General features: G+C 46.8%; 5 protein-coding genes across 7 annotated transcripts; 4 read left to right on the forward strand and 1 right to left on the reverse strand.

Annotated features, from left to right (window-relative positions):
- Positions 1-14,378: 14,378 nt before the first annotated feature.
- Positions 14,379-17,633, reverse strand: LOC119163341 (uncharacterized). Its single transcript, XM_037415320.2, has one exon. The coding sequence runs from the start codon at positions 17,377-17,379 to the stop codon at positions 16,837-16,839; it is 543 nt and encodes a 180-aa protein (XP_037271217.1). The 5' UTR covers positions 17,380-17,633; the 3' UTR covers positions 14,379-16,836.
- A 71-nt stretch (positions 17,634-17,704) lies between these two features.
- LOC142771498 (uncharacterized) lies at positions 17,705-19,034 on the forward strand. Its single transcript, XM_075873006.1, has 2 exons — positions 17,705-18,072; positions 18,201-19,034. The coding sequence occupies exons 1-2, from the start codon at positions 17,934-17,936 to the stop codon at positions 18,503-18,505; spliced, it is 444 nt and encodes a 147-aa protein (XP_075729121.1). The 5' UTR covers positions 17,705-17,933; the 3' UTR covers positions 18,506-19,034.
- A 5,298-nt stretch (positions 19,035-24,332) lies between these two features.
- On the forward strand, positions 24,333-29,902 carry LOC119163342 (adenosine 5'-monophosphoramidase HINT3). Of its 2 annotated transcripts, none has more exons than XM_037415321.2 (5): positions 24,333-24,679; positions 24,737-24,854; positions 26,139-26,205; positions 27,636-27,780; positions 29,263-29,902. In XM_037415321.2, exons 1-5 carry the CDS (start codon positions 24,581-24,583, stop codon positions 29,314-29,316), a joined length of 483 nt encoding a protein of 160 aa, XP_037271218.2. In that variant the 5' UTR covers positions 24,333-24,580; the 3' UTR covers positions 29,317-29,902. The 2 variants fall into 2 exon arrangements, with proteins under 2 accessions (XP_037271218.2, XP_037271220.2); XM_037415323.2 differs by having other exon boundaries at positions 24,339-24,679; positions 27,654-27,780.
- Positions 29,903-37,354: 7,452 nt separating this feature from the next.
- On the forward strand, positions 37,355-38,801 carry LOC119164820 (heparan sulfate glucosamine 3-O-sulfotransferase 1; the record flags this gene model as incomplete). The annotated part of the gene is made up of 1 exon (XM_075874274.1): positions 37,355-38,801. A coding segment is annotated over one exon (1,011 nt), but the record flags the coding sequence as incomplete, so codon positions are not given.
- A 4,936-nt stretch (positions 38,802-43,737) lies between these two features.
- LOC119163343 (uncharacterized) lies at positions 43,738-103,136 on the forward strand. 2 transcript variants are annotated; one of them, XM_037415324.2, is made up of 12 exons: positions 43,738-43,894; positions 49,875-49,959; positions 62,159-62,382; positions 69,980-70,074; positions 72,848-72,996; positions 79,932-80,011; positions 87,565-87,621; positions 92,608-93,091; positions 93,573-93,658; positions 98,134-98,217; positions 101,374-101,442; positions 102,383-103,136. In XM_037415324.2, the coding sequence occupies exons 1-12, from the start codon at positions 43,820-43,822 to the stop codon at positions 102,392-102,394; spliced, it is 1,500 nt and encodes a 499-aa protein (XP_037271221.2). In that variant the 5' UTR covers positions 43,738-43,819; the 3' UTR covers positions 102,395-103,136. The 2 variants fall into 2 exon arrangements, with proteins under 2 accessions (XP_037271221.2, XP_037271222.2); XM_037415325.2 differs by lacking the exon at positions 43,738-43,894 and adding an exon at positions 44,159-44,296.
- The last annotated feature ends 8,399 nt before the right edge of the window (positions 103,137-111,535 follow it).

Consider the following 111,535-nt stretch of genomic DNA (forward strand, 5'->3'; position numbering starts at 1 on the left):
CTCTGCAAAGACAATCAAACTCTCTTACCATTCCAGGAACAAGCGACTCTATACCTCTGGCAAGCATACAGGATGGCAACTTGGTCAGGTCTATTTCGGTGCATTGCTCGAAAGAGCCATTACAGTATCGCTGTTCCGTGAAGCCTTTTGCATGCCTCATCTGCATCAGACAATCAGTATATCTAGGCTGTTAAACCCTTCTCACTAAGTGTTGTACAGTTATGTATCCATCAACACAAGTTGGTTTGCCATGTAGCCGGATTTCAGTTGAGGGCCATGCAATTGCAACCGCAGATCTTTCCATGCGGCATTACTGTTGACCCAAACATTCGAGGAGTGAATCTCGGCCCACATTTTCGGTGGAGGCGAAAAGGCTTGAGGTCCATGCACCTAGATTTGGGCTTACGTTAAAGAACCTCAGGTGATCCAAGCCCTCCATTACGGTGTTCCTCATAATTATTATTATGCATGCGGAATTGAGCCTGATGCATTACAGTCATTTGACATTAGTCTGCACTAGCAAGACAAGGCTTTTAAGGTCTAGGAAACATCTCACAGCAACTATTTTTCATCATGCCACATGACCACAAATAATGGCGTTGAGTCGTCAAGGCCTTCAGTTCGTGAGTGGCATTTTCTTCGGTAGAGCTGGCAGACATTTACACTTGAAAGCATTTAACCTGACGGTGTCACTAATAGTGAATTCTAAATTGAGCATTGATACGAATAATAAAAGAAAATGAACACACGTTGTAGCAAGTTTAAATCTGCATTTAAACATGGTGAAGTGTAGAAATAGCCATACTATAGTGCCATTCATCTGAGTCTATGATCTTTTACAACTTTGTAACCGATCTTGGTGACTTCAGCCATTGCATGTTGAGTAAGAAGCTTAGAAACAGTGTGGTGTCTGTCATGTCAAAATTGTTGTGATTTTAAATTGAATTCGCTGCAGTGCTACTAGGAGTTAAAGTGAGATTTTTTTGAAGTGATCTGTAGAATATTTCTCACTTTACAGACACTATTACAAATTCTTGAAGTGTACTTGACTAAGCAAGCTTAAATGTAGAGAGTGCACATTCTTCAGTCAAATTAGTCCTGACAGAAGCATTAGATGACAAATGGCATCAGGGTGGATTCTAGTTAATTTGCCCATGTGCCACTACACAGATGGCATCAAATCTTGAAGCACTGGGAAGTTAAAATGTCATATTGTGTCTCCGTGCGGCACACGTGCTTTTTTAATGTGACTGATGCATACTGACAAGAATAAATTAGCGCAAGAAAAAAGCGCAGCACACAAGAGACACACAAGTACGAGATCGGCTCATGTAGAAACCGCACAGTCTCTACATGAACAGATCTTGAAATGCATCAGCCTGCAGATGAATGAATTAGAAAAGCAGCAATTCCCTCATAACCAGAAAGTCCTATTTAAGTGCTTTCTTTAATCCTGTGCACATTGCAACGTCTGTTAGCACATAAACATGACTTGCCATCCATATATGTCGCAACTTGTGGTGCAGAATGCAACATACATGGTGACATGGTGCTCATAGCAAGCCATTCAGGAAATGGTTGACGTTTTCCTCCCCCGCAGCTGAGGCAATATTTGTCAGTGCTATGCAGAGGTACGTCGTTACACATAATGTGCTGTTGTGCCCACTTTTTGCCATCTACGAAAGCTCCAGACTGGAGATATAAATATCGTGGTGAACACACGTTTTGCTTGTTGTATGCCGTGCAACGATGGCGCATTGCTCACGGCTTGCTGAGTGCAGGTTGTGTGCTGTGGAGTGATCAGCACTGCAGTGGATGTTGTTACCTCGTAGTTGTTTCATTGTTACGCGTACAATGCATGGCCCTGTAGGCAAGTGCAATAAAATGTTTCATCAAGCTATGTGCCTCATTAATTTACATGGTTAAGCAGTCCACTACACTAACCAATTTAACTGGTTAAGGTCCTGACTTGCTGGTATAGTGATCTTTTAAAAATCTGTTGTAGATGTTTTCTTTGCCAAGTGTGTGGCATTTTACCAATGTTCAGGTGTTTGTTTATTCATTTATTTGCAAGTACTGCTGTCTCGAATTTGAGACATAGCAGGAGTGGGTAACTATTTTAGCACAAACAACAATAGGAGAAAACGAAAAAATTCTATGTTGTACAAATAGATCAAAATATGATATGCTAACACAAGTATCCAACAGAATGATTATCAGGTGAGAGTACAGATGCTGATAAAAACACAGAAAAATAACAACCGCTAAGCTAATGCAATACAGATGATAGGGGTGAGTAGTTTCTCCAAGAGTTCTTCATGAGTCAATACATGAAGTGAACCATCCAATTTGTTCAAGATGGAAAGAACGAAAAATTGGAACAGTCCATGTGTGTCTTTTCAGTCTGGGTTAGTCTAGTGCATTGTCGGGCATAAAAAAGAAGGGTACCTGAATACCAGATGGTGTGTGGACGATCTTGTGTAGCGAAATTATGCCTTTTTACCTGTGCTCCAAGGTCTGTAATTATAAGACATGTGACGAACGTGGGTAGCTGCAATTATACATAACGACCAAAGATGAATCTGATACCTCTTTTCTGAATGGGTTCCAGCTGCTTCATATCGCGCATGAGGTGGGGAGAACATACAGTTGAAACGTAATCTGGTATCGGACGAACTAGTGATTTTTAGGCAGTTGGTTTACATTCCAAGGTTGCATTTTTGAAAGTTCACTTGATGTAGCCTATACTCGGCGACAACTTTTCTTGGCACTAAAAAATGTGGGGGTGCCGACACTCTCTGTAAAGTTGTTTGCGCCGTGTGGCGCATGTGTCTCACCCAAAAGCCGCATTTCGGGCGATAACCACCAGGCGATAGGTGGCGTTGTGTTCGCGAGAGTTGGCCACCACCATCGTCATCATCATGGTGTAGTGCCGGCGGTGAGCCCTGGTGGAAAGCAAGCCTTGGTGGTGGAAAAGTGTTGAGCGAGTCTCCTCTGTGCATGGCGGTTGCCGCGATGGTAGTCTCTAGCGTGGGTCCCCCGGTGCTCGGCACCGCGGGTCGCGCGCCGGGGGACCATCGTGGTAAGTGAAGCATTGGCGACGCTGCCTTGGGTGTGTTATTCTGTTTGTCATGTTTTGGAGTATTGTGTTAGGTTGTTTAGCGTTGGTAACTATTAATGTATCGATTTGGCAAATGATATTGTCATTTAAAAGTAGTTAAATAAATGTATGTATGTTGTTCATTGGTTTGTACCGACCGCGTCTTCTGTGTCCGCTCATTCCAACAGCGTGGCATGGCGCCCGCTCACCACTTCGAGACCCCACAAGGGAAAGCTACGGAGGCAGAGCTTCTGCACATGTAGCACTACGCGAAGTAGTCCATTCTGGCGCGCGTCTCTTAACGCTATGGAAAGTTCAGCGTTTCATGTAGATGCAGATGCAGCCTAGTGTAAGAGGTGCACGTAAAAAGGCAGGTCTTTCTCGCGCGTTCAAGAACGCAAGGTCACAACGAATAAATTAAAGTAAATACGACTATCTTAATGGTGGGAGCTGCGCCCTGTCTCAAATAGCTCCACGTAGAAAATAAAGACAGAACATTTATATTTCACGTTGAAAATACGGGCGCTGTTGTGAAACTACATTCACTGGTGATGGGATGGCCGCGATTTGGCTCTGTAGCCTTCACTCCAATTCCAAGAAAAGTTGTCGCAGAGTATAGTTTCCAAAGTGCTTTTGCAGAGATGTGGTTGATATGGGCGTGCGATTTTAGCCTATGTGAGAAAATAACACCCAGAACCAGCCCACTGTATCAAAAAGAATATATTGCCGCATGAATTCGCGTGGTTTTTTCGTGTGGAAGAGGACGAAGAGGTTGGGTTGGAGCAGCTCTTCTTTTTGTCCTAGCTTGACGAGCAGTTCTGCGGAAGGTTTCCTTGAGTGAGACAAGATTGGTGACAAGATTGGTGGAGCTGCTGGGTACGACAACTGACGACGCACCCCATGCACAAGAGCCCATCCAGGAGCCGGAACACAAGCCCTGTGCCCGTGGACACGCCAGTTCACAGAACAAGCCGCCGCCAACGAGGCCTACCACCAGAGACACCGGCACAGCTTATCCATAGAGCGACTATGACTTCGCCTCAAGGCGTCATGGAAACTCCTACGTCGTCGGCACCAATTTATTGCACTGTCCAGAACCCGCTGATGCCTAGTCCCTTTCACGGAGAGCTGTTTGAGGATGTGGACGACTGGCTGAGCGAGTTCGAACACGTCGCAGCGATCAACTACTGGGACGAAGCCGCCAAACTCCGCAACGTCTACGCGTGTTTGAAAGACGGCGCCCGAACGTGGTTCATGAACAGAAGTGATGTCTTGACATCCTGGCGCGAGTTCCAGCATCGCCTCTTGGAGACCTACCGGAGCCCCGACCGCCGCGATCGTGCTGAACGTGCATTGCATTCACGCATCCAGATGCCTAATGAGACCGTCACCATGTACGTGGAGGACATGACGCAGCTTTTCAGGCGAGCGGATCCGGCAATGCCAGAAGAAAAAAAGCTACGCTATCTGATGCGAGGCGTGAAGGAGCAGCTTTTTGCTGGTCTAGTGCGGAGTCCTCCGAAGAGTGTAGCAGAATTCCTGACCGAAGCCACTACGATGGAGAGGGTACTTCATCAGCGGTCAGCCCTACTCAACCGGCAAGTGAATTCTGCATCACCTACTGAATTTTCCGCCAGCTTCGGGAGCAACAGCATTGAGTGGATTCGCGAAATCGTCCGCTCCGTCGTCCGCGAGGAAATCGCGAAACTACACGGGGCGAGACAGCCGGAGGTAAGCAGCATCACCAATATTATTCGGGACGAGGTCCAGCAGGTGCTTCACAGCCGTCGCCCTCAACCAACGGTTACAAATCTAGAACCACCTCCTGCGTCCACTGATGTTGGGAACCGCACATATGCCGAAGCTCTGCGCACTTCCATGCCGGTCTCAAGCCCTGCAGTCCCAATCCAGACGATGCCGCCAGTTTCAATTCAATCTGCGCATGCTGGTTTGGACATCGACGGTCGCCGTGCCCCTCCGCGGAAGTCCGATATTTGGCGTACGTCGGATAGAAGACCCCTCTGCTTCCATTGCGGTGAAGCCGGTCACATCTACCGGGAATGTCCATACCGACAACTTGGACTGCGCGGTTTCTCTATTCATTCGCCTCGTCCCCTAGTTGGTCAGAGGCCAAGAGAAATTGAGGACTACCTCGCGCAGCAACGTCTGCCTTTCCCACGGCGTCAATCGCGGTCTCCATCTCCACGACGACCCGCAGCTATTGGACCACGTCTCAGTACGATGGCACGGGGACGTTCCCCAAGCCCTCGTCGGGAAAACTGAAGGCAGCGACCTTCGGGGGCGAGGTCGCTGGGACTAAAAGTGCGGAAGACCTCCTATCGACGCTTCCACAAAACGCTGCAGACATTGAATTGACGTCTGAGTGCAGTGCGAGAGAAATGCCGGATTGTGCGTCTGAACCCAGTGGCCGAGTCTCACTCGACATTCCCGTGCTGATAGACGGTCTTCAGGTCAGCGCATTGGTGGACACAGGTGCAGATTATTCTATTATGAGCGGAAAATTGGCAACCAGTCTTAAGAAAGTGATGACACCTTGGAATGGGACGCGTATTCGCACTGCTGGAGGCCACGTTATTACTCCATTGGGTCGCTGTACCGCAAGAGTGGAAATACGCGAGTCAACGTTTGTGGTAACCTGCCTCGTACTACGCGACTGTTCTCGTCAGCTCATCCTTGGAATGGACTTCCTTCGAGAGAATGGCGCGATCATAAATCTCCGCGAGCGAATGGTGACTTTCTCGACGCAACTTGCAACCGATCGAGGCGCTGATAGCTGTCGTAGACCTGCGCTGCGTGTTGCCGACGAAAGCGTGACGTTGCCTCCCCGAGCGACTGCTTTCGTAGAAGTCACCTGTGAAGACCTCCAAGACGGTGACGTGGTCGCCGAGAGCAACGTATCCCTTTTACTGCTTCAAGGTGTGTGTGCAGTGCGAAGCATTCTGCGTGTGCGTGACGGACGGTCGCAGATACTCGTCACAAATTTTAACTTCGAGCACCGACATCTTTTCCGCGGCACCACCGTGGCCTTCGGAGACCGTGTAGCGGATGTCACCGAGTGCTTCGCATCCGAGGAAATGGTTGATGGAGATAAGTTTCTGGACCACATCGACGTCAGTTCGAAGCTTTCGGACGAGAAGAAGGCCGCACTGCATACCCTGCTGAAGGAATTTAAATCTTGCTTCGCCTCTTCATCTAGAGTCGGTCAAACACCCCTCATAAAGCACCGAATTATTACCGACGATGATGTTCGCCCAATCCGCCAGCAACCTTACCGTGTTTCGGCTAAAGAACGCGAGACTATACAGACGCAGGTAAAGGAGATGCTTGACGACGGGGTAATACAACCGTCGAGCAGCCCGTGGTCCTCGCCAGTCGTTCTAGTAAAGAAGAAAGACGGAACGCTGCGATTCTGTGTTGACTACAGGAAACTCAATAGCGTCACCAAAAAAGACGTCTACCCGCTTCCACGGGTTGATGATTCTCTCGACAGGCTACGACACGCGAAGTATTTTTCATCGATAGATTTGAAGAGCGGCTATTGGCAGATAGAGGTCGATGAGCGAGACAGAGAGAAGACAGCGTTTGTAACTCCCGATGGGCTTTATGAATTCAGAGTTCTTCCTTTCGGCCTCTGTTCGGCTCCCGCAACATTCCAGCGAATGATGGATACCGTCCTCGCTGGCTTGAAGTGGCAAAGCTGCCTTGTATACCTTGATGATGTGGTCATCTTTGCCGAGAGTTTCGAAGAACATCTGAAGCGTCTAAGAATGGTTCTGGAAGCTATTCGTTCGGCCGAACTCACGCTAAAACCCCAGAAGTGCCATTTCGGCTACGATGAGCTGAAATTTCTGGGACATGTTGTGAGTGCGGATGGAGTGCGGCCTGACCCAGAAAAAACTGCAGCAGTCGCCACCTTTCCTGTGCCGTCAGACAAAAAAGCGGTACGGCGTTTTCTCGGCTTGTGTGCTTATTATCGCCGATTCATTACCAACTTCTCGACGATAGCCGAACCGCTCACGCGACTCACCCGAGATGATGTACCGTTTGCCTGGACTACAGAGCAAGAAGCAGCTTTCACAGAGTTACGGCAGCGAATGCAAGAGGCACCTGTTCTTGCGCATTTTGATGAGGACGCTGATACCGAAGTTCACACGGATGCAAGCAACGTCGGACTTGGCGCTGTCCTTGTACAACGGCACAACGGCGTAGAACATGTCATAGCTTACGCCAGTCGTACTCTCTCTCGAGCCGAGGCCAACTACTCCACTTCAGAGAAGGAATGCCTCGCAGTCGTGTGGGCAACGGCAAAGTTTCGACCTTACCTCTACGGCCGTCCCTTCAAGGTGGTGACCGATCACCATTCGCTGTGTTGGCTGGCCAATCTCCGTGACCCGTCTGGTCGTCTCGCTCGGTGGAGTTTGCGCTTGCAAGAGTTTGACATCATGATTGTGTATAGGTCTGGGCGCAAGCACGAAGATGCCGACGCACTTTCTCGAGCACCCGTGGGACATCCTGATATGGACTCGGAATATGCTGATGGTTTTCTCGGAGCCCTCAGTGATTCTGACTTTATGTCTAGACAGAGAGCCGATCAGGAATTGCGCCCTATTATTGATTCCTTAGAAGGCCGAAATTTTCACACTCCTCGGCGCATCGCTCGCGAATTGTCATCCTTTTGTCTAAGGAGGGGCATTCTTTACAAGAAAAATGCTCGAGGTAGCAACAAAGCCTTCCTCCTCGTTGTACCAGCCGACATGCGGGATGACATCCTCCTCGCGTGCCATGACGAGCCCACGTCGGGACACTTGGGCTACTCGCGGACTCTCGCCAGAGTGCGCCAGCAGTACTATTGGCCACGACTTTCGACCAGTGTACACCGCTACGTGCAAGGCTGCCGCGAGTGCCAGCGTCGCAAGACGCCACCCGTGAAACCTGCGGGCCTTCTCCACCCTATTACACCACCACGGACACCTTTCGACCTCGTGGGAATGGACCTTCTAGGACCCTTCCCTTTGTCGGCCACTGGTAACAAATGGATTATAGTGGCAACCGATTACTTGACCCGGTATGCTGAGACAAAGGCATTACCCCGCGGCACGGCGTCTGAAGTGGCGAAGTTCTTCGTGCAGCACATCGTCCTCCGGCACGGCGCGCCGTCATGTGTGATTACGGATAGAGGAACATCATTTACGGCACAAATGCTAGAGGACATTTTCAGACTGAGCTGCACGAGTCACCGAAAAACAACGGCTTACCACCCACAAAGTAATGGACTGACGGAAAGGCTCAACAAGACCATAGCGGACATGCTGTCAATGTACGTGGACGTGCAGCACAAAACCTGGGACGATATCCTCCCATACGTCACGTTCGCATACAATACGGCAATGCAGGAAACAACCCGATTTTCACCTTTCCACCTTGTTTATGGACGCAACGTACAAACGATGCTTGACGCTATGCTGCCGTACGATAATAGCGATGCTCTTTCTCCAGAAGCCGAGCAATACACGCAGTACGCCGAAGAGGCTCGTCAACTGGCTCGCGTGAACATCGGTCACCAACAAGACGCAGATGCACGACGTTACAACCTTCGCCGTCGAAACGTCGCATACCACCCGGGTGAACGAGTGTGGGTGTGGACTCCTGTCCGACGACCAGGCTTGTCTGAAAAGCTTCTGAGCCGTTATTTCGGACCATACAAGGTTATCCGACGTGTGAGTGACCTTACATACGAAGTACTTCCGGACGGCACAGTGTCGTCACGTCGACAACGTCGGCCCGAAACTGTGCATGTCGTACGACTCAAGCCGTACTACACACAATAGTCTCTGTGCTTGCGAGTTACTTCGCAAACGTGACAGTGATCTCATGTGGTGTTTTTTTTTTTTCTTGACTCTTCCACTGGTGCTGTTGTGTTCGCGCATGGTCCAAGTGCTTGTGCGCCCTCTTTGTTTTCCCTGGCACTCACTTTGTCATTCTCTACGTCAACGCGTGTTCTAATTATGGGTTTTTTTTTTTTTTCTTCTTCTTTTTATTTAGAAGCATCGAGTCGATGCTTTTTAAAAGGGGGGACTAATGCCGCATGAATTCGCGTGGTTTTTTCGTGTGGAAGAGGACGAAGAGGTTGGGTTGGAGCAGCTCTTCTTTTTGTCCTAGCTTGACGAGCAGTTCTGCGGAAGGTTTCCTTGAGTGAGACAAGATTGGTGACAATATTCTACAACAGTTTGAACAAAAAGAATAAAGTGATCAAATTTTTTTTGGATTTCACAGAAGCATTTGACTGCATTCACAACAGCATTTTATTTGAAAAATTAAACCATTATGGCATTCGCGGGCTCTCACTCATGTTACCTAAAAAGTATCTAGCACATAGATGTCAATTTGTTTCGATAAATGATTTAGTATCAGATAAGAAAAATATAATTTCAGGGGTACCACGACGGAGCATTCTTGGCCCTTCATTGTTCACTTTGTATATTAATGGCATATTGCATATCTCCCCAGAAGTCAAGTTTATTTAGAAGTGTGGCAGCTTGGGCTAGTTGGTATGGCATGACAATAGTTATAGCGCGAGAACAAAACGACGACATAGAGACAAGAAGGACACGAAAGACGCGAGCGCTCGTGCTTTTCGTGTCCTTCTTGTCTCTGTGTCGTCGTTTTGTTCTCGCGCTATAACTATCGTCAAGTTTATTATCTGTGCATATGACAGGATAGTCACCTCAGCATCAGATGTTATTCTTTCTAATAAGGCTAATAAAGTCTTACAGAAGTAGCTAGACAACTGGACCAATAACAGTAAGTTAAAAATAAATTCAACTAATACAAAAGCCATAGTTTTTCATCCGAAAGGTCAACAAGTGACTTTGGAGAATAACATTCTATTTAGAGGCTCGGATATAGAAATAGTGAAGTCAGTGAAATTTCTTGGGGAACATTTCTCCAGTTCTTTGCAATGGGATGACCATGTCAATAATATTCAAATAAAATTAGGCCGGATAACTGGAATATTCAGCCGTATCTAGTACTTCATCCCCAACTCTGTGAAATTATTGATATACAAATCGCTATTTATTTCTTATCTTAGCTATTTCTATTTGGTTTGGGGAACAACTACAGAAACAAACTTAACAAAATTACTGAAAATACAGAAAAAAATACTAAAGCTCATAGACGATGCTGTATTTCTAGCACCTAGTGACCCACTGTTTAAAAAATACAATATCATCAAAGTGAATGACCTGTATCAATACAAAATGCTACGAGAGTACCATCTTAGCTGCAAACGCTTAAACTTTTCGTTTATAAAGATGGCGAATTTTTGCTTAAAAGGAAAAGGCGTACAAAACAAGGAATACAAAAATGTGGAACGTTCCTTACTTCTGTACTAATTATGGTTTTCAGATACTTCGATGTACTCTACCAAGAATTCTAAATAATTATATTAGCAAACGGTATTGATGTGTCTCATTTAGTGTCGCAGAATTGGCTGCTCTTTTTGTTGTGTAAACTATGTAGTTATTTCTTTAGGTGCAGAAGATCGCATCAGGTATCTTTCTTGTGTAAGCTATGTATAAACCACGTTTTCAGTTTCCTTTACGACATGATCTTTACACAAAACAATGTGACAGTTTTAGGGGGAAAAAAAGTATATGATATTGTTATGCCCTGTACGAGGTATATGATATTGTGATAATGTTGTGATGCCTTTCAGCTGCTGCCATTGTTCACAAAAGTGGGTGAAGGATCCTTCAAGCCATCATTACGGCTTTTTTCTCCGCCTCCTATTGCACTGTACTGTGACGAATCAAATAAAGCGATCAATATATTTGAAGACACAAACTTGAGACAGATAACTACCATTGGCATTGTAAGAGTAATGAAGTGGCTTCATTTTGTTTCTGTAAGTCATGGCGGCTGTTTTGGTAAATTTAATTTTCACTTGTTATGTATCGCTTCATTCGCAGATTGTTGAAAATACCTTGTTTAATTCTCGTTGATCACTAGCATTGGTAACAGAGCAGTATAAGGCAGTTATCTGCATACATGCACAACTTCACGGTGGTGCTATTAATAATATTTACTCACATCATTAATAAAAATAACGAAGGTATAAGCAGTGAAGCCCTATTATCGGTGAAGAGTACGTGCAATGAAAAGTTAGGACACCTTAAATGTAAACAGTCGGCGATCCAGTTTGGACTCGTTTATTATTGCTCGTAGTTTACATAGAAGCTTCTCGTGGCAAACCTCATCAAAGGCTTTCGAATAGTCAATAAAAAACAGCGTCCAGTTGGTCGTGGCTATTGAGTGCAGAAGCTATGTTGTGTGTAAACTGTACAAGTTGCGTGACTGTGAAGAAACCAGAGCAATAGCTATGCTGGCTTTGTGGAAGAAGATTGTGAAATGGTAAATGCAGTACTAAATGCTTTTGAATAATGTGTTCAAGAAGCTTACAGCAAGTGGAAATAAAAATATTGGTCTATAATGCACAATAAGTTGTTTATCAACAGATTTAAATACTGGAACATCGCCGGCAATTTTCCGAACTTTGGGAACAGTTGACATGTCCAGGAATTTATTGAAGATCACTGTAAGATAATGGACATTCTATTCCGAGTATCTCTTCACGAGCATGTTGGGTATAGCATCAGGTCATGTCGTGTCAGTTTTTAGCAGCAGGTTATAAACTTCAGCGTGAGTGACCGCAAGAACTGGCAATGCATGGTCTGAGCTATGAAAAAGCCAGAGTGAAAGTAGCCTTCAGAAATGGTTACAGGATCAATGCAAGCTTGATCGTTGACAATGAATGCTGTAGGGTCGTGAGAAGAGGAAAGTGTTGAGTTCCAAAATTGCTTTGGGTTATTTTTCATAAACGTCATTAATGGCGTGATGTAATAAGAGTTTTTAGCTTCGGTCATTCTTGCGTTTAGCTCAGACTTGAGCAATAAAACAATGGCTCGAGGCGGTTTCTATTCCACATGCACTTTATGCACCTTACAAGGTGGAATATGTCATGTTTGTACCAATGATGCTTTGGGTAACGTTACACATTTTTGAGAGACAAACTGCATCACACAGGTGGTGCACCAAATTATCAAACTGTACTGACAATGCATCAACACTGCACGATTCATTCCGTGCCATAAACCTACCAAAAGAGGATTCCAGTAACCTAACAATCGTTAGCGTGCGTGAAATCGGTGCTGAATCTCGGGTTCATAAATCGCATTTAATTGCAACAAGACATCCTTGTGTACTACCTGTTATCTCACACTCAAAACGATGTTGCGGAAGTTTTTCATTAATGAGCAAAAGGTTGGACGATAAATCAATTGTATTAAGTCAAAAGAAACAGCCACGTTAATCAGGCTGTTTGAAGCCAAATGATGCCATGAATACTCTCAAAATGGTATTACTCATAAAGCAGTAAAAGTACTTGCAAAATTTTAATTGGGTCTAGTTGGGGCGACTCGAAGGGAGACAACAGGAATGATGCTCAATACAGGACAATAAGTAGTGTACATACTTTCATTACCATAGTATTTATTTTGGCTCATATCTGTGCAATTTTGACTTGCATGTGTAGATCAGAGCCAACATTATCTTTAGAGACCTCACTGTGTACAAGCTGAAGACAAGTCTTTCTTTTTTATGCTGGCATCTATGCAGGCTCCGTTTCCTCTTTTTTAAGTCTGTAGTGGCCATACGTCATGCTGTTGTGTGCCATTCTTTTCTAGTCTCTGGGAGAGCATGGCAGCATGTCTGGCTGTGAATTCATAAAGCAGCTAAACTTGGATTTGTCGTACTAATTCTGCATTTCCTCAGCCAGAGAGCTGCTCATTGGCTGTCCGAAATGAACATTCTGCTAACTTTAGCCCTATTGTCATAAATTATTTTTCGCCGCTTCAGAGGAGATGTGATTTGGAAAAAAAGTTGTACTAATCTGTAGCATAGGGCAAAGGTATTTTTGCTGTATATGTAGGCTTTTTTGCTGCTCTCAAATATGTATCGAGTTTAATGGTAAGTTGCACAATTTTCATTTTGTGCCATGAAAATGTGCAGTTCATTTTGGTCAAACCTATTATGTCACGAAACCTTTATAATGGCTCATATTGCTCCACATGAACTACAGGATGCATATAAAACATTTTGATGGCCAAGAAAAATTGCAATGTGAGAATTTTTAGAATCCTCAGTCTGTACTAATTGTTTACTTCAGGTACGTAATAATTATACAAGGGATATCAAGTTTTAAAGGAGATACTTGCACCCTTCGCATGTTGAGGATGCGGGCGACATTTCATCCACATCGAGCTATCACAAGTACCAAAATCATGATGTCCAAACTCGAGCAGTTCCCCAAAATTGGACCTTAAGAGAATCACATTTTAAAGGCACGTATAAGGAAAAGCTCATCTATGCAGAAAAGATGTGTTTTTTAAGATGATTTCCTCCATCATGAGAGCTTGGCAATCATTCTTATTTTAAGCATATGGCTTTAGTAAACCCCTCATATGAAATGCAATGGCAAGCAGCTAGGTGACAATTTCCAGAGGACTCGAGACAATGTGCACTTTTTAGTTTTCCAATAGCCATCTTGCGCTCTTATTTCTAGTTTCATTACAATCTTCAGTGATTTTTTTTAGTCGTGAAAGTAGAGGCACTGAACTTGTGGAGTCAAATAAATAATGAAAAATATGCAATTCTGGAAAAAGAAACTTTCATTTTTCAACTCGCATCTCCCCTTTAAAAAAAGTAATGTGAAATGGTTATTAAGGAATGAACAGTGGGGTGAGGCATATACGAAACAAGAAAATGATGCGAATAAAAATTTGTGCATCAGGTCAACAACATTATGATTACATTACCAAAGTGTTATCGGAACATGTCTGAACTAACAGCTAATGACACCAGTATCGCCCAAAAAAAGTAGCAGTTTTTCTCTTAAATATTGATATCTGTAGCAATGTGTTAAATTAGTACATGGCATGAGGTTCCAAGCTTTATTGGCCATGTACATTATAGTTAACATTTGCTTATAATTCAAATTAATGAGCATGTTGCCATATGCTCATGGGCAAACACGAATACATCTCAGCGAAAGACTGCCTGCAAAAGCATTGGTTTGCCTCAAAATGTGACACATCCCCATCACTCCCGCATATGATGTAATACTTGGATTTTATATGGAACATGATCGAAATTTTCGCCCATACAATTGCTCTTTCAATGAAATAATGTGTAAACAGTGTTTCTGTAACAAATCTTTTATTAACTCACTAAATATAACTCGCAGGGGAAGATTATTGTCCCAGCAGTTGATGTTTGTAATGAAAAAAGCACATTACTTTCACCTTTGCTTACTTTGAATGCCAAACAAAAAATACAGTGGTATCCATATACCTTGTACTACATTTGTTTTGAAAAATTAGTGATGGAGTTTAAACAATTCATTAACAAATTTGTAAGAGTGAAAATGTTACACGATTAAAAGCTAGGATAGTATTTTGATTACTCATAAACTAAGCAGCAAAAAATATTGCCACTCATGCGAGTCCATGCACAAAAGCACCTGCATATAATGTGCTCAATATTCTTTTCCCCAAAAAATAAATGACAAAATATTCTAGTGCTATCAACATTGGCATGACATTTAACTTGTTGAAAAAATTTATAATTCCGTGGTAGCTTCAGATTTGGTTGCTAAAACGGGTATCATGCTCTCTGTCTTAGAAAAGTTTGTTTTGCGATATCTCATGTTGTAAACATATATAATTAAGATCAATAGAAAATGGTATTAAAAGCGTAGACTCAAGCTTACTAATCCGACGTGCTGGAACATGGTTCAACTACTAAACATGTCAGCGCACAATCAGCACCAGAGCGCCCCCTTGCCCCCCACAAATTTTTACCTGCCCCCGTTTGCCTTCCCGGGAACAAAAATACTCGAATACAATGCTTCATTTTCTTGCCCTCCTGAAGGAACACACTTGTCATGTGTGGCCCCCAGTAAGAAATCCTAGCACTGCCCCTGCTCACAATGCATTGGTACAATGAAGTTCACCACAATGATCTTTATGTGTTTCTAAAAATTACAATGCAGACTGTGATAAGGAATTAAAATTTTGGTGTTTTCCAGGTTCTATACTTTATCATCAAGACATTTCCACTTGCAACCATTAAGTTATGCTGTGCAACTCTCTCTCTTACAATAAATGTTGCTACTCATAGTAGCTAAATATCAAAAATGTGAAAAATGGTAATTATGGTAGTTCAATATTAAGATAAAATATTTCTTGATGCAATATGAAAATTTTATGCATACGCAGAGGCTGCACATATGAAACAAAAAATGTGAAATTGAAGTGCCTAGCACGGAACAAATTTGAGATGACGTAAATGGGGCGGTTTTTCAATGTGAAGCATTTTTTAGCGAACTTTGGTGATTTTGAGCGTATCTACCTATTTAGCCGCTTACGTATGGGTGCTCTCATGGTCATCCCATTAACTTGGCGTTAACTAAAATTAGCATGGGACGGTAAGATAGTTTGACAAATATAATGCGCGGGCGAAGACACGAACAATTTCAAAATCTCGTCGCGTGCGTAAAACCTTTCCGCAAAACAGTGGCATATACCCAGGGGCAGGTATGTGTCGCTGGTTTGCGGGTATGTGCCACAGGTGTATAACACTTAGTATCTACTCAGGAATGACGACAACACACATGGGCAATTTCAATGCGCGAGTGTTAAGAAATACCCAACATCGGGAGCGTCGACCCGATGAATGCAAAGAATAAATTTCGGGGTCCTAGCTGGAATCGAACCCAAGCATTTTGCATTGCAATGAAGCATTTTACCTCAGAGCTACGCCAGGTCTCGGAACTACTTTTCGAATAGACGCTAATCTTCATGAAACGTCAATATTAGTTGCAGTGCTGTCTGCCCAATTTTATAAACATTACATGTGTACTCCTTTGATACAGCCATGACGTCTGGTCAATTGTGGTTAGTTGCCATGTGCTGAAGTTGATTTATATAGCAGCGCCCAGGGCCAGCATACTCGTGAGCATCAGCACTTCATGTCGGCTTCTGGTGAACTTCGCTCATGTGTGTATTATGTCTGTTTCTAGTAAAACAGTTTACACTTGAAAATATGTGGCACATGTCCAATTCGAACAATTTAAAGATCCGTCAATTCATCACTCTCATCAGTGGTTTCACATACAACGTCTGAAGTTGCTAATAGGCACTCATAAGGTGAATGTTTTACCTGCAGATATCACATTACATATAGGGTAAAGTGACAAAAACAGTTTTTGACTCTCAAACGGTGGTTTATGAAGTGGCCAACCACACAGCCAGTTTTGAATGTGTGAGAAAATACAGCGCAATAAATGCTCACCATTACTTGCTAGCGTCTGCCAGGCCAGCAACAACAACTAAACAATAGTGGCAAAAAAAAAAAAATCAGTCTGTGAGACAAAGGTCGTACTCGAGCTCACTGCAGGTTTCTGTAGTAATGATTTCTAGTGAGCCTGGTTGCTAGTTTTTAAACCTGGTAGCTCCTCTGCCGTCATCGGCTGCGCTTCACTTCAGGCGGGTTCACGTTAACACCAGTGCTTTCCCACAACCCAGTGTTGGCTGCACAAACAAGTTTGCTGTGAAAACGTCAGCATCTCATTTCTTGAACTGCGCACGTCGCCAGCATTAGCGAGTGCTGTCCGTAGAGCTGGAGCTGCTCCTGCGGCGAGACCGCTTGTCGCTCCTGGTGCGCTTCCTCCTCTTGCGCTCGCTCTTTTTGCTTTTGCGGCAGTTGTCACGACCCTTGCGCTGACCGCTGCGATCGTCGCTTTTGCTACGGGGTGATCGCGACCGATGAGGTGATGGTGACCGACGAGACGACCGCGACCGATGGTGGTGCTTCTTTTTCTTCTTCTTCGCCTTTTCGTGCGAGGACGAAGATCGCTGCCGGCTGGCACCGGCGTCTGCCGACGCCGCGGTGGCGGCCGCAGCGGCACGCGCCAAGTTGAGCTGCGTCAGCGGCGACACGAACTGCTCGTCCTCGCTGTCCTCCTCCGAGCTGGTGCTGCTCACGTCGAGCACGATGTCTTTGTTCGGGTTCACCTTGAGGAAGTTTCGGCACTGGTACGTGAAATGGCCCGGGTAGCCGCACTTCTTGCACGCCGGCCGTACGGTGTCCGATGGCTGGTTGGTAAGCCGGGCCATCACTTCGCGAAGCGTGCTCTCCATGGCTGGGCGGTCGTTCACCGAAGACCGAACCGCAGCTCATGCAAGGGCTCTCTGTTGTCGCGGAGAACACACCTCGTTGCAACAGTTCCCCTCGGAAGTACTGCTGAGCCGTGATCACAAAGCCGCGTTGTTGTGCACAGCAGACAAGCAACAGGCTTAAACGAGTGATTTGAACGCTCGCAGTGAGTCGTAGACGACGTGACAACGCTCTACGCGTCAAGTTCTTGCCTTCTCCCCGTGTTTTGGCCTTCTCCCCATGTTTCGATTATGATGGCTTGTCTTGACTTATTTGCTGGCTGAGCATCACGACCCATAAAGCCAAGTTAATCCGGTAGGTGTTCTACAGCTAGATGTCTTGGTCTCTTCGTTTTGGCTGCACCGGCTGAACCAGTTCAAAGGGTGCAGCACCTTCGTCCTCGTTTTGCCGGAGCAGCGCGCGCCCTCTGTCGCACCCTCTGCACTGGCTCCCTCGTTTTGTCTAGGTGTAAGCCTAGTTCCTGACGAGTTCTGTACCGGCGTGCACGCACTCCAAAGCAGGTGCAGAGTAGTGCAGCATGGCGGGCGTCCCCCCAAGGCCAGAGCAGACGACGTTGCAAATAGTTGTTCAGGGCGTTCAAAAGGAAGTTAAGGCACTTCACAATCCCGACGGGTCATTTATGACGGACGCCAACGGTTACGTCTATGAGGCATCAGGTAAGTCAGGCTGCATGCATTGCCAAAAAACGTGGTTAGCGGCCAGGAGTCGTAGTCGGTCAGCAAACAGCCTCGTAGCATTGCTTATGCTATGTCGGTATTTTTAATCTTGGTTTTCGCCCTTGCAGACGGCAAGCGCGTTACGTTGCGGTTCATGGCAGGGAATCGTGAAAATGACCCCCCTCCGGCACAACCGCCGACGCCTTCTCCTGCCTGCGACGGCGACGTTGACAGCGATGGGGCTTTAGCCGCATTTCCAGCAGCAGCCGCGTCGGCTGAAGATGTGGAAGAGCTTTGGAGCGCCCGAAAAACAAGGTTCTTCATCGCCAAATACTCGGAAATGAAGGACTTGGTGGGAAAAACCAGGGCACTTCGGTATGTCATCCTATGTCCAAAATTATTTGCAGCTTTTTATTATTCCGTTTCACTCTAGGCAAGCACCAACAAGATAAGGGCGCATGAAGTTCACAATGGCGATGGTTATTGTTGCCTACATTTTACTGCCAGCAATTTACATTTTACTGCCCCCCCCCCACTGAAAAAAAATTTTGGCTATGCGCCTGACTGTGACATATACGTTTACATATACACACAAACAGTATGTATAGTCACGCACATATATACACAACGAAGGCATTCGTAATGTTTCATTAAGTCAAGTGATCTTCAAAAACAGCGACGGTGCTTTTGTGTTGGGCATTGCACAACCGCTGTCTTGCCGAAAAGGTGCAGCACCTCCAAGCTCAAGCCATGTTGCAAGTGTAGTGCTGCCTTGAGAATTTGCACTAGAGGGAATTGCATGTTGTTATTCTGAGGCACATCTCTAGCAAGTCTCGCCCTGCAGTCCTTGTGTCTTCACTGTCTGTCCGCATTTCTCTCGCACTGCCACTTTTCAAGATGGTGCAGCTCATTGTTAAAAGAGATATGCTTCTTGACACGTGCTACCCTATCTTTGAACCTAGACTGCGCCGTCGTGTCAGCAAACAAGGTTGCGCAGCTGCATGTTTTACAATGCAAAGACAGGTTAGAATATGGCTGTCTCCTTAGTGAAGCTTTATGATCCAAAAGAGTGATTTACACAATGTTCAACTTCTCCAACATAATGCTTCCCGCACAAAAAGAACGTTCGCAGTTATCAGAAGTGTGTGAATAGTGAATTTCGGAACCTAATCAAGTAAGAGTCAAATAGTAATGGCACCAAATAGAATACAAATAGTAATTGAATACTGTTTGAATAGTAAGTAGACCATTTTCAAAACAGCCTTAGAACAGAACATTTTATTTGAAACAAATAGTCACAAACTTTCGACAAAGGCCATTACAGTCAGTTTGAATCTACTCAAAATACCACAATTACGAAAACTAAGGTAATCTCGTATGCAGCAGGAACTAGAATATTCGTAACATTTTGTAATTGTAGGTTCAACTACGGCATTGACTAGCGTTATCAACGTGAGACTTTGTCACCTCACTTTAAATAAAATTGGGACACAAAAACAAAACAATTTACAACCAAACATTGCAGATACAACTAAATATGTAACGGAGCAGATCAACCCGTCATCACAACATGGCCTGCGCACTAAAAGCGGATAACAATGGGCGTTGAAATTTACATCTGCAAGAACAATTTACGCAAACGCAAAACTTGTATCTGTTGCTAGTCGTGAAGCTGCAAGCACTCGTAGTTCCCACCTTTGGTTATTACAAGACGAAGACAGGAGCTGATAAATGCGATACAGCTAAAGTGCAGTAAAAATTGAGCAAGAATGGAGCTTTCAGAAGCGCATTCATTCGACAATCAATATAGTGTAGGTAGTCTTGCAAAAGCTTGGGCTGCGTACAGGTCACATTAGGGATTGAAAGAATGACTTGTAGCTGTTTCGTTGTTTTGGGGTTCTCCCGCCAGTGCCGATTATTAAAAGAATATTTGTTACTTAGAATATGTGCAATTCGATTCGACTTAGGAACCGAATACAGTGCTGTTTGATTCATTATCCAAAATTTTCGAATAATCGAACATCCCTAGCAATTATCCCTGAAAGCTACACATATGAAGTACTAAGGAAAGGTTCATGTGCTACTGCAAGACTTGGGTCACGTTACGTCGCTTCCTTCTTTCCTACTAACTGTGCTTTGCTTTTTTGTTTAGCACAAGAAGGCTTCTGTGGAAGAAGTTGGCTGAGGCCATCAATACGGAGTTCTTGTGCAACGTGACTGCCACACAAGTGGAAAACAAATGGAAGTCGCTGGACAGAGCATATAAAAAGTCAAAAAAAGACAACAATTCTTCAGGTCACCACCGTGTGAACTGTGAATATGAAGAGTAAGTTACGATTGTGTCTTCATATCTTCAGTGATTCTCATAGTGTCTATTACAGAGAGCTGGCAGAAGTCTTGGAAAAAGAACATAGTGTAAATCCAAGGCTGCTCTTGGAGCCTGGAAAAACAATCCTGCCTAGTGCAAGTCCAGAGTAAGTAAAAATTACTTAATTTGTGCTGTAGCCTGGAAATGACATGGCACCTGTACAATTACTTTCAACAGCACCAGCATCACTGAAGCACCTCAAGATGCAGCAGTCCCAGTCGAGTGCAACACAGCATCCAAAGTTCGGAGCAGCACAACGCCAAAAAGGAAGCGCCAGAGTAGGTCCCAAGTCACGCCGCTCTTGGAGGCATTAGAAAAAATGCAAGCTTCGAGAGCTAAGCAAGAGGAGGCAGCAGTGAAACAACTGGAGGAAAGAAAAAAATGGGAAGAGGCAAAGGCAAAGCGGCATGATGAGCGCATGCAGCGATTCGATCGGTTGATCGACGTACTCTCAAATAAGGACGGGTTATAATATGGGCAATAAACTTTTATAACACTAGCAGTGTCTACTCCATCTAATTTGTTAAAAAAAAACATTGCTTCTAGACGCGGCACCCCACTTCGCAAAACATTTGCACACTGAATAAATCGCGAAGCAAAGATGAACTTCTAGCACTGTTCCTTTGCAATGAACTCTCGCAGAGACTGACTGTAGCCTGGCAGACTGCAATCAAAATCTCCTTCACTTTCATCATTGCCCACATCTTCTTCTTGGGGAAGCGTTGCAAGTTCCTCAAGGAAGTCCCTTTCATCGTTGCACATGTTGTGTAGCACACACGCAGCCATAACTATATAGCAGCACTGTTGCACACTTTTTGCATCAACAAGGTAGAGCCTCCTAAAACGCTGTTTAAGCAGGCCGAAGGTGTTCTCAATAAGCACTCGTTGTTGACTGTGTCGTTTATTGAAGCTCTTTTTCCACGTAGGAAAAGAACTTCCATTGTCCTTGAATGGGGTCATGAGCCATGGCATCAGTGGATATGCACTGTCACCCAGTATATAATTGTCTTCACATTCCTGAATTGCGCGTGCAAAGAAGGGGCTCTCCCTCAGGACACGGGCGTCGTGAACCGAACCTGGAAACCCAATAAACACGTTCAGCAACTTGTTCCTGTCGTCGCAGATTCCTTGCAGGATTATCGAAGGCCACTTTTTCCGGTTGAAGTAAGACTGCGTAGATTCGCTTGGAGTGAGTATCCCGATGTGTGATCCATCGATACAGCCGATGGTGTTTCTTGGGCCCTTGCCTTTACTTTTGGCGAGGAAGCCGTTCTTTATGCGGGTCACTTCCGCGCTACTAGGCCAGCAAATTATCTCATCGCTAATAGCGTGTAAGAAGTGAACGACCCGTGTCACACAAACATGAACAGACGACTCGGTAACATCGAATTTGTCGCCTATGGCGTACATAGATATTTGTGAGCCTAGGTACACAAGCGCTATGAGGCATGTTTTTTCGGCACTGATTTGTTGGCGGCCTTGCACTGCCCTTGGGTAGAAGGCTGAAGTCTTGAACTTGGCCCTGAAACTATCAAAAGTCTCCCTGGACAGCCTGAAGAGGCGCTTGAATTCATACTCATGGTACCTGCCGATAATGCTTTCGTACCCGGGTACACGGTTGGCATCGTCGCGCACCAACGCGCACGCGACCAAGATGCACGCATCGTCGTACTCATCGTCGCAGTCACTGCAAACGGCACCGCTGACGGAATCGTCGTCGCTGCTCGAGTCCAGCAATTCCATCGCAGTCACAAGAAGTGCCATCACGGCCGTGTATTGATCGGACAAGGCGGCGGAGGCGGCTATTTTAGGCTTACACTACAAGGTGTTCTCCGGCCTGCACTCACGTCAACTCACGCCTTCGTTTTGGCTGTAGCCGTCGCGCGCTAGTGTCGGCTAGTGCCGAGGCGTGGTTGAGGCTGCACCTGCACTTGCTCGACCGGCGCTGCACGCTCACTGCACCGCTTGGCACCGCTTTTTCTGCACCTGCACTTTTCTGAACTAGTGCAAGCCAAATCGAAGATTCCTTCTATTTCATGACCTACTACACTCCTGACCTGCCCAGAGAGCACCTCTTCCAGCGCCCACGTTCTAGTTCATACCTTCTGCCGCTAGGGCCGTCACCTACGAGCGGCGTGGCGCTAGGCAGCACCTGTTCGCTGTCGTCTGCTTCAGCCATCGCTGTGGCAGTGCAAATCGTTCTTATTGTGCATGAATTGTGTATGAATGTGTAAAATATGGCAAATAAAGCGATATGATTCCTCGTCAGAGTTGGCTGCATTCGTGTGGACGTTTGAAGCAGAAATAGAACCGTAAAAAAAGCACACAAAGGGTCACAGTGGCAAGCAGACGGGAACTTTTCTACAAATGAAGGAAAATTTATTATGAAAATATTTCTTGAATGAAAACGTAGTCCAACGAGATAAAAAAACTATTGTTAGGCATTCATTGTTCACACTGAATCACGATGGTTCCAGACGATACGCATACACAAATTGCAGAAGATACGCAGAAACACAGTAGGTCGTGTGCAGAAACTTGCAGACGGCAGATAGCTGCAGTAGTCAGCTCTAATAGTGGCCGCGTGCAGTTTTTTTTTTTTTAGATGAGCTGACACCTCAAATGTAAGTATGGTGTATTGCTGCGTGCCATATTGCAAATCGGAACAAGGCAAACAAAGTAAAGTAAGTTTTCACGAGTTTCCTGCCACAGACATACGGGAAGAATGGATCGAGGCAATTGGAAGAAAAGGTGAGTCTTGTGTTTTTGAGAGTCGTTTCAATTCAGAACGAGTTGCAAGCTAGCAAGAAGCACCAGGGTGCTTTAGTAAACTTTATTTCCGTGTGTTATGCTAATTCACTGAGCTAAAAAACATGAAAGCTTTTTTAAAGTACCGCGGCTAATATGGCAGGCTCCACAAATAGTGCCAAGAAATTTAAATATAGCACACAAGAAAAAAGTAAATATACGAAATCTGTAAATTATGTAAAAATGCGTAGCGGTGGGTTGCGAGGGGTTCGAGCACCCTTCCCGAAGGCTGCCTCAACAAATGCCGCCGAAATCCATAAAAAAATTAATGATATGAAATATTTACGTGCTGCCTCCACAGTTTGTCTCTCTGTGTGTGTGTGTGTGTGTGTGTGTGTGTGTGTGTGTGTGTGTGTGTGTGTGTGTGTGTGTGTGTGTGTGTTTAGCGATGGACAACTCTTGAACACTGGGTGTCACTGAAGTTAGCGACCGAATTTGGTCAAATGTATTTCTCATCTCAAACCTCTATCTTCCCATACAGCTTTGTTCGTTTCTGTATAAGCTTACTTAAGGTAATTAGAAACGTTACGCCGGTAACGAAATGTGGCGATTAACTGTTCACTCTATATAGGGCTGGCAGGCGGTCGGGTATAATGACATAATTGAAGTCCTTCGTGCACGTATAGGCAGTTTGTCACAGAAGCAGACGCATGGTATCAGTCCGTCGCCCTCCTGCCGGCCGCACAGTAGCAGACGAACAGGTTATAGGTAGCGCCACCTACGGCGAGCGATTGAACGAGAGCGGGGACACGCGCTCCCATAGGAACCCCGCTATCTGAACAGGTCAGGAGTGTAGTAGGTCATGGTCTATTTAGCCGTCTACGGTGAGTATTAAAACCATGAAGGAAAAAAAAGTATAGTTTTTCCTTTCTTCATGATTGGAACATACTGAAACTATTGTGTGCTAGAATATACTATACTGTAACTAAACTAGCTAAACGTTCAACCGTCCAACTCGCTTTAAAACACATTTTGACGTTATTCAAATTATTCTACGCATACAACAAAAGCGTTTAACTTTAAAAGTGCAAGAGAAATAGTTTATATTTATTTTAGTATTACGTATGTGACCATTAAAAAAACAACTAAAAGCATCATCATCATCACGTCGTGACGTCGTCTGCAAAATTAGTTTCTTCACGCGAGAAGGCTTGTAGCAGTACGTTCACCTTTGTTTCGTTCTCTTTCCTGCTGCGGTACCAGCTGCTTCTGCCTATAATCGCCTTACTCATCAGCTATGACCTCTCCGTGAACACTTAGTGTGGTGAGCTTCGCAGAATTAGTTCAAGCGGCCGACTCAAATGCCGGTTTTCGCATGACTTCGATGTAAACATGGGAGCCTTTTGGGGCAGAACGGCTGAAAGCGAGGACACTTGCATATTCTGCAAAATTGCTGCGGGCAAGGAGCCGAAGACAACTCTTCTCTACCAGGTGTAGCTTGGAAAGTTGCACCCACCACAAGTGCTCATTCCTATCGTTTCGTTTCAGGACGAAGATTATGTCGTCTTCTCGGACATTCACCCTGCATCGACACATCACTACCTGATTGTTCCCAAGAAGCATGTGAAAGATACGAAATCGCTATCGCGCACCGATATTCCTTTAGGTGAGTGTCTCTTCAAAAGCCCCCCTCACCTTTTACCTGAACTATCCCTTTTATCTACGGTCGCAGACGCGTCACTCGCCGCCTTCGAATGGAATTCGTTTGTGCAGGCTTTCCGAGTGGACGAATAGCAGTTGTTTACCTTCACGACCATGTTCGACGATCATTCGACATGTCGCGTTGCAAGACCAACGTCTAGAATATTTTTCTCCGCTCGATACAGCCAGAAATTAAACTCTGCATGCATTTCGGGCCTAATTAGTTCATTCTCAAATTTGTGCAAGTATTGAAGTTGACTGCATGATGGCAGGATAATTAGATTGTTACACTACTAAAGCTCTCGCAATATGACACATTCCTTCATTTTCTTTCTGGGAATGTAATACTGAGTGCCGTGGAATCATGCCATGTGAATTTGATGCATTTGCAGACTGCATGATAGTTTGTGACTGAAGGGGCAATTTCACTTGTAACCAATGAATGCCGTATACTTATTCTCTAACGTACAAGATTAGGAGTGCTGGTACAACTTGGTCGTCTATCTTGATCAACCATAATAAAATCTATGGTTCAACAGTATAGTCCGGTCAGGAGGAGGCATAGTGAAAGGAAGAAGGCACAGAGTCTAGAAATGCCTACCAAAGAAGAAATATGGCTTCAAATGCTCTAAGACGTTTCAGTTGAAATGGCTTGGCATTTTTAAAGCCATTTCTTTCGTGGTCGGCGTTTTTATGTGCCTTTGTTATGGTCTGCTAATGTAACAACTGCACCAAGTGGCCTGCCATAGTGTCACCAATTGAGAAGATTAATTACTTTATCACAGCCCCGACTTATCTACATGCACATGTCCAAGCAACATTGCCAAAACAGAATAGGCTCTCCAAGGAGATGGAAGAGAAATGAGTAATCTGTAATAGTGTAAGTGGCAGTTTGTAAAGGTAGTAGGTCGGTCAGTCAACGAGCTTCATTTGAGTCCTGAGGAACTACAGAGTCGTAGTTGCAAGCCGCACCCACAAAGGTTTTGGTGCCCTGACTTCTCTTTTGTGTTTCTGCTAGTATATTTTCTTGGTGTAAAGGTAACTTACACACCATTTCATATACGTGGCCTGACACACTGTAGATTGGAAAACAATGCTGACAACTTTTCTCAAGTATCTAAATCTTGGGTACGTCATCCCTGTGTTGCAACGCAGCTCAATTTCTGCTCCCCTCTTCTAAAGAAGCTGACATTGCATGACAAAAATATGTTGTTTCTAAATAATCACTTCCAATTCCGCTTTCTTGCAGTAAATCATCTTGTTGAGATTGGGAAGCAAGTGCTGGAACAGTGTGGTGGAAGCATGGATTCCTGCAGGTACGCACTTATTTAGGCACCATTTATTGTAAATGGGGGTTAGTCTTGCGATTTCTCTAACCCTTTCTGTTTTGATGGGTCCCTTTTGCACTGTTTAATTAATAATGAGAAACTAAGTGCATGTCATTATGAAATAAGAAATGAGTGTTGCTAGGTGAGAAATAGTGTTTTATCAGAGGAACAATCTATTCAACTAAAGTGGGCAAAGCGTTGCCTGTGTGTGTTAGCCGAGTGCAAATCTTCTGTTATGTTGCATATTTAACATTGTGATTTGTTGCTCTGGGAATGTGATTGTGTATTCGGGTAAGATCGATCTGGTTGCCTTTGATGATCCAGCATTTTCCCTTAGAGCAGACTGTATGCTTTCTCATTCACTTGTCATTCTCTCTCGTTGTTCTGTGTAATTGTGCGACCAGCAAGTGGCTGTCTACAAAGTGGCCTAATAATTAATGTTCATTATTGCTCACTTAGCCTTACAGAACATGAGAAATTATGTGGTTCTTGCACATATAGTTTCTTAAAATTAACTAGAGGTGACTCTGGCTCTGCGATGGTTTGGCGACCGTGGGAATGATGGGTAGTACACGGATTTGCCTAGTCTTTGTACTTACTTGCAGGAGGCGAATCGCACTTGTGGCTTCATTTATTTCTGTGTTTCGGTTTCATTTTGAAGGAAAGAATGAACCCTTTCGAACTTCATGACCCGATTTGAAATGGTAAGCATTAAAGAATAAGGTGGAGAAGCGCAACCGCTGAACATTTGCTGATTTTTGTTTTGTGAGAAAACAGCTCCAAACCACATGAATACACATGAAGCTAAATATACGTAGATTAGACAAATCCATGTACTATCCACCATTTTCACGCTCGCTGAACTGTGCGTTGCAGCTCCCATAGACACTAGCGCCAGAGTTCTCTCTAGTGTATATTTAGGAAACTCTATAGTTCTGAGGGAGGTCTACATTTTCACAGAGCTGAAAATGCTCTATAGCTTTATCTGCACAAAGCCAAGAATTTACCTCATTAAGACAATAAAGCCGACTTAAACATCTCATCATCTCGCTATAACATTTTATGCCTATCACATTCCCGTAATCTTTATCACTATTCTTCACTTCATGTTGATTTTTCTCAGTTACCACCAGTTATTTTTCTTTGCTCTGTTGTTGTAATATAGTATTATATTGTTTATGTTATTGTGTCCTATTTTTTATTATGACATTTAATCAGTAACCAATGCTGATCTGCCCCTTCTCCGTGTAATACCCTATAGTGATGAGGGCATCGTGATAGTAATTATAACGCAGAATCTTCTAAAACAAGGCCATGTAGGCTATAACACATAGCAAATACACAATCCTAGCAAATACACACTATGGACTGCACAGAAGAAGCGGTTGTCTGGTCATTCATAAAGTGAGCTAGCCCAGCTATGAATTGTCTCGTAGGATGGGCTTTCACTGGCCTCCCTTCACGAGCATCTCCCACCTGCACCTGCACGTGATTGCCCCCGTGGCAGATATGTCCATGCTGGCCCGTCTCGTCTTCAGGCCTCGAACACCATGGTTCAGTCTGGTCAGTGCATTCTGTCCATCGTGTGACTTTGCAAACAATGCATGGCAAGTTTATTTGTCAGCGATCACTGAAAAATATCGGGCATCGTTTCATCTAAGTCATGTTGTCCAAACATATAAGATATCGAAATGACTTGTTTGTATTACGGACAGTTTACGGTTATGCTATATAATTTTGTGTTCAAAATCAGGACCAAAGATTTCCCCTATTTAGTGGCTTGCTATCTTTAGCAGTTGATCTGGAGTTTAAGTTTTAGAATAGTGTTGCCAAATATTGAGAATGCAGGTATATAGGGGCTGTGCCTTAGTTAAGGTACCTTATATGCATTGTGTAATATACAACATATATGCAAACCTAATGCACCATATCCCTTTAGTTTCAAATTTTCAGTAAGGTGGGAAAAGTTTTTTTTTTTTTGAAGAAGCATGCGAAAAATTATGGAGACTGTAAGTACAATGGTGTTCATGGTGGAACCATTTCCAGTATATTAGACACTAGGATTCCTTTGTTGCATTTATTGGTGCACACGTCCTTCTAATTTCCTTTAAAGAGTGTTAATTTTTGTCCCGTCAGAACAACGCATGATAAATACAGTATACGGCTAATCATCTTACAAAACCAGAAACTGGTTTGTTTTAAATCCGGGAAAAAGAAAAAATTTTTATGGTTAACACTCGCGCATGGCCCCATAAAGGCACACTAAGCATCCACAAGCCTACTTTCTGAGACGGTGCTTCGTCCTCGCGCTGTTACCTGAAGCTTATTCCAAGTTTTCTTCTTTTCTGCATGTTTGGCACGATGCAATACAAATGAATCGTGGTGTCCAGTGTACTCGACATAAAAACTTTCTCGCATTGCGAGCAAACTACTGGTTACAAAGGCGACCTTTTTGCCTCATTGTTTCAAGAGGACATCAGTCAGCTCGCACGAACATTTCAATTGCATGAAGAGAGCTTCTAAAATAATTTTTCATATATAACCACACCATGCGCACGCTTTTTCTCGTGGATGGCACTCATGTTCTAAGTGGGACTGACCGAGGAAAAACATTCACAATTATATTGCTCGCCTCTTACAGAAGCTGCAAAAGTGGTTTCGGCTACGATTGTGGCTCCGCGTGCTTTTCTGCACCGCCTTTTTTCGTATGTCCAGTACACTGTATGGAAATGGATATGCATATATGTTGTTTTATACAACGCGTATATTTTATAAGGTACGCTAACCAAAGAAAAGGTCCTAGATGGTGTCTAAAAACCTGAGTTTTTAACCAAAGTTTGTAAAGGGCTATGGTTATGCACCCTTCGCGACTCTAGTGCCATGTTATTAGTGTGACTGCAAGGTTGCTGTAGCACTGCCCGGCTCTAATCGTAGTCATTGAGGCTCAATTTGAAGGAGCTGAACATACATGCTAGCTGAATGACATTCAAAGCAAGAAGCATTTGATCAGAGCTTGTGTGGTGGCACCATTCCCTCTTGCCGCAGGTGGAGGACACCATCAGCTACTTGGAGCAGTTGCAACCACCAGCCTCCTCTTGAAGCACTACCTAATAGTATTGTCACCTTGGGGACCATTTCTTCCCATCTTGTATCTCGTTGCTTGTCTGCATTCCATGTTTTTGGCTGCGATCACCTTGTCCATCGGCTACCAGGGGTGACTCTGTTACTGCTGAAGTTACATTGAACAAAAAGTTCCAAAGAACAACCACGCTGTATTAAGGATGCAGTATTAAGAACAGTGAGCTCAGAGAGGACTAACTTAATATAGTTGTTTGAGGTGACTGTGCCCTTTGGAAAACGAACAAGTTTGTTGTTGCGGTAATTGCATGCTATGCACAATTGCATGCACTTATTTGGTGCCTTTTTGTCTTTCGGTACATATTTCTTATGGCTAACGCATGGATTAACGACATAGGGCATCCAGCCTGAAGTCGCTACTGGTGTTCAGCAGTGCACACAACACACAGCCTGCAATCTAAAGAGCTTACACATTCTCACAAGAAAGGTTTCTGGAAAAGTGCCTGGGAAAATTGTGTTCATTAGACTGCAAGCATTTATTGCACAGCTGGATTAATGCGTATTTATCTATGTAGATCATCAAAATAAAGCTGTCTGATTATAGCAAGACTTGTCACTGGCATTGGAGGTATGCAATGTTCTCTCAGTAATGCACTATTTTTCATCCTTCACACCACAACCGAAGTTGCCCACTGTGTCAAACAAAAAGTGTTGTTACCATTACTGTGACATTTAATTTAATTACATGACTTGTTTTTGGCCAATGTCTAGACCTTGTGTGACAGTACGTAGGTGCGCATTGGGTCCTCGAATGAAGGGGAGCATAGTGTGTCTGCTCATCCCCCCAAGTGTGAAAGCAACAAGCTTCATATCGGATGCAAATGAAGTGGTCTCACAAAAGCCAGCTTTTTTGGGTAAAGGTACGACATAAGCATTTTCTTGAATGTAACATCATGGGTCTTTGGTCGTCATTATATATAATAAAAAAAAAAAAACATGCATATCCACAACTTTGCATATTTAAAAATGGCATGGAAGGTCTTACTTGGGAAGATATAAGGGAGAATAGGTGCTCCCCCTTTGATGATTCAGGGTGGTGCATCACCCCCCCCATGCAACCGCGTATGCTTATAGAACCCTATGTTTATAGAATGCTCACTGTATGCACACTGTGCAGCTGTGATTTTCATCTTTGCAGAGCGTACCTTTTTATCCAATGCTGGAGCAGACGAACAATATATGCATTTATTAAAGGCAAAAGACAAACACAAAATGTCTCCCTCACATTAATCAGCTCATGACACCAAAAACAGCTTGAGGGAAAAGAAAACAAGGCCAGTGCCACCTCGTATTTCTTTCTGACGGTGTCTACGGTACAGGAGAGAAAATACTTCCGAGATCCGTGAAACCGGCGGAGGGGGGGGGGGGGCGGGAGGGTCTTCACTGTAAAATTTAGAAAGTTACAATTTCACCGGTATTTTGTCTGTCTATGGTGAAATTGGAAATTTATCTACGTTAGACAGATTCTATATCGCTGAAACATGTTGGTGGGTGGGTTTGTTGGTTCGCATCCATGAAAAATGAGTAAGCACAACAGACAAGGAAAGAGCGCTGTCTTCTACGTCCTTGTTAGTACTGACATTTCACCATGACCAGGTCATGTGCACGTAGCGCTATCTCCCTTGCTTGTTCCTTGATTTATGGCTCCTACCTACCACGGTGGATCGACCATGAAACCAGTGGGTAATATAAGGGGAATTTCGGGGGCAAAGTTCCCTACGCCTTGGGTTGTGCGTTCGCGATGTATGTAGTAGTAGTAGTAATAGTAATAGGTAGCCACCTCCAAGGTCGGACTAGAGGAACGGCACGCACATACCCTTTTCAATTGAGCAGGAAATCGGCGCACGTTAATCATAAATAAGAATTGTTGTTTTTAATGAAATAACTTACAGAGACGAGTACTTGTGACATAATCTCCAATAAAATTTGCCTTGAATTTGATACTAACTAAAAAAAAAAACTAGTATCAGAAGGACGCACGTTGAGCACTATCTGACGAGAAAGGGTTGCCACGTTAAACTCCCTGGGCATAACTTCCTTGGTTTTAGCAAGGTTAAGCGAGGGTTGGGCCGCAGTGCCATAACTAGTATATAGCCATGAACTAGAAGCGGTGAAAGGTGGGAAGTAGACAGGGAGCGCTGGCCGTTGAAAAGTACGCGAGTGCCACCTCTCGTTCAGTCCTGAAGACGCCCTAAGGGAAAAGAATGTTTTGCGGATTCCGAGTAATTTTAAGTTTCTGAATAACTTTCTCTCATTGGCAACAGCGATGGTCTGCCTTAACCTAATAGGAAATAGGCAAAAAAGGATTATAGCTGATGAGAAAAGCTACTTATAAAAAACGACTCCTGGTTATGTGCAGAATAGAAACACTGGGACATTCTAGTGAAATTGCAGTGTCGCACTACAGAATGTGTGGCTTCCCAAAATGTTCAAAACTTAAGGGGCTGCATGTATTTCTAATGGGCGGTGTTCAAATGTCATGGGAAGCCACGTGCTCTACTGTATGTAATTTTACCACCATGTTTTACCAGAATGTTCTAGTGGGTTTCTGCTCCATATAATTGGGAGCCATTTTTGGCAACTAGCTTTTTGATTGGCCAGATGTGACTTTTTTTTGTCTGTTTCCCATTCATCTATGGCAAGACACCGTTGCTGCCACCGAGAGGTGGTGCCAAGCACAAATGTACCTTTAATGTACCAAAATGCTGGCAATGAAAATCTATGTATATATTCCCATTGTTCATGCTATGTTACTTTTTTGGTCTGGTGTAGCATTTCACTTGTGTGTTTCCTTGAAAGTGTTGCCGATTGGTAGCCAAAGCTTCGATGTCTGAACGTCTGTTTTGTGTCAAAACGCCTATAAATACTTCCGTGTTCCTCCCAGACCACGTCGCATGTCATGATCGTGGCTGGTGCAGCCACTTGCCAGCTTTGTGCACATTTACACCAGAGACAACTCGCCGGGTTGCACCAGCCTAAATAGACGCCCTCGTTATTTTGGCGCCTGTTTAATTGGAGAATCGGGTGATTCGAACGTGTTTTTGTGATTGCGGCAACGTTTGTCCTAAACGTGATTGATTCGGACGATAGCGAGCACGATGTGCCTGTCCTAACGGCCGGCTGTGGGCTTTCAGAAAGGCGCGTGGTTGTCACGCGCATGCTTACTACAAACGCATTGTTGGCGGCCAGGGATTCTGCGACAATCATTTTGGATTTTTGCTTGGCGCACAAAAACTGCAATAACTTAAACCATTAACGCACTGTGTTAAGTGGTAAATCATGCATGAACGAAACCTATGCGAGTTTGATTCTGAATATATAAATGGTCCGATGAGATTTAAAAAAATGCACAGCATATCCACGGAGTGAATGATGAGTGGGGTGAGGCGTCTGTCCATTCGTCCGTCCGTCCGTCCGCCCGCTCCTATCACACTTGAGCGTGCATCATACAAGTAGGCGATCACGTACCACGAGAGAGGGGATGGACAGACCCACGGCATTAGGAGCTTCGCCCCTGAAGTATAACAAAAGGCGTGCGCAGGGTTCCCGTTCAGGCGGGGGGGGGGGGGGGGACGTCATCGCAGAGCCCCTCCCCCTATTAGGTCCCGCCCAATAGCCAATGTATGGGGCGAATTTCGTGCTCCCCTGTGAATAGCTCGCGCGCACTCGATTCTATAGATATAACGAGGCAACAGAAAGCACGACTGGGTTGATTGGCGGATCATGGGAGAGGCCTTTTCTTTGCAGTGGGCGTAGTCAGGCTGACGGTGATTATGATCGGTGTCCATGATTGCGCCAACAGCGATGGTGGTCAAACCTGCAACAGTTTCGGTTTCGCCACGTGTCTTCAAAACTGCGTAGGTGCGCCATCCACGATTGTGCAAATTAGCGAGCCAGGTTTATTCAGCTGGAGAAGCGGCGTCCAGCCGTTTCGTTTCAATGCTGCCTTCAGAGCTGCGTGGACGCTATGGTGGTGTCTTTAGCGACCAGTTTCGTCCACCGCTGACATATGCGGCGCTCATTTTGGACAACGCGCGCGCTTTGTCGTAAAATTCAAACACGACGGAAGCTGTTGAACTCCTCGCTGTTGAAGATGAATAGAGAGGCATGGGGGATCACATGGAGCCTCTGCGGCTGGCCCTACTACGTCCAGTGCTCCACTGGCGCGCCCACCGGACTTTATCCTGGAGCGTGAGCTGCACCGTCCGGTTCCGAAATGGCTGGTTGTGCCTCCCACTTATTGGCGTAAATCATGGTGGGACCTTCGGCCCTTAATTGTGTTCAGGGTCCCCCTGCAAGTTCCCCTTGAGGACACATGAGATATTTGAAGGTCCGTTCGATTCGCCTGCACCACGTGAACCAGTTCACGAGGTGCTGCACCTTGCCATTCGTTTCAGCGGTGCAGCATTGACGACCGCTGAACCCTGCCATTCGTTTCGAAAGGTGCAGAAGAGGTGCAGCACCGGTTCACGATTTTCCTGCACCTCCTTCGCTAACGGTGCCGGCTTGGTGCAGCCGCGCGTGCAGCTGAGCAGACGACGCAGCACTTAGACGTAGGTGGCTTGGGCGCCGTACCTGCCTCTACAAACGCGCTGTGTATTTTCAAGATGTTTGCGCCTCATAAACTTTCCGCATGTGCGTTTCGCCATAGGTCAGTGTCTGATTAACGGTGTAAATTAACCGAAGAGAAATAAGGCCAACACCTTGTCGGCACATCGTCATTTCTTTCGGGTGTCGTGCTCTGCCTGCACCGCTGAACTCACGCTGCACAATTTCTGAACTTCGCGTGCACAGCCGTGAACCGGTTCCGACCGGTGCAGGTGAATCGAACGGACCTTGAGTTAGTTGAGCTTTCAACTCTTTTTGAAGGCTGATTTTTTTTTTTTTTTTTTTTGCGTTCCCGCGTTGAATGCCTTCAAGTGTGTTAGACTCCGAAAATTGCAAAAGCCGCTCGACATATTCGAAGAAGACAACGCTATTACTCGACCCTGGACCCCATGCTCGTTCTTAAAGTATTATTTCATATCATGCTTGAATTGTAATGTAAATAAATATGAAACCTATATTTAAAACAAAAGAAGATGATGTGCGTCCTCCCTTTGTAATTTCTCTTCCATAATCTTCAGCCGCGCGGTCCGTGTGCTAACGTAAAATTCGCTCGCTGCATTGCGATAGACGAGCGAAAAGTAGCCGGCCATTGTTCGGGCGAAAAAATTATCATAACGCGCGCGTGGTGGTGTTAGTGGTCGTGGTACATGTTCAAGGCACGTTTCGGCCTATAAGCATGCAGTCGCATTGAGGGTCAAGTCGCAAAAGACAAAAATTGCGGGTTTAATTTAGATTTTTTTCACGCAGTATGAATACTGGATATACGTATATACATCGATACAATAAAAAGGCATTGATGTCACTTGTTTATATTCATGGTACTTTCGATGATTCGGCATTCGTCGAATTCTCACTTTTTTTTTTCTTGTCCCGTGAAATCCAAATTAACGAGTTTTCTTTAAGTGAAGCACACGAATTTTCCCCGCCCGCTTCCTCTCCCAACTTAAAACTAGTTGATACGCCTCCGATCACTCCGTCAATGTCGATCTTTGACGTGAACTAGTTTTCCGAGTGTTCTCCCGAAAGGTCATTCTGCTTTCGTAGCTGCCATATAAATTCCGCAACAATACCCGTGTGACCGCAATGTTCTCTTGTTGAAAATGTACGTGTCATTTTGTAGATAGTGAAAAAGGACAGACGTGCAATCTGGCCTGTCTGGCGTGTGTTTTATTCATGTGTTAGTAAATCATTCCTTTTATTACGATGTCTCGAGTACTTCAAGGACTCCGACGAAGACAACACTGTGATGATCGAACTTATTGGTGTGGAAGCACACCAATAAGTTCTGCGTTTCATCGTGTCTCTTCAGACGGTCGCCAGGAAACTCTCGTCGTATACCAGCGGGCACGTGCCTCAGAAATTGAGAAAGTCTCCCTATTCGCCTCTGCAAACGACGAAGACGGCGACAGTTAGCCAGTGCCCAAGAGTGGTTGTTAGCCGTGCTTTTAGGCCATCAGCACACAAACGGACGCATGAAAATGGAAAGAGAGAAGTCATGCGGCATACACCTGCAGCGAAATGAAAGAAGCGGAGCACGACTCAGAAAAGGTGTTGGGGAAAAGCGCATGGGACGAAAAAGGTCCGAGTCACGTGACGAGAGGACCAATGGGAGCAGCCGGCGGCGGCCGCAGTCGATTGCGACGCTGGGAAAGGCATGCGTCGTCGATGGGGAGGGAATCACCGCCGACGCTGCAATGGCGTGAGGCGAGCGCGGCACCGAACTGGGCCGCGGCGTGGCTGCTACGATGAGCTAGTGGCCCCCGCCGAGTCGCCGCCGGAAGACCGCGCTCGGAAGCACGGCGACCATTCCGGTGAGCTTTCTTTCGGGCTCCACGGGTTCTGGGACAGCGGCGAATGCGCATTCGGACTGATCACTGTGACGATATCGTGGTTGGTGGCCCTTGCCGGTGTGCTTGCTCGTGGCACTGTCGACGGGAAAGCCTCGAAAATCAGCTGCATTCACTGCAACGTGATGGCGATTGGCGGCCACGTAATAAAGTGCTCGCGATCAGCATTAAAGAGGCCGCCAGCCGATTTTTCAGGATTTGACGACCCTCCCGAAATACCCCGATGAGCGAGGAACGGTGGTAAGGCCTTCCAGCCATTCCGAAAGAGACATTGTCGGATTTTATGCTGGTCTCTATAGTTTTTGTGTCTTGCCTATGCAAATGTGCTGCCTGAAAGAACCGTGGTTGCTTTCGTTCCGTTGTGTCGGCCTCTCGACATCGGGTATAAATGTTTCCATGATAATCGTCGTACTTGCGGCACATATGCGCTCACCCTTGCCTCTCATCGCGAGGAACTTGTCGCGTAGATGTGCTTTCGAGAACGTTCCGGAGTTCGCGTATCATTATTTTGCCAAGTAATCCGAGTTTCTCGATTCATACTTCTATTGCCGACTTTCTGGCCATACTGAATTGCGCGGCCTCAATTATAATATAAAGACGTGCAGCTTCGAAATTAGCAAAGACTGCAGTTTAATTTTATCGCGAATAAAATGTTAATGATAATGCCCGTGACATGAAACATACCCGAAGCTGGATTGCATAAAGATGATAATATATCTCAAGTTCAAAGTCCTTCACTATAATCTAAATACACGGGCAGTTCGCCTCCATCGGAATTCGACCGGTATCGAACCCGCGACCTTACGGAGCACCGTAACCGCTAAGGCGGCAGACGAATTGCAGAAAAGGGTGGACATTACTTAGGCCGAAAATCCAAGCGTATATTTTACTAATTGCGAAAAATCCATGGGTAAGTCTATCGCAGATGCGCGGCAATATGCGAAATGAAGTACTTCGGAACGAGTTTTTAAACCACAACAACATTTTGGGAATAAGCCCTGTGAAACTTGCAAGAATAGTGCACTGTTATGCCGTGTAGTTTTCTAACAAAACATTCTTGAGCAATACTTCATTCGCATATCTATAGGTTCGGACAGAGTTACGAGGAAATTTATGAATTTGGATAAAGCGAATAAGACAGATTTCGAGACACCACTCAGTTAGCAAAGGAGTCTCGCTGAAACGTCCGCAAAAAATCCTCAGTGTCGTTGTTTATCAGCTGCGTCCACCGATGGAGACTGCCGCCGCACGGTTCGCCGGCGTAGTGCGACATGGGCATCTAAATCTGGGGTCCACGTTTGCACGTTGATTCTGGCGCTGGGCATTCTTGTATGATCTGTGACAGGCTGCTGTGGTTCGACTTTTTTTTACTTCCCCCCCCCCCCCCCAAAAAAAAGAGATACTACAGCATATCAGCCAAGAAGGCCAGCCCTTATTAGATCAACCGGCTTGCTTTGCACGGCTAGCGTAAACTTCCCCACCTGCCTGGTCCACCAACGCTGAAAACGTTTGTGAAAGTTTCCTCGTCCCTTGCAGTAGAATGACCAGGCTGCAAAGCATTTGAGACCGCACTGCTTTATTGTGGCTCGCAGGCCGAGTCGTCTTCAAAGCGACCGCGGCTGCTGGCGCTGTGCTTGGCGGTCGCCTGCGGCACCTGCTTCCTGGCGGCGCAGCTGCTCGTGCCCCCGCCGCCGCTTGCCGCGACGACGGCCGAGCGGCAGCCTTCGGCCGCTGCGCCGCCCTCAGACACGCGGCGGCGGCGCCTACCGCAGTGCCTCATCATCGGCGCCCGCAAATGCGGCACACGAGCCCTCCTCGAGTTCCTGGCGCTGCACCCGTCCGTGCAGAAGGCGCCCGACGAGGTGCACTTCTTCGACGACGACGAGCGATACGCCCTCGGCCTGGACTGGTACCGGCGCCGCATGCCGGCCTCGCGCGCCGACCAGCTGACCGTGGAGAAGTCGCCCGCGTACTTCGTCACCGAGGCGGCGCCCGGTCGCGTCTGGGCCATGAACGCCTCGCTGCTGCTCCTGCTCATCGTGCGTGACCCCGTGGTGCGCTTGGTGTCCGACTACGCGCAGCTGGCCGCCAACCGGCGCCAGCTGCAGCGCGAGGACGCGCCGCCCTTCGAGAGGCTCATCCTGCTGCCCGACGGCGCCGTCAACGCCGAGTACCGGCCCGTGCGCACGAGCATGTACGCCGTGCACGTGCGCCGCTGGCTGTCGCACTTCCCGCGACGCCAGCTGCACGTGGTCGACGGCGACCGGCTGGTGCGCGACCCGCTGCGGGAGCTGCGCCGCGTAGAGGCCTTCCTGGGCCTGCCGGCGCTCATTCCGAGCGGCGCGCTCTACTTCAACCGCACGAAGGGCTTCTACTGCCTGCGCCCGAGGCCCAACGACACCGCGGGCGGAGGTCGCTGCCTCAACGACAGCAAGGGCCGCCGCCATCCGCACGTCCCAGGCCCCGTGGTCAGTCGACTGCGCCAGTTCTTCGCGCCCTTCAACCGGGAGTTTTACCACCTCATGGGCAGGGACTTCGGCTGGCCCGAACAATAGGATTGCTAGCTCGGTCTGCCCGATGGTCGGTTCGAGACACGTTTACAAGAATCTTCGTTGCGGTTTTCATTTGTAACGTGGAGTACAGCGCCTTCTTCTTGGCAAACACTCCTGTCTGCGAGGGCTCCACTTCGAGGAGCGGAGACGAACAAAAAGGTTTCACTCGAAGAAACAAAAACCCCTCGAGGACGTCACGCCTGGGTGGAGGAAGCGCTTTTCTTGCATGCCTCACCAAAACATCGAGGTTATTTTATATTGTTGACAGCGTATCCCGTGGACGCAGTATTCCCAACTAGTGCGTCGACTAACTCGATGGTAGAAATCAGACGGTAGTCCAAGTTGGGCATTGCCTGTGGCTTGCTTAAGCGTTACAATTTCGCTTCTTTTATTTGAATCGCGCTTGGAAATCGATTACTTAACGTTTCCTTGCACTTGAGGTGCGCTTAGAGAATGGAATGTTTACGCTTCACTTGACTATACACGCGGTCTGACTCGTTCATTCGAGTGCTGCCGTCAAGACTGGTGTCATGCATCTATGAATGCCGATGTTCATTCGACGTTCAAAACGTGACTGCTGAGATGTTTCGAGACAATCATATTTCTCTTCCGGTAGATGACAATCGTAGCCTTTTTCTGAGACAGGTTGTTATCGAACTTGGGTTCCCCACTGTTACGTATTTCTGAGGCGAAACGACAATCAACTGTGCCAGTATACGGCACAACGTCAGCTACTCGAGCCGCGTCTTACCTCGAATACTCGCATAAAAATCATTGTCACGGTTTATGTTCACTTTCGAAAACTCCGCATATATGTGATCTACTTGCAGCATATACTGAAGATTGTGAAGTATGTTAATTCGATAGCATGTAACCTCGGTGCTATAGAGAGTCAACTCATGGTCGCCAGCAAGTGCGGAATTTAGCATGTGGTTCAGGAAACTTTGTAACACGAGCTTGCGGCGATTTTTATAAATATGTTTTCGATGCTATCCAATCGGCTCCTTCCGAAGAAGTATTCGACGCTTTTGCGAAATTAATAATAATAATTATCCCCAAAACACGCCACGATTATGATGCCTCGTGTTTTTAATGTGCACCCAAGCAGGCGGGACATTTTTGCCTCCACCGAAAATGCGGCCACCGCATTCTGAATTGATAGGCGATTAGATTAGCAGCCATCAGCCGTGCAACAAGCAGGAGCAGCGTTTCGCAATGGCGTGTCCGTGACAGATGTCGACAATCATATTGTTCGCCTTATGACCCTCGCATATACACACTCACTCTGCAGACAATCAAGACTTTTGCAAGGGTGTCGTCCCGCAGCATTTTGAGAGCTTCTTTGTGAGCTGCCTTTCTGAGACAATCATTTCACTTTTGCGAATATCTACACACAACTCGGCGACGTTCTTGATAGCCTTGACGAGTGCCAGCCGGATTGGTGTGAAATAATAATACAAACTTTAGCTATTTTCATCTCTTGTGGTCTCGTGTGGCGCTTAAATCATTTGATCTTCTTAAGCCCTAACCACACGCAACCATCACAATGAGTAAGCACGCCCTCTCCCTATAGAGGGAGAGAGGGCACACCGCGCGCTGGAGCGTTTTATGGGTACGAGAAAGGAGGCAGCATGACGTCATGCAGCCTGCCTTGGCTAGCCAACCAGTTTTGAAGGCAGCAGTGTCGGTCAAACACAAGCGACGAGACTGGCCGAAACCTCGGGATATGGCACCCGGTAGCTTTTAATCGAAACGCACACGATAGGCGCGGACCGGCCAGCTCGCAGAGGAGTTCAAAAACGGAACGCCATGGAGAGTACTTACGTGTTGGACCGACACGGTGGGCTTCAGTAGTGTGATGCTCCCTCCATGTGTAAAACTTACTTTTAACCATCACTACAGGATCCATAGGGTTATGTTTGGGTATGTCAAATGAGTTACCAAACATATGCCGCAATAATACAATTTTACTAGTTGCACCAGTTTGGATGGGCACTTGTGCTTCTGCAAAGACAATCAATGTACGGGTGCAGATGTATATCACCGAGCATATAGAGAGGTCAATAAAGAGAACAAGTGAAGTTACTTGTGTCGTTTCATTCACTCAACCGAATTGGTAGACTGAAATCGATAAAGGCAACTTTCATTCCAGGTGGAAACAACAGAAAAATAATAAATTCACAAATTGCAGTGCACCGGTAGCGAACAATGCTCCCGACTGGAGTCACCGCTTTTAGGAAAGGAGAGGTGAAGAAAAGGGAGAGGAGGAAAGGGACACGTGCATCCTGCATGCTCCTTGGCAATTGTGACGTCACGCGCGCTGACAATGCATCAAAAATACAGCCGTATGTTAAAAGATACGGAAAATACTCTGTCTGTCGGAACAGTTGAATTTTTAGAGTAGAAGTTCGCAGGTTCGTCAATTTTTCACATTTTTAAAAATATATCTCTTTAATGCCCCCCCCCCCCCCCCCCCCAGAGCTCGAAATTCAGTTGCAGTGGGGAAGTTGTGCGCGAGTGTACAACAAACACAAAGCCGCGAGAATTTTTCGAAACGGTTTATTGAAAGTCGTCAATCGCTGCTCTCGCTCTTCCCTTTGCTACCCTGCACTGACATCCTCTCTTAAAGGCGCTTTGCACTCTCGCCCCTTGTTGTTGGCAAACCACTGCTGCCGTGCCGGTAGGAACCACAGCTGTGCAGCAGTCGCTGGTTCGCAAGCGCGGGCAACACGACGAACAACAAGTAGCGCGGACTAACCGGAAGTCGTAGGCTCGATCAATCACAGCATCAATGTGCTGCGAATCAGCATAGTGATTCAAGTTTTCGCCGTCACTCGGAGGAAATGCCCAGAGAGGAGGAGGGTTCTCGGAATTTGTGGCGTATGGCATCGTTGATCGTGACGACATTCAGCACACGCCACGCGATGAGCTTGTTCGCTTGAAATGTTTGAAAAATATCGCTGGTGGTTTAGGGGCCTTCGAGTGCTTCGTCTTTTTGCGTCAGCTCATCGGCCCACCTCAGGACTCGGTCCCCGAAGGTGATATCGTCGCTGCACAGGATCGACGGATGCTATGAGTATCCCCTTTATAATGGGGCGGTGACATGTGTGCCACCATGCGGGCTCGCAAGAAAAAGAAAAGCACTCCTTCCCTCTTCGTTCTCGTAGTCCACCTCCTATTTATCACCGATTAGGGCAAATCAGTGTGATCACACGTTAAGCATTCTATGAAGGCTTTCTGGTAGTAAAAACGAAAAAAGTCAATACCACGCCATATCTGGCCGCTCGGTGATGCACGGGGCGCTGTCGGAGTCCCGCCTTCGGACGGCGCAGCAGTTGGCGCTTCGACGTTCGCGTGTCTTTCCAGGTCAAAGTTCTGCGGTGTTTCTTATTACAAATGGTGACATTGTGTACAAATAAGTGGTGGTGTTCAAGCCTTGAACGCCCACGTTTCTCTTATTATATAGTCGGATTCCAACCGGGACTAACAGCAAACAAATTAAATTTTTTTTTGCTTTTTCACACAAAACTGCTGTTGCCGTCGCTTGTTGGAGAAATGCCTTGGGCTCTTTCTCAGTGGTTTAGGTCTCGTATCTTTTTATTGCGCATATCTACCTTCTTTAATTATTTCATGATGACATGTGCGCTTGCGAAATGGAAACTCATACCGGAACCTAAGCGCAATAAGCCGAATTAAAAGAAAGGCGATATGCAGGGCGAGTACGTCATGTGTGTTCACTGTTCATGAAACGAAAACAATTTCGCGTATATTGTTAAGCACGTACTGCACGAATTGGGTGGTCCCTATAACTCAATAAAACGAAACGTAGCAAAGCGAAGAAATAATTGCAGTTCGAGATGAGGAGGGCGAGCGGTCAACCGATGGCATTCAGTGGCTCATAACTTGTTAAGCGTTTTTCAATCGTTCCACGAATCTACCTTGCACGTGAAACAGTGATAAAGAAAAAAAAGCATGCACAGTACATTTAGCTTTTCTGTGTTGTGTACGACCGAAAAGATTTAAATTACCATCCATCATTTGCGCAAATAATGCCCACTTGGCACCTGATTCGCGCTCATTCCTGCAGCCTTAATAGTTCTAAAGAACGAACGCATATGGTGGAGAAAGCCGAAAATACGAACGACGACACGAATCATGAGAGCAGTTATATGCGTCTGATGGCATGAGAGGATGCTACACATATGCGTCTGAAAGTATTTTGTGCGAATGTTTTTCTGGTAGAGTTTGAGGAACAACTTATTTCTCGCGTAATTATATTGTCTGCCCATAAATAGTGTCATTTGAACTAAATATGAACTTCGCTGACTGTACGTGCGTTAAAAAAAAACCGTAAGCATACTAACGTGTGTGATGAATTTTCTCTCTCGTTCTGAAAATGTCATTGCGTTTTTTTTTTTACTGTGTCACACACCGAAAACTAATCTCTATTATTCAGAGACTTAGCTGCTCTAAACATGGTATGATGTTTTCATTCTCAGAAACGTTTATTACGTACGTGCGGGAAAACTGAGCTTACATATAGTTCATGCATTTGTGAGAACAAGTTAAGATATTTATACTATATTGAAAGCCCTTCCAAACACACAAAAAATTTAATATTCCGCCGTTTAGTTTTTCTTCAAGCAACCGCGTCCTGTTCAATGACTAGTGGCTGGTTCTGCCACTGTCAGAGCCCTGAAGATAAATGACGTTGGATGTAAGGTTTGGTCTGTTAAAGGTGGTTCAGTCTCCGCCCACTTAAACAGAATAAGTAGTTTATCCATGAGAACAATAAAGAAGAGAAGGCACAATGCGCCACCGATCCCCCAGCCTACGCGAGTGCGCCACGAACGCGCTCCGATGGACTGCAGCGCCCTCAGCGCACGCATCAGCGGCACGGACACGGCCTTGCATGGGGACCAAAGTGGTAGGTGTTCAGTGTGGGGACCGCCAAACGCCCGCAGACGGCACTCTGTATATGAACTCTATGATAGTAGTTAGTATATTCTAGGGAGCACTAGCGATCAAAACTGCCATAACCGAACGGCTGTAGAAACGTTATTTACGTAGAATAGAATGTGCCCTTTTTATCCCTTTTATTGAGTATTTCTTGATGGTTTATACCCCATACAGGATGCAGCCGTCACCTGAGTATTCAAATATTTAGTGAACTTCGCCGCGTAAGGATTTTCAAGAGCGAAATGCGTCAACAACAAAAACTTGCCAACTTTCGAATTTAAACGTTCGCGCTATAAGCGTATTTGCATTCGAAAGTTAGAGTGGCAGCTGTGAAAGAGTGAGAATTGATTATAATCTGAACTAGGCCCGCATACCTACAAAAAAGTGTTTTAATTGAAAGGTAGAGGTAATAATTCAGCACTCACTTGTCTCAGTTGTCGCTTGCGCGACTCCGCGATTGGTGGGTTTCGGCGTGAACTCGTTTACCCGCCATTTTGAATGAAGCTTGAGGCCCGGGTGTCTGCCGCTATGTCGGAATCGGAAAGCGTGGCGGTTGAAAACAACGTGAAAAATGTGAGTAAAAAGCGCCGTGACTATCGTAAGCGTTGCAGCATTCGCGTGTTCGGCGCCATCAATGATGCGTGGCGCACTGACAGAGCTGCGGAGCGGAAGCCGCCCGGCCGGCGGCGCGCAGTTCTCGCGAGTCGTGCTAGGACTAGATCACGTTAAAAACAATGGCAAAAGGGTCTATGCGCGGGCTGCATTCCTAGGCCTAGCGCGTAGTCGCCGTCCGTACTCGCCTTGCCGTGCTGTGTCGCTCGTTACGCGGACTGTGTTTCTGTCTGGCATTTGTTTGGCGAGCCGTCTGATAAGAACACGGCCAACGGTCCCGCTTGCTTCTCTACTTGAGCTGCCAAAGCGCTGCGGCACTGGAAAACGGGCCTACATCAACCGCCTGTTGTCAGCGTGATGCAGGTAGTGCGACGATATATAGCGTAACTTCCGCGATTACACTTTGTTGCGATTTGTCGACGGTAGATCGCTCAGGTCAACCGCACGAGCATGTTAAGACGGCAGTGCTAAATCGCACTGCGTTTATCTGCTGCTCAAGATTCTTTTGTTTGAATTGTCGTTGCGCTCACGCAGGACTCCACCGGTGGACTTGCATGCGCTACAACGTGTTGCCGAAAAAAAAAAATGCTAGCGCAAATTTCGCAGTGAATGTTTATTTGATGTTTCTACACATGCGCTGCTCTATCCAGTCAGTTTATGCTGTCTGTCCGGTTCTGTGTGATGTTTAAACGGCGCTGTCAAGTAACGACAAATGTCCCCGGACATTGTATAGTTTTAGCTTCTGTGGTTGGTCGTGTCAAATACGAGTTGCGCTTTGGACAGAGCTCGCATAGCACGTTCCGGTGTTCGTGGAGCGGCGCGTTGTCGCTCGTTTTCCATAAGCACTGTCGATTTCGTCTGAGCGATAGCTGAGCGCACCCTGCGCTGCTGCATTTTTTCGCTTGAGTTTTGTTCACAAGTGCAGTCCGTACGTAGTTCGAAGAGCGCCGTTGTGTGAACGTGTGTCGCTTGAGCATACGACGCAGAAAGCCTGTAAACCTCTGGCATAAGTTTTTCTTGACTTCTCATTTGAAGCAACTAACCGCAGAAACGTTCGATTCGCCTCCACCTCGTGAACCCGGAGTGCTGCAATTTGCAATTCGTTTCAAAAAAAGGGGCAGGACTGGTTCACGAATTTCCTGCACCTCCTACGCTAACGGTAAGTTCGTTCGATTCACCTGCACCAATTGGAACTGGTTCATGGCTGTGCACGCGAAGTTCAGAAATTGTGCAGCGTGCATTCAGCAGTGCAGGTACAGCGCGACCCCCGAAACAAATGACGATGGGCCAACAAGGTTATTTCTGTTGGCTTAATTTATACCGTGCAGCTAACACTGAACGATGGCGAACTGCACATGCAGACAATTTATGAGGCGCAAACATCTTGGCAAAACACACAGCGTTGGTAGAGGCAAATATGGCGCATACGCCCAAGTGCTGCGTCGTCTGCTCAGTTGCATGCACGGCTGCACCAAGCCGGCTCCATCAGCGTAGGAGGTGCACGAAAATCGTGAACCAGTGCTGCACCTCTTCTGCACCTTTTGAAACGAATGACAGGATTCAGAGGTCGTCGATGCTGCACCACTGAAACGAATGGCAAAGTGCAGCACCCCGTGAACTGGTTCTCGTGGTGCAGGCGAATCGAACGGACCTGGTGCCGGCTTGGAGCAGCCGCGCGTGCAGCTGAGCAGACGACGCAGCACTTAGGCGTAGGTGCCGTACCCGCCTCTGCTAACAGCCAAGATGTTTGCGCCTCATAAACTGTCCACATGTGCGGTTCGCCATCGCTCAGTGTTAGTTGAATGGTGTAAATTACGCAAGCAGAAATGAGGCCTGCACCGCTTAACTCACGCTGCACAATTTTTGAACCTCGCGTGCACAGTCGTGAACCGGTTACAATTGGTGAAAGTGAATCGAACGGACCTTTAGAAACCATGCTACACAAGATCCGGGGCCCTTTGAAGTTATGCCGTTTTAACCTCACAGAAAGAGGCCGCCGTGAAATAGACATATCCCCATTAGCAAACAGTGTGATGTCACTGCGAGCACCGCACCCACCATTCCCTCCCTCGGCGCCGGGGTTGGTTGGCCAGAAAGTTCCCTCGATGGGATATTTCTTCATAGCAGGGCTGCGTGTGTCTTCATTCGTCCGACAGAAATTTAGGCGAATTTTTGTTTTCTAAAGCCACTATTAGGGAGGGTCACTGCACGATTCTGTTAGGTTAGCGTGCGACGATTTGCTCGTCGTAGATGGCAGCCATTAAAAAATATTGTTTGCTCTTCAAAAGCGAACATTCTGCATGTTGACGGTGACGAATGCTTTGAGCATTATTGGCACGGTATGGACGTAAACGTACTCAATTTTCCTCACGACATGTGCACCGCTCTTTTAAACGAGGCACATAATTGGCGGCAGCATGGTTTTGAGCTGCCGTGCGAGAGGTCACGAACAAGATTCTCACTCACGTGGCCAAATTCTGATCGAAGATGAAGGAACCCTGCCATCCTGGAAAGGGAACCGAACTGGAGGAGAAGGTTAATACTCGAGTCGTGGCACAGAGGACAGCCCATAACATCAACTGCTCTCTTGGAACCCTTCCCCCAGTGTATACACAGGGACTGCGCTCCACGGCAAAGCAAGAGAGAGAGAGAGAGGGTCATTATCCACCCGCGAGTGCTTTGAAGATGCCGCTGCTACGTAGTCTCCGCAATCACCCCTGAAGAAGGAATCAAGTCGGTTTCGAAACGCCTGGTTTCTTCAAAACTTTTGGTTGGAGTCTAAATCATCTCCCAGAAGCTGAGATGCACCCACTCGCAGATGATCGCTTGAAATGCACACATACCTTGACTAAAATGTCGAATCTTGAAGTTTCATTGACAATGGGTTGCGGCCACTGGCCTACAAAAAGTGGAAATGTTTTCGCAAGGAAGATGCATCATTATTCACACTGCACACCACACACAATTTACCCACTTTCACCGTCTGTAAAGGTGAACAAATATTGCAGATGCCTTTCAATGCACTCTACACGCCACAATCAACACTGCTCAATTTTACAGGATGATGCCGCTGTTCTTCACACAGGCCACCACGTATGTTCACCTCTTCAAAGTAAACAGCCAGCCAGCATGGCAAATATTTCATCGCGCAGTTTACCACAAAGCCATATGTTCTCTGGCACATACTACAGCTAATGTCCCCACTGTAACATGAAGTTTATGCTTTCAACGAGAAAAAACTCCCCAAACACCCCATGACTGTACTGCGCTAAGCCACCAGTGGGGGTATTTTGCCAGCCATACCTTGCATGTGTGCCAGTGACGTCATGCTGTGAAGTCGTACCCCCAAAGAGGTCTATTAAGTGACTCATGGGCGTCACTAAAAATTATTTGTTGTGTGTGCACGTGTGTGTGTGTTGGAAGGGGGGGGGGCCAACGCTTCTGTATGTTTGTATATGGTGTGCATACACTTTCACAATGTCCTCAAAATGTGGTGGGGGGTTGAATCCTCGGACAACCTCCCTGGTTGCATAGCTGTTATTGCTGTAGCAGTAATGGCGTATCCTCTTACTCAACCGGATAGGCACTGTTGAAGTTGACTCACATGTGAGGCACAGTTTACCGCATCCTTTCTTCAGTGTTTGACGGCAAGTGCCTTGTGCACTGATTGAACGTTGACCGCTGTCTCTTACAGCTTGCGCTCGAAGGATATGGTCTTTTACAATGAAAGATTTTGTGGGAACACAACAGCCGATCTTAGTGATGTCCCCCCCCCCGCGAATGTTCATAACCACTTTGTCACACACAGTAAGATATCAGAGACCGGGTCCGAGCTAGTTGGAACAGCTATATTATAAAAACGGGAAGATGACACACATCCAATTGATATTTAATGCTATGCTGCAGAAACACGCCATAAGTGAAGAGAGTACATATATGTCGCAATAAATATCAATATCCAGAATAGAGCAGTATTTAAAACCAGGCCCTCAGCATGGAAGTTACCGCAGATGCACACCTGAGCTTGAAACTCGTTTGCAGAAAGAGTCTATACATGCATCAGTCAGGTGAAGTAACGCATCTTCAGGTGTACTGTGGCATAGCAGAAGAATAAAATAACACTGGTTGTTACACTAATGTTCATTGCGTAACAAATAAGGGAGGTAAAGCTTCCCACTCGTTACAAAGGGCTGCAGTACCAGGGTGTCTACCAACCTGGAAAAGTCGGGGAATTTCTGAAAAAGCTGGCCAGGTCATGGAAGCTAACAGCAGTTCTGTGTGACCATAAACAAAAAAAAGCATTACCTTTGTTCAAAGCTTTTAAAAAGTCTCTCACCTGCAACTACAGTGAGCTGCTAGAAGGCACGTGAAAAAAAAAAAAAAGACAGTGCATAACTCTTGCTTCTTATCTTAGTGTAAAGGATACACTGACCCATAGTACACAATGTTTACTGACCTTTCAGCACCTTATATGCGAGGGAGCCTTGTTCACAGTAAAAGCCTTAAGGAAAGCATAGTGTACTGAGGCACGCCTAAATACGGGACGTAAGCAGTGAGAGTACATCATCAGAAGTGTTCCATCGCTCCTGTTCAGCATACGTACAGTTTGTATTTGGATTTCAGGTTCAGGCATGGTGCAGGCTTCTGTTAACTGCAGAGCATTTTATAGTCGCACCTACTCGCAAATCCGGCGTCAGCGATGGTGTGTACACCCCAATGTGCATGTTCGAGTCTCGTGCCGTCGCTCCCCCCACTCTCTCGCCTCGCAAGGCCGGCAGCGTCTGCAAGTAAAAACCCACTGCTCGCGCTGCACGACTGTTCACTAACCACCCCGTAGGCACTGGATCGGAATGTGGCTATTATAGAAAAAGAGATTATACTCCAGTGGCAGAACCGGCCAGGCTCTCGTGTCCTTATTTTACACGGATGCCGCAAGATGCCACCAGTTCTCAGTTTCCTAGCAGCTATGCCTACACTGTCAGACTGTCGCAGGCTTCTTCAAATTTTCATCTGCAGTTACTTTCAACTTATGTGTTTGATGCCTGGTTCTTTCGAACATGGAATAGCCAACTTGCTCTTTTCCTGCCATAGGGATTTTATTTTGGCTAGATATACATGTTTTTTCACATTTACCGCACGCGCTCTGAACATGCTAAGTGCGTCTGGTAAATGTGTTTACTTATATGGAGTGCCTGTTTCTTTTTTTTTTTAATCACTCGAGGTTTTGGTTATGGTGCACAGAGTTTTTTATGCAGGCGTGGCAGTCATGGAATTTGCTTTTAATTATCATGGAAAACCTGGAAAAGTCGGGGAATTTAGAAATATCCCTGAGTACCCTCCCTTCAGCTGTGGTGACCACATCGGCGTACACAACTAATTTTTTTACTTAAGAGAGCAAGGTACATTTGACATTCTGTGCAGTTAACCTCATTCCGGTGTGTATGACTGAAAGCTTTCGTGAAGGCAGCTCGAAGTACTGTGCTCTAGAACTAATGTCAAAAGTATTACTTTTCTCGGAATGAGTGCAACTAAAAACTAGTTGCGCACACATTTTGGAGCCCATGCTTTCATTCCTTTGATGTCAAAATGAAACATGACTGGCTAATTAAAGTTACATACTAATTAAAATTATTGAAGCTGACACTAAAGCACGTTGCTTCAATTTTTCCTTGGGATGTAATATTAAGTGCCTTGGAATTATGGTATGTGAATTCATTTGTAGATAGTGCATCTTAATTTTCACCTGAAGGAAACAATTTTTCATCATCAGCATTAAAAGTGCCCATAATGCCTGGCAGATGTGTTGCAGGTACTTTGAAGAATGATTAAAGGAGCACTGGAAATGTTTGCATTGTGTGACAACCTGCTTTGGCACAGTGCAGAACAGTGCTTGTGCCATAAATGCTAGACAGAATGGGCTCAGTGCACTGGATCTTTTCAGGCAGCAGAAGAGAAAGCCCCTCCCGAGGACAAGCAAGAGGACGGCAACTCTGCTGAGGAGAGCAGTGACGACGAGGAGCCAAAGCGTGAGTGCTATGCTAACGCTACATCAGATGTTACCGCAAGGTTCGAGACAACGCAGAAGCGTGAGTTGCTAATCTTAACGGAAGAGGCTAGTGTTGCAACATTTTTTTTACTGTGTGGCACGCATATTACCGTATATTAGGGTGTTTTTCTTCTGCTGTTTCTTCTCTGAGAAATGTTGGTACTGACTACAGTGCAAACACCTGAGATTAGCATTAAACACACGAGGGCGCGCTTGGGAAATCGCTCAATCAGACACCGTGGAAAGCAAACCGAAAATGAATTTCAGCTATTAAATGCTACTACATGATAGTTGCAAGAAAGATTCCTTGCAGCTCTAATTGGGTCATTGCTACACATGTAGCAGTGTGTATCATCAGTGGAGTTGGAGCACTATCTGTGTGACCGTTGTCCTTTCCAGTTTACTGCGCTGTTTTACATGTTTATAGTTGCTGTGAATTCTCTTTTGCCTGTCGCAGTACCACCCACAGTAAATTAATAGCAGTCACTGCTGTATCGAAGGTGACCATCGGTAAACAAAGTGGATGTAAATATTAGAGAACAGTTTTGGTGTAAGATATTTAATGAAACAATTCATTGATTTCACTACAGGGGCGAAGCCCGTCATTGATAAAGAAATCGTTCAATAATCATGAGTGCAACAGTTGCACCAATTGTGCCAATTTGATACAATTCCCAATTCTTGTGCAGAACTGCGCCACAACCATGAAATTTGCTGAAATTGCGCCAAAATGCCCAACTAACCTTGAAATTTTCTCCGCACCTGTAATTTCAGCAAGAAGTGGAGACTACATTGACCACCTGCGGTTTGTGTCATCAATCAAAGCGCGCAGACCCTAAGCCACATTGCAAGATACACTTTTTCGGTGAAGACTCGCGAGGCGCAGTCAACCAAATAAAGCAAGAACGCTGCGCGCCCATCGGTCCGCTAACCGCTGTGGATTCCTATCGGTAGGACGACAGAACTTCAAGACAAAGATGTGTTGCTGTAGCCACCAACGCAACGCTGGAAATATAAGTTTCCTAGCCTGAAAGTGCGGTTATGGTTTCTCGGGAATCAGAGCTGAAAGCGTATGCCCCCATTTTGCATGCGCGAACAAGCTAGACAGGATGTGAACACACCGGCGTTGCAAGCGGCCATGGTGGTGGCCTTAGCAGTGCCACGTAAAACTTTTTTTTTTTTTTTTCGTCTTGAAGTTGCTTTGCCCGGCCACGGTCCTGGCGATAGATGTGTGGTGCCGTTGCTGGGCCAATGGGCTTGCGCTGCTGTTCTTTATTTAGTCGAATGTGTCTTGCAAGCGAGCCAAAGTGGCGCATCACACTGGGAAAGAAAATAAAATGTTGGAGGGGAAGGCTGTAATGGTTCGAGATTTCTTGGCTTTGGTTCTAACTCGTGGAGAGAATGCTGCTTAAGCCACCTTTGCCGTAGTACACCGGTGTCATGTGAAAAAACTTAGGAAGGGGCTAATGGCATTAGTCACGGGACCCTGCACATTTTTAAAAATTACTTATGCATATTGTCATGGGGTCGTGACGTGGCCGAAGACAGGAGACTTCGTGTTAGGATTTAACTGTTTATTTGGGCGAACATGTGCCGGTAAACTGAAAGTCCAATTACAGCAGCAGTCTCGCACAGATAGCAGTCTCGGACTGATAGCGGCGAACGGAGCGTCGGCCTTCGATCAACAACTGACAAGCGGCGAAGCGCGTCGGCATTTATACTCTTGCCGTCGAATGTTCTAGCGTTATCGCTGGCGGTGGCGTAGCTTCCAGAACAATCTGTACCGTTCGCACAGTGGGCGTGATCTTATCGAAATGATCTACTACAGTCCGGAACCTTCTAGAAAACTGCAGGCGCGGTTTGCGCTGAGAATCGTGCGGTGTTTTCGGACGATAACAAAAACTTGGGAAATGGAACGTGGCATTGCCCCCCTCTGAAAAAAGGCATCGTCCCGATGCTTTAACTAAAGATGAAAGTACAATAATAATGCAAGAAAGTACAATGAATAAATTACGATACAACAATAATACAAAAAAACACTAGTTCAGCTTGTTAACGCGCATGAAACGGCTTGAGGCGCGCGACATGGACGACTTCAGGTCGCGATCGGCGTCGTTGAGAGTTCGTGATGCCGTCGGGGACAACCTCGTAATCAAGTGGGCCGAGCCGTCGAACCACCCTGTACGGTCCGAAGTACCGTCGCAGAAGCTTTTCACTTAGTCCACGTCGGCGTATCGGCGTCCACACCCAAACACGTTCACCGGGCTGGTATTCCACGAAGTGCCGTCGTAGGTTGTAACGGTGGCTGTCGGTCGTCTGTTGATTCTTGATACGGAGACGCGCAAGTTGTCGGGCTTCTTCGGCGCGTTGAAGGTACTCGCTCACATCGAGGTTTTCTTCGTCGGTGACGTTGGGTAACATGGCATCGAGCGTCGTTGCCGGGCTCCTTCCGTAGACCAATTTGTATGGCGATATCTGCGTCGTCTCCTGCACCGCCGTGTTGTATGCGAAGGTCACATAGGGCAGAATGGCGTCCCACGTCTTGTGTTCAACATCGACGTACATTGACAGAATGTCGGCGATCGTCTTGTTAAGCCGCTCGGTGAGGCCGTTGGTCTGTGGGTGGTACGCTGTCGTCCGGCGGTGGTTTGTTTGGCTGTATGCCAAGATTGCTTGAGTTAAGTCGGCAGTGAATGCCGTTCCTCTGTCGGTGATAAGGACCTCTGGGGCGCCATGACGTAGGACGATATTTTCGACGAAGAATTTAGCTACTTCGGATGCACTGCCTTTTGGCAGGGCTTTTGTCTCGGCGTAGCGGGTGAGGTAGTCGGTAGCTACCACGATCCACTTGTTTCCGAAAGCCGACGTCGGGAACGGCCCCAGTAGGTCCATACCAATCTGCTGGAAAGGTCGGCAAGGTGGATCAATTGGCTGCAGAAGTCCCGCTGGCCTTGTCGGCGGTGTCTTGCGTCGCTGACAGTCCCGGCATGTTCTCACATAACGAGTGACGTCGGTGGTAAGACGTGGCCAGTAGTACCTTTCTTGTATCCTCGCGAGCGTGCGAGAAACACCGAGGTGCCCTGCCGTCGGATCATCGTGAAGGGCCTGCAGGAGTTCTGGTCGCAGAGCTGAAGGCACCACAAGAAGGTACTTAGCTCGAAGCGGTGAAAAGTTTTTCTTTTGTAGAAGACCGTTTCGTAGAAAGAACGACGCAAGTGCGCGCTTGAATATCTTCGGGACTTCGGCGGTCCTGCCTTCGAGGTATTCTATTAGGGCCTTAAGTTCCGGGTCGGCCCTCTGTCATTCAGCGAAGTCGTCGGTAGTTATCGTTCCTAAGAAGTAGTCGTCATCCGGGTCGTCGGGTAGCGGTTGGTCGACAGGCGCACGAGAGAGACAGTCGGCGTCGGAGTGTTTTTTGCAGGACTTGTAAATGACAGTAATGTCATATTCTTGAAGTCTCAGGCTCCATCGTGCTAGGCGACCTGAGGGGTCCTTCAAGGTGGCTAGCCAACACAATGCGTGGTGGTCGCTCACAACTTTGAAGGGCCTGCCGTAGAGGTAGGGGCGAAATTTCGACGTAGCCCAGATGATGGCAAGGCACTCCTTTTCTGTTGTGGAATAATTTGCTTCTGCTTTGGATAGCGATCGGCTGGCGTAACTAATAACCCTTTCAAGTCCGTCAGCCCTCTGCACAAGAACGGCGCCAAGACCTACGCTGCTTGCGTCAGTATGTATTTCTGTCTCGGTGAATTCGTCGAAATGGGCAAGTAATGGAGGCGTCTGGAGGCGATGTTTAAGCTCCTGGAAAGCGTGTTCCTGCGGCGTTTCCCACTTAAACTCCACGTCGGCCTTGGTAAGGTCAGTGAGAGGATCGGCGATGCGGGCGAAGTTTTTCACGAACCGCCTATAATAGGCACACAGGCCCAGAAATCGGCGCACGGCTTTCTTGTCAGTGGGCGGCGGGAAGTCGGCGATGGCGGCTGTTTTCCGTGGATCGGGACGAACTCCAGACTTGCTGATAACGTGCCCCAGAAACAAGAGCTCCTCATACGCAAATCTGCACTTTTCTGGCTTCAGTGTGAGTCCGGAAGTCTTGATGGCTTGAAGTACAGCTTCAAGGCGCCGAAGATGCTCGTCGAAACTCGAGGAAAACACGACGACGTCATCCAAGTACACAAGGCAAGTCTGCCACTTCAATCCTGCCAGTACTGTATCCATAACGCGTTGAAACGTTGCAGGCACTGAGCAAAGGCCGAAGGGCATCACCTTAAACTCGAAGAGGCCGTCCGGTGTTATGAACGCCGTCTTCTCTCGGTCTCTTTCGTCGACTTCGATTTGCCAATAGCCAGTCTTAAGGTCCATTGACGAAAAGTACTTGGTGTTATGGAGCCGATCAAGTGCGTCGTCTATTCGTGGGAGGGGATACACGTCCTTTCTTGTGATTTTGTTCAGGCGGCGATAATCGACGCAGAAACGTAGGGTCCCATCCTTTTTCTTCACTAACACCACGGGGGATGCCCATGGACTCTTGGACGGCTGGATAATGTCATCCCGCAGCATTTCATCAACTTGTCTCTTCATGGCCTCACGTTCTCGCGTTGAAACCCTGTACGGACTCTGACGGAGTGGTCTGGCATTTTCTTCGGTTATGATGCGATGTTTCGTTGACGACGACAAGCAATCTTCGTATTGCAGGAGCAGAGCCTTGAGCTGTTCTTGCTTATCGTTCGGAAGTCTGGGATTGACGTCGAAAGCTATGGGAGGGGCTTGGTTCCTCTGAGCAGGTTCCGCAGAATCGGCGAGGGCGAAAGCACTGGTGGCTTCGACAATTTCTTCGATGTATGCGACCGTTGTTCCTTTGTTCACATGTTTGTACTCATTGCTGAAATTCGTGAGCAAAACCGTTGCTTTGCCTCCCCGCAGCTCTGCAATTCCTCTTGCGACGCAAATATTTCGGTTGACCAACAGATGCTGACTGCCTTCAACGACGCCTTCCAAGTCAGGTGATTTAGGGGCGCCGACCTAAATAATGACGCTTGAGCGAGGCGGAATGGTGACTTGTTCTTCCAGCACATTCAAGGCATGGTGTCCTGACGGCGTGCGCGGCGGTAGTGCTTCTTCTGTGGATAACGTTATCGACTTTGTTTTTAGGTTGATGACAGCACCATGGAGGCATAAGAAGTCCATGCCAAGGATGACATCTCTCGAGCAACGCTGTAGGACTACGAAGTCTGTAGGATAAATACGGCCGTTAATGGTGACTCTCGCTGTGCAGATTCCTGCAGGCGTTACGAGATGACCTCCGGCTGTGCGGATTTCAGGGCCTTTCCAAGCTGTCCTAACTTTCTTTAACTTCGCGGCGAACGACCCACTGATGACAGAATAGTCGGCTCCAGTATCGACGAGAGCAGTCACACTGTGGCCGTCGATAAGAACATCGAGGTCGCTAGTTCGCCGTCTCGCATTACAGTTAGGGCGTGGCGTCGGGTCACGGCTGCGTCGGCTTGTTCCGCTGCTTCCATGCTGCGTCGTCAGGCCACCTTCGGTAAATGAGCTTTCGCCGTCAGGGCTTTGCCTGGCTGGCGTTGTGTTCGGAAAGCTCCGTTGCGGCGTCGTCGTCGTCGGAGGATCTTCGGTAGTTCGTCGCACAGCAACCGCACCTCCACCGGTTGCTGCCCTTAGTTTCCCGGATACGGGCTAGGAGACCGGCCCCGCGTTGGGCCAGAGTACTGCCGGTGGTGCGGTGACGTGCGGCGGCTGGGCGACGGCGAACGCGAAGGGCTTCGTGGTGTCCACCGAGTTCCTGTCAGGTAGTCGGCGATGTCACGTGGTCGTTCTCCTGGCTGTGGACGCGGTGCATTGACGGCGAAGCCACGCAGTCCCATCTGTCGGTACTGGCAACGGCGGTATGTGTGTCCGGCCTCGCCGCAGTGGTAGCAGAGCGGGCGATGGTCAGGGGTGCGCCAGACGTCAGTCTTCCTCGGTGCACTGCGCTGGGCCGCTGGCGAAACGGTATGACGTCGGTGGGGGTGGTGGCGGCGGTGGCGTCTGTCGACGGAAGTGCGATGGGGCGGCGTTTTTGCGTGGACGGGGAGGAGCGTTGTGGCGCAGTGCAGCGGCGTAGCCCATAGCTTCCGGCTCGGGCAGCGGTGCGTGGGGAATTTGAAGCGATTGCCGAACTTCTTCTCGCACAATGTCGGCAATTGAATCCACTTGAGGCTGGGCCGAAGGCAACAGCTTGCGCAGCTCTTCCCGCACGATCGCTCGGATCGTTTCACGCAGGTCCTCGGAGTTACTGGCTTGAGCAGCAGCGCAGTCTGCAGTCAGGCGACGATTATACTGTCTGGTGCGCATGTCCAGGGTCTTTTCGATAGTGGTCGCTTCTGCTACAAATTCTTGGACGGTTATCGGTGGGTTTCTCATCAGTCCCGCGAAGAGCTCCTGTTTGACCCCTCGCATGAGGAAACGAACTTTTTTCTCCTCAGGCATGTCTGGATCAGCGTGACGGAATAGTCGGGTCATTTCTTCTGTGAAAATGGCGACATTTTCATTTGGTAGCTGAACCCGAGTCTCCAATAAAGCAGCGGCCCTCTCTTTGCGAGCGACGCTCGCGAACGTTTGAAGGAATGCGCCGCAGAAAACATCAATATGTACGCCGCATGATTCTGGGTACCAGTGTGATCACTGATGCCTAAATAAGTGACTGGCAAATAAGTGACTGGCAAGAAACTGAAATGTGCGCCAGTTTATTTTCACTACCCCTACTGTTCGGTTGTACGGATCTCTCAAATTTCAAGATTGCGAGTTTTGGCAGATCTATATTTAAGTTTGCGGAGTCTGTCAAATGACTTGACAGGCACAGCACATGCTAATATGGGCTTTATCATTGTTTGTTCAGTGGGGTGGTTCAAAATACCACTTTTATTCAGTGCTCATCTTCACACTGAACAATTTAGGTGATGTTGAATGGTTTATGCATATTTTTTTTTCTAAATATAAGCCTTATTTTTTATAGTGCCCCCCCCCCCCAAAAAAAAAAAACATCTTTTTTTTTCTTTGTATCCTGCTCCAAATTTGAACTTTAATGTTTTAAAAGTAAGATTTTGCTGCTCCGAAAATTTCTCCAAATTGTATTTCAGCGTCTGCAACCCTGAATAATGCATATAAAAGTTGTATTTCATTTGTGCCAATCATGAACCAAGCCAGCCTAGAAGCTGCTAAATAAAGTCAAACAATATGGCTTGCATGGCAACAATGAGCAGTTTCAGCAGGTGGAGTGCTTAGTTACTACACTTGACTTGTGATTTCTAAAGTCTTCATGGAAACATGCATGACAAACAAAGCTGGGGCAGAAAGCAAGAATATTTCGTAGATCATTCCTGGTTGACACGAAAATTTGAAAGTGAAATCATTTTGGAGGTACAAGGCATCTTACCAAACGTCTGCAGCTTATATCATTATCATCATGAGCCAGGCTGCACCCACTGCAGGCCGCTTTCATAATCCACCAATCAATACGGTCTTGTGCTTTTTGTTTCCAAGTTATACCTGCGAACTTTTTAATCTCATCGGCCCAACTAGCTTTCTGTCTCCCCCTCGCACATTTGCCGTCACTGGGAGTCCAGTCCGTTTACCCTTCATGACCAGCAGTTATCCTGCCTACGTGCTACGTGCCCGGCCCATGTCCATTTCTTATTCTTGATTTCAGCTATGATATTCGTAACCACGGTTTGTTCCCTGACCCACTCTGCTCTCCTCTTGTCTCTTAAGGTTACACCTATCATTTTCTTTTCCATCGCTTGCTGTGTCGTCCTCAATTTAAGCTGAATCCTCTTTGTAAGCCTCCAGGTTTCTGCACCGTAGGGAATTACCGGCAAAATGAAGCTGGTATATACCTTCCTTTTGAGGGATAGTGGTAGATTACCATTCATGATTTGAGAATGCTGGCTGAATGTGATCTGCCGCATCCTTATTCTTCTAGGTTACAAAACCCCTACTAAGAGATGGCGCTTTAGTATAGCATGCAAGAGGTCGGTGGTTCGAACTCTGGTGCCAGACAATTCCCAACAGTATATTATACAACTATAACGCGGGATGAGGGAACCATTTTAAAAGGAGGTGGGGGGGGGGGGGGGGTTCTGGAGTGCGGCTTCACTGGCGATCACATCTTGACAATGCACTCCCTTGCCGGAGCAGGATTGGCCACCTTGGCGCAGTACTTGGCCACCACCTCCCATGAAATTACCAATTAGATAATATTGTCACGTGCTTGTCAAAAAGAAAGACAATGGCAGTTGTGCGTGTGCCATGAAGTACAATGAAATGGATGAAAAAGAACTCTTTTGCGCGTTCTATTAAAATAACCGACCAGCTTCTGGTGTCTCAATGTCTGCGGCAGGACCTCTGTTTTGACGTCGTGACACTGGTGGAGGTGCTGGAGCCTACAACCTGATGCAGGACAGTCTTGCTCGGACCCGTTCACCTAATTCAGAGACTCGGCCCCTCGTCACGACTCCAGTGCACCGATTCAGTCGGCGCCTACTAGGCCTAAGTCCGGAGTCCGCACCTGTTCCGCCTCTTTCCAGCATGCTAGCTCCTACGACATCCACGCTGATACCGCCATCGCAAACCACTCTTTCCTCGCAGTGACTCTTGAACATCCTCGCGTTTCTGAAGTTTTTCGTGGGGAAGAGTACGAGGATGTCGAGGACTGGCTCGAACGGTTCGGACGGGTCCCTATATCCGACCATTGGAGCGAACAGCACAAACTTGGCCGTGCATATTTCACACTGGAAGATAGTGCTCGCACGTGGTATGAGAACCACGAGGCTACATTCCAATCTTGGGAAGATTTCCGTCGAAAGCTCCTCGCTATGTTCTTGAACTCGGACCGACAGGATCGCGCACAGCAACTGATTGAGGCCCGCGTGCAAATACCCGATGAAACAGCTGCCATGTACACAGAGGGTATGATCTGTTTGTTCTGACGATCTGACCCTGACATGCCCAAGGCAAAGAAAGTGCGTCACCTAATGCAGGGTGTTTAGGAACAAGTGTTTGCGGGCCTCGTACGAAATCCACCTACAACAGTAGATGAATTCATAAGAGAGGCGACTGTCATCAAGCGCGCACTGCAACAACGGTGCCGACATATTGACCGCCTGCCGAACTACACGGCAGTAAGTGCTGCAGCTCAGAACACTGTCGTATGCGAAAGTTCCCTGTGACAAATGATTAGTGAAATACTGCGTGTGGAACTTCGGGCTCTCTGCGTTCCCCCTACCCAACCGCCAGTCGCATCTGTTGCCGAAATCGTCCGCCAGGAGTTGAGGCAAGCCATTGCACCACCCGCGCCAAGTCCTGAGCCACATTCAGCGAACTACGCTGATGTGGGCCGTCGCCCTCCACCGACATTCGTGGCGACGCCCTTCCAGCCACGACCCGCTGCCGTACCTTGGTGGCTACAGGATTCTACGGGACGACCACCAGTTCGCCGAACTGACTTATGGCGCATGGCCGACCGTCGACCTATTTGCTTCCGCTGCGGAGAACCCGGTCACATTGCCCGCTATTGCCGTCATGGCGATTCCGGGATTGGGAACTTTTCTCGTCCCGCTTCTTTCCGCTCTGAAGTCCGTCGTGCCCACGATGCCTGGCCAAGCAACCCCACCGCGTCACTGGCGATCTCCATCGCCTGCGCGTCACCGTGACTTCCCTCAGAGCTACGCGGACGACACCAGAGGCCGTTCACCTAGCCCGCGCCGGGGAAACTAACTGCTGCGACCTCGGGGGGCAAGGTTGCCAATCGTCCAGACACTGAAAAGTTCCCCCTATCATCGCAAGAAGGTATGACGACAACGACGACGAATACTAATGCCAATGAAGTTGTACGTGCCGATCTTAGCGTTCTCATTGACGGACATCACGTTACAACACTGGTCGACACTGGTCGACACTGGCGCCGACTTCTCAATCATGCGACAAGAGCTCGCCGACCGCCTTAGAAAGGTCAAGACACCGTGGACAGGGCCGCACATAAGGAGTGCTGGTGGTCAGCTGATGACTCCCACGGGTAAATGCACCACTCGACTTTGCATCGGAGATTCTAGCTTCGTGGCCACTTTCGTCCTTTTGCCAGACTGCTGTAAAGAGTTAATTTGGGGCATGGATTTTCTTCAAGATCATGGCGCTGTTATCAACATCCCTCAACGTATGGTGACGTTTTGCGCACATCCATATGCCGACCACAGCAGTGACGAACCACGCGGCCGTTTGCGAATAGCTGACGATGTGACACTCCCACCGAGATCCTGCTGCCTTGTGTCGGTGTCCAGTGGGTGGCCTTGCTATAAAGATGTGGTAACAGAGCACATGGTCGCTGTTTTGTTCATGCAATGCATTTCCATCGCGAGAGGCATCTGGGTGCTTACTGGTGGACAGACAGAAGTGCTTCTCACAAACTTCAGCAACGAGCGCTGAAGGAGGGTACCACAATTGCCTACTACGACGATGTAGACCTAGCCAGGGATTGTTTTGCTTTGCAACCAGACGACGCGACTGTCCCTGCCTCGACAACTTTACGGGTGTACATCTGCTCTACGCTGCTGCCCTCTAATAGGAAGCACCTGCTTGAACTTGTACACGATTCGAAGACTGCTTTTCGCGTACGTCAAAGGTCCAGCAAACACCATTGACCAAGCACCGCATCATTACTGAAGACAACACGCGACCGATTCGGCAGAACCCCTACCGTGTGGCTCCGAAAGAGCGCGAGGAAATTTAGAAGCAAGTACACAAGATGCTCGCGGATGACGTCATACAATCTTCGAAAAGTCCTTTGGCGTGCCCCGGGGTTCTGGTCAAGAAAAAAGACGGCAGCTTGCGCTTCTGTATTGATTATCGCAAGTTGAACCAAGTCACGAAGAAAGACGTCTATTCACTGCCCCGCATAAACGATTCACTCGATCAGCTGCATCATGCCCGCTATTTCTCTTCAATGGACCTTCGAAGCGGCTACTGGCAGATAGAAGTTGACGCGAGAGATCGTGAAAAAATGGCCTTCGTGACGCCCGATGGCCTGTACGAATAAAGGTGCTTCCTTTTGGGTTGTGCTTGGTGCCAGCCCTTTTTCAGCCTCTCATGGACACCGTACTATCAGGCCTGAAGTGGCAAACATGCTTGGTCTATCTGGACGATGTATTTGTATTCTCAGCAACATTCGAGGAACATCTCGACTGTTTATTCACCGTCCTCCAAGCCATACGTTCAGCCGGCCTTACTTTAAAACCGGAAAAATGTCATTTTGGTTTCAACAGCTTCCTAAACCACGTCGTCAGTCACGAGGGTGTTCGACATGACCCGGCCAAAATAGACGCCGTAGCGCAATTTCCTGCACCACGCGACAAAAACGCCGTGAGACGCTCCTTAGGGTTGTGCGTCTATTACCGGCAATTTATTCTTTTCGTCAAAAAGAAAGACAATGGCAGTTGTGCATGTGCCATGAAGTACAATGAAATGGATGAAAAAGAAGAACTCTTTTGCGCGTTCTATTAAAAGAACCGACCTGTTTCTGGTGTCTCAATCTCTGCGTCAAGACCTCTGTTTGACGTCGTGACAATATAACCTAGGACGTATTGGGTATCAGCTTTATGGTGCATACCATGAAACTGCATGTAAGACAATGTATATCTTGTAGCATCAACTTGATCGCCTTGTAAACAACTACCTATGTTATGAGTTTGTGTCAGCTGCCTTGTTCGTTGTGTTTCGTCTCTGCCATAGTAGTAAACACGATACCATGCATGGCTAGTTTGTTGCCGTTTGATGCAGTCATGAGGCCAGTTGTAGTTAGAAAAAAAAATTTAATGGAAAAGAAATAACAGCCCTTTCCCGCTTTTCAGTACTCCTTGGAGCCGGAACTGGAAAAAAGTACAAGAACGGAAGCTTTACTTCAAAGGTTGTGCCAAGCGTTCTTTTATGGTGCAGCCTTTACTAACTACACTTGTCTGAAGCCTTTAGCCGTCTGCGGTCTGAAACAAAGAAAACATCAATATAAAAAGTTGACTTGCACAGGTGGTGTAAAATATTGCAGCTCTTTGAAGCCTGCAGGGTGATATGAATAAATACATAAACCACCGTTTTTTGAGTGTCATAATTGAGAGAAGGATCACGGGGTGCAGTGGGCCTGCTGGACCAGCCCCTGGAGTTGTCTGGGTCTCGGCAGCGCAAGAAGGTCGAGCGGCTGGATGTCAGCTTCCGCACGGCGAGCCGTGAGCGGCCTCCGCCCGAGCAAGGCAAGGGCACTGCCCTGGGTGATTGCCCCCGCATCGAGCACAACATCAGTCGTGAGCGCTCGGAGGGCCTCAAGGGACTACACCGGCTGCTCTTTGGCCGCCCGGGAGCTGTGAGCACATCCTTCTCTCCCTCTTATCTTTTGGGACAGGCCTTAACAAGCCTTACAATTGTCAGAGCTCGGTTGAAATAAATAAGGTCTAAAGTAATGTAATTAACAGAAATAACCAAGGATTAATCACAATAATTGACTCTAAATTGCCAAAAACGCTTCAGAAACATGCAGCTGACTCGCTAAGCGAGTGAATTCCCTCCCCTTACCTTTTGCCAGTGCTGTGTTGCTAAAGGGGGGAACAACCTGAGAGAACTTGTCGCATACCACGTGTATCTAAACTGCCCAAAGCACAGCAGAAATGAGCACACTTGCTGCACACTGTGCTTGAGAATCTTCCTATCAAGTCTACTCCTGCTGGGGAAACCCTACAGGCTTTAGTCAAACATTTAAAGTCATTGTTGGCGTGGTAGACCGAGAACTGGGAACTTAAAACAGGGGAATTGCTGGCGACTGTGTTGTGCACTTCAAGCAGAACTTTTTGTTGGGCTAGTTGGTGCATGTTTTACAGAAGGAATGGGGCACAGACAAAACGAACACAAAAAGTGCAGCATTCTTCCATGTCACCTTTTGTGTTAGTCTATTTTGCGCCTTATTCCTTCCGTAAAACTATGCACTTCCTCGTAACTCTAAACAGTGAGGCTGCATTTGCATTTTCTAAGGTGCATTTTCAAAGGAGCAATGACAATAAATTTCCGTATTTCGCCGAATCCAGCACGTGCTCTGAATCGGTGCCATCGAGCGTGACATCGAGTGCTGCTAAGATCGCCAGACACAGCACTTCGTCTGCATCAAGGCCAATAGCGTGTATGGATCGTCGACCCTTCATTTGCTGAGGCATTTACTAACTAAGGAAGAAATCGATGCGAATGCGAGACGTCAAGACGCCGTATGCACTGTACTCGAATCAGCGCCAGCGATGCAGAAAAAATTTGAACTGATGCAGCCGACTCTTGAAAGAGATGCTCTATGTCTGAAAAAAAAAAAAAAAATCTGAACAGGACCTAAAGAAAATGGAGGGAAGACAAAAGAGGAAAAGAGTGCACTAGGACACCAAGCTACTCTGCTAGAGCTTTTTGAGGAAAACACATGTGCTGAACTTTCAAAGCCCGTTTTCTCAAAATGGATTTTTTAGCTAAATGTAGTGCTGAGGAAAGCGATTTCTCATAGAGTGCTCATCAAATGTGTGTGCCGTTTCTTTTATTCCGCTCTTAGATGATTTTGCCAGGGTATAACAAGCTTCTTTTTTTGAAAATTGGTGCCATAAATTATTAATAAACAATTGATTTTTGATAAATGTCATAACTACTGGCTACATCAAATTCAAAGTTGCATAAAATGTTTTTTTTGGGGGGGAAATAGGGGAAAAAAAAACGGCGCTTTAGTTCTCTGGAATATCTATCCAGGGATGACCATAAATAATTTCAGCCTTCGGTATGTCCTGGGATTTCTTCCGGCTCTTCCTCAGGCACGCAAGTGAACCACCCAGTTAGACCTGAGTAACTCTAGAACACAATTTCATGAAGAATCCCTTGCTGGATTTCGTGCCGACCGGTTGTGCGCCCGTGCGCTTGCGATCTTCAGCGTCAGCGTAACTCTGGCCGACTGGGTTCGCCCTACGTCACCTCCTGCCGCCGCCGACCTTCGACGACAGTGTAGGTCTGACTTACTGGACTTGCCCTATGCCATCTACAGACGCCGACAAGAGCTCTCGCGAGTGTGCCCCGTCCTCGGACTCCAGTGACCGTGCTTCCATCTTTCCTGTCTCTCCTATCCCCTCAGTTTGTTGTTGCTTCTTCTTCCTCTTTTCTACACCTTTAGTCCTACCCTTTACCCCTCCTCACCCCCATCCCTTGTGAGCTACTGTCGCGGTGTCGCTCACTGAAGCAGACAATAACGGGGCTCACTTTTCTCCTCCTTTCTCTTTCTTAAGAATCACTCAGCAATTTCATGAAACTTTGCAGATTTTTTATTTATTTATTTATAGATACTGCGATCTGTTCCCAGATCTTAGCAAGGTGCTTATACATAAAAAATACAATTTAGCACACATAAATTGCAGGCTTTCATCAAACATTTTTAAGAAATCAAAAGGAGGAAAAAACAAAAACACTGGTAACAAGTGAATGAAATAACACAAAGAAATTCATAGCATATTCAGATGTCTTTCAAACATGGCTAAAGACTTCTGAGAAACTACATTGTTATTATGATTATTCCAGTCCGTTATTGTCCGGGGGAAAAAAAGAATACTCAGGTTATTCCTTGTGGTAAAGGGAACTATGATTAAAGCATGTCTTTGCCTTGTTTCATAACCCGTTGAGAAAGAAAAATAATGTGATGTGTTGATGTTATGACTATTTACGAGCTCATATAAAAATTTTAATCGGCAGACAAAGAAAAATAATGCGATGTGTTGATGTTATAATGACCATTTACGAGCTCATATAAAAATTTTAATCGGCAGACACTGTTGCGCTCCGTCACAGGAGGTAGTCCACTGTGTTTAACTAGCTCGCTCACAGATGCGCAGCCATAGGAATTAAAAATTTATCGAACTTCTTTATGCTGTACACGTTCAAGTTTTTTAACATTCATTGAAGTGAATGGGTCCCAGATAATCACTACATATTGCAACAACGGTCGAATGTATGAATTGTAGGTTAAGAAACAAACAGTAGGTGTGGATGACTTCAATGTGCATCTCAAGAAAAACAGCTTGCGCAAAGAACTAAAGACAATAGTATCAATGTGCTTATTTCAAGAAAGACTATTGGTAATCCACAGGCCCAAATATTTGTACTGTGTTACTTCTAATAGCGATACACCGTTCACACCATACAGTCGCCAACCGATTTTTCTGACCTGGCGGGGACCAAAAAGAAGTCCGAAAAATCGAACAGTCCGAAAAATTCGTGTTTGTCAGAAATATGAGCTTTATTGCATCAGGCAGGGTTGAAAAAGGCCATGATTCTGTCTTGCCTCATACTACGCTTAGAAGATATTTGATTCGCCCGTATTTGCGCCAACGTGACATCGTCACCGTAAATGCTCGACAAAAGCGTCGCCGCGGTGGCGATCTCCGCTGCCCACAGCTGCGGGCAATCATCGTCGTAATCATCTGAACCACTCTCTGGCTGCAGCAAAACTTGGTGAAGAATTTCTTCGTCTGTGGGCTCCGCGCACGAAATTGTCATCGTCCCCACGAGCAAAGTCTTAAATGTCATTGTGGCAGGCACATTCACTTCAACACTGCGCAGCTCCGCCTCTTCCCTGTACGGTGCGATGACAACAGTTCTGACCACTGTAGCTGACCAAAGACGAAAAAGTGGTCCCGTGCCGCGTTTTCTAAAGCGGACATGGCCTCCAAAACTTGAAATAGGACAGTTTCTTTCTGATCTCGGGGGCAAGAAAGCCATTTTAAAATTTAGCCACCAAGCTTAGTCAAGCCAGCAGAAAATCCTACGTGGCGGCATCCATACAGATTCGTGGCGCAGCTCAAAACAAGCGATTTAGTTCAAAAAAATTCAACTTTTGGGGGCGAATTCGTTCGAAAAATTTGCCGAAAAAATGCATTAAGGGAACCTTGACGGTGCTCTTTTGAAGTCCAAAATATCTAACAAGTCCGAATTTTTGGAGTTCGAAAAATCAGTCGGTGACTGTATTTATAATGAAGAGATCTTTTTTTGTTCGCAATTCTCATATAAATAGTTTTATCAAAATTAATTACCATTTGCCATTTTTCACACCATGCAATGTCTTTTGCCAGGTCTTTATTTAGGCACACCTGATCATCAACTGAACAAACCTTAACATATGAAATGCAGTCATTTGCATTAAGTTTCACGCAAACAGAAAGGTCTACCACAATGTCGTTAATAAATAATAAGAACAAAAGTGGTCCTGGAACTGACAGGAGACAACTTCAACACTTTCAGAAGAAACATTGTTTAAGGTGACGAATTGGCATCTGTATATAGGTAGGCCGTAATCCAAGCAAGTATCTGATCGTTTTTTACGCGCACGGACATGAGCTATTTTGTCATGGTGCTGTCGACTGCCTGCCGCAGTAAAGAAGTTCCTCGCCTCACTAACTTGTGAAGCGGGTGTGGCGATCGTACGTTCGCTGTGAACTTCAGAAAGAGCCCCGCTATCACTCAGGACAGGGAAGATAACAAACTTGCGGCGAACAAATGGCCGTGTGACCTAGGCCTAACTCAAGTACGAGCCCGTCGGTTGTCGACAACTGAAAGCGGCAGTGTTTTGGAACTTCAGTTACAGGACGGCAAGTAAAAAAGCAGAAGTGAAGCTACGGGAGATGGCAATCTTTGCAATGGTAGAAGGGAAGTGCAATCTTCTCGCTAAACGCACGGATGTTGCGGGTTCTGGGGGAACCCCCCCCTCCCGTCTGACGTGAACTGCGTGACAGGGTCGGCAGAGTGGAGTTCGCTGTGCGTTGGCAAACAACAGAAAATCAATCCGTTTACGATGAACGTGCTCGCCGCCCGCGCAATGAAGGCTACTGGCAACAGGTAGAGTGCTTGTAACGACGAGTGCGCACCGATGAACATATTGCGCCGCAGCCTCCACTCGAAAATGTGGCAATGTTATGTGAAAAAGAAACTAACACCTCGCTGCTCTTTTGAGAATAAACGTTCTTTTGTTTTACTAGCTGAGGGATCACCTGTAATTTTCGCTGCGAAAAAATTTTTTCCGCGCCCCGTCAGTTTCGTGGTAGTGGGGTTCGACTGTAGCTTTGTTGCGAAAAGCACCCTCATCATCTTCCTCGAAGCTGAAAAAGAGGCGCACGACAAGCATAGCCTTCATTACCTCCAAAGCTGTGGGTTGCATCGGCACCTCATCCTCGTCGTCCTCACCCATGTCGATGACGTGCACTTCTCCGTCAGTCACTTGCATGATGATATCGTCGTTGGTGATAGTGCTACAGTCAAAACACGCGATAACGAAGTTCCGAGGGAACGAAATTCTCACCGCAACGAAATATTTTCGGAGCACCGCCGAACGCCCATAGGAGTCAATGCACTTCGTAACTCACGACTACGAAAAATATTCATACCGCAGTCCCTCATTAACGAAATTTTTTATACACGAGTGCGCAAATAATCTACCCTCGCAACATTTACATTCGAAAACTGCTGGAATACATTCATTCTACACTTCAATTGTGCAAAACTATCGCTAAGCGCACTTGAGAAGCAGCTGCCATCATTGTTTACAAAAGAAACGTAAAGCTGGCGACAATGATGATGATGATGGTTTGCCGAAACACCTGCTCGTTATCGCGGACTACGTACGAGGCCAAATCAACATTCCCCATGGAGTTTCGTTCGTTGGCTTAGCTCTGTGCTTGGCTTTGTCGGCTTTATTCCACACACGGTTGCGTGTGTGGAGCCATTTGTGGAAAGTGTGCTTGGTCGCTTGGAGCAATGTGAGCCGTGGGTTGCGATTGCTTCATTTGATTTCGCTGCCTGCGAAGATGCCGCCCCCAACGAAAAAGCGGAAGTTGATCATGCTGGAAAATAAGGCTTATCGGCAAGGTCGAAAAGGGCAGAAAAAAGATAGACATCACCGAAGAATTCAACATTGCTTGCAGCTCGTCCACTGTTCTCAAGAACAAGGCCTCCATTCTTGGTGCATTTTAAAACGGCACGAGTGCAAGAAACAAAGCCGTGAAGGCTGCAGCGTTCCCGGCCGTGGACAAGGCGGTGTTCGTGTCGTTTTGTGAGCATTGTGCCAACAAGGTGTTATCTTATGCGCCTTCGATGCAATGGAGAGGGGCAGACTCTATTTATCTCTGTCTGCTACAGCAGCGCTCGTGCGCTTTTTCCCACTCGTGAAAATTACGACTCGCAGGGACGTGCTATCACTTTAGACTTGTTACAGAAAATGGCGACAACAGCAAACCCCCACCGAGAGTGTCCATATGGTCCTTATCACAATAATGCTGTTTTTAACTGCTAAATAAGTGTTTTGGGTTACCTCTGTCTTCAGCCTCCCATGTGTTTAATTTGTGCATTTGTTTTCCTAATTTTCGTACTGAACCTGCATATAATAAATTCCTCTTTATAACGAATTTTTTTTCAGGAATTTACCATTTTGGTTATATCCAGGTTTAACTGTATTATCAACAGCAGTGCCTTATTTAACAAGAAATTAAGCTAAATGTGCCACACGACGTGCGTAACGAGTGGGACATTTGTGAAATGATCCCAATGACGTGAGCGCGACCGACTACAATTGATCGCTAGTAATGAAACTAGCTGAAACAAGAAAAAGAACCTTCCATGCATGAAGAGACGCTATAAAATGCTGCTTGTCCATTTCTGTTTGACTTATAGAAACAAAGAGCCACCTGGCGTTTCTACAGAGAATGGCTCAAGTGGTTCAAAAAATTTCATTTTTTCCTGGTTAGATTGGATAGGTCGTGCCATCTAGTGGGAACCAAGCAAGCACAAAATTGTTCAATGGCTCCCTCCATTTTAGCTTTCCTGCTACCAGTCCAAGTAGTAAAGCTGGGCTATGTTGTGCATGGTGGCAGTTACATGAGACGGACCACTATAGCCAGTGCACTAATGCGATGCGGACCACTAAATTGTGATTTTACAGTCGAACACACTTATAACGATCCCAAGTGTAATGACCATGTTTTGGTGCACTTTCCTAATGCGACCCTTTGAAAATGAGTCCACATACAGCGAATATTTTTCAAAGCCTACTAATTTTACTACGAACACTTACCGACATGGTTGTGCAAAAGTATGGCACATATGAAGCGAAAAAAAAAAAAACACTACAAAGCACGTGAAAGGCATGCGCTCGCATGTGCTCCGTTGCAGTTTACTTGCGACCGTATAGTGCGTTGAGCACCGTACGCATATTTCAGAAGCTGCGAGCAGGGTCGCTCAATATCCAGGCATTTTTTGCCGGCAGAAGGGAAGTGAGGGCAAAAAAGAAATAGGAGGCAGCATAAAGACTGCAGTCGGCTTTCGCATGCCAAACTTTTCTGATGCCGTCCTAGACATGCCGCCGATTAACCAATGACGCTTTCTACAGTAATTCTACAGTAATTGCCAAACTTCTTAATTATTAGCTGAACACCGCAAGTATGATATGCTGAGTTGTAGAATGCCTGGCTCACTGGTTTCTAAAGTGGTTTCCTGTATGACATGTCTCGTGCAGTCCCCCTCCCACCACCTCTCTGCTTCTGCATTGTGAAGAAAGCTGGCTAAACGTGTGGGGAGAAAAACAAAAAACAAGATGGGCTGTTTGCAAACTGCTATCGTACCACTGTCAAATCGAGCATGCAATTGTTGAATGAGATCACTGGGCCTCCGGCTCTTGTTAAATGTCGGTGCGAATGCATGCTGTTAGCTGAGCACATTTGAGGCAGTTGAGTGCACATAAAATGCTGCTGAACCATTTCATGTTGCTCTGAATCTGGCCACTAAAAGTGGTACCGATGTAATGAGAAATACACCTGTATGATGTAAACCGAAGACAATGCAAGTGCATTAAGTAGCCCTAAATTGCTGTACTACACATGCGCTGTGTTTACCGGATGACCTTGTTTGTGCAGCCGTCGGAGATCAAGAAGAACTTGCGCAAGTTCAACGGGTTTCCGTTCGAGAAGGACTCCGCAGAGTATCTGAAGAGACAGAAGATGGTGGCGAAGTAAGTGCATTGGCTTTGACTGCACTAACTTCAGATTGCAATGCCTATTAATGCTTGATTATTTCCTGTAGACTGCAGTTATGCTGTTTGAAAAAAGCTGTGCTTATTCTTTACACACTCGGTCTCCCTCTTATCGTGGTCTTTCAATTAAAAGTGGACTTGTCGAGTATGCACTGCATTTGCATAACTTTGCTATAACCAAGAATTTCACATATCTTAGATCGTTTTGTTAAGACAGCATGTTCTAATCAAAAACCGAGTGTTTTATATATATGTATTGTGTGTGTGTGTGTGTGTGTGTGTGTGTGTGTGTGTGTGTGTGTGTGTGTGTGTGTGTGTGTGTGTGTGTGTGTCGAAAGGAAGCGTATACTTAAGGGGGCCCTGAAACACTTTTTTGAGTAACCATGGAATTAATTCACTGGAAAAGCGTATTACCTCAAAAATTGAAAGCCGCAAAAATTTTAAGAATCTGTCCAGTACAAGTGGAGTTACAAAGATTTGTCACACGCCGCAATCACATTCTCTCGTCCCGATGACAGCGCTGGAAGCTGAGCAGAAAGGGATGGTAGGGGCAAACAAAAAACGTCACTCACGCCTCGCCACTTTGAGCATTTTTTCTTTTTTTTTTCCTTTGAATACGTGGCTTTTTCAGTGCGATCACGCGTGCACGCATAGACAAGTGACGGCCTCTCGCGACGACCTCTGTAACAACCGAGCGTGCCATGTCCAAATCAGCCAATGGCTGATAGATGGGCTGACAGGGCTTATTTTCCGTGATTGGTCAAGAGAAGGGAAAGCTATTTTTAGATGACTGATAATTTATTGCGAATTCCAGACTGCGTGCTGTGCTATAATATTTGGCTCGCGTGTTGTCGGGAGCCTCTACTACCGATCGGCAGTGTTTTCTGACCATGCTCAAAAAGTGTTGCAGGGCCCGTAAACCACCCAGAGATTGAAAGTCGGTTGCTGTGGGAAAATTGTGCACGAGTGCATGTCGAACGCGAAGCTGTGAGAATTTTTCGAAACGGTGCAGTAATGGCGGAGTTGGATGCGTTTGATTATTGAAACCGGGGACAACCACACCTTTCGCTCTTCCCTGCGCTTCCCTCCGCTGGTATCCTTTCCCACGTCGCTTTACACTCTCATCGAGCGCCCCTCCCAATCTCGCGTGGCGTACGTCAGCGCTGACGCGCTGCTTGTAACAACGTGTATACTCCCGGTTGCCGCGACACCAGCCGTCGACTCTGTCAGTTGCGTGCTTGTTGGCGAACCGTGGCGTCCGTAATCGTGCCGGTATGGAACCTGCGTTCCGCGCATGCCTTCAAAGGATTCCCAATGCAATGAAGCCGTACGGGGACAGGCCGTGCCCCGCACATGTTCACGCACGCAAGCAACACGATGAACAACAACAAGCAGCGCGGACAGCTGCTTGCAGACTGACGGGGAGTCGTAGGCTTTTGCTCGGTAGCATATTTGGCATATTTGTCTCGACGCGCCAGAGATGTGGCACGGCACGTCACGGGGCCCGGAAGGGGGGGAGGGATTGTTTCTTGGAATTCATGGCGCGCCGGCGGCTCGTAGCGCTGCCACGTGCAGAATCGTTGATCGCGACAGTATTCTGCACACGATGCGCCCGTTTACTTGAAATGCTTGAAAAGATATTGGAGGTGTGGTCTACGGGCCCTTTAAGGGCTAGTTTTTCTGTGTTTGACACAATATTAGTGAGACCTAACAGACAATAATGCTAAAGAAACTATAGGGGAAGTTATTAGGCCTAATTGTTGTGCAAATGTGAAGAAAGAAAAGCGAACGAAACCATCACTTGCTGGTCGGCAGGAACCAAAACTGCGACCTTAAACAGGCTAATAAAGAGTGTTCCACACTTGCCGCCATGGCTGCTGGTGGCGCTGACACTCGCACGTTTAGTTCACATATATACCCAATAAAGTAAGTGAATGGGGGGATAGCCGCCGTGGTAGCCGAGTTGGTAAAGCATCGAACGCATTGCTCGAAGGTTGTTTGAAGGTCACAGTTTCGGTTCCTGCCCACGGCAAGTTACGTTTTCATCCACTTTTCTTTCTTCACATTTACATTATATATATGTGTGTTTTCTATTTTCTCGGTTCCAATTTTTCACAATGTGTCTTCCTATGCTCCACATTATTGTCCGCAGGTGTACCCGGCTTCATAATGTTTTGCAACTGTTGTGATTGAACAACGCTGGTGGATGGTGCAGCAGTTCACCTTCTCACAACTTGCTGAATTGTTCAGTGCGATTAGTAATGGTGTTTTTTTTTTTTTTGCCACTCAAGTACACTACACTCGACGACAACTTACCTTGACTCTGAAGTGAAGACTTGTGTGACTATGCCACTAGTATTGTGGTTGATTTCAGTTCCTACATCATTAACACATTTGGAATAACATACACGAATGATAGGAGGAACATTTTGATAGTTTAGTGTCGTGGTATATTTTTCTTGGGAGAACTAAACTGGACGCTTGCAGGCACTCACTGACTTACTTAATTTGGAAAATGTGTTTGCCGAAAGGGTGGTGCTGTCTAGGAAATGAAAAGGTGTTCTTGCAAAAGGAACAGCAACTAGTGTACACAGAGCTTCAGTCTTATGATAAATGAAGGAGGATCAATGGAAAGGAGGAGTAAACTTTAGTGTTATTTTTCTGGTGCTGTAGCAGGCATGTGCTTCAGTGCTATAGCTTTGCTGTGTCAAGAAAATCCATCACAGAATGTAATTGTGACCACGGTGTGCAGGCTCAAAAAGGCTGCTCAGAAGGACCTGCTGGGCATGCTTGACCTGGAGAAGAGTGGCACGGCCGAGGAGTGCACCGATCGCATCCTCAGCTTCCTGCTCAAGCCGTTTGACAACAAGAAGCCTCTTCCGGGTGCCAAGAAAGCAAAGAGTTGAGTCGAGGCTCACAGGGGCAAGAAAAGAAAAGCTAGTTTTTTCTTGTATGCAAATATCAATAAGAAATAACAGGCAATGATTCCCAAGGAAGGTATAGGGGATGTTGTTAGTAGGAATCGTAATTTAAATGAGTATAAAGAAAGGTGGACGAAGACATAACTTGCCGTGGCCAGGGAAAAAACTTTCGAGCTTTGAAGAACGCTATTGATGCTTTGCCAACCAAGGCTGTCATACTGTATCATAGATCATTGTTTTTCTCATGACAGCCCCTGTCCACTTAATAGGGCATATACAGTAAAACATCGTTAACTTGAACTTGTTAATTTTGAAATCCCACTTAATTTGAAGGATTTCCCCGGTCACGCACTTTGCAATGTAAGTTTGAGTGGATAATTTTGAAGCGGTGGCCGGCACCAGTCCATCTAATTCGAAAACTTAGAGTGTCATTTGCAAGTTCCAGATACCGATTTCACCGCAAGTATGCGGAAACAACGGCCATTAATTGCCGCAAGGCAATGCAACGTATTGATACTAATGAGTGGCAGCTGAAGCACCTCAGTCTCACTACTTCCAGCGCAAACAGAAACAATAAAAGACGGTCTCGTAAACAACCGAAATGTGGGCCTGCGGAAAATCAGCTATGCTTCACTGCAACACAGTGGTGACACGTGAGCAGCTTGTCGCATATTTCTTGCAACATCAGCGGGTCATGGTTTACCTATTCTTTCTGGGATTGTAAAGGAATTAATAAAGAACAGCTTTGCGAAAATCGCGAATATGCGAACCTTCGATTGCCGGTAGCTCCAGTAATTTGCGTTTTTGCACTGCTGGTGAAGTTCTTGGCAGCAACATTTACTTCGAAAACTAAGTTTGAAAGATTCAAAGATAACTTTTTCCACCCAAAACACATCGTGAGCTTCGTCATACTGGCCATTAAGAAATTCATAATGTTAATAGAAAGAATGTGCCAATGCTCTCATCATGACGTGCTGACGCAGAAAGGAGCAGGCGACATGCTGCCCGCGTGTCACTGCTGTGTTGCAGTGAAAATGTCTTGTTTTCCGTAGGCGCACATTTCAATCACGATTGCGTTTTGTTTTTTTGTTTTTTCGGTGGCAGCAACGAGGTCTACCAATCCTCCATGTTTGCGGCAAAAATAAAGAACAGGTATTGCTGGAAAACATAACCTTTGGAGCCGCAAGTAAGCTGGCACAGCAAACGACGAGCATTGATTACTTTGATTAGTTCCAAAACCCACTTAATTCGAAGCTTTCTCGCGGCTCCAGTGACTTCGAATTAACGAGGTTTTACTGTATGTGCATCTAAATTTGGTCTTGTCGGTCAGCACTGCTTGTTGCCATGATGACAAGTATGGAACACACTTTTTCTTCCTAGCACGTAGTGCGCTACATGACAGGCAGAAATAGTGGTGTAGTGGGTGCGGTCCTACTTCACAAAAATTGATTTATTCGCGGCGAGATCGGGCTATAGACGGCAGCACCGTCCCACGCAAGTGTGGATAGGCGGTCGGCAGCGCGTATACAGATACAGGAAGCGGCGCTTCGTTGCGTGCTGTCTGAGCCGATTATCGGTGAATAAAATGCGTCAACTACAGTTGACTGTTAATATCTACGCTCTTCTCTTCTGAATCGGTGCATGATGCTTATGCAACGTTAACATTACCCACGAGTAAAGCGCTGTCTTTCATAGGGATGCTTGCCCTGGGCGACTCTCTTCATGCTTTCGCACTAAATCACGCCTTTGCTGTGTTGTTTGTACGTGCTTGGCTTGTGTTCCGCCTGCTACGCACTGCTGTAGGGTGACCGAACTACTTATTTAAATCTTTGTCATCTGCGTAATAAAATAAAAAATAGAAAGAATGATTGTAAAAATCCCGCATATCTTTGCAATTAGTTCAGTACCACCGTTCGCGTATGAGTTTTTTTTTTTTTTTTTCTTCTCTCATTCTGTTCACCATGAAATGTGGGACAGTCGATGAGTCTAGTCAGGAAAGCTGTAGTGTATACGTATCCCGAAGCAGTATGGCCACTAGCGTGGGTCCGGTCTTAGCGAGCCGCAGGGCACGCGTTAACAATCGCTGTGGCGAGGACACGATACTGCTCAAGGTCGCAACACTTTATTGTCTGTGGCAACACCAAAACACAGTACAGCCTGTTACAAAGGCGTGGCGGGAAAGTAAATGGGCTTATCCACGCCACGGGCAAGCAGCACTACACAGGGCTGCCGTGAGTACGTCTCCGCTGTAAAAGTGATTCACGGAGAAACCGGGACAAAGATCCGGTTGCTCTAGTGAGGGCAAAGACGCTCGCGTTGGCTTCGGAAAGATATGGATCGGCGCAGTTTGACAATGCACTAGGACACCATACCGCTCTTCGGCCTAGCGTACGCAAAGGGGCATCAAAAAGGTGAGCGTTTGCCTCAAGCGCGAGGCGCCGGTGGCGAAGTCTGACGTGCCCCAAACAATGTAAGTTGATGGACGGAGAAGAGGATGCGTGCTCACCCTCAGCTGTCCCGAAGAAATCTGACTCGCTCCCGAAGCGCGCGAGCGCGAAACGTCCTCGAGAGACCTCGCACGCGGCGCCACAGTTTACATCCGCTACCGGGTGAGAGGGGTTGAGCGTCACTCCTTGCTCTCCCAGCGCGGCAGACAGTGAATGAGGGGAGTCATGTCGGGACATGAGAACAGCAGAAATACGTGAAAAAGCCCGCGCAAAGGCGGCAGCCTAGCCTCTATTCCCACAAAGCTTAGTGGCTGATGGCGCTTTGCGTTACACTACGTTTACCAGGTGTGCGCACAAGTTCTTGTACCAGTAAATATCTTATATAAGAGTTCAGCAGAAAGCTTTCATCGATTCATTACTTGCGTGATGGGGCTACAAAAAAGGCCTGGTTAAAACAGAGTTATTGTGCGCAACCGTCTTCTTAGATTCAAGAACGCTTTAAAGAGCCCAGACGGTGAAAATTAATTCAGACGGCATGTATTATATATAATTTCGTATGATTTCACTGAAAATTTCATCTTTTTTACATTGTATTCAGCATTTGTGTGGCATTGTTAGTGACCGACGAAAGGCAGTGATTATTTTTTGTCTGTAAAAAAAAATGAACATGCTTGTCTTTATTATAAAAGAGGATGCGGCACTTAGAAGTTTATTTATCTATAGATTTGAATGAGATCTTCAGAGTTTGTGTATTTATATGTGCAGATTCTAAATGTGTGATTACTTTTTGTATAGGTCAAGTAGTTTCCAAGATACTTCCAAATCAATGTAAAACCAGCGTCCTTTGATTGCAGCCTAAGAGCATCTAAGCAGGAAGCACCAAAACATTGGCGACGGTGTAGAAACAATGTAGGATGTTTAAGGAGTGCAATATGCTATAGATCAATTTGCTGGGGGCCGATTTAAAGGAGCGGAGGGACATTTAACCCCTTCACTCGGTAGCGGATGTTGACTGTGGTGCCGCGCACGGAGTCTCCCGAGAGGTTTTGCGCGCGTGCGTCGGGAGCGGGCAGATACTCTCCGGGATAGCTGACGGTAAGCCACGCAGTTTTTTCCGTCCGTCGCTCGGGGCTTGTCAGACTTCGCTGACGGCGCTTCGCCCCCGAGGTGAACGCTCACATTTTGTTGCCCCACTGTGTATGCATGGCCGAAGGGTGGTACGGTGTCCTAGTGCGTGGCCTAACTATGCCGACCCGTCTCTCTCCGAAGCCAACGCGAGCGCCTTTGCCCTCGCTCGAGCAATCGGACCTTGGTCCTGGTGTCCCCGTGGATCACCTTTACCGCGGAGACGTGTTCGTGGCACCCTGTGTAGTACTTTTATGCCCGTGGCGTGGATAAGCCTATTTGATTTCCCGCCGCGTCTTTGCAACGGGCTGTACTGCGTTTGGTGTTGCCACAGACAATATAGTGTTGCGACCTTGAGCAGTACTGTGTTCTCGCCATGGCGACGGTTAACGCGTGCCCTTCGGCTCGCTAAGACCGGACCCACGCTAGTGGCCACACTCCTTCGGGATACGTGTCACTACAAGGCTCAGTGCCGCTCTAAAAAGCGAAGCACTTTTTGCGCAGTCTGTTTGCATTGAGAGTACAAAGTAGAAGGGTATAATAGCCGTAAATAGCTTGTGCACCAGCAATCACATCCTTAATGTCAAAGATTATAACAACGCCCCTCCCTCCCCCTCGCGAATCTTGCTCCTTCTTGTTCTTTCGTAACGGGCGGCGCGTTCCTTTCTCGAGTAACAATCGATGGGAGGTCTGGCACACGGTCCGATGTTATCACATCCGCCCTCAGTGCGAAGGAATTAAGTCAACTCTTCTTACCTCTGCTTTAGCCATGTTTGTCGCCCTCGCTGGCACAGCTTTTACCCGCGTGTAAAATACAATGCGCCGGGGGATGTTATCGATTGGGACATTACACAAAACATGATGGCCAGTGGCGTAGCCGAGGGGGGGGGGGGGCACATCAGGAATGTGCCTCCGCCTCCATCTCAGATTTTTTTTTTTTTTTTTGCCATGGCACATATTCGCAACTCAAGTGAACATGAGAGGGTGCTACAAAGTTGCAACATGGTGGATTCACGAAGTTCACCGCGTGTGCTGTTGCTAACACAAATATTGAGTTTTCTGCAGTGTGATAAAAGTTCGCGCGGCTTTGTAGAAGGGGAGCTGGTTGTTGACGGGGAGAATCTTATTCTAGTCGGCACCAGTGGCCCCCCGAACGCGAGCGAGGTTCTTGAAGTGGTCCCGTTGTTTGTGTAATGCACATGGCGCACCGCATCTCTGCGAAATTCGTTTACATACTTCGGGCGCCACAGCTACATGTAGTCAGTGGATACAGTGGTCATTTAATAGGTTCAAGTTAACAAGTTAACTCTGGTGCCTCACCTGGAAAGAAGTAATCTGCTTGACCATTCGTTTTTTCTTCACGGGCGGCATCATCCTACCGTGCTCCTGCCGTATACGACTGGTGCTTGGACTGTTTGGACCTCAGTATGTAGCTTCTTTATATTGCCGCTAGGTGCCGCATGAATTGCTGGAGTCACAAATAGCGCAAAATGACAGTTCTGCCCCCCCCCCCCCCCCCCCAAACTTTTGAAACTTTTTGGCTACATCCCTGGCAGCGGCTAAAACCAGTTGAGAATGTCCATATATTTGCTATCCCATTAAAAACAAAATGAATCTTGCCTTCGAGTTGTCTTAGGCATATGCATAAGGTACCCTGTGACATTTTTTTTATGCACTGCTTTCTACAGGACATAGTAGGGGGTTTTTGGAGTATAGACAGAACGCCCTAGCCACATAAAATATTGCTGCAAAAAGAAAATAAAGTTGGCTTAATCGTGTAGTTTCAGCTCAGAGATAAGTGCCGGAGGAGGGTGGCTTTATGAGGCTAGCTGAATGACGTCATATTACGCCCAGCAGTCTAATCAGTTGTAAAGAAAAAGAACCTTTTTTTGTTCTTGAAGTCATCTTAGGGAAATGCACTTGGGAATGTGTGAGTCTCTTGCATTGTACGTCACAGCGTTTGTCTATCATATCTGCTGATAGTCACATAGCTGTATTTATATTGTTATTTCATGAAGTACAGTTTTAATCGACTGTTTATTTGCAACGGAAATAATCGCTCAAGTTTTTTCAGAATGCTCAACAGCATGATGCCATTATTTGGCATCATCAACTGAAGCAGGAAGTTCTGATAAGATGATTGACTCTACGAAATTCGCAATGAATATAAATATTTCTAGCTTTTTAAAAGAGCCTCAAAATAATTTTTCATATCCTTGAATATAAATTCAACTTGCTGCTCCTCCAGAATATGAGGTTAGCTGCTCCAGATTGCTCCAAACTGGAAAATTTAGCTGCTCCAAACTGCTCCAAAGTAGAAAATTTTACTGCTGCAAAGTGCTTCAAATTAAAGTTTTGCTGCTCCAATGTGCTCCAAAAAGAAAATTTTGCTGCTCCGAAAATTGCTCCAAATCAGAAGACCTCGGTGGCATCACTACATTGTTTCTATGCTGTCACCATCGTTTTGGTGCTTCCTGCTTAGATGCTAATTAGGCTAAAAACTAAAGACCCAGGTTTTACATGGATTGTGGAGTATCTTGGAAACTTCTTGACCGGTCAAAAAGTAATTACATTTTTAGAATATGCACATCTGAATCTGCGAAATGAAAATTTCCTACAGATCTATAGATAAATAAAAAAGTTGCCCTTCCACTGTAGGGCAAGTACCAAAGTCTCAAAGTTTATGTGATAGTAATATTTTTATGTAGTGCTACCATGGCCAGATAATCACAACTGAGGCTCCTCGCTTGATTGATAAACTACACTTCCGTAGTTGTACACCTACCAACAGTGCCTGTTTTTTTTTTTTTAACAATTGAGTTGATGCCAAGAGCATTTTGCGATGTGCTTGAAACAGAAAGCGCCACCCACTCTGAAAATATTTTGGCGAATGAAGGGTACGACGACAATAAACGGTACTCTGGAAAGTTGCACTCGCCGATCTTATTACAATGCATTAGCAGCTGAGAAAGACCAAATGCTTTGGTGCGTCGTTTCAGGCGTACATAGAAACAGTTACACTTGCGCTGACAAGACCGGATTAACCACAATTTGAGCGCGTGCATGACATATATGCACATAAAAACACGATGTGACTAGCAGAAGACGCAAAGAGCCATCCACACTTCACGGTTTTGACCAGGTGCCGCCAGGTGGCGACTCTGATCGATCTCGCGGCCAATAGAGTAGTCAATACTTTGCAGAAAGCCAAAACACAATTGGGCTTCCGCAACACAAAGATGTGCTGAGAATTTGCATTAGGCATTGTCGGAATCGTAGAATTTTTCTAAGTACATCCTCATGTGGCGTGTCGAGTAGATGTGCTTTTTTTTCTGTATTGCAGGAAAATCCACAACGCCTGGCTCTGCTGGCAAAGGCACGTCCAAAAAGCGAAAGACTGCAACTTCCAAGCAGGAGATAAAGGTGAGCTGCTGCTACTGGTGCTTGCTTATCCTGGTGCACTCTTCGCACGAGTATTTAAGGGGTAATAACAAATGGCCTTGAGGTATTGAATGTAGGTGCTGATGTTAATTTTCCAAAGTGTGCATTTCCACAATGAAAACATTATACTGTGGACCCTGACCCTGAATTTGTTTGGCATGCATAGGCTGTTCTTAGCAGGGTGATTTTCGAGTCACTAAACTCCAGTGGTTGGGTCATTTCATTTGATTACACGGTGAAATTGTTTAGGAAGCACTTGATTGCACTTGTGTAGGGCTGGTTTTGCACTACCGCATTTACTGGCGTAATGAACACACTTTTTTCTCGAAATATCGCTACAAAGTTGTGGGTTCGTTTATTCCGCAAGGCAAATTTTATGAAAACTTTTTTGGGATGAGCAAAAAATACGGTAATGCAAAAGAAATATAGTTTGGTCGCTTAGTGTTTCGCAATTGACATTCGCGTACACTGTTGGAAATGGCTTCTTTGTTGCTTTTCGCTCATCTTCGGTGGTTGATGGCGCTATCTTCTGCAAGCTGTCCTCGCGCTGTTCGTGCACGCCATTAAGGGGGGACGTGGGTTCTAAAATTTTTAAAAAATTTTTTGCTCAATCTTAACCAAACTTCACTACCTTAGCTAGTTTTTCGTGCTAATTTCAAATCTCTAATTTCTTTCTTAATATTTCAAGTGGTTTAAAGAATATGAAGGTCTGAATATTAATTAAGCGTGTATTAATGAATTGTGTTTTAATTGTGTATTAATTAATTGCGAATCTTAATTACTTGCAATTTATTCTTGCTAAATTCAAAAAGTGAATGCATAATCCCAATACTGGAGACTTGCTGTAGGGGGTGATGCTATTTTTATTCATTTGAAGGCATTTTATAAGCAAGAATACGGACGAACACTTATGGTCACTATATTACAATAAATTTCTCTCACTAAAATCTTCAATGGTAATTTTTAAAGTGATGCTTGAAAAATAGAAATAGCATCATCCCCTAGATCATGTCAAGACGAATAAAATGATACCAAATTAGTCTCATTCACTCAAGTTTAACATAGGAAACCCCCCCCCCCCCCCTAAGGCCGAGTGCAATGTGCAAAAACTTCGAACTGAGAAAAACCCGTTTGAAGTTTCTAGCAACTTTAAATTTTGCTAAAGTGAAGCTACAGCGATATTAATGACATCATTCTGTAGCTTTATATTATAGGATAAATGGCCATGATAAATTTCACTGTGACCACTTAGAATACTGTTCACAGCTTGTTCTAGAACTATAAAATAGTCATTGACTGAGCATGAGAATTATTATTTTATTACTTTGTGGTCGTTCCAGTGCCTTGCAAGTGAAAGGAACATAAAAAAATCATGTAATGATGTTGTCCTTGGATAGACAATAGATTTACACAATGTGTAGGACTAAAACCAAGAATATTTATTTTTGCAAAAATTCTCACTATTTGCCATCATGACTGTTTATAGCAGACCAGGGCTGTAAGCAGAGTCCCCTGCATGCTGGCTTGTGACGCTTTGAAAGTCTTTTCTTTATTGAACTGCTGTCGAGATGCTCTCTTCGCGATTTTTGCAGCCTGCCCTTGCCCTTTTCAAGGCTGCGACGCACCAAGTTATTGGCAGCGCTGTAGCCCAGCTTCTTGGCAATTTCCACGTTGCTCTTGGTTGTGCCTTGGTTGAAACGGCTGATGGCTTCGGCAACTGCCCTTTCAATGCTCCGCAAGGATGCATGCTGAGTTTTGGGGGCCTGCTGCCAAATCATAGCGTGCAGGCTCTCACTTGGGTTCTGGGTGATCCCATCGCTGCACCTTTCCAAAAGGGCATTGTTGCTCAGCCGCCTAAACACAGGCTCCAATGCCTCAGTTACGAAATCAGGCAGGCTTTCCTTGTGTCGTGGCGGCTTCTCATTTTTAGCAAGAGCTCTCTGAAATTTGCACCAGGATTCAGGGCGTTCAGCGTAAAGGTCATGCTTTGGTGCCTCGTCAGTTGAAGACATGTGGTTCAAAGTTGCTAGAACAGCCTTCTGCATACCTGGAACATCGTTCCTGTGGCTTCTCTATGCGTAGCCCTAGTATGAGGTGATCTTCTTTATCTTTTGTTGCGTAAGTCTGCCCTTTCCACCAAGTGAGCCACCTTGAGCTTTTTTTTTTTGTCTACAAGGGTACGTAAGGCAGCTCCCATACGCTTGTGTTTGTGATTTATGCAGTCCTTTTTGGCCACCTTTATGAAGCCGTATACCTCTTTTTCTGTGAGTGCATGGAATGTCCTGCTGTTGCCGTCCGACAGCATTGTCGTATAACGAAGGTTGTGCTTTTCAAGTGACCGCTCAAACAAGCGTAGTGCTGCCTCCACTTCCATCTGGCCAGCATTACAATCAACGTTCTTCTGGCACAGAGGGGCATGCTGAATGAGCCAGGCAGAATGTCCTGCTTCTCCTTTCTTGGGTCCTGTGGTGCAAGCCAGGCAAAAGTTCGATAGCACGATATGGTCTATCACGAGGCCACTACAGTCGCCGACCGATTTTTCGGACCTGGCGGGGACCGAAAAAAAGTACGAAAAATCGAACAGTCCGAAAAATTCGTTTTCGCCAAAAATCTGAAGTTTATTGCATCAGGCAGGTTTAAAAAAGTCCTTGATGCTGCCTTGCCTCAAACTACGCTTGGAGGCAATTTGGTTTGCCCGTATTTGCGCCAAGGTGACATCGTCGCCGTAAACGCTCGACAAAATTGTCACCGCGTTGGCGATCTCCGACGGATGCGGGCGGTCGTCGTTGTCATCCGACGACAACGACGACCGCCCGACGACATCATCCAGCGATATCTAGCTGCGAACGTCCACTCTCTATTAGCTTGATTATGGCAGCTTTCTTCTCCATCGTCAGGGTCGTATACTTCCCACGCTTCTTTACACCACCTGGCTCCCGCGATGGCACAGATAGCGGAGCCATGGTACCGAGAACACAAAATTCGACGCCGCAGATAGCCGCTGCGAAGCACACAACGTCTCGACGCTACGCGACACAACACGTGCAGAATGGCGACTGAAACAAGCTGCAACGACAATAAAAGAATCCTTCTTTCGCCTCACTCCGTGTTTCGCCTCCTCCCCGTGCGATGTGATGACGATAGTGCTGACCGAAGACGAAAAAACGGCATCCATCACCGCGTCTTTTAAAAAGCAAACACGGCCTCCGAAACTTAAAATATGGCGTGCGCATTCCAATCTCGGAGGCAGGAAAAGCATCTGAAGACCAAGCTTAGCCAAGCCGACGGAAAATCCAACATGGCGGCGTTCACAATGGCTTGGGGCGTGGCACAAAACGAGCGATTTAGCCGAAAAATCGAACTTTCAGGGGCAAATTCGCCCGAAAAATTGGTCGAAACAATGCATTAGCTCTATGGGATCCCTGACGGTGCATTTATGAAGTCCGGAATATCCAACAAGTCCGAATTTTTGGAGTCCGGAAAATCGGTCGGCGACTGTATACATCTCAACAATGCAGCCAACACATATATGCCAGCTATGTCCACGCGTAAGCCAGGTGCCGTCATAAATGACGTCGACGTTTCCAGGCGCGTTGCCGAACTCCGCATAGAGCTCCTTGACGCGAGCAGCGCTCGCCGCTTCGCATTCGGCAGCAGTCGCACAGCAGGCTTCTTTCATTATATTAATGTGGCTTTGGTAACTCTTGTGGTGGAGCCCTCGATGCGAGATATTCATCCCGGCAAAGAAGTCCTTCAGAGCCGTTGCCCCCTTGCCGATACTGTTGATGGCCTTCATGGCACGCATAGTAACTTCAAACGGTTTTATTTTGGCGTCGGCCTCGTCGTCTATACGTGGGGACGAAAAACGCTCTTCGTGAAAGTCGCAACTGCCGCACGTGACTATGAGCTTCGAACGCAGCCCGTACTCTTTCTTGGCCTTTGAAATAGTGATGCTTCTTTCACTGCATTCTGGGTATGCGACAAGTCCAAATAGCGAGCGTATCGCTGCCAGATCAACAATAACAAATTCTGTCCCGTTTTCTTTGCCACCATCCTCCAGATCAATATCTAGTAACTCGAACTTACGTTATGTCGCGCACTGCAATGCGAGTGATGCCTTCAAGCCCGCTGCATTTCTCGCACACTCAGCAAACTCGTCCGCCGAATAAAACTCCGTGTCAATGCGGTCTAGGATGCTGCTGGAAGTGCAAGAGGACGATCCGACGACGACACAATTTGATGAGGTGCTGCTGTAAGGCTCAGGAGAATGCACCGCTTCAGACACAAGCAACCGCAGGTGTGCGCCGTCGTCGGAATGCGCCGCTTCGGCGGCATTGGGCGAAATCGGCTGCACGTTGTCGGCTGCTTTCTTCTGGCGGGCGTTCCAGGGCGCCTCTGTTTCTTGCCGTATGCTTGGCGCGTCTTCTTTAGACGAGCGTCTCCAATCATGCTGGCAAAAGACTGAAAGTTGGTGCATCGGTCGCGTAGCACAAGCAGGCACGTGCGGGAAGCAGACGAACAACGTGCGCCAACGGGAACCGGTGGCTGACAAACAATATTAAAAAAAGCGCGGGCAACTTTGGCCGCATCAGCCAATGGGAAGCGAGGAACAGAGGGCTCGCCTGGTGCGCGCGCGCTCCGGCCAATCAGCGGCCCGGAAGGGGGTTCCGGAAAAGGGGCGAGGGCAGCCGTTCTGTTTAAGCGACGCCATTTTGAAGGGTGGCAAAATGAACACAAAGGAATCGGCTTCAAAACAAGCCCAAGATGGCGGCGATCGGCGACTGCCTCGCCGGCGACGCGCGCGGGAAGTTTGAACGAATTTGACCTGCCGTGGGTTGTTTTGCGGCTCCCGTGGCGACTTCAGAATCAATTTTAATCCATTTACTGATCGAATTCAACGTTCACAATTTGAGGACACGTGCTTATAGGTCTAAAAATTTCAAATATCGCATTTTCTCAAATTCGACTTTTTGGCCATTTTTCACCATTCTAAGACCCACGTCCCCCCTTAAAGCGTATTGCGGTTATCTTTTCTCACAATCGGTATATCTGCTGTGGTCTCGAGGGTGCCCAAAAGCGTGTGCTACGGGGCACTTTGCCAACTTCACGGCAACCTCGCACGATGACAGCGCCGCCGCCGTTGACATTGTAGCAAGTAACTGACATTGCAGCACGCTACCACCAAAACATCAAAACAAACCGAAAAATCGCAAAAAATTTGATGTTTAAAAACCACATATTCGGGCAGTATGTCTTATAAACTCTTTGTTCTGTAAATATCAATGTTTAATTCATCGCAAAAGTACATCAAATAAATTATATAACATGCCACAGCAGCCGGCGAGTGGCCAGCAAGCGCTGAAAATACCCCAACTTCGCGTGTTTGCCATTTCCCAACCACGCGGCCTAGCGCCACCATCTTGGTCTTGTTTTGCTCGTGAATTCTTGCTCTCTTTTTTTTTTTTTTCTTTTTCGCCACCGGCGGCAGCAGCAGCGGCTTGGCCGAGGCGGGAATCGCCCATGATTGGGGGGCCTCGAAGTTTTGAAGTCTCCCGCGGCTTGGATGCGAAGCTGCAATTCGAAGAAGTGCGCGCCTCTCAAAGGAGTGGGCGATCACGCAGTTCCTACTGGCTGCTGCGCGCGATCATGCATCTGTTCCCCCGGCTTGCCGTTTGCTCCGGGGCCGGCCTTGCAAGCATCGCAAGCGCCAGTACTCTCTGGGCGTTCTTTGTGCCATCATTCCGCTTGTTTGTCACACGTGCTCTTCAATCTTTCACCTTCTTTATGAGACTCTTTTGCCATGTTCGCGAGACGTTGATTGTTGTTTTGTCACGAACAATGGGCAGGGCCAAGTTTGGGACTTGGGATGCACTAGCGGGTGAGCGACAGTTGCGTCAATGCTGTGGAGTTTCTCGTTTGTCTCTTCAAGACGACGACTGCATTGACGCTTATTGCGACGTCGAGATTGCTACACCATCGGCGCAACGCTTCGTCGTCACAAGTGAAGCTGGTGTTGGTGTTTCCTGCTCAAGGGCGCCTGATGCGTTGTGCTCGCTAACTGCAATGGTTACGGCCCTGAACAGTGCGATCGGGGAGGATAGCAAATGTGTTGCTGTGCAACCAAAGCTCGGCGCTATATCGGCAACTGACTGTGCTTTACCGGCAACCAACGGGCAGCGCAGAACGACCCTTATCGTGTGAAAAAGGCTCAAGAACGGCTGCAACACAAGCAGGAACAGAGTCCTAAAGAACATTTCTAGCTGCTTTGCAGGGTTATCTTATACCAAAATATGGGTTCGAAACTTTCAAAGTCAGTTTTCTCAGAATGACTTTTTTTGGCCAGTGAGGCTGTTTAGTCTGGTGTTATCTCTGCAATGGTTCATTTGATTTCTGTCAGATTTGTTTATTCTGTATCCTAGTAAATAGCCCACACACTCACAGAGCCATCTTTTAAATTTATTGTGTTTGTAATTTGTGATAAATAATTGAAATTTCATTGATAAATGCTCAATGGCAAACACCAAATACAGTGCTCTGCTAAAGCTTTTCAGCATAGAAATTGAAAAAAAAAAAAAAGGCTCTGTCTTAGTGTAAAGCACCCATCCAGGAATCATCATAGCAAATTTTACGGTGCTGGCACATTTATTCAATTCACCAGAGCCTGACTAAGAAACCTATGTGAATTATCCTGATAAATAGCTGTAACTTGGGAACCAGTGAACCTAAATGCAAGAAATTTTGTAGTTACTCAAATGGCTTTATTATTACCCTACCCTGAAAATATCTCTGCAAACAAAAAAGTTGCCCTTCCATGGTAGCCTCTCCCCTTAACAACAGAATACGGCGGCTGCCTCGCTTGCAACCGTTGCGAGAATGTAGGATCATGATGCGGAAATATTCACGATATTTTTCTAGATGACAAGCAGTTTTTTGGGTTTTCCAGAAACCTGCGACACGATCACGATGAATGGCCGGCCCTTCATGACCGCCATGGTGACAGCAAATTCTGTCGTCATGGCTTGAACATTGCGTGCATGTGGTTGGGCATTACAGTGTCATATTTGCAGGAATCGACCGTCGCTTGGCGCGGGCAGTTCTGTGACCTTTGCTCTATGCGCTTATCAGCTGCAATGTCTCTGCACTCGCACCGTTCGTGAACCCTGCTGTGGGGCACATATGAAAAAGACTGAGGACGTCCCGCCACAGATGGAAAAAAAAAAATGGCACGCAAGAGCGGTCGAAGGAAAGGAGGGGGGGGGCAATGTGGCAGAGGGGGGGGGGGTCGGCATAATTATAAAAAAGAAATTAAAGATCCAACAGGCAAGGAGGCACCATGTGTCAGCAGGACTGCAGCGGATGAATGTTGGGGGTGGGTTTACTACGCGGGGGGGGGGGGGGGGGACGAAATTTAGATGATTTGAAGTTGGGGGAGGGGGGGGGGGGCTTTTTATGCAACTATGTTCATTACGCGGCGAGAAAATACATATTGTTTGGTGGTTTGGTTCAGTGCAGTACTGAGGAATCTGTCTTTGCAGGGAAAGACATCTCGAAAACGGCTCGCTGATGACGATGAATCTGAGGTTGAGTCCGAGGTAAGTGTGGCACACTGGTGTTCATTTTCGAAATTTAGAATCTACTTGCATTGATACAATTTTTGCTGCTCCAAGACTGGCTCGTGAAAGCCACACTTTTTCAGTGAACTTGATCTTTGAAACCACTGGGTCAGAACCGAAAATCTTCTGCCTCGTCATCTCGTAATGCTTTGTCGCCTTCTGCAGTCAAACCTCAAATATATCTGCCCTGATTTTGTGATTACCTGCACTTTACTATGTATCGGTTTGGCTCTGGTAAAACTTCCATGGAAATAATGTAATGGAAATCTCGATTATATGATGCAATTTTGTGCCCATTTCACAACTTATAGTGGCTCTCCAATATCATTAAAAAAATTGCCTTCTTGTACTCAAATGCAATACTGACCAAGTATTTGTGGGTGCAAAATAAAAACTGACATGCTTCTAAGTTGACCATTACAAAGAAAATAGAATTAGGCAGTATGTTTTTTTTAAATAGAAAGTTTATTCTCCTGGCAGTTCATTTTTTTTTTCTGCGAGAAGGATGTCTCATTATGGCAGACATAATGCTTTCAGGTAGTATGCGAGGGATTATTGGTCACCGGCCAGCTGGGTAATAAGATCACGTGTTACATGACATTAATAAGCAAAAAAGAAAAGTATTCCACATTGCCCTCATGGTTTTAGCAGCACTGACTAATTTTAGACGCCCACGCTTAAACGCACATATGTACCCCATAAAGTAGACAGGGGGGGGGGGGGGAGTAGTCACTACCATAGTTTAGTTGGTCAGTGTTGCGGAGTTGCTACTCCGAAATCAGAATGAATCCGGAGTGAAATGGGAATGGAATGACGTCTTTTCCATTAAATACAGCACTTTTTCCTCGACTTTTTCAAGGTTCAAACATTAGAAGTCACACCCTTGAATATTTAACAATAAAGCTGTAATTAAAAAAGCTTGACTGATTACATGCATGGTACATTTGTAAGCAATGCACCTACTAAAATTTTGTCCTTATATAGGCTGTGTTGCGCTTGAGTTTTTCTCTATTCTTCATGTAACCATAGCTTCATGCCGTGGTATCAGTCTTGCGGAACTGTGGTGGCGGCATATCACGTTATACCTTATGATTTTTCCCTCTCGGTGGCGCCTGCTGTCTCCCCATCATTAACATTGTTTTCACTTCTGCCACCATCAGCGACGCATATTCGAAAAAGTGCTTCTCTAAGTTGTGATACGTATTGAATAGTCTTGTGCAAATAATGAATTTCAGGTTCGAACCAAATTCAAAGGGAATGGTGATTTTGGTCAAATAATTTTCTAATCAAAATTGAATAGGATTTATGTCTCATTTTGCAAGCAAAATGGGCATACAGTGAAAGCTCGTCAATTCGAACTTCGATAATTCAAATTTGTGGATAATTCGAACTGTAAGTTATGGCCCGGCTTAGCTCCATACAAGCCTATGAATAAAAAAGCCCGTTAATTCGAACGCGAGTAGGTACCGCCGCGGATAATTTGAACTATGCGCCACCACGCCCGCGACTTGGCTAGTCACTCGATAGGGTGGCTGCCGAGTTACGAGGCGGCGTTGACAGTGAGTGGAGAGAAAAATGGAGAAACTGGCACGGAGGCCAGAGTGCAGAAAATAGCGCCACTTACTTTTCACCCCCTCCCCCCACAATCTCTCTCTCGGCGGCTGCCTGCTTTTCGTCCTACGTAACCTCCAAGATGTTTTTTTTTAAGCGCCAATGTCGGAGCCTTTGAAAATCCTGTGTAGTCGCTGTTAGACGACAGATGGCACGACCAGCACACAGCAAATCGGGTGTGTCGTAGTTTTACCCAGCCTTCTCTGCAGTCTCCGTCTCGGGCGTGCATTGTACACCTTGGTTGTTAGTGCTAGGAGTAGCTTCCGACTGTCGCGATTCTTTGTGTTGGTGTTGGGGCTTGGCTAACGTTTGTTGTGGTAGTACCAGTAGTAGCTTCCCATCTGTCGCGATTCTGCTGCTCCGACTTGATGGCGTGTGCCCGCGGCAAATATCGTGCCAAAACACTTCAGGAGAAAGCTGATATCCTGCAGAAAGTAGACGCAGGACTCTTGCCTAAACAAGATATCGCAAAAAAGCATGGGATACTGAAAACGACGCTATCTACTTATATCAAAAATAGGAGGGCTATCCTTCGAGATACGTGCACACTACACTGGTGCCCAACGTGGGGCCAGTGTAGTGACACGTATCCCGATTGAGTACGACCACTAGCGTGGGTCCGGTCTTAGCCGAGCCGCAGGGCACCCGTTAGCCATCACCGTGGCAAGAACACGATACTGCTCAAGGTCGCAACACTATTGTCTGTGGCAACATTACAGCGCAGTACAGCACGTACAGCCCGTTGGCGCAGTACAGCCCGTTGCAGAGGCGCGGCGAGAAAGCAAATGGGCTTATCCACACCACGGGTGTAAAAGTACTACACAGCATGCCACGAGCACGTCTCCATGGTAAAAGTGATTCAGTTATTCACGGAAACACCGGGACCAAGGCCCGGATGCTCGAGCGAGGGCAAAGGTTCTCACGTTGGCTTCGGAGGGAGACGGGTCGGCATAGCTTGGCCACGCACTAGGACACCGTACTGCCCTTCGGCCGAGCGTACGCAAAGGGGCAACAAAAGGTGAGCGTTCGCCTCGGGTGCGAGGCGTCGTCAGCGAAGTCCGACAAGCCCCAAACAACGGGAGTCGACGGACAGAAAAGGGAATGCATGCTTCGCCGTAAGCTGTCCCGGAGAATCTGACTCACTCCCGACGCACGGCGCGAAACCTCTCGGGAGACTCCGCGCGCCGCGCCGCAGTCGACATTTGCTACTCGGTGAGAGGGGTCAAACATCATTTCTCGCTCTCCCAGGGCGGCAGACAGCGGAGGAGGGGAGTCATGTCGGGACATGAGAACGGCAGAAAAGGCGGCAAAGCCCGCGCAGAGGCAGCGGGCTAACCTCAATTCCCACAACTTGTTAGCCTTATATCTATGGAAGAGTACACAAACGAAGGTAACTCGCTGGCATCTGTAGTAAATATATGGAATTGAGGGAGTTGTTATGCCCTGACAAATTCCTTCTTGCCAGCACATGTTCAAACGTCATCGCGTTAAAAGCTACCCCTAGCTTTCATAGCAGACATAATAAATAGTGGTGATTATGCAAAAGATTACTGCATGCTTCAAAGTATAACCGCACTCTGTGCTGGAAACCCATCTCTCAACGTTCCTCATTTTCCGCCATGTCCACGTCTTGCTTCGTTCTCCAAATATCGTCTATTCATTCACAAAAAAGAATTGAACGCAATCATACAAGAAGCGGCAACAAAAGCGTCACAGAATGGCACACACGTCTTTTCTGCCCAATCACACAGCGCAGCAGGCACTTTGAAGCAGCGAAGGGATTGGCCTCGAACTGGAAATACCGTGGCAGACGACCCACCATTTCGCTATCCACCTATTGCGGCAAATTGCATTTCCCCGAAATTGAATTGAATGGAGACACCCATTCCACAACACTGCAGGCGATAGAGCATTAGACGCTATATTTGAAGCTCATAGGTTCGGTTGTTGCCAATGGCAAGTAGTCTTATCATCCACTTTTCTGTCTTCATGTTCCCATCATAATTACAACACGTGTCATCCCTCTATACTTCACATTCACATTATTAAAACATGTGTCATCCCTCTATACTTCAGTTGGCTTTCTTGTCTGTTCTAATTAATGTTGTGTCTAGCAAACAAAACCTGCCCCTTGAGATTCTCCTTCTTTTGTTTATACCTGTGCTTGTGCAGATAAGTTTTCCGGTCTACTCTCTCGTCCCTTGCACTCCACCCTTTCAGTTGGTGGTTGGTTTGCGTTGTCTTCTTCTCTGGCATCCGTGTTTTTATAGCTCTTACATCATTTTTATGATGAATCTTGTGGGAATTGAGGTTAGCCCGCCGTCATTGCTGCTTGTTTATAGCGATTATCAGTTATAACAATGAAATTTTCACGCCATTTGAGTATTCTTACAAGTGGGTTCAACCAAGTACGCATGTAACCCCTTTGTGAAGGTGGTTTCACTGCAGTGGAGGGGTGCTATATTGTGAATACATATCCAGAAAAAGTCTACTGCCGCTAAGTCCAGATTGAAGAACGTAATACCATCAGAGTGATTCATAATTTTTATGTTTAGAAGCTTGTTATACGAACCAACATGCTTGTAAGTATAGTCAATGTTAAAAGTAATCAGCAAGTTATCTCTTGCACTCTATTGAAAGCCAAATCCTGCTGGTATTGAAAGTTGCTTCCACTTTCCTTAAACAACAGAAGCAGCACTAAAAAGGATTGTGCAGGTTAGTTGGGTCATAACAATTATGCTCATTCTCTCTTATATGTGTTGTATACTATTTAAATTTGATTAGAAAGTATTTGACCATAGTGTGAACCTGAAATTTACTTTTTGCCCAAGCCTACTGTTTAAAGGGACACAAAAGAGCAAAAGCCCTGTTCGTGTATTAGTATAGCGCAATTTCACAATCCCGAAAACAGCACTCTTAATAACTTGGTAAGCGAAAAAACATGCGACAAGAAACTACAGTTGAGATTCCCCCACCACACACTGTGACGCCATTCATTTTTGAAGGCGTCTAATGGGTCCTATGTAGATTCTAATCGATGTAACTGAAGTATATTGTAATTTGTGGGTGCCGTGGACTTAGCATATGAAGTACGAAAAATACATTGTGGAATTTCTTACGTCACGCGCGGTGATGATGGTGCGAAATTTTAAAAGGAAAGTTCAACCTTAATTTTCTCTGCTAATAATAAAACTTGTGACCGTGAAATTTGTGGCATTGTAGTTCTCGGAGTGATTTAAAACAACTCATTGTTTCTCTTTAGTGTCCCTTTAACTCTAAGAAGAGTTGTACGCAGTCTTGGTAAGCAGAGGCTGGGAGATGGCATTTCTTCTGTTTTTCTTCTGCTGCTTGAAGGATTCTGTGCAAAGTGAAGGGGCCGAGGAGGAGGAGGAGGAGGAAGAAGAGGAGAAGCCTGTTGCCAAGAAGAAGGCGGCGGCCCAGAAGAGCACCACTCCAGCCAAGCGGAGGAAAATAGCGAAGAAGAAGGGAGAGTCTGACGAAGACGAGTCCGACAAGAAGGATGAATCGGACAACTCGGACGAGAAGAATGACAGTCGCGAGGAAGACAAGTCCAACGACAAGGAGGAGTCGGAAGAGAAAGAGGACTCCCTAAAGAAGAACACCAATGACAAGCACGATGAATCGGAGGAAGAGCTCGAAAAGAAAGTTGAAACCCCAAAGAAGGTAGAGACCAACAAGAAGGCTGAGAAAAAGGTCGAGTCAGCCAAGAAGGCCGAGCCTGCAAAGAAGGCTGAGCCCATAAAGAAGGCCGAAACTGCAAAAAAGGCCGAGCCTGCAAAGAAAGCTACTCCTGCCAAGAAGGGTCGCAAGAAGCAAGGTGAGCCCAATTGAGAACACTGCAGTTCCACTCATCTAGGAAATTTTTCTGGTTTTTACAGTTGAACCTCTTTATAAGAGACAAATGGGTATAAGAGACATCAGCGTGCTAACAGTAAGTAAAAGACGGGTATTATAAGAAAATACATACAAGGTACCTTGCTTATGAAATACATGTCATATAAAAAACGAAAATTGCTGCCCAGAGCATGCCTCTTACAAAGGAGTTTAACTGTGTTATTCTGAGGTAATGGAAATTAACTGTAAAGCTCTTCCATCCTCCCTGTCCTGTCTGAGCTTTGCATTTGCCTCAGTATTCTGTGAGCAGTGAGCAGCTTGTCCCAACTCGTTTACAAAGTGCGTCATTTTCTGTTCCACCGTAAGCAAAAGCTACGCCTCAGCACCTACTGCTATAACTTGAGGCCTTGCTCATAAAAGCACCTCGTTAGTATCAGTTAGTGTGTCATTGCAAACACTTGCAGAGTCTGAAGACGAGGACGAAGCAGATGAGAAGCCTGCCACGGATGGAAAAGCGTCTGCCAAGGTTAGCGACTGCACAGAGCCCACGGTGAGCTTGATCAGCCTGACTACGCCCACTGCAGGACAAAGGCCTCTCCCATGATCAATCAATCAACTCAGTCTTGTGCTTCCTGCTGTCACATTATACCTGCGAACTTTTTAATCTCATCAGCCCACCTAACTTTCTGTCTCCCCTTCAAGCATTTGCCCGGCGCATGTCCATTTCTTCATCCTGATTTCAACTATGATATCCTGAACCTGAGTTTGTTCTCTACCCACTCTGCTCTATGATATCCTGAACCTCCGTTTGCTCTCTATCTGCTCTGCTCTCTACTGTGTCATAAGGTTGTACCTACCATTTTCTTTCTCATTGCTCAATTTAAGTTGAATCCTCTTTCTATGCCTTCAGGTTTCTGCTTCATAGGTAAGTACCGCTAAGATGCAGCTGTTATGTAACTTTCCTCTTGAAAGACTGCCATGCATGATTTAAGAATGCTTGCTGAATGTGCTCCATCCCATCCTTATCCTTCTAGTATTTCACTCTTAAGGTTCTTCTGATTTACTGACCGTAGGGGTAGAAGTGCCGTATCATTTTGCGCCCCCCTGTGCCAATCTGCATTTCCACTGCTATACTGCTGATAAATGCGTCGCTGTGCCTAAAGGACTGGAAAGAATCACATAGTTCTACACTGTGCAGTGTAAGGGAGTGCAGTTTCAATGCAGTGGAGGCTGTGCCAGGATGTATGCATCGCCACCAGCCTGTTGCTGCAAGTAAAATATTGTTGCTGATCAGTCAAGCCTGTACCATTCTGTCTTACCGTGATTGTGCTTGCCTGTTCATAAGTTTAGATGACACGACACCTTGTCAAAGAGAACAGGTGCTCAGCAGCCCAGGCTGGAGATGTGACTTGCTGCTGGGTAGATATGTTTTTCTTGTTTGCGTCCCCTCCCCAGTAAGTGCACTATTTATGCCACTAAGCACACTGTTTACATTAAAAAAAAAACTTGATATGGTGTGTTTAGTGACGAAAGTGCTGCTCCGACGTGTCTTTAAGGAAACTGCAACCAATAACCATGTGATGATTCAGTGAGCCTAAACAAAACCAAAAAGAAGCTGTATACCATCATCCTGGTATGGCACCATGCAGCTTGCATATAGCTGCATACCAGCAATTCAGAATTCGACAATAATTGGCAGTATATATTGTTACGGGAAGGAGACTGACTCAGAGGGGTAGTCACCGATGTATTTTCAGCCGGTGAGGCGAGCAGCGCCAGCCACACAGATTAGCTCGCGCCAGTCTATCTCCTTCGTCTTCAGCTCCATGCACTGGCACGTAGCATGACCCCCGGCGGCGGAGGCACCGGTGCTTTAAAGGTCTTTATCTGACGCATTATTGTAGGGCTTGATCCGCGAGACGTGTACGATATCACTGGGCTGCATAGTAGATGATGATGGACAGGTGGGGCTGATCTCGTAGGTGACAGGTGTTACTTGACGCAATATACGGTAGGGTCCCGTGTAATGAGAGAAGTTTTTCGGATAGGCCCAGCCGACGATGAGGGGACCAGAGTAAAACGAGGGTACCGGGAGCGAAATGTACGTCTCTATGTTCCGCATCGTACCGACGGCATTGGTTGGTTTGCGACGCCATCAGCCGAGCGCGAGCGAGCTGACGGGCATGATCGGCTCGCGCAATCGCGTCGCGGGCGCACTCGCTGGTATGCACTACAGGAGAAGCCCAAGGACTGCAGGATGGCTCAATGATGTCTTTGGCGAGCATTTTGTCGACCTCACTTTGGATGATGTGACGCTCGGCTGCCGACACTCGATATGGACGCCTATGAATAGGATGCTCATTACCAGTGTTTATGCGGTGGCTCATGCCGGTAGCTTTCCCCAACGGACGGCCGCTGATGTCAAAAACGTCGATGTAGGACAGCAGAACCCGGTGGAGCTCGTCAGTCTGCTGCGGCGTTAAGTTGGAAGCGATCATCGAAGTAATAGGGCTGTCGGAGCAAGTGGCAGATTGATGTTGAGCGTAGGGGTCAGAAGGGGTGCCCATCGCGAAAACATCTACCGCATTGTCTTCTAAGGCGTAGAGCAACGCCAAAGAGATCACTTGTGGCAAAACTTGAGGTGACAAGCTAAAGTTGACAACTGGGAGGCACGTAGAACTTCCTGCGACGGACAGAATGGTGTGCGGTAATGTAATGCCACAGCTTATGAGGACATCGGTGATAGGCGTCAGAACATAGTCAACGTCGGGAAATGGTGGTATTGAGACGAGCTCTATGTAGGTCAGGGTCTGTGGAGGGAGGCGCGCGTGTCCCGTTGTGCAGAGACGACTCGGCCGTTGTGTAAGAGGTTCTGTTGCGGGCAAGTGTAGACGGAGCGTACTGGTCGAACAGTCTATGAGGGCAGAATGCGCGGACAGGAAGTCGAGGCCTAAAATTACGTCGTGGGGGCATTTATCAAGGACGGTGAAGAGAACAACTGTGTGTCGATCGGCAATGCTCACACGAGCGGAGCACATTCCCACGATAGATGCTATTCCACCATCCGCAACACGGACGAACTGAGTGGTCGCAGGTGTGAGAACCTTCTTGAGCTTGCGGCGAAAATCACTCGTCATCACGGAAAGTTGGGCGCCGGTGTCGACAAGAGCAGTGACATATACGCCGTCTACTTGTACGTCTATGAGGTTCCGTTTTGTCGGTATCGTCAAAAGGGGATTTTCGGTCAGTCCGAGCGATGCAGCGCCACCTCCGGGGGCTGCAACGCTTAGTTTTCCGTCGGGGAACCTCGGGGGAAGGCGGGGGAAGATGGTCGGCGGGGCTGTGGAGAACGAGACTGGTGACGTTGGGGGGATGGAGAGTGGGAGTAGCGTGGTTCAGAAGCAGGTTCCTGGGCAAAATGGTCGCGGCTGGTCTCATGGCGATAGGCAGGACGTGCATAGAAGGGGCGAGAGGACGGTTGTGCAGGAGGACCCCAGCGACTTCTGCAATGGCGAGAAATGTGCCCGATTCTGTGACACGAGAAGCATATCGGCTTGTCGTAGTCTGTTCGCCATGCGGACGGATTACGGAACATTGAGGGAGAGCCGGTCGGGAAGGGACGTGCAGGCGTGTATCGAGGCTGGTAGTCGGTGCGGGGAGGCGGTGAGATAGAGTGAATTCCCAAGCTGGCGATTTCCTGCCGGACGACTGCTTGAATGAGAGGCAACGTAATTGGCGGAGAGGGGTCGGGAGACGTTGGTCCCACCTTAGCTGGAGCAGCCGCTTCAAGCTCCCGCCTGACGATTCGCGTCAAGTTGTCACAGGTGTCTGGTGGATGATGTGTCGAGACACGAGGACGTCGCAGTGGTGTTCGGGAGGCGCTGGAACTGATGGGAGATGCGTCTGCTTTTAACTTGTTGGAACCGGCGGCATGCTTGATTGATCGCATCAACAGATGACACATTGTTGAATACCAACAAGTTGAACGCATCGTCGGCGATACCCTTCAGGATATGCGCAACCTTTTCAGGTTCAGATATATTTTCCTCAGCTTGGCGGCATAGTGAAAGGACAGCCTGAATATAACCAATGTAGGGCTCCGTGGAAGATTGTGCGCGAGTCGACAACTCATTTTTCGCAGCTTCATGACGACCAGAGATGTTGCCAAAAAGCTCACGGATCTTTGCCTTGAAGCTGTCCCAGCTTGTTATGCCATTCTCGTGGTTATCAAACCAAACACGAGGGGTTCCGTCGAGATAAAAGATGACGTTTGCCAGCATAAGAGTGGGATCCCACCTGTAAGTGGCGCTGACGCGTTCGTAGAGGCGTAGCCACTGGTCGACGTCGGAACCCTCGCTGCCCGAGAACAGGCCGTGGTCTTTGAGCGCGGGAAGCGTCACGAAAGTTGTTGCGGGCGCTGGGTTGACAGGTTGGGCAGAAGAGGGAGCGACCGGAGAGGATGTAGCCGAGTCCCGGGTGGTCATGTTGTAAGCCGCGAGGGAGCGTCCGCTTCGGAGTTCCGTGGTGAGGACGGGGATCGCACAACTCCACCAAATATGTTACGGGAAGGAGACTGACTCAAAGGGGTAGTCACCGATGTATTTTCAGCAGATTAGGCGAGCAGCGCCAGCCACACAGATTAGCTCGCGCCAGTCTATCTCCTTCGTCTTCTTCAGCTCCATGCACTGGCACGTAGCAATATATATATATATATATATATATATTGTGCTATAGCTTTGCAACTGACAAGCAGACCATATTGGTGAAACGTATGTGACATTAGTTTGATACACTGATTATTAATACTTTTGAAGACTTTCATGGGTCACTCATTACATTTACGACTTTCACCTCATTTATGGAGCAGGAACTGACATTTTAATGTGCATAGCTCATTCAGCTGTTTCTTTACTTTTGTTGCTGGTTATTTCAGTGAACAATGACATTGTTTTGATCTCGTATAAACTGGTGCTTGCGGCTACCTTATGGTTTTGTTCTGAGGCGGCTGTGTGTTGGGGCACCCAGGAAGAAGACATCAAGGAGCTGATCCGGAGCATCCTGGATGGGGCAGACTTGGAGGAGATCACCATGAAGAAAGTCATTCACGAGGTCAGCTATGCGCTGTGTTTACTATGAGCCCACTGGATCGATTTTTTTTTTTTTCTTGCAAATTGTGTCCCAACTAGTGTGTTCTAAGCAGTGAGCTAAATCAGTGTTCGTAATGGTTGCGTCGTTGCAGAGCTATATTTTTTTAATACAATTTAGAATATTCTTAAGCATACTGTGTGCCATTTTTGTTGTTATTATTTTTGTAACTTTGCTTTGAAGTATTAAAAAAATATTTGAAAAGTAATCTAATTTACTCTGCTCCCAAAATTTTGCTATTCACACAGCTCTGCCTTTGTAACAATCCTCATTCATTGAATTTCATATGATGGAGGTGTTGCACTGAAGCCTCGTTCAGAATAGCCTAAACTGCACTCAAAGACCGATTTAATGAACCGGGATATAACCAATTAACTATGAAAAATAGTTTTGTCATAGAGAGTGAGACTTGATAATTATTATGAGCCAGAGCTCACTCCTGTATAACCTACTCCGTTATAAGCAATACACGAGGTGGTATCAGGTAATCACCTTTTTTGTAGAAATTACCAGGGCTGTGCAGTCAAATATTTTTCGAATATTGTATGTGATTAGATTTGCAATGGAACTTTTTATTTGAAACTACTCGAACTTCCAGAAGGCAGATGCAGTCAATGTCGAATTGAAAGACCCCTTCAGATTTTCAGTGTGCTGTGCCTCATCACACACTTGTACTGTTGGAAAGCTGCCTTTGAGGCTCTGCTTCGGGTTTATATGTATTGGCTGAAAACGCGCTGGTTACAAAATGGAGATAATAGATGTGGCAGAGGTGGGGGTTCAATCAATGCTGTTTTGGACCTAAAATTTGCCCTGCAAGTCTGCTAAATCAGATGCCAAAAAATGAAATTTCAGATGAGGCAGATTTGGAAGTCCAACTTGAATGGAGCACCCTCTTGTCTGCCAAATCAGTTTTGGCGCCCCGAGAGGTTGAAAGAGGAACCCTTGCACATAAATGGAACTCTGCCTCTGCTACTATGAAACACCAGTGCTTCATTTACCTTGCCAAAAGAAATGTTGCTTTCTCACGTAAACATGCCTAGAAATTCTGCAATTTCACTTCAAACTATTTAAAAAATACTTTATTTTATTTGCACTCATAATTTAATATTTGAATATGCTTTGCACCCAAAATGTTGCTATTTGCACATATCTTGAAATTACAAATGAAATATTTTTATTTATTTAATAATTAAGTTAATGGAAACTGGCCATAAGAAAAATGTAAAATTATTGCAGCACTTGCCTGCCTAAACAGGCCAATGAATGGGAACCAACAGTCAATGGCGCAAGGGGAAAATTGCCTCCATTCAGGTCTGCATGTCTAGCAACACACATTATGTCTCACGGAAGTAGGTCCTACCAATTCTTGATAGCGCTCAAGCAGTCATAGAAAGAGCCCATGAGTAACACGGAGCTCTTGAAAACATGTACCTTCAAAACCCCGACTATTGTTACAGTCCTGGTAGCCATTACAGGAGTTTCAGTCTTCATAATTTGATTTCCTTCCTGAAAATCTTGCATAACGACACCCGTGAGAAAAACGTCTGGTCATTACACACGAGAGGGTATTGAGCGAAATAAAAGTATTGAGGGTATGAGACGGTTTTCAGACTGGCTTGCTTGTAGAGTTCTCGAGAATTTCTTCAGTAATACTTGAAGTGATGAACATTGTTGAGCAATGCCCAAATGAAATGTCAGAAAGAGCGAACAATTATGAGATCCTGAAGCATCGGACAGTGCGCCACATGCTATTCCATTGTAGGGAAGTGCAAGCAAGCACTGTTTTGCCACTCATGTAGTTCTTGTCCTCTGCCACGTGTTACTAAAGTAGCCATAACAATAGTGCATTTTTGTCAGCAAGATGGTGCATATATTCATACACCTTGAAAGCTCATACCGTATTTACGGGCATAATTTGCACACCTCTAACATTTTGCTAGCTTTTCGGAAGAACAATATTTACTCACATATTTCGCGCTCCCCGACCCGCCCGAGCCAGCTCGTCGGCGCGCACGCACCTTTCGACAGTTCAATGCTTCGGCCAGGTGCGCGCTTCACCGAGCAGTCAAACAGGCCGGAGTGCAAAGTTCCTTCTTCCGAGAAATTCCCCTGTGCTAGGGCTTCCTAGAATTGAAGGGTTGCCGTAGCTGCCTTAACTGACAAGGCGTAACTGCTCGAGCGTTTGCCTTCTTCTATCTCACAATCTCTAACTCCACGATATTTGGCGAGCACGCTCACGTCACGGCATGGACGACTTTCTGCAACAGAGACATGTGAGGGCCTGCCGCGCCAACTGTTCCCCTTGTTGTCTACGTCCGCGCTGCATCGCACGCTTGGTCCATTTTGGAAGTTTATGTTTCGCTATCCGGCCGATGCGTTTTGAAGGTTCCTTTGTGATGTGCTACAGTAATTATATATATACGGCGAAATTAAAGCCCACTTTTGTAAATTTCACCTAAGAAAACGGGAAGCATGCCGCTGCAAAGCACTTCATGGGGACGTACTTCAACGTGTCGACCGGCGCGATTGTTACGCGAGAAAGCAGAAGAGTGTGCGCTTTCTAATGCAACTTTCCTGCCATCGAAGAAGGCCTTTTCACTTATGTGCGGATGCTTAGTTCTTCCGGTATCGCCGTGTTGTGGGCCCTATAGTTTCTGCCAGCATTGCCGAAAGAGCTTCAAGAAAATGGGGCGCTCAAGGCGCTCCACGGAACCGAGGATGATGCGCTTCGGGAGGGCGGTAGCAGCGGCTGCGACGATGATTCCCAATCAGACTTCGCGATCATTGGTTCCCGCTAGACTGCGAGTGAGTACGTGCTAATTCTTTCAAAATTAGCAAGTACAATTCGTTCATGGTTCACTTTATTTCTTCTTTTTTTAAAGTGTATATACTGAGTGCGTTAGGACACAAAATTTCGTATGGCTCGACAAATCGCCACATGATTTGCGTACCACCTTCTCAACGCCCCAATATCACGAAAAAAGTGTGCAAATTGTGCGCGTAAATACGGTGTTTGTGCTTTCTATTTCTTCTGGATGTCTGACTAAAAAATGCATGTATTTATACAATCCTAGAATAGACTGCGTAGTTGTTTGCCCTCTAAGCAGAGTGTTCTTACAGGTCTTCGACAAATACCCCAACCATGATCTGTCTGGCAAGAAGGAGTATATCAAGTCAACAGTACGATCGGTAAAGTAGTTTTGAGTAACATTTATCGGGCAAGTATTGGTATTTTTAGACAGAAAAAAAAAAAGCAGGTAAAAGTGTGCTTGATTGGGCTTGTTGGTAGAACAGCACTGTAGTGTCTGTGTCACTGTATCGTCCCATCTTAAGCGCTATTTTTATTTTTTGTAGATTCGAGAAACATGCCCTTTGCATACACTACAATAGATGATAATTGTAAAGCTAGCCTTCGTGCTATGTAGTTTGTCCTACTAATGTCAGCTAACCACTTGCTGAAAACAATGTATTTAAGCACAGTTTGCTTGTGCTATGACATGAGAAATCTAGACTCTGCTGTCTTGATATAGGCATGCATAATAGATTTGTGCTATGACACTATATGCTAAAATGAAAAAATAATAGACGAGCGTTAACACGAGCAGTTTGGACCTCGTCTCCACTTGAAGCACGACCGGTGCCACCATTAGTAGGGCAAATGTGCATTACGGAGAAGTAAGCATGCGGATTTGGAAAATGGTCTTATGTTATCACCTGTTGCTCATCATGCCGAACAGTTAGCCCTGTACTTTGATTTAAAAGAACTTGATACACCTGTAAATGTGTGTACAGAGAACCAAAGCTGACAATGGAGTGTTGACAACACTGCCCTGCGTCTCTGGCATCAAGCTCTGGGGGAAATTGGGAATAGATGCAGCAGAGGGCTCAGGCAATTCAGTGTGTTTCGCCGCTACTGGAGCACATGAACACACCTTCTGCAGTCGGTGCGGGAACTTTGGCGCTATGCCGTCAGCTTGGTGTGCTGAAACAAGACACTCGCTGTGTCTCGTTTCAGCAGCCTCAGGAGCACGCACTCGCGTGTTCCCTTTCATAAAAATTGACACTGTGCACGCCAGGAATTTCCAAACATTGGTATGTGTAACCTGTGCCTTTTTTTTTTTTTCCCCAGCTCATCTCGTGATTGGGTTATGCTTGAAGTCCCTTCAACAGTGCTGAGCAAGGGATGGTTCAACAGGAGTCTTTTTTTATCCTTTTTACCTAGACTGACGCAGCTGCCTTGACAGCGGCACACATATGTTGACAGGCTGGTTGGGTTCTGTTGGCTGTGTGCGAAGAGCAATTTTACTAGTGGCAGACCGAATGTTTCTACGAAGAACAAAATGAATTCTCTTCCTTCCCATCTTTGCAACCCAGCATGATAGGGTGAAAGTTGAGCACCGACTAGTTTTAGTCGTGGTCATTTCATTTCTGTTGTGATGGGGTGAAAGTTGAGCATCGACTAGTTTTAGTCGTGGTCATTTCATTTCAGTTATGTTGTGCACTCATGCTGTTTTTTCGTTCAAACTTCTCTGGCTAAAAGTTAACTGCGCATTTTTTTGTTGTCACCCAAGCTAGATCTTGACTTGAAAAGCTTCCAAGTCTAAGTGTGCACAAGCCTAGTATCCGTACTCTGGTGTTCACATTATTTTATCCAGTGCATTGTATATAAGCCATTCACTCATTGTTGGTCTGCTGCAGTTTTAGAAGTATAGCCTTTTGAAGGGATGGCACAATGGCATTGCTCAGCCACAATGACATTGCTCGGGGGCAAAAAAAAATATTTTAGTGCATTGTGTAATAGTTTTAGCAGCCACAAAGCCTTGTTAAAATGCCTGCACTCGTATCACTTTTGCGAGCGGAAATAAAGTGTTTTTCATTTTGCACATCACTTTCATCATTTTTATTGCACTTATGTGGGCATGGCAGCACAGCAAAGTGGGATTTACGCGCAATGGGAGCTTGTCCCTTCTTCGTACGCAAGAAGCCCCATTGTTATCTGTGAGATTCACGCCAAAGGCCTAAATCGCACATGAACAATGGAAACAAGTCGTATTGACGATGTTGTGAGTTGCTGCCAGCTTGGATGAGCATTTCCTCTTTACTTTAAAATCATCATATACAAGGTGCCCCTGCTATTTTTAGCTAGAGTATAAAATATGCCGACACATGCAATTACGCCGCGACCAATTGCATGTTGCTGACCGTTGCCTGGAGTCAGTCATACTATTTTTTGTGTTCTAAATTATTGCTCAGTTAGATCTGTCTAATTTAATAACTTTTGGAGGAACGAAGATGGATAGAAAATTTCAATGAAAACGTTGTAGATTGGTTTCCAAAACATACGATTGAACAGTGTCAAACATTGTAGTATCTGTTAATTAGTGTTTTTTTGCTAACTACAAATGCCCGCAAAATACAAAAAAATACCACCTGACAGACCTACTGTCGCGCGTGATGCTCTCTAACATTCCGCCTATAAACAATACGCTTCTCTCGCACCGATTCATGACAGCGATAAGCAGTCACAGCAATTATCACTTTTGTGGCAGATAGCAAAACGTGTTCATTGCAAAGCCACCACCATCGTTGCGGCCCTGTCGAGACAGCACAGTCAAGCAAATGCTATGGTCATTCATTATTGCCGAAGGTTTTAACAGTATGCACACTAGTGAACTTCTACAGGTTACAGTAAGATTATAGTGCCTAGAAATATATTCTAGACACTGTAGTAAGATAAACGCCTGTTACCTTTTTTTTTTCTTGTGCTGCCCTCTGTTGTTTCGGTTGGGCCTTTGTAAGGCCTTATACAACTGGTATAGCCAGCCTTCGAGATCCAAAAACGTTTCGCGACAATTGTGTAAAGGGTGCATGCGCCGTGGCATGGTGCACCCATCTTTTCCTTACAGTGTACTGTAATCGGGAATTGGAATGGACGAAGCGGCCGCACCGTAGCTTGGTTGATTCTCTGGCATGTGACAGTAGCAGCGGCACTGTAGTCCCGTGGTACTGAAGATCTCGGGAGCGTTTGCATAGGAGAGCGGGTGCCGTAGCCTGCCAAAACATGTAATAGCTCGTTTTTTAGCGTGTTTAATGCGTTTCTGAGCCTTTATCAATGTATATACGCCTGCTGCGCGCCATGGTGCACGGGTAAATATGCAGGCACGCAGAAATCGGGTTGAGACATTCACTGTTTCAGGAGCCAGCCAACCCACACAAAAAAAAAACATGTACATTCGGAACTTGGGTCTGCGCAGACCCGCTTAGCTTCTTGCTAAAGCAGCCCTTTGAGCTGCGCAACACCATAGATGGCTACTGGCAAACTACAAAGAAAGGAATATTAAAACCTTGTGCTCGTTTGGTCGGCAGTTTCTACAATATCTAGAGCACTGCTCATATGAGTCCACATGCGCTCGATTGTTTCACGAGAAACCCGAGTATAACATTTATATCAGTGACAACTCAGTTTTCGTATGCAACAGTTGCGAAAGATAATAATTAATGTTTTCTGAAAGGCTTATTCTTTTTTTAACTGCGTGCTTTCACGCTTATTTAGCTTGGCTGCGAATGTGTCAGGACGGGCTCCTGCATACCTAAATGATTTCGGTCGTTTTAATTGTGCCCAGCTCGATGCTTTTATTACGAACAAACTCGTAAAGTTGTAGCGATCACGCCTATACCTAGTTTTTGGAGGTTGGTGGACTTTTTTCGATATTATCTCACTTTTTCGTTCAGCCCCCGCCGCTTCGAATCAAACGCTAACTGCGTTTCAGCTGACACGGCGCGGTGCTGCTGCTGCTCCGTCCGCCTCTTTTCTCTCTTGTGCGGACATTGAGGCTGTGCAGTGATGGAAGTGGATAGAAGGCTTCTGACTCCCAAAGAGCTCGCTGAGGATTCTGGATGGCAAACAGTTGCTGCTAGGCGCTCCCGAGACAAGTCGGCGTCGTCAAGCAAGTTGGAGCTGTTTCCACAGGTGCTCACCCGAACGACAGTGTGGCCGCCCAGGGTTGCCGAGACAGCGGGAGGGCTAAAATTCGCATTATTTGCGGCAGAGGAATGCCTCTACTGCCTAACGATGAAGCGAAGATTATTGTCAGGCTGATTGGAGGTCTTGACATCAGCAAGGTAGGCCTGACAGTTGTGGCCGAGGCCATATGGACAGCGGTCGGCATCGACTTTGGGTCGTGGGACGCTGACACTATGTGCCCGAATTTCCAACAAAACATCATGGTCGTCAGTACATCCTGCAGGGAGAACGCGATTCGTTATGCCAAGGTGGAATGCATTGATGTTGGGGGTCAGCAGCACAAAGTCACCGCGTACGAAGCGGCTCCCGATTCTACGTGCCAGGGCGTCATCTGTGGCATTGCACCGAGTGAAGGTCTGGCAGAGCTCGACCTCAAGATAGTAAACTCAAAGAACCCGCTGGCCCTGAGGTCCAAACGACTCAAGAACACAGGCATCGTGGTTGTGGTCTTCGACAGCTACAAGGTACCAAACTACGTCTCGTACGAGGGTACGCTCACCTGGTGTACCTTGTATAGAAAACAAGTAGAGGTGTGCTATGCCTGTGGCCGTCTTGGACATCGAGCAGACGTGTGCCCCAGTCCAGACGACACCATGTGTAGGGGATGCGGCGTTGCCAATCCAGATAAGAACCACGTGTGCGACCCCAAGTGCGGACTCTGTTGTGGCCAGCACCTTACCAGCGCCAAGGAGTGCAAGGAGAGGTACCAGATGTCGTACCTTGTGAGACGCAGACGCGCAGGGGAATCCCGTAGAAATAGAACCGTCTCCTGCCTTCGCTAAGGAAGACCGCCACTTCTTGGCCCAAGCTGGTCACCACGGAGCCTGCGGATGCTCCAGGAGCGCCTCTTCATTAGTTACCTCCCTGCCTTCCGGATGTCGTTCGAGGTACAGAAGCAGATCCAGGTCCAGGGGCAGATCTGGATTCAGTAGTCGTTCTGGGCGTCGTTCCAGGAGCCGTTCTGCCTCCAGGACCGGGTCCGGTTCTAGTAATGGCCAGCAGAAGAGGAAGCCGACCCTTACATGGGCCGACAAAGTTCGTGGTGGCAGCGAAACGGGACCTTCTCGGGGCCCACGCGACCCACCCCCAGAGCAAGCTAGGGACGCCGAGGTAACGTGCCTTCAGAAGGAAAATGTGAAAGTAAAAGAAATGATCAAGATGGCTAGGGAAATGACCAAAATTAAGAAATTGGTTATCAGTCATACGGTTTAAGATACAGCTTCGCCACCGTCCCCTACCGAAGTACAGATTCCGGCTAGCGCTTTTAGCCGTGGCCCTTAAGCGCAGGGCACTTTTCAATAAGGAAGAATCAGGTGCTCAAATAATGAGATTAAGAGGGTGTTGTCCCCGCTCACTACAAGTGCACAGTAGTTACAGCAAGGTTCAGCACTGGTGCAAGTTGCCTTAGGTTACCCGAGGAGAGGCCTAGGTGCACTGGTCGATCGAATGCCTGTCCGGAATTGGACGAAGATTTCACCGTGGAGGAAGTTAGGCAAGCCATTTTTGAACTCAATGGGAAATCTGCGCCAGGTCCCGAAGGCATCACCAATAAAAATGCTGCGGAATCTCTACGATGGTTCAATCGAGTACCTCACAAGATCAACGAGATGTGGAGAAACGGCAGCCCCCCAGAAAAATGGAAGACCGCCACGACCGTCCTGATCCCCAGACCAGGCAGGACTCCGAATATTGATAACCTCCCACCCATCTCTCTTACGTCCTGCATAGGGAAAGTGGCGGAGCACGTTGTCCTCAACCAATTAAACCGATATTTGGAAGACAACGTCTATACTCACAACATGATTGGCTTCCGAAACGGCTTGTCAACGCAGGACGCCATGAAGATGATCAACCATCTAATAATTGACGTCCGTACTAGAGACACCAGGGCCTTGCTCGCACTCGACCTCAAGAAGGCGTTTGACAATGCTCTCCACTCATACATCCTGGCTTTCGTGGACCTCGGGCTGGGCCCCAAACTGTATAACTACGTCCGTTCGTTCTTGACCGGGAGGAAAGCGAAACTACAGATGGGTGACTATGTCTCTGACGAGGCGCTACAGGGCCCATGGCGTACACCGTAAGGCTCGATCATTTCGCCCTCTCTATTCAATATCTGCATGGTTGGCCTTTCGACGAAACTGGCCCAAGTCGAAGGTATCAGCGACATCTACGTTGACGACATCACAATCTGGTAGACCGTGTGGGAATTGAGGCCTGCCCACTGCCTTTGCGCGGGCTTTGCCGCCTCTTTCTCCGCTCTCATGTCCCGACATGTCTCCCTTCCTCCGCTGTCTGCAGCGGTGGTAGAGCGAAGTGACGTTTAATCCTCTCACCCGGTAGCGGATGTTGACTATAGCACCGCGCGCGGAGTCTCCCGAGAGGCTTTGCGCGCGCGCGTCGGGAGGAGAGAGAGGCCTCTCCAGGGACGACATGGGGGTAAGCACGCTTTTCTTTTCTGTCCGTCAGCTCCCTGTGGGGCTCGTTCGGACTTTGCCGACAGCGCCCGCAGCAAACGCTTACCTTATTCGCCCCCCCCCCTCCAAACGCTAGGCCGAAGAGTGGTACGGTGTCCTAGTGCGTGGCCTAGCTACGCCAACCCGTCTTCCTCCGAAGCCAATGCGAGCGCCTTTGCCCTTGCTCGAGCAACCGGGCCTTGGTCCTGGCGTCTCCGTGGATCACCTTTACCGCGGAGACGTGCTCGTGGCACCCTATGTAGTACTTTTATGCCCGTGGCGTGGATAAGCCTATTTGCTTTCCCGCTGCACCTTTGCAACAGGCTGTACTCCGTTTGGTGTTGCCACAGACAATAAAGTGTTGCGACTTTGAGCAGTATCGTGTGGCGGACTCAAGGGTTGGAAGCCGGTCTCTGAAAATGACATTCACCTCTTCACTCGGAGTGGTGACCCAATACCCAGGGTCGACACCATCAGAGTCCTTGGTATGTTTATCAAATCACATGGCGGCAATGGCACTGCGTCGCGCAAGATTACTGCAGAGACGCGCATCGCTTTTCACCTCCTTCGAAGAGTCACGAACAGATGTCGGGGACTCAAGGAGGACAACCTGCTTCGGCTCAACTCCTTTGTGCAACTCCCGCAATGTCCACCCAGTGCACAACACAGGTCGTCGCAAGGCAAGAGCTGCAGCGATAATTCAGCGAATTTCCAAGAACAAGATCGAGGCAAGGTTTGTAGATGCCGCCGAGTACGTAAATGGCAAGGCTCTTGCGCTTTCCGTTGTGGACACGCAGGGTAAGGTCATCAACTGTGCCTCCATTCGGACGGTGGACCTTGCGGTGACCGAGCAAGTGGCCATTGCTGCACTGGCCATGCAGGACGCTCGGAGAGACGGCGTGTATAGCGACTCCGAAGTAGCCATCGGGTCATTTCAGAAAGGCCGGGTAGCACGGCAAGTAGTTCATATTCTGAGAGGCGCCAGAAACAGTGACAGCGCCACACACAGCATCTTCTGGTTCTCTGCTCACGTCGGGACATTCGAGGGGGTTCCTCTGAACCTTAACGAGTCTGCCAACGAGGCTGCGCGTGGCTTTACCGACTGCGCTGCCCTCGTATCAAGCGACTTTCTCCCCGGATGCAGGGACGCTCCTAGTACGCACAATAAGATAACGAAATTCTTTTATTTAGAGAGAAGGCTCTTACTGCCACCTCATACCAAGCTGAACAGACCACATGTGGTCACGCTCAGGCTCCTGCGAACTAACTCTTACCCTAATCCTGCGCTCCTTAATAGTATCTATCCGGAAATTTACACGAATAGTTTTTGCGCGGCTTGTGGTGAGGTTGCTACTTTGCCTCATGTGCTCTGGGAATACGGGTCGCTGGGCCCGACGTTCAACAAGGAAAAAAAAAATATATATATATATATATATATATATATATATATATATATATATATATATAAACTTCGAGAATAGTGCAGTATAGGAAACAAAACAATAAAATATTTATTTAATCCTAACAGTTTCGGCTGGTGGACCAGCCTTCTTCGGAGGATGTATATATATATATATATATATATATATATATATATATATATATATATATATATATATATATATATATATATATATATATATATATATATATATATATCCAGACAAGCCATTTCTACCGACTTGTGCCATTACACCCGCAACTGACGCTAATGAACCTATGGATGTATTCCGCAAGTCCATCGATTGTAACCTCACGCCTGGGCAGTAGAAACAGCTGATCAAGCTCCTACAGCGTTTTCGAGCCTCGTTTGACCACAATCAGCCTTCCTTAGGTCGAGCGTCATCTGTTGTACACCGTATAGATACCGGTCAAGAGACCCCATTACGGCAGCGTCCATATCGTGTGTCAACTACCGAACGCCGTGTCATCAATGAACAGGTTGACGACATGCTGACACGTGGCATAATCGAACCGTCAAGCAGTCCCTGGGCCTCTCCAGTTGTGTTGGTGAAGAAGAAGGACGGATCCATCAGGTTTTGCGTGGACTACCGGCGTCTCAACCGAATCACGCGCAAGGATGTCTATCCGCTGCCACGCATTGACGATGCCTTGGACTGCCTACAGGGAGCCGAATTTTTCTCTTCTTTAGATCTCCGCTCTGGATACTGGCAGGTACCCATGGCAGAGGCCGATCGTGAAAAAACTGCTTTCATCACGCCCGACGGGCTTTACGAATTCACAGTGATGCCCTTCGGCCTCTGCAACGCGCCAGCTACTTTCGAGCGGATGATGGACTCTATCCTTCGAGGCCTCAAATGGAACGTTTGCCTTTGTTATTTAGATGATATTGTCGTCTTTTCAACTGATTTTGCAACCCATTTAACCCGCCTCGAGAAAGTCCTCGCGTGTATTTCTGCCGCGGGGCTGCAACTGAATCTGAAGAAGTGCAATTTCGCCGCTCGAAAGCTTACGATCCTTGGCCACGTGGTTTCAAAAGACGGCATTCTTCCTGACCCTGCCAAACTTACAGCCGTTTCAGCGTTTCCCAAACCGACCACCATGAAAGAGCTCCGAAGCTTCATAGGTCTCTGCTCTTACTTCCGGCGCTTCGTCCGCAATTTCGCGACGATCATCGCTCCTTTGACCAAGCTCCTCGCCGGCTCCAGAGACCTTTCAGCCTGGTCTGCCACCTGTGACGACTCTTTCAATGAACTGCGCCGCCTCCTCACGTCGCCGCCTATTCTGCGACACTACGACCCATCGGCACCCACAGAGATCCACACCGACGCTAGTGGTGTCGGGCTAGGCGCTATTCTTGCACAGAAGAAAGACGGCTTCCAAGAGTACGTGGTTGCCTACGCAAGCCGAACTCTTAGCAAAGCCGAAAGCAACTATTCTGTCACTGAAAAGGAATGCCTCGCCATTATTTGGGCGATAGAAAAATTTCGACCTTACGTGTACGGGCGCCCTTTTGACGTCGTGACTGACCACCACGCCCTCTGCTGGTTGTCGTCATTGAAGGATCCAAGCGGTCGCCTCGCCCGATGGGCGTTACGCCCCCAAGAATATAATATTCGCGTGGTCTATCGCTCCGGCCGGAAACATTCGGACGCAGACGCCCTATCCCGTTCGCCTCTACCCCCTGACCCGGACTGCTGCGAAAGTATAACCTGTGATGCCACTGCCGTCACCATCGCCGACATGCCATCTGAGCAACGCAAGGACCCTTGGGTTGCTTCGATTCTAGACATCCTGGCTGGGCGGACGGCTTCCCCCCCTTCTCGCACGTTGCGTCGGCAAGTGGAGCACTTCGCCACTCGCGACGACGTGCTGTACCGACGCAACTACGCACCCGGTGGACGTCAGTGGCTACTCGTGATTCCACGTCATCTGCGATCCGAAATTTGTTCCACGTTTCATGACGACCCCCAATGTGGCCACGCAGGTTTCCTGAAGACTTATTCTCGCATACGTCTCCGATATTACTAGCGTGGCATCTACCGTTTTATACGACAATACGTTCGGGCCTGCTCGACGTGCCAGAGACGAAAAACTCCCCCTTGTCACGCCAGCGGTACCTTGCTACCCTTACCATGCCCATCCCGACCATTCGACCGCGTCGGCATCGATATCTATGGTCCCCTTCCCAACACTGCTGACGGTAACCGCTGGATCATAGTTGCCGTCGACCATCTCACGCGGTATGCCGAAACTTCATCCCTTCCCTCGTCTACAGCAAAAGACGTTGCGACTTTCGTTCTTCACAACATCGTATTACGTCATGGAGCACCTCGGGAGT

This window comes from Rhipicephalus microplus, chromosome 9 (genome assembly GCF_043290135.1).
Source record: "Rhipicephalus microplus isolate Deutch F79 chromosome 9, USDA_Rmic, whole genome shotgun sequence".
NCBI lineage: Eukaryota > Metazoa > Arthropoda > Arachnida > Ixodida > Ixodidae > Rhipicephalus > Rhipicephalus microplus.

What these genes read in the sequence shown, in the direction of transcription:
- LOC119163341 (XM_037415320.2), bottom strand. Translation starts at nt 17,379, where the DNA reads ATGGAGAGCACGCTTCGCGAAGTGATGGCCCGGCTTACCAACCAGCCA.
- LOC119163342 (XM_037415321.2), top strand. Translation starts at nt 24,581, where the DNA reads ATGGGAGCCTTTTGGGGCAGAACGGCTGAAAGCGAGGACACTTGCATA. An exon ending in GCGCACCGATATTCCTTTAG is followed by an intron (nt 24,855 to 26,138) that starts GTGAGTGTCTCT and finishes GCTTTCTTGCAG; the next exon opens with TAAATCATCTTGTTGAGATT. An exon ending in GAACACCATGGTTCAGTCTG is followed by an intron (nt 27,781 to 29,262) that starts GTCAGTGCATTC and finishes CTCTTGCCGCAG; the next exon opens with GTGGAGGACACCATCAGCTA.
- LOC142771498 (XM_075873006.1), top strand. Translation starts at nt 17,934, where the DNA reads ATGGCGGGCGTCCCCCCAAGGCCAGAGCAGACGACGTTGCAAATAGTT. An exon ending in TTACGTCTATGAGGCATCAG is followed by an intron (nt 18,073 to 18,200) that starts GTAAGTCAGGCT and finishes TCGCCCTTGCAG; the next exon opens with ACGGCAAGCGCGTTACGTTG.
- LOC119163343 (XM_037415324.2), top strand. Translation starts at nt 43,820, where the DNA reads ATGAAGCTTGAGGCCCGGGTGTCTGCCGCTATGTCGGAATCGGAAAGC. An exon ending in TTGAAAACAACGTGAAAAAT is followed by an intron (nt 43,895 to 49,874) that starts GTGAGTAAAAAG and finishes GGATCTTTTCAG; the next exon opens with GCAGCAGAAGAGAAAGCCCC. An exon ending in GAAGGGTCGCAAGAAGCAAG is followed by an intron (nt 93,092 to 93,572) that starts GTGAGCCCAATT and finishes AAACACTTGCAG; the next exon opens with AGTCTGAAGACGAGGACGAA.